This window comes from Anabas testudineus, chromosome 11, assembly GCF_900324465.2.
Source record: "Anabas testudineus chromosome 11, fAnaTes1.2, whole genome shotgun sequence".
Taxonomy (NCBI): Eukaryota; Metazoa; Chordata; class Actinopteri; order Anabantiformes; family Anabantidae; genus Anabas; species Anabas testudineus.
Genome location: NC_046620.1, coordinates 12,724,616 through 12,859,550, shown reverse-complemented (window position 1 = coordinate 12,859,550; position 134,935 = coordinate 12,724,616). Strand labels below are relative to the sequence as shown.

General features: G+C 41.1%; 7 protein-coding genes and 1 long non-coding RNA gene across 12 annotated transcripts; 6 read left to right on the top strand and 2 right to left on the bottom strand.

Moving 5' to 3' along the window:
• Window positions 1-5,896: 5,896 nt before the first annotated feature.
• LOC113155048 lies at window positions 5,897-6,902 on the top strand. 2 transcript variants are annotated; one of them, XR_003298094.1, is made up of 3 exons: window positions 5,897-5,987; window positions 6,248-6,331; window positions 6,687-6,902. It is a non-coding gene; the product is annotated as an uncharacterized LOC113155048 (long non-coding RNA). The 2 variants fall into 2 exon arrangements; XR_003298093.1 differs by having other exon boundaries at window positions 5,983-6,114.
• Window positions 6,903-7,007: 105 nt separating this feature from the next.
• On the top strand, window positions 7,008-7,868 carry si:rp71-45k5.2 (forkhead box transcription factor). Its single transcript, XM_026348090.1, has 2 exons — window positions 7,008-7,100; window positions 7,224-7,868. Exons 1-2 carry the CDS (start codon window positions 7,008-7,010, stop codon window positions 7,866-7,868), a joined length of 738 nt encoding a protein of 245 aa, XP_026203875.1.
• An 8,149-nt stretch (window positions 7,869-16,017) lies between these two features.
• On the top strand, window positions 16,018-28,550 carry ndrg1a (N-myc downstream regulated 1a). Its single transcript, XM_026347355.1, has 16 exons — window positions 16,018-16,168; window positions 19,795-19,869; window positions 20,385-20,420; window positions 22,878-22,983; window positions 23,193-23,313; window positions 23,609-23,671; window positions 23,774-23,834; window positions 24,377-24,463; window positions 24,562-24,618; window positions 24,762-24,865; window positions 25,001-25,057; window positions 25,177-25,228; window positions 25,536-25,583; window positions 26,051-26,086; window positions 26,438-26,489; window positions 26,995-28,550. Exons 2-16 carry the CDS (start codon window positions 19,813-19,815, stop codon window positions 27,252-27,254), a joined length of 1,197 nt encoding a protein of 398 aa, XP_026203140.1. The 5' UTR covers window positions 16,018-16,168; window positions 19,795-19,812; the 3' UTR covers window positions 27,255-28,550.
• On the bottom strand, window positions 27,759-36,517 carry ccn4a (cellular communication network factor 4a). 2 transcript variants are annotated; one of them, XM_026347357.1, is made up of 5 exons: window positions 36,312-36,517; window positions 31,131-31,419; window positions 30,356-30,610; window positions 29,465-29,658; window positions 27,759-29,358 (listed from the first exon to the last, which is right to left on the bottom strand). In XM_026347357.1, the coding sequence occupies exons 2-5, from the start codon at window positions 31,393-31,395 to the stop codon at window positions 29,059-29,061; spliced, it is 1,014 nt and encodes a 337-aa protein (XP_026203142.1). In that variant the 5' UTR covers window positions 31,396-31,419; window positions 36,312-36,517; the 3' UTR covers window positions 27,759-29,058. The 2 variants fall into 2 exon arrangements, with proteins under 2 accessions (XP_026203142.1, XP_026203141.1); XM_026347356.1 differs by lacking the exon at window positions 36,312-36,517 and adding an exon at window positions 33,700-34,744.
• A 10,572-nt stretch (window positions 36,518-47,089) lies between these two features.
• Window positions 47,090-51,251, top strand: sla1a (Src like adaptor 1a). Its single transcript, XM_026350023.1, has 8 exons — window positions 47,090-47,254; window positions 47,692-47,788; window positions 48,126-48,225; window positions 48,424-48,510; window positions 48,679-48,782; window positions 49,370-49,501; window positions 49,947-50,076; window positions 50,330-51,251. The coding sequence occupies exons 2-8, from the start codon at window positions 47,716-47,718 to the stop codon at window positions 50,529-50,531; spliced, it is 828 nt and encodes a 275-aa protein (XP_026205808.1). The 5' UTR covers window positions 47,090-47,254; window positions 47,692-47,715; the 3' UTR covers window positions 50,532-51,251.
• Window positions 51,252-59,122: 7,871 nt separating this feature from the next.
• Window positions 59,123-61,359, top strand: abitram (actin binding transcription modulator). The gene is made up of 6 exons (XM_026349023.2): window positions 59,123-59,307; window positions 59,427-59,478; window positions 60,324-60,453; window positions 60,574-60,650; window positions 60,732-60,801; window positions 60,906-61,359. The coding sequence occupies exons 1-6, from the start codon at window positions 59,217-59,219 to the stop codon at window positions 61,041-61,043; spliced, it is 558 nt and encodes a 185-aa protein (XP_026204808.1). The 5' UTR covers window positions 59,123-59,216; the 3' UTR covers window positions 61,044-61,359.
• A 661-nt stretch (window positions 61,360-62,020) lies between these two features.
• On the bottom strand, window positions 62,021-102,977 carry ctnnal1 (catenin (cadherin-associated protein), alpha-like 1). Of its 3 annotated transcripts, none has more exons than XM_026349019.1 (19): window positions 102,586-102,977; window positions 78,985-79,174; window positions 75,685-75,872; window positions 74,733-74,852; window positions 73,403-73,492; window positions 73,003-73,173; window positions 72,014-72,214; window positions 70,957-71,043; window positions 70,537-70,695; window positions 70,001-70,093; window positions 68,562-68,712; window positions 67,539-67,576; window positions 67,400-67,450; window positions 66,884-67,038; window positions 66,494-66,542; window positions 65,889-65,945; window positions 64,388-64,513; window positions 63,461-63,544; window positions 62,021-62,938 (listed from the first exon to the last, which is right to left on the bottom strand). In XM_026349019.1, the coding sequence occupies exons 1-19, from the start codon at window positions 102,679-102,681 to the stop codon at window positions 62,774-62,776; spliced, it is 2,271 nt and encodes a 756-aa protein (XP_026204804.1). In that variant the 5' UTR covers window positions 102,682-102,977; the 3' UTR covers window positions 62,021-62,773. The 3 variants fall into 3 exon arrangements, with proteins under 3 accessions (XP_026204804.1, XP_026204807.1, XP_026204806.1); XM_026349022.1 differs by having other exon boundaries at window positions 62,021-62,902; XM_026349021.1 differs by having other exon boundaries at window positions 68,571-68,712.
• Window positions 102,978-108,908: 5,931 nt separating this feature from the next.
• elp2 (elongator acetyltransferase complex subunit 2) lies at window positions 108,909-132,066 on the top strand. Its single transcript, XM_026349469.1, has 22 exons — window positions 108,909-109,040; window positions 109,173-109,251; window positions 109,768-109,838; window positions 109,931-110,075; window positions 111,070-111,147; window positions 111,481-111,545; window positions 111,665-111,731; window positions 113,355-113,501; window positions 113,812-113,907; window positions 114,750-114,850; window positions 120,909-121,040; window positions 121,221-121,371; window positions 122,495-122,685; window positions 122,942-123,011; window positions 123,173-123,268; window positions 124,646-124,703; window positions 126,024-126,096; window positions 126,921-127,113; window positions 130,113-130,234; window positions 130,339-130,481; window positions 130,813-130,926; window positions 131,386-132,066. Exons 1-22 carry the CDS (start codon window positions 108,909-108,911, stop codon window positions 131,579-131,581), a joined length of 2,520 nt encoding a protein of 839 aa, XP_026205254.1. The 3' UTR covers window positions 131,582-132,066.
• The last annotated feature ends 2,869 nt before the right edge of the window (window positions 132,067-134,935 follow it).

Here is a 134,935-nt window from a genome sequence, read left to right as displayed (position 1 = left end):
TTAGGTTTGTATATTCTGTTCATATCTGCAGGATTTTGAGTCTGGATGGCTCAAACCAGCAGCGTGACTCATCAAGAAATGACAGCCTGAATTACATGGACTGGTTTGTTTTTTTTCTGTCTTGTCATGATGGGTCAATGAAATTATATGGGGCGGGGGGAATACAGTGTGTGCATTGAGCTGGCAACATATACATACATGGATCTGAATCAGTAAAGCTATTTAAGGTTGAACATGAAACTTCCTGGAAAAGAGAGCCCAAAAAATCTTGCTTGTCCTATTCAGTAAATGTAAGATTAAATAATAAATTCACTATAAATATTAGAGAACATAAAAAAATGAACAGATATTTTCTCCATCCCTGACGCAATTCATTCACATTTGTAATACACAGAAATGAGATCATGTAATTGTGTCAACAGCATTAACAGTGGTTAAATGTGTTCACTGTGATGTTCCATTGTCCTGACAGAAAATCTGTAGAGAACAACATCAGAGTCTGTTTATCAACCCACAAATGTTTTGTCAAGGTGAGTGTCCTTTCTGAAAGTGTGAATATTTCAAGTCACCGTATTACATCTGTTATTAGGAATAAATGAGCCACTGTGCGTCTGCATGAACTCTTCATTAACTGGGTGCTGTTGTATTTTCAGATCCCAGTGGTTTCAGGTTCACTGGAGAGTAAGAGGAACTACTGGAAGCTGGACTCCAGTCAGATCACAGCAAAGATGGTGCGTCGTCACTTCAAAGGAATCCTGCAGCTCTTCCCCGACTTGCTCTCCAAAGTGGAAACGGAGAACAGGAGCAGACCATCAGAGCCCTGCTCAGCTCTCCACTCCCCCGAAGCTGCAGCCTGCAGAGCTGTCCAGATCAGATGTGAGGTGAAGTTCAGCAGTCCTTTCTCCATCGAGTCCCTCCTGAAGAGAGACAGTCCGGGTGCTCGCACCTCCAGAGCTTCTCCTCTGTGCAGTCTGCAGGTCAGAGCAGAGCAGCAGCCTCGGCTCACAAACACACCGGTCGGGACAAAGAGGAGCTTCAGCTGGGACTGTGAGGAGCCTCTGCTCCTTCAAGCTCCAGCTGGAAGTTCCCCCGTGTGTTCAACAGAGGGCGGCACACACCATGGACTCACTGTTAATGCAGCTGCCAAGTACATCAAGAAGACTCATGTGTGCAGTGAGCCGTCATTCCCCATCTACACAAGACCCAGTGCTGCTCCTTATTTCAGCAGCCCACACAGCAGTTACATCACTTACTCTGTACCAGCATTTACCCACGATGCCCTCCGTTTCTGGCTGTAACGTGTTTCATTCCTGACATAACGTTTCTTTTGGAGCACTTCATGATTTTTTACTAAAATGTTAAAAGAAATGTTTTTGTGGTCGTCTTACTATGAAACTGTTTAGCAAATCTCCTCGTTTCCTCTTCTCACCTCCCTCTCCCCATTTATAAACCACCATTATTTATCATTAACCTGTGCTTTCTTTCTCGTAGTTGTGCTTCTTCCTCTTTCTCCCTCTCCCTGTACCTTTATGCAGATCTCCCCCTTATGTCATAGGGGATTTGTTGGCTTTTCGATATAACTCACATGATTGTCTCGCGTCTTAAACTTTACTCTACACAGTTCCCTGAGACGATTTTTATTATTTGGTATTTGATGCTATATGAATTGAATTGAATTACAGTGCGACAATAACACAGCCTTTACAAAACCAGTTCACTGAAACAGGAGCAGCTAAATTGAATTCAGTCAGAACTAAATTCATAATTAACACATCTGTGTTATGATTTAAAGTTGAAACATGTTGATGTACAACTGACAGGTATGAATCTTTATCTTTATGATACAGAGGAGGTATTGAGACATTTAAGGTGACAAGGTGACAAACACTGGCATGTCAGTGATTAAACAAGAACAATGATGGTAATTGATGTTTTTATTGTGGAACGTTTCCAGAAACTTTGCAGAAATTGTGATCAAATCTGATCCTGAGAGGTGAACAGACAGGAAACACATTTTACTTCCCCACAATAAACACGTATGAAATACAGTACGAATTATTAAACACATCTCAACCCGTGCTGTGCAGTGGTGGGGAGCAACTGGGTACATACTTAAGGTAGTTGTACTCTCCACTATAGCATTGATGAATATTCAAATGTACTGGTTGGAAACATTTTTTCACACAGACACATCACAACAGGTAAACACAGTTGTTAATATTAGTTTTGACTGAATTCCAGTTCGCTGCTTCAGAGTCTGTCACACTGTTAAACAGATACACAACAGATAAACAGTAGTAGCAGTAATAAACAACATTTTAGTAAAAAATCATGAAGTGCTCCAAAAGAAACGTTATGTCAGGAATGAAACACGTTACAGCCAGAAACGGAGGGCATCGTGGGTAAATGCTGGTACAGAGTAAGTGATGTAACTGCTGTGTGGGCTGCTGAAATAAGGAGCAGCACTGGGTCTTGTGTAGATGGGGAATGACGGCTCACTGCACACATGAGTCTTCTTGATGTACTTGGCAGCTGCATTAACAGTGAGTCCATGGTGTGTGCTGCCCTCTGTTGAACACACGGGGGAACTTGCAGCTGGAGCTTGAAGGAGCAGAGGCTCCTCACAGTCCCAGCTGAAGCTCCTCTTTGTCCCGACCGGTGTGTTTGTGAGCCGAGGCTGCTGCTCTGCTCTGACCGGCAGACTGCACAGAGGAGAAGCTCTGGAGGTGCGAGCACCCGGACTGTCTCTCTTCAGGAGGGACTCGATGGAGAAAGGACTGCTGAACTTCACCTCACATCTGATCTGGACAGCTTTGCAGGCTGCAGCTTCGGGGGAGTGGAGAGCTGAGCAGGGCTCTGATGGTCTGCTCCTGTTCTCCGTTTCCACTTTGGAGAGCAAGTCGGGGAAGAGCTGCAGGATTCCTTTGAAGTGACGACGCACCATCTTTGCTGTGATCTGACTGGAGTCCAGCTTCCAGTAGTTCCTCTTACTCTCCAGTGAACCTGAAACCACTGGGATCTGAAAATACAACAGCACCCAGTTAATGAAGAGTTCATGCAGACGCACAGTGACTCATTTATTCCTAATAACAGATGTAATACGGTGACTTGAAATATTCACACTTTCAGAAAGGACACTCACCTTGACAAAACATTTGTGGGTTGATAAACAGACTCTGATGTTGTTCTCTACAGATTTTCTGTCTTCACAAAGTAGTGGTGCCAACTTGTCCATCAACTAGAAAACAGCAGGTGGAGATTTAGGTTTTCATTTGGGTTTCATGTTGCCATGATCTTAAACAAAGTCACTGACATTGCTAAGACTCGTCCTTACCTGAGTAAAGGTGAGCATTTTTCCTGGAGCTTCTTGGAGGACCACGGCGATCTTAGCCAGGTAGGTGGTGCTCTTCCTCAGCAGACCTCGCTGTTGCAGCTGAGCTCCGAGCTTCTCGGACCTGTTCTGCATCTTGAGTGAAGTATCTCGACCAGAGCGGAGTTATCCCAACGTCACCGAGTGCAGATGTGGACCTGAGGCGGTCAGCTCTGGATATAAGTCCTGTCAGGACAATGGGACATCACAGGGTGTGCACTGCAGGTTAATGAGCACCTTTTGTTCCCTGAATGAGGTGAAAATATTGGGGTGGGACCAGTGGCTCACAGAACTTTTCCACAGGTCTTCAACTCTCCTGCTTTTGTGGCCAATGTGGCATTTGTAAATAATTGCATATGAACACATTTAACCACTGTTAATGTCATTAATTTCTTCATTTTAAAAATATTATAACTCGTGACACAAGCAGTTGAGTCATCGCTGCTGGAAGAGGAGCCACTAATCACAGGAACCGTCTGTTTTACCACTATGTGTATTTGGACTGTCTGCACGACCTAAATGTTAAACAGCTCAAGATTAAACAATGTCTTAAGAAGTTTTCCACAGACTAAAAAAGAGTCATAACATTTTATCGTTTTTCAGTGTTTCTCTTCATAACTGTTGTGCTTTTTTGTGTTATTTTGAGTTTGTCCACTTCTGTTAGTTATTCATTTGTTTGTTCATTCATTCAAACTATATCTCTGACCACGCAGAGCCAGGCTGTATCATGAAACCCTTGATATTTAGTGATATTTAAACGCTGTCCCATCAAAGTGTCTTTTTTTTCAGTCTGTTATAGTGTCAGTATCATTATTATATGAGTCAGGCATTATTGTATTTTTAGCAAACACAGTTAAACATTGCTTGTTAATATGAATCACTACTTTTGGACATTTTTTTAATATGATCAATCATCTTTTAACTTTCTGTAACATTTTGTACAGAAAAAAAAAAACAAAGACATAATAAATATTTAAACTAGTGCCACCTCACAAACATGTAAGTCACTCTCACAGACCAAGGCTGCAATAAACGAGGTGACAAAGACTGAAACGTAACCGTTTAAATGGACATTACAACGAACACAATGTGTTCGACTGGGATGTAAATGGACAAAGTCTTCAGTCACATTCCAGTGATTTTCACCTCATCAGAGCTTCACTCACTTTTAATTCAGTGCACTGAACAGACAGCTGGAGCAACACACAGTAAACACCTTTTAAGTTTAACTCCTAAATGTTAGATAATGTTATTTTACTATGTTCACATGTTAACATTTTTTATTTTAACAATAAATTACTATAATATAAATTCATAATGTTAGACATACACTCCTTTTTTTAAAATCTATTAGCAGAAGATATTAATGTCCTGAATAAAATACAAATACTCTCACTTACTGTACTCATGTACAACTTTTAGGTACCTGTACTATGTTTTTTCACTGCATTTGATCCTCTAAGTACCCTTTACTGATGGTATTTTTCTAAATTTACTTAAGTAAAACTTTGAATGCAATACTTTACTCGCGACAGAGCGTTTAAGTGGATGTTTAACCAGAGGATTTTATTAGGGATCCTCAGCGGAAGAAGAATACACCGGAAACGCTGTGTAGAGGGCAAAGTGTTGCATTCAAAGTCCATCATAGATAAACCATATCTATGCCAGTTTTGTAATTTGTTGTCACTAAAATATGGAACCGTGTTTGCACTTTTGTTGTTCCACTTGCAGTTATTTTATACAATAACTATTTCAAATAAGAGCCAAAACAAAATGTCAAATAAACTTCTCTAAATAAAAAAAAAGGGTCTGAGTTACTGATCTTCAGACATGTCTCACATCAAAGCGCTAATGTTGTTTGATTTTGATATCAGTCACTCAGTACACACCCTCAGGTGGTTGCCGGCAGATATTTTATTCATGAACAGTTTGACTCGCAGACAGTTTTTAATGCATCCCACTATGCAGTATACATACTAAATATTCAGCAGATTAAACTAGTGCCTTAACAAACATGTAAAACTACTCACACAGATGAAGGCTGCAATAAACGGGGTGACAAACACTGGAATGTAAATTTAAATGGGGATTACAGCAAACACAATGTGTTTGACTGGGGTCTGAATGGACAGAGTCTTTAGTCACATTCCAGTGATTTTCACCTCATCAGAGCTTCACTGAACGGAGCTAAACAGACTGCTGTTGCATTTCACTAACACAAAACACACACATTTTAACAGTAAATGACTGAAATATAAGGCATTTGTATGATACATTGTGCACATTGTGTTTGAAGTACATTTAATAATAGGTCCTCTTTAAATGTCTTAACCTGAATGTATTACACTGGATCTGGATCTGGATCTGGGCACTACACCGTACGTACAGCTATTTATACAACAAATCCTCCCTGGATGCAGCTGACTGAAGACAGCCTCTGGATCAGCCTGTTTCTACAATCATTCCTAAAGTAAAGTGAAATACAAAGCTGGAGTAGCACACCACACCTTCAATCAAAGAGAAATGAAATCAGCTGGTGTAGTGGAGCACCACACACTGAAGGTCCCTCATCTGAGTCTGGTTCTGAAGTTACGTTTGCATAAAGCGTTCAGAGCAGGTAATGTGTTGTTGCATCTGAATGAGGATCACTGATGCAAATGACCTTCATCAATAAGTAGGATAATAGACGGAGCTGTGACTTGAAAGGAGTGATGTGAGAATGTGACTCGATTGCCTACTGCAATGTCAGTGTCGCTGAGTGCTGCGTTAGTCTTTAAAGGAAAATCATTCTTCATATTGTCAATTTAAGAAATGGGATTGACCACATTGTCAGATGAAACCATACATTTTCTAAGATGTGTGTATTTGTTTCCACAGTGTCGCAGAGTGACACACACCTGCACCTGCAGGTGGTCAACAATCAGCTGACGTTGCTGCTCCAGTGTGGTGAACGACTTCAGTGTGAGTAGTGCAGTTCATTGGTTTGGTTGAAGTGTCTCTATTTAAATTAGTAAGAAGTCACACAGTTTAATACCAGAACAATAATATGTTGTATATTAATTATTAGTTGCTTTCATGTTCTTTGCCTCTAGAAGATGTTCAGGTCTCTCTTACTCGTCTGCTTTGATAACATAATTAGAATGATTGATCTAAGTAATCTAAGATCTCCAACACATTCAGTTATGCTGATGAAGTTTTGGAAATAGCTTTTCTGTGATCACTGGCTGCTCCTTCAGCAGCAATGGCTCATCTGCTCATGAAAAGGTGCTCATTAACCTGCAGTGCACACCCTGTGATGTCCCATTTGTCCTGACAGGACTTGTATCCAGAGCTGACCGCCTCAGGTCCACATCTGCACTCGGTGACGTTGGGATAACTCCGCTCTGGTCGAGATACTTCACTCAAGATGCAGAACAGGTCTGAGAAGCTCGGAGCTCAGCTGCAACAGCGAGGTCTGCTGAGGAAGAGCACCACCTACCTGGCTAAGATCGCCGTGGTCCTCCAAGAAGCTCCAGGAAAAATGCTCACCTTCACTCAGGTAAGGACGAGTCTTAGCAATGTAAGTGACTTTGTTTAAGATCATGGCAACATGAAACCCAAATGAAAACCTAAATCTCCACCTGCTGTTTTCTAGTTGATGGACAAGTTGGCACCACTACTTTGTGAAGACAGAAAATCTGTAGAGAACAACATCAGAGTCTGTTTATCAACCCACAAATGTTTTGTCAAGGTGAGTGTCCTTTCTGAAAGTGTGAATATTTCAAGTCACCGTATTACATCTGTTATTAGGAATAAATGAGTCACTGTGCGTCTGCATGAACTCTTCATTAACTGGGTGCTGTTGTATTTTCAGATCCCAGTGGTTTCAGGTTCACTGGAGAGTAAGAGGAACTACTGGAAGCTGGACTCCAGTCAGATCACAGCAAAGATGGTGCGTCGTCACTTCAAAGGAATCCTGCAGCTCTTCCCCGACTTGCTCTCCAAAGTGGAAACGGAGAACAGGAGCAGACCATCAGAGCCCTGCTCAGCTCTCCACTCCCCTGAAGCTGCAGCCTGCAGAGCTGTCCAGATCAGATGTGAGGTGAAGTTCAGCAGTCCTTTCTCCATCGAGTCCCTCCTGAAGAGAGACAGTCCGGGTGCTCGCACCTCCAGAGCTTCTCCTCTGTGCAGTCTGCCGGTCAGAGCAGAGCAGCAGCCTCGGCTCCCAAACACACCGGTCGGGACAAAGAGGAGCTTCAGCTGGGACTGTGAGGAGCCTCTGCTCCTTCAAGCTCCAGCTGGAAGTTCCCCCGTGTGTTCAACAGAGGGCAGCACACACCATGGACTCACTGTTAATGCAGCTGCCAAGTACATCAAGAAGACTCATGTGTGCAGTGAGCCGTCATTCCCCATCTACACAAGACCCAGTGCTGCTCCTTATTTCAGCAGCCCACACAGCAGTTACATCACTTACTCTGTACCAACATTTACCCACGATGCCCCTCGTTTTCGTTTGTGAAAACCATTTTTTTTTTCTATTTCCAAATTGCACTTGTATATGTTTTGTGTTTTTGACTGACAGGTCTGTTTTAGTGATCCCTTTCTCAAAGAGCAGACACACATACTTAGAAATGCTCTTTGTCCCTCGACTGTTGTAATTCCTTTGTTTGTGGTTTTTATTTTGTTGGAAGAAAATTATGTTGTCGATATCTCCTGATATTTAACTCAGAGAGGACTGAATCATGGACTTTGACATATCAGCCACTAAGCTGTTTTTTAAAATACCTTTTTGTTTTTTTTTCCTCACTAATTTTTGTTAAGGGATATTCTTACTCTGACCACAAGATGGCGGTATAATATTTTAAAGTTTGAAAAGCAATAATTGGAAACAGTTCATTGTATCAAACCAAGAACAATTAAAGGTGTTTAGTCTACATCCCCATCCTTCAAAAAAAAAAAACTTTTTTTAAATTAGATGCATTGTGATTTAGTTAATCCTGAACATTGTTATGTTTTGTTATTGTGCACACTTTACTTTCAGAAAGATAAAGTTCAGTCACACCTGAAAATGTAGGTCATGTCATTGAGGAGGTTTAAAGAGGCTGAAACACGCTAAGTGATGCTTTTGAAGTGAACACACACTCTAAACTACAAATTACACATTTCACCATGTGAGCAGGTTACAGTTGTAAAAAAAGGGGATAAACATTTTAAACCATGTTCCTGAAAGACACGGTTAACCTATCTGCTGGGTGACATAATACAGAGTTGACTGACCACTGAGGCGAGGTTGTGCAGAGCAAATATCTCGCAGATGAAATCTGTTTGCTCTTCTGCAACACGTCTGAGGCACAGGGTACATTTTCTCATCTGGTCCTTAACCCACTTATTCCACCTGAGCCCTTTTTTTTTTTTTTTTTCTATCACAATTCACATTAGAACTTTATTACTAGTTCACCAAATAGTGGTATCATATAGTAGCTGGAGATTTATGAGTCAGATGTTGTAATGTGAAGGCCGGTGGAAGAACTTTATGGTGCACAGTGCAGCACGATGCATTATATAGCTTAATACTTAAGCTAAATAAGGTGAAGTCCCCTTAATGAACCATACAGGATTTAGCGAGGGTGCAAAGGTCAGGAGTGTCGGATAGCACGTAGCTCCTGTGTTAGAGAATGAACAGGGAGGTTCACCATCACCACATCCTGCAACAAGAAACAGACAAGTCAGGCAGTGATTTATGATCCACTCAGTCACCAAAAGACAAGAACATTATAAGCTTTGTAACACGTGGTGAGTTAAAACTGTAAATATTGTGCAGGTTTGAGGGGATTACATGAATGATTTACAGTAACGATCCCAGTGAAAAACTTTAAAAATCCAGTCTGAGGGTTTCACCAACGTGGGCGTAATGTTATACGGTGCCAGTTTGTTTTTGTTTTCATCATTACGCGGCGCTCATGATATAATGAATAAATAAAAAACCCAGTAGATTGACAGCATTTGTCAAGGTCAGGAATTTTGTTGCGGATAACATCAAATCATGTGAGTCTTGTAGTCAAAGGCAAACGGTGGGGTGGGGGGGGGTGAGGGGGGGTCTGTCATGAGACAAAGACCTCTGCCAGACAGGGGGCAAGGAAGAGAAGGTGGGTTAGCTCAGCTTTTCGCTGTGTGAGCCCACGACATACTTCTACACTGTGGGATTACTGGTGGACGACCTAGATTGCGACGCAGCCCTGTTTCTCTCTCTCTCTCTCTCTCTCTCTCTCTCTGTCTCTCTCCCTCTCTCTCTCTCTGTCTCTCTCCCTCTCTCTCTCTCTCCACTGACTGGTGAACAGACATTACACACTACACAGAGGCACTGAGCATGTGACTGAGTGACACACTGAGGAACTGGAGGCATGAACACACTTCTTTTTTCCCTTTGTTCTCTGCTTCTTATCTCCTTCTCTCTCTCTCTCTCTCTCTCTCTCTTTTATTTTTTACCTCATTTGAAAACAGGTGTCATTTTTGCTTAGGGTTGCTTTTTCCAGGATATTATACGATGCAGCAATGAACACGACCTGCTTTGTTATTAAAGTTAAAGTCCCACATTTCACAATGAGGCAAACATTGATGATAAATTTATACCGGGAGGCTGAGATGACAGGATTTCCTTTAATTGCACAGTCAGAGGAAACTGAAAATGTGGGGCTTGCCTGCCTGTCTATTATTAAGGATCAACTTTAATTGTGGGATAGTATTAACTGATTGAGTAAACTGATTCACGCATTAATCCACTAACTATACAGAGGATCCCACATGCTGAACAGGCCAGTATGCTCCTCTCACCCATGTTTTTGTTTTACAGGCCGTCTTTCTGACCCCAAAACTGAACCTCGTCCAAAATATGTTTCCGATGTTAGTCCTTGCCGCACCACGACGTGCCTCTCCTCCCATTTTCAAGAAGAATTAACCACATCGTGTTATGGGCCAACAAGTAAAGCGTGTGCACAGTCACATTTAAAGGTACTTAATGAAGTTACTGTTTGCCCGATCACCTCTGGCCTTCGTCTCTTGACGTGACCCCACTGCACCAGCATGTGTGTGTGTGTGTGTTTCTGGCTGAGCTCTCCACAATTGTTCTGCCACTTGTTTACATGTAGGTCAAAACATGTTATGGGAAAAACATGTTGCTGTCATTATTACCTAATGTATCATGCCTGGTACGAATATAGCAAAATGACATCAACAAGACTATTTAACCATTTGACTTTCACTACAATAAAAGCAAGATTGTAAAACTGTGGGATGGCAGAAGGATTATTAGAAATAAATCAGCTGTCAGTGAAATGGCATCATATCACATAGAATAAACTGATCATGTGTTTTGTGTGTTTTGTTTTTCCACAGTGCGTCTGATTTGATTGCGTGAAGTGCAGCACATGAACTCTGTAAACTCCCTGAAGACTCTTCACTCTGTGAGGAAACACTGGAGGTATCCCAGTGACACCCAGACGGAGGAGGACCAGCGAACCAGCCCCGCGTCGTCGTCGTCGTCGGCATCCGCTCGAAACAATTGACAATCGGAGCAGTCACGTCGCGCTCGTCTTCCTCGTCCCAGTCCCGCCCTGCACCACCCACAACAGCCGCTGTCATCCCGAAACCGCTCCATCACCGCCACAGACCGCTCATTCATCCTGTGGGAGGGTGCTGCGTTCAGGGGCCCCGCGTAAAAACGAACCGACACTCTGCGCGACTGATGCGTTACGAATTAGAATAACCTGCTCAAAAGTGCATAAACCCGTTAAATAAGTTGGCAAACTGCGGCAGAAAAATAGTGCACCTGAAGGCCTCTTCACTAATTACTATGATAAAACTACCGTATAATGGTTTAACACTTGCATGGGCCATTTGTCTGCACTAAAGTGTCTACATTTTCTTTATGTATTTCCCCCCTGGAGGCTGCATTACACTGGATATGTGCATTGAACTATTTACTATCAAAGTGTTTTGACAAGTACCTGTGACCTGAAAATGTTTCAAGTTCACTTGCACTTTATTATTTGTCCACACACACACAGAAATTGCGTGATCAAAACATAGCAGTTAAATAGGTTACTTACTTACTTATGCCATATTTAACCTTTATCAAAATAAAAAGCTCCAAAGATCATGTCTACAAAACATTGATGACCCTTTCATGTGGCTGGCCGATCACGTTTTACGGTACATTTCCTTTTATAGCACTTCATTTAATAACTTTTGGGAGCAGTACTGAGAAGTGTTTTGTCCTCAGGTATTGCAGGAGTGACCTTTGATTTACAACACCGGTATTGTGAGATTAAGTTGCCTACTTTTGATGAGGGTTTGTTTATCCTCACTACAAGGTTAATAAAGAATCATTAACTGAAGCTCTCCGGGTCACCAGCAAGTTAATCAGCTGTAAAATGTCCTTATTCATGAATTAATATGTAGTCTAACTGGGGACACTTGGTCAAAACATCCACAAACAGTAATGCAGCACTGGACTCCAGCGACCATGTCTGTTCCCTGTTGAACCCCACAGACATCTTTAAAGCAATAGTTGGACGTTATACTCATGCCTCCTGAACTCCCCCTCACAACATAAACCCATTTTTTAATTCTGCCCATATTACCGGACCCCGCTCACGTCCAGCCCAACAGCTGTGTTCAATGTTTATATAGAAACTCTGTCGTTTCACAGCCAATTAACTCATTTTCCTACACTGACCACTAAGACAAACAGAGTCCCACCTGCGACACAGCAGGAGTTGTTTTCACAGCCTTCTGTCAGTTTCAGTCCCGGTCAGTCAGGACAGGACACGGACTGTCCATTTAATGGATCCAGCAGGATGGCCCGAGCCTAGCAGTACATTTTAAATCTCACTATCACAATTTCAATCGACTTCATACGAACTGAATCAAGCCGTTAACCCAGTATCCACATCTCTGTAGGAAAGTTTGAATGTAACAGTGACTCCCACCAGCGAACGTCCTGTCATCCTGACCTCACATACTTTCCTCAGGAATCAAAACAGGAGCTGGATAGGTGCAGTTTCCACTCTAGTAACCGGTCCAGCCTTATCTGGAGCGGCTGACCTGCTGCTGGTGGACTGTGTGAGCTCCTGCCAAAACCTAAATGCACCTCATAATAAGGTGGGAGTTCCACATGCAATGAAAAGGATGCATAAATATGGACGATCATCGCAGCAGCACGTTCATTTGTTCCCAGCGTTGCTTTGCACATTAAATCTTCTACCTCTGCTGTAGGGATTGTTGGTTAGCAACAGCCCTCAGCTTGTATCAGTGATTCACTCATCGCACAGGCTTTGTTTAGCTGTGTCATCAGTAGCTGCTCTGCCCTGACATGTTTACTGTGTCTAGACTTAGCACTGGTGATAAAGACACAGCATTAGGGCTGTGACAGAGAACTTGGTGAACAATCAACGTGCTTTGGGGGGATTGGTCGCGCTCAAGTCCACCCACTGGTTGTTTAGCTTCTTTTCTCATGTCACACACGATGGATATATAACCACCGTCCCCGTTTGTGTTCGCTTTTTTTTTTTTTACTAATGATTTACTGACTTCTGGATTGTGTTTTGACTGCGCTGGACATCATTTGCCCTTAAATCAGTTAGACAGTGTAAATAGATGAATGAACATGCTTTAATGTGTTACTAGTCTTGTGCCTCTCTCTTTCTGGGAAAAGGCCGATTGTTGTCATACCTTTTAAGATATCGTCTTTAATAATTACACAAACTTCACGTCAGCTGACTGTGCCCTTTCGTGATTGTATTTCTAGCATCTTACATTACCACAACAAGTCTGATAACAATCGAGAAGACAGATTTATGTTATTTAAGACTATTCGTAGCAGTTTCACCAAAATTTGATCTGTATTCAATACCGCAGGAGGCGTTTTACACTTTAGACTTTAATATTATGACTGACTGTTTCTATCAGTAACATTTACACAGCCCCATATGTCACTCAGTAACTATCTTATCAAGAAAAAGAGGACAGTCTTATCAATCGCAGCAGTTACTGCACCTTATTGAGAGTACTTGTTGTGTGTACTGTGTCAGTGTGTGTTTGTCTGTTGACCTATAACAAGATGTTACCGTAGCATGCTGCATAAATTCAGAAACACCTGGCTGAGTGAAAAATGAAACCCTTTCCAGTATGAACAAAATATCCTTTTCTCCAGAAAAACACTGTAACTTTCATCACTGGCCACAACTTTACATCACTTCACACACTATTTACTACGTGACTGGCAGACACATTACATGTCATGTGTGTATGAATCATCCATTCTTACAAACTTATTGCATCACAGTAGCTGCTGTGACTGGTTGAGTCCAGCCTAGAGGAGAATCACACACACACACACACACACACACATAGACAGAGACACTGTGGGATGGGGGTGTTCAAGTGAACAACATTTGAACGGAAGAACAAACAGGATGTCAGGAAACAGCCCTTAATCACATCATATTTAATGAAAATACTCGAGCGGCACAGGAGTCAGCAGCAGTCAGTAAAATGGATGAGCTTTGACCTTCACTGCTACATATTCTGTCTTTTATTGACTGCTCTGTTTGCAGTGGAAGGCGATGCACTGTGGTCATGAACTTACACATTAAACACTCTTCAACAGTATGACCCCCCCAACCCCCTCGCATGCAACAGATAGAAGACGCAGATGTGCAGGAGTGCTGCTTCATGCACAGCGCAGGTTTAGTGTTTCAGTGGGAGGATTAACAGACTAATTCAGCAGATGTAACGTATACTCCTGCTTTCTTTTCACAGCTGGGCTTCCTAGTCAGGTCCTTACACCACTTCATCTAATGAATTATTTCTATTTACTTAACTGGGCAGATTAAAATGGATTGATTATGAGTCTCATGTTCCTGTAGCTTTAACCAAAAAAACAAACGTGATGTTATACTTTACATAAGTGAGGACATAATATAAATAAAGATCAAATGGGAAAGGGAAGGTTCGAGAGGGGAAATAAGATAACACAATGTCTAAACTTCTAAGGGTGGGTGCGGCCTACACCTGTGGTGCCCCAGCTTTGTTTTATATGCCCTGTAGAAGTTGCCAGATGCTCCGACAGCGTAATCAGTCAGGTGAAAGTCCACTGGCTTTATCAAGTATTGAGACACTCTGTGACCCACATGTGCTCACTCTCTAGCAGTTGGCAGCCACACATCTTTTTTATTTTTCACATTGATAGCTGATCAAGGGCTGCAGGGTCAGATGCATAGAAATGATCACATGCATGCCAACATCGATACTCTGTAGTGGCACTGTAGTGGCTCCATTATTTTATTCTTACTTCGTATAACTTCTGTCTTGCAGTATTTCTCCCCATTCTGGTTTTCACTTTGCAGTGAATGACCTGAAATTAGCATAGTCGTTATATTTTCTTCCTCCAATGCAGTTATTGTCCGATGTGTTCCTATTGAGGGCCTCACATTACAAGCCCACAGTGTGGCTATTGTATCTTGACAAGGACCTTTCATACACTCATTGCTAATACTAACACTTATTGGCAGATTCACAGGGTAACAATGAGCCTTTTGCAGGTGTGGAAATTTCCACAGATCACCCTGAACTGTAGTACATGGGTAGTAAGAGAAGCTAATGGACTGGGAACCACAAACAACATGCTTATAAGACACTGAAGTATGCATTTCTATACACAAACCTCAGTGCTCGGACTACATGTCCACTTAAAAGGTGTCAAACCACATAGCGGGCTGTTAACACGTTTCAGATTAGATATGGGATTAAAGTAATTTGTAGAGGGGGCATGAAGTCTGCCATGCTTTCCATCAAAGTAACATCTGTACAGCACACTGACTTTGATTAGACAATAGCAGTGTGCTATCAAGGAAAGACAATATGATCCAAGGCGAGGGAAGGGCTTCCCTCTGTACAGACTTTATCTCCTCTTGGCCTCAGAACAAGGTTGCAGGCCTGGCTGCATTCCTAGACCCCCGGTATCATGCAAGCAAAGCTGACAATAGGCTCACACACATTAAAAAAAAAAAAGGCAGCTGTGACAAGTTGCATTACAGAGTGTAACGATTTCATTTTTACACTCTGCTGAAGTGAGAAGTATTAGAGTTAGTAGTTTGCCACACACAGATTAAAAAAAAGAGGCTTGCCAAGAATCCTGTCCACACCCTGTCAGTGCATGGTGGAGAAAATACTCCTAATTCCAAAGTAACTACTTCATAGCCAGAAAAGCGTACAGTCAAATATGTCCAGTCACAGCACAGGAGGAGGACAGCACAGTGACAATGCACAGAAAAAGAGGAGTGTTGTCGTGACATAACACATATTTCACATCCTGTTACAGTTATTTTGTCAGCACCCATGAGGAAGAAACAGCTGCTAAACAGTAATCAGTCATTAAAAAACATTACAGCAGATGAAAAGCCATGGAAGTTTAAATCTCAGACTATTGGTGATCTATCATAAGGAGCAACAATCGATTTGGAGACTTGTCTTTTTGAGCACTCATGACTCTGTGTCATCAGCTTCCTCATCGTGCAACTGCTGGAAAGAGTCAAGCTGCTGTTGCCCAATAGAGAGAGCAGCGGTGGGGAAAGTGGGCCGGGCTGGACGAGACTCCCTCCTCACATCCGCCTTGCGCTCGATGTTATAAACAAAGCAACGCGTGTGTCTGTGCAACTATTTGCGCTGTTTGAGAAGTGAGAGAAAAAAAAAGTTTTGTGGACATTTTTTTTTTTTTGAGGGGAATTTTCATCTCAGGACAATCAGAAGTTACATCCGCAGGTAGGCGTCAGCTCTCAACAACAAACCCACTGTTCATTTAATTTGTTGGTAAATGCGCTCTTACTTCCTTTTTAAATGTTCGCGTTGAGTATGTTGTCACTCCTGTTTGGCAATGTGGTGCGATTGAAAATACAACATTTTATAAAACCAAAATTCGTCGTTTGGGTTCATACCTTTGAGACACCTCAAATTCATTCGACTACAGTTACGAAAAGGCGCTTTGGGATTTTTACGCACACTAAAAACCTAAAAATGCGCACGCACTCTTTGTGCACACATTTTCTACATCTCTAATTGCCATGTTTTCTTTTTAAGTGGACCCTCCACATTGCGTGTTTTGGGTCGTGCTTAAATAGGCCACTACCACCTGCAGCTTGTTAGCTCAGGAACTTATGATTGATCAACATGCTTTTTACGCGTGACCGTGCCGGCGCGCACACTCGCCGAGCAGGAAGCACGTATGCCAAATGTTGCAGATATTATGTAGGCAACAGTTGCGTAACAAATCCTCTTTACTTTATAGCTTTTTATGTAAAGAAAACAAACACATGTTGAGGGGGAGAAGGCTGTGTTTGCAAATCCACGTGAACAATTGTGTTTAATAACTTCAGGCATCAGTGGCAGTCAGCCAAACAATAGAAAGCGTATCCTCCACTGTTTGCCATCAAAACAAGGCTGTGTCCGGGACCCGTTTTGAGCCTGTGTTTAGTTTTCTGGCTAATTCTGAATGTTGAGATATGTGGTGAAATCCTGTCTTTAATCCTCTCTAAAAGATTATGAACCTGATCTCTGATGTACACAGGCGCTGATAACAAAGGCTCCATCTCACAGTGGACTGCTGGAGCAGCAGCTGCTCCAACAAGTGATGGTGTTAAAAGTGTTGTTTTTCTGCTCATGACAACCGCTGGTGATGCCCTCACCTCCCCATCCCATCCCCACTTAGCATCTTACTGTAGCAATGTAGACACCCACGTTCAGCTATCTTTTACAATCTGAAAATGTAGGTCTGCAGCGGCTTAGTCCGGCAGGCCTGCTGCTGCAGTGCTGATATTTCAGAACCAGGGATTTGACAGATTAAGCGAGGTCCCAAAGATTAGGGAAGCAATCATTGTTTCTGCAGATGGATGCTTCGAGCTTGTGGATTTAAAAACGGTATGGAAGCAACAGAGGAAGGATGGCCTTGGCTTGATTCTGGCTCACTAAAATTGAGATTCCCCGTCTAAATCTAATCAGTACATATGTTTCTCAGCAAACAGAGAGAGAGGGAGAGTTTGAGCTGGTGCTGTTTTGTAACTCAGATGTTCTAGTAGTGTCTCATATCGGTTGGTTTCACTGTGCGGCACTAATGTAGGCCCAGGTCAGTGTTGTTGTTTTTCTCTAAAGCTTAAATCACATTATCTCGATGGCAGGTGAGAACATTGGATTTTCACAAAATGTCGCCTTTGAGGGATCAACACATAAAAACAAATCACGATAATTACTGTCAAACCTGAACGAGTAATGGACTGATGATAGTAATATCTAGAGACTGTGTTACAGTGTACGTCATGATGGGAATCAGCGAACGTGTGCCACCTTGAGCCTATATCCTCCCACTGTTTCCTGTTCGTAATTGCACAACACAGTCTCACTTCTGTGAAGTCAAAGCTGTTTTACTAAATGGTCTTATTCATTCTTCTTAGGAAGAAAAGTCGCAATTCGTATTATGCATGTGGGAACTGGTTTAGGAGTGCGTTTGAATGTTGCCAGTCAAACCAGTCACCAGTCTGGAAAGCAGCCAGTTTAAAGAGGGCCCCCTGCTGTAGCAGCAGTATAAAATCCCTGTGAGAAAAAGACGCACTGCAGAAACATTGCCTCTATTTTCACTTATTGTTTCAGGTGTTTGGCTGCTTACTAAAAAAACAACATGCATCTACACACAGCATAGTTTTCAGTGGGAATCATTTCTTATATTAAAAACAACTTAGAGCTCTGCATCCCTGGGTCAGCTTGATAAATTATAGATCAGGAGTGTCAAGGTAGGAACTCTCCTGCCTCCTTTCTCTGGATTAGGATCCTGTGGAGTTGAACTAGAACAACTCCCTCCCTTTGCTCCTCTTGGCTCGGTGAAACATTAGCTCAGCAAGGTGGACAGTCAGAGGCACATCACTGGTTTAAGCAGCAGGTGACCTAGTTCTCTCTATGTTGCCAGCCTCCTGGCAGGTAGTGATGTTGGCCAAGTACAACGGAAGTTGGACTTTTTGAGTGTGTGTGTGTGTTGAATTTGCAAATAGAGAATTGTCCCGTTTTCTAAACTGAATGTTCATCTTATTAGAGTTACAGTTGTTTCTTATCATGGTCTTTCCACATCATAATGGGCGTAAACATGCCTTTTCTCACATGGCTGTGGAATCTCAGCGGGGGCTGATCTCTTGTCCTCTTCAACAAAGCTCCTGCAGTGTGATAGCGGCCATGTTTTTGAAGGCCTCAGCAGAAAATGAACGTGTTGTTTGAAACTCCTCTTCCTCTGCACAGTTGTGAGGGCTGGTGGGCTCTAGTCTTGGTTCTCCAAGTCAATAGAGCATGTGTTTACGTGTGTGTGTGTGTGTCCAGGGCGGATTTTTCCAGCTGTCATCTCCACATTTTACGCATTTGAAATGTAATGAATCACTTCCTCTTACAGACCTCTTTGCTTTGAAAGCCCTGATGTTGATTAATTTTCGGCCGTGGCTGTATACAAAGACAAACAGACAGAGAAAGACAGAGTGCACAAAACAGATGGATGAAGCCCTGGAAAGAGCAAACACAGCGAGTGCAGCCAAGTAGAAGCCAAGACAAAAAAAAACAAAAAAAAAAAAAACATGGAGAAACATGAGAGAATGCACAGAGCTGGAAAGCAGGCCAAGAGCTGAAAAGGGGCTTAGACGTATTGATGGGAACCTGGGTGTCCGTCCCTTTCTGTATATGTATGTGTGTGTGGGGGGGTCAGTGCAGGTCCTCTCTTAGGAGCCACTAGGGGCCAGTGGACAAAGAGCTCTATTAACTTGCTAATTTGATTTGCATGCAGAGCCAAAGCCAGCCTGCTCTCCGTCAACACAGCATTTTGAGCCACCCAGCCTGGCTTTTCTGCACACTTTCTCCTCTTTCCTCACTCTCTTTTCTTTCTCTCCCTGACTTTCCCAGTGCCTTTTTTCCCCAGATAATCTGTCTTCAAAGTATTTGGAGGTTTTGGCTATCGCACTGATTTTAGACGTGCTTCGGTTGCGTGAGAATAACTCAAAAATCACATTTCCTCTTTTTTTTTTTTTTTTTTTGAGAAACAATCCTTCCATCTGTCAACTGAAACAGTCTTTCTGTCTGTGGTCGGTAGATGCTTGAAACTGCGGATTACTGTCAGTGCCAGTCTGTACATGTTCCTCTGTCTGTACACCTGTGTGTACGTGAGCGTGTTCAGGTCTTTTTTTTTATTAGCTTTGTGTAGATAAGAAACACACCCACAGTTCAGAGAATCTGTCATTTTATTGTCTGCGGGTCAGTCTCGGTTCAATAAAAGGATCATACTTGCCAACTATTTTACTAAACTTTTTCTTTTTTTCCTCCACACGTTATCTAGCTAAACATATCTTTCATTTTTCTCTGACCAACAGGCTCTGCAGCTCTTGGAAATGGATGACATCCAGGTTGTTGAGTCCAAGCCCCTGCTGGTTGACAGGGACCTGCCGGTATGCATTCTTAAGCAAAGCCAAGTCAAACAATGTTTAAAAGCAGTCCTCAGAAATCTGTTTTGACCATCATGAGTACTCTATAGCTGAGCATTATATCATTAATACCTGACAAGTTGCTTGTGTAGCTGATTTGTGTCAATCTGTAATATAAGCACATTTTTAAATTAGGTGCTCAGAGATGCACAAAAAATAAAGTATTTGTTTTCTGACCACCCCTCTCTTAACTTTCTGATCAAAAATGAGAAAATAATAAAATGTGCAGTCCTTTAGAATAGTTTAGGATAGTTTGTCACTGATTTTTGTTGTTCTAAATTCAGCAAATAATACAGTTTAATCATTGATCTTTTGTTCACCAAGTACTGTACGAGGTGTTCCAGTTAAAATTAAACGGTGGTGATATGGATGTAAAAATTGTCTGTGACAGTGTAACGCCCTCAGGATATTAGATTATAGCATGTTGCGCTGTAATTGCATTAGTCTCATGTTTTCATTACTCTGTTCTTTCCTTTCAGGGTTTGCGAGAGGCTGTGCAGCAGCTTGTTATCAAGGTATGTTCATTCACACGAGGATCCCACCATCAGCAAACTCGGCTTTATTATCTGAAGCCCGTGTTTACAGATGATACCAGTTTTATTATACACTCACTGGCCACTTTATTAGGTGCAATCCAATACAACAGATCTGCCATTAGATAAAGTTCTAATGGCAGATCTAGTGGCCATAACATCATAACTACCTCCTAATAGAATCCATTTAATGACAACCCCACCATGACCCTAATACATAGAATTGTCACCTTTCTGAAATGTTTAACAAAAAACAAGAATATATAACCATGTAAAAAGTAGAATTCATGGTAGTGGAGCTAGATCGTGCAGTTGTACCTAATAAAGTGGCCAGTGAGTGTAATATTATTGTTTTAGCTTGTCTAGTACCATCTAGTGTTGATGAAAAAAATAATCAGCTTGTAACTAAAAATTCTTGCACTGGCTGATGTTTGTTGATTAGTTTGTTGTTGTTGTTGTTGTTGTTGTTGTTGTTGTTGTGTTTTTATATTATTAGAACCGAAGTCACATTCAGGCTCCACTGAAAAGTGGAATTACTGAATTACTGAAAACACAAACTACAGCGCCTCAACACTTTATCAACCTTTTTACTTTCTTTCCCAACATACACCTCATCTCATCAGTGCTCACACGCTCGCATATAGAAAGTATTGTTTGCAGTACAGTATAAGTAAGAAGCACATATATTGTCATTCTTAAAACTGTATTGATCTTTTCTTCAAACATAATGATGACAGTGAGGTTATGGTCACGTAGCCAGTGGGATACTTGATCTTTAAGGTTCCTCTGACTTACTTTGGCGTCACACTTGGCACATGAAGTAACCAGGGCGAGTGTTTGACATTTCTGCTAAGCTTCCTACAATTAGTGACGTAGAATTAGTTGAGGGTGACAAGGTTGGGGGGGGTTTACTCCTTGCATTGATGGTAACGGTGCATAAAATGACACATGCGCGCAAATTCAGTCCAAAGACTCGCGGGGTGGCACAGATGTGCATATACGTGAAAACACAAACGGCTGCACTTTAACACAGACGTGTGTGAGTTACCCTGCAGGATTATCTTTCCTGTGTAGCCAAACGCTCAGAGGCAGACTGTGGGTGGTGCAAGGCGTGGTGAATCCTCAGATGTTTACGTGTACATTGTATCCAGTAAATAGGCCATACGCCTCCTTGGATGTTCCTTCAGAACAGATCCCATGCAGTTAAAACTGGTTTGAAAACCACCCAATAGGTCATCTTGTTCTAGGCCTAGTGAAGAGTTCAGGTCACTGTCGGGCACTGTTTGTTGTTGTTGTTGTTTATTCTATAATTATGCTGATACCGACATGTTCAGCTGTATGTTTTCACCCTGTATGTCACCATTTCTAATGTTTTCACAGACCAGCAGATTTTTATTCAGTTGTTGCTAATCTAATTCTTAATATATTTGAGTCTTTTTAAGCTTTTATGTTCAAAAAATTTGTTAACTCTGTCCCGATTTTCTCCAGGATATATGGATGTGTTAAATCAGTGTTACTGCAGTACTCAGTGTTACCTTGTGTTTAATCATTTACGTCGGGTCGAAGCTTCTTGAAATGTTTTGCTTAAATATTGCTGAATAATGACTGCTGACTTGCCCTCACTCATTTATTTGGCTTGTTTTCCCAGCACTCACACAGCCCATACTGATCATGTCAACACAGTAGCTGATGGCCCTCTGTCTGACATTGGTTGATCCAATTTAGGGATCTCTCTCATCTAGAATTAGCTTGTTTGGACCAGCCTGCAAGGCACTATGGGAGGCCAGGAGCTTAAGCCAGCTGGTAAGCAGCAGGGGTATAAAACGCAGCTCTCAGAGGAAGGCTAAGCAACTTTAAGGGCTTACCAGAGTTTGGATCTATAGCTGAGAGAGCCATTGCAACTTTTCTTCAGTAGCAAGCAGCTCTGAACTCCTCTCCTGCAAACATGGTTCTGGAGGATTCGGATGTGGAAATGATTGTCGCAGAGATTGAAGTCAGTGTGAGTAGATTAAAGGCTGAAATGTTTGTGCCGAGTGCTTCCCAGTAGATCTGTGGGATTATGCTGCATTTGATAGCAGGAGTTGTTGCACAGGTGTCTGTGCTGAATAGAGATTAGTTGAACATTTGGTTTTGAGTATGTGTGAGACTTTTGTGGCTTACTGCGAGCAGTGGTTTGGATTTTTAAAATCGATGGACGTGTTTTGTTAAGAACACAAGGTGAGGATGAGGGATAATTTGAAAGAGTTCTGGCAAAGTGCGTAAGTGGAGGCCCTGTAATTTGGACATTTTATTAACATATTACTTTAGCTCATTAAGATGTTACATAGCACTCTTTTGGAGCTACGTTTTACTATTGTTTGGAACTTAAAGATGAATTTCTTATATTTATACACAATTTATGTAAAACTGTCATTGTTTTTTTTTTTTGTGTATCTATAGGAGCATGATGTGGAGACCCCTCATGGAAGGATTCACTGTACAATGAAGGGGGTTCCCAAGGGCGACAGACCAGTGATTCTCACCTTCCATGACATCGGACTGAACCGTAGGCCCTGCTCCTTATCGTTCAGATCTAGGCGAAACATGTATTGTTATGCCTTAAGCCTGGCATGTTTTGAATTATTGTACCACGTGGGATCAGATTAGGTTGACCAAGCTAGCTTTCCATTAAGTCTATTGGATTGCAGAATCTAAACTCTTCTAAGGTTAGTGAGAGGTTTTTGTGTGAACGTTTTTGGGGCTGTTTTTTTCCAGACAAAACCTGCTGGGACACGCTCTTCAACCATGAGGACATGGCAGAGATCATGCAGCACTTTGCCGTGTGTCACGTTGATGCCCCCGGGCAGCACGAGGGGGCAAACACCTTTTCCACCGGGTGAGCCAGACACACCAACACTTACCCTCGATGTATGTCAAGCAGTCTGACCTTTGACTTAGGTAGATCACTGCGGATGTGCTTTAGACAACCTAATTTGATAAGGATGTCGTACGCTCAGGCGTTTATCCCGTTCAGCCTAATCTCTGCTTTAATGGTAGGACTTGGCCTTAAGTTAATGCTACCTGAATGACAAAGAAATATAATATAGTGCAGTGATTAGTTGGTGGTTATTAATCAAAATGGTTGAATAAAGGTTTGTAACAGTGTTTTTTTGTTTTGTTTTGTTTTCCAGATATGAGTACCCATCTATGGACCAACTCTCTGAGACTCTCCCACTGGTGTTGAAACACTTTGGGTACGTCGAGCTGCAGTTTTTACACTGATTGCTCACATTTATATTTAAGATATTTTCTAACCTGTTGTTCTAACAGCACCCGTAAATCTTTGTGTACACCAGGTTGAAAAGTGTTATTGGAATGGGCATTGGAGCCGGGGCCTACATTCTGACCAGATTTGCTGTAAGTTTCCTATTTGACCTCTCAATCGGACTTAATGAGTTTTAATCTATCGAGGATTAGCAGAGCCAGCTAACGCGTTTCTTATTTTTGCTGATTTTGGCAATAAAACACTGCTTATTGCTTGAGCCTGCTGAGCCATGAAAGCCTCAGGAATGTTACAGATCAGCTCAACACTAACATTGTGCTCACTAGGAAGCCGCTGTTGACACAAGGCTGACAGGGATACAGCTTTTAACTCCTTGCTAGAGCCTTCTCTCTTACCAGATTTGTGTGCAAATTGTGTGCATCCCTGCAGAAGCTAAGATAAATTATTATTATTATAAAGTCACGTAATAATTGTAATCATGTGAAAGAATTCTTCTTAAAAATAAGAGAAATGGCTCCATAAAGTAACCTCAATGACCTGCCCAACACTTATGCAAAGCAATCTACATAAGAGCTATGATATTTACAGTTTATAAACATGTGAGGTTGTAAGTGCAGACTTGTATATTGTAGTAGTAAGTCACAAATTTGGTGTGTGTGTGTGTGTGTGTGTTTAGCTGGACTACCCTAACATGGTAGAGGGCTTGGTGCTCATCAACATCAACCCGTGTGCAGAGGGATGGATGGACTGGGCTGCACACAAGGTAAGACACAAGTACAGAGTAGTAGCTTTTAAATAATTGCCTGAAATGTTACTAGAAGGTAACTGGAAACTGAATATGTTATTTCTTTCTAATTAAAGATCAGTGGCTGGACCCACGCCATGCCTGACATGATCATCACCCACCTCTTTGGAAAGGTACAGATTGAAATTCTCTTCGAGTTTCTCGTGATAGCTGCATAAATCCCACTATGCTGGCACAGGGCAGTATGTTGTTAAGTAGCTTTTCTAGGTTTTTAGGTCTCAGTGAGTTCAACAGATTTTGTGTTTGGTCACGGCAGGAAGAGATCCACCACAACCAGGACCTTATTGCAACATACCGCCATCACATCATCAATGACATGAACCAGTATAACCTGCATCACTTTGTCAAGTCCTACGAAAGGTAAACGCATAACAGTCGGGGTTGGCTTTTCACAAAGTAATAAATTGAACTACTTAAGGCTGGATAATACAGTAAAATAGAACAGGTTGTACAGTCTTTAAATGCACAGACATGAATTTCTAATTCTCTCTACAGTCGAAGGGATCTGGAAATTGAGAGGCCGGTTCCTGGAAGCAATGTCAGAACCCTAAAGTAAGTTGTCATCAAGCAGTAAGCAAACATTACTTGATGTATATTTTGTTGAAATCACATTGTAATTTATAGTATTTCACCGGTGCTGAACTTTAATTGTATGCGTTTCCCTCGTCCAGGTGCCCTTCTCTGCTGGTGGTTGGTGACAGCTCCCCAGCTGTGGAAGCTGTGGTGAGTAGAAACACACTAATAACACGGCCACTGCCAACAAGACTCCTAGCTAATGTGTGCTGGATGTGATTTCCAGTCACTTCAGTGACCTATTTAAGCCAAGAGTGATGCGAGACAAAATGCTAAAGGCCAAAAGTTTAACTTGGGTTAGATGGGAACAAACATTAAACGACACAGTGTAGTTTTAAATGTATTTCTGCCTTTTATAAGCTAATAAATTCTATTTTGCAGTTTTTTATAAATGTTCAACTCATAATCAAATTCAATAAGGTTCTTTACTGATTGTATTTGTTTTTTGTCTACACAGGTCGAGTGTAACACCAAGCTGGACCCAACAAAGACTACCCTGCTTAAGGTAATGGGCCCGTTTCCCTCCTTCCATCTTGCTTCCCCTTCACCTCCACACCTTCTGTGCCATATCCTCGTTCAGATTATAATAGCCTTGATGGAAACTCATTGACTGATAAGATTCCGGTGGCTCAGCATTTACTCGGTGATCTATTAACCAGAGACAGGGCAGCTGAATGCGTCCTCACGGGCAATATGCGTATGCAGCTCACCTGCGTAGATGCAGTCTGCTGCAACTGACCTACTGGTGTTGACCTTTAGCGCTCTTTTATGATCCACAACCGAAAGCGAATGACTGTTCAAATTCAAGTGGGTGCTGTTTATCAGGGTCAGCTACTCAGGGGCCAGATGAACACTGATTGGAAGTAGCAGTCTAATGGAGGGGTAATGGTGTGTGTCTACTGCTGCGCAAGTGTACAAGCATCAACATGGTAATTCTAATGGCCTCTTGTTTTTTCCCCATCCTTTTTCCAGATGGCTGACTGTGGTGGCATGCCCCAGGTTGACCAGGTGTGTATGTCTGAATTTGTGTGACAGAATAATAACAGAAAAAAAAAACAAAAAAAAAAACATTTTGCTGTTACAGAGCAGGCATGATGGGGCTGAATAATCAGCACAGGGGCCCAGGTGGATGGTGTAAGAAGGTTGCACTTAAGAGCATTAAAAAGTAGCAGACTGAACCACAGTTGTCAGGTTGTAATCCTCCACCCTGCGTAGCACCTGCTCCTAGCAGCTGTCATACCTCAGACCCAGGCAGTAAGCTGCTGGATGAGAGACTGAGTCTGTCTCTGTTATGTAAACAAGTGTGACAATTAATAAGAGAACTGATTATCTCTTTCCCTGTGTTCTCCTCCTCTTCAGCCTGGCAAGCTGACAGAAGCTTTCAAATACTTCATCCAGGGCATGGGATACAGTAAGTATTGAAAATATGCAGCATTTCTACCTTCTGTCATGATACCTGGGTTACCACTGTTGACTTTAACTTTAGCTCTATTTGTTGAATTCATCCTCCAAAAGACTTTTCTGCCCCCCAGTGGTGGAGATGAAGCGTTTACATTGGACTTAGACATTCTCCACTTCACTTGTTGTTGGTTAATAAATGATTCAAGTGCTAACTGTGGAGGAACTCAGACTCTGTTTAAGGTCAACTACAGAAGTTTACTGTGCTACAGAGAATGCAGTAGAAGACATGCGTCAAAGTAAAAGTAGCATAACTACCGGAGTAAAAGTGCATTCAAGGCTGTGGTGCATTTATTTTTAATGCTTGTTTGTCCAATAAAACCCTATAGGTGTCAGAATAATAGCATAGGACCTACAGAATTTCCCTCTTAAGTGTTACAATTAGGGATTATTTAGTTTAACAACCTTTTTTCAAAGCAGTGAATTTATTAAATCCTCTTCCCCCCCCCTTTTCTCAGTGCCCTCGGCCAGCATGACCCGCCTGGTCCGCTCCCGCACCGCCTCCGGCTCCAGTGTCACCTCCATGGAAGGCAACCGCTCCCGCTCCCACACCAGCGAGGGAAACCGCTCCCGCTCCCACACCAACGAGGGCAGCCGCAGCCGCAGCCACACGGCCGATAACCAGCGCGGACGCTCCCACACAGATGGCTCTATGGACGGCACGGGCAACAACAGCGTGGACCAAGCCGTGCCCAAGTCCACTGAAGTGTCCTGCTAAACGAAACCTCCACTCTCCAGTTACCCCAAATCCCCTCAAGATCCCTTCAGTTCGGGCTGCACTGCCTCTAATTGACACACCAGTGAGGAGAGGGTTGTTAAGATAGGATACCTAGGTTTGTCAAAACGCACAATGGCCCCTCATCTGCAGCTTTTCTAGTGCGGCTGAGGTGCCCCAATTTGAAAATACGATGTCTTTTGAATAGGAGGTCAAAGGTGAACTGTATGCATGTAATGTCATTCTGAGGGACTCACGCATTCAGCGGTAAATCCTCCTGTGTGTGTGCAGTTACGGGTAATGCAGCCTCTGGGGACACCGAAGCAGAGAATGTCAGAGAAAGCTGTGGCTAGAAGTACACCAGCTTGTACATGTATTTCTCATAATCTCTTTTACGTATAAAGAAGAAATCATTTTAATTTCCTCTTCTTGCAGTCCCTCATCCTGTTCCTGTCAGTTTTTACCATATTGACACAGCTTTCTCACATACACCTGACTGTAAATGACTTTTTTTTTTTCTCTCTTCTCGCTGTAATTGTTTGATCATTTATTATTTTGTTTTCCATGTCTGAAGTGTTGTTTGTACGTAGGAGCAGACTGTAGATGTTGAGGGATAACGGTGAGGCACTTGGATAAATAAAGAAAAATGGCTATTTGCCACAAAAACTGCAAATGTAAAATTAAGGGACAGATGTCAAATGTCATGCATATACAGCAAATAATATTGTCTCATCTTGCCAGTGTGCATTAACCTTGACTTTTTCGAAACACCGTCTGTTATTTTGTGCATATTCTAGAAGCTATATGTCCAACATCAATCTTTTTAGGAATGAAATGATCATTTTAAACGTCCCTTTAAGCCTGAACGCTTTGTCATTAATCAAAACATACACACTCGAAAATTTCTCATCGTATACTTCATGAATGGATCATGGCTCGAGACAAAATTGTTTTTCTTCTCTCTTTTGTACGATGATTTCTATGCAATCAAGCATAATGGAACAAAGATGTGCCATGGATTTGTTCACTCTTTTTTAGATGTGATGCTCCTATGTGGTTGTGGAGTTTTGGGTGAGTGAAATAATAGGGTCCACATTTTAACATAAGGATAGCCATAGAACTTACCTGACACCTACTACTCCCATATTTTACTTGCACTACAGCAACAATTTTTTTGCTTCGTAGAACATATACAGGGCTTTGTAAAGATGCGATGCACAACCGTTTAATGCTGTAGAAAAGCATTGAATGACATAACAGTTTGTATTTATTAAAAAAATGACAATATAAACCTCCTAACAGATCTTCTCTGATTGTGTCTTTTTTATTGGAAGATGTGGTCATTTATAAAACTAAGGTCTTAACATTTATTATAAATTTACTTTTCATTTACATTTCTACAGTAAACCCCTTCTTACCTATGCTGACTTGTTAGTTTAAAGACAGACAATGTTTGACTTTTTTCAAAAGCGATTCGAGAATATTGCATATGTTATTACATATGCTTAAAGCTACATAAATAAATTAAGCCTTTAATATTTCACACACACTGGCTGAATATTCTCATTAGCAAACCATTTTTTCAAATGTTTGTCAAAAGCACATCATGCTTGAATCCATTCTGGAGACATATACATATATATATAAATATATATATGTACATTTCATATTTACAGATTTTTCCAATAGGAAAAAAAGACCATAAGAAAATCCCTTGTACATTATCATACATCTTACAAATCGAAAACACTAAATAAGAAAAAGGTCATCTCCTCCAGGCAGAGATCATGACTGACTTGTCGCTTCTTTAGTCCATGACCTCCGGGTAACCATAGTGATTCTCCAGCTCAGCAAAGATGTCATTGGGATTTTTGCAGCTGAGGTTGCAGAAACAGGCTTGGATCCACATCATCTTCCAGGTGAACCCTGTGCCATTAGGACACTCGAACTCCACGTCGATGGTCTTGGACTTGTAGGGGATGCAGCAGCGCTCGTCTGTGCAGACGCCACAGTATTTGGGCCTGTACTGCTTCTTGCTGGTGCAGCCAGAGATAGTGAAGTTGGAGGACTGATCCTCCCTGTAGATGTTCAGACACTTCTTTCCTGGCTGAAGGAGGAAATGAAGAGATATGAAGATATAAAGTCTGGGAATGTTTGTAACCTTCACATTTTATCGTGCAATCTCTTTTTAACTGCTCGAGAGCAGGATGTACCTTGATGTGTTTGGTGATGTCAACCTCACAGGGCCGCAGGGTGCACAGGCGGGACTCTTTGACCAGCTCACATTGCTCGTTGGCATTAGAGATCCTCAAGGACAGGCCACGGCCACAGGTCTTTGAGCAGGGGCTCCATGAGGTAGTCTGGGTAATGCAGTTCTTGTGCCAGCTCGTGGTCTCAGCTGGTAAAGCTGGATAAGTGTAGAAACAGACGCGAGATACAGAAATTATGTCAAATCCACAAACTGCTGCTTTCATCACAGTTCATATTTATATTTTAATATGATGATTTTAACTGATAAACAGAAGTCCATCTGCACCTTGATTCGCTGTTTATCACCTCATCAAGCACCAGTTGTTCCTGTATTTTACCATGAGAACATTTCATCCCACTGTATCTGTATCTGTATCTGTTTTTAATATAAATCTTTCACTTGTGTTTTCCTAATAGCCTGGAGGTGTTTTATTTCCTTATGCAACACTAGAAGATCCTCGTTGACATTCCTCGCTCCATGGCTCACAGCAGTGCTTTACTGAACGACTAGAAACTGGACGTGGCCCAAGAACAGCGTGAGGGCTTCCAGAGCGAAGGGATCGAACTGTCCCTGCACACACGCACACACCCCAAATACATAAAGTGTACTCACAGAGCGATGGACTGTATGACTCAAAACATTATTTGAAAGTCCAATTTCATGAGAGGTCACAAAGGAGCTTTTAGGCGCGTCTACATTTCCATTTATTACTGTGCAGAGACCTCTATGTCAAAGTTATTATTCCTGATGATGCTTATGAGGCAATGATAATGAAGAGTTTGTGTCATCTTCAAACTATTTTAGCACTCCCTCTGATTGAACAGTGTTATTTGAAATTGTTAATGGCTCCTACCCTCTACTATGTGTCGTGGGGCAGTCTTGCGCCCTCTCTTGGGTTCATCACAGATCCATTGCTCACAGCATTGTCCCCGGACTTTGACCCGGCGTGGGCTTTGGCACCACACCCGAGGAGGCTGGGACTCTGTGCACAGTGACACGCAGCCGATGGCGCCGTTAACACACAAACACTGGTATTTACAGCTGGGCTTGAAGCTCTGCCCATTACGGTAGATCACACCATCATGCTCGCAGCCTGTTCCCACCATATCTGGTATAATAGAGAGGAAGGACATAAAACAACATAAAACATTTTTGCATGTCCAGGTTTTGGAAATATGTAACTTTCTGATGTGTGAACATCTCCATACATAGGGTTACGTTTTTAAAGTCAAACAGTCCATGTGTGGTTTGTAATATGATTTCCATAGCATTTATGGAAATGTATTGGTCATATATAAGGTGATTCAGCAGGTAGCAGCAGCACAAAGGGGCTGGATGCTTTTCTAATGTAGTGACAGTGCTTCCTGCTACTACCACAATAAATAAAAATCAGAGAAGCGTTTTCATGCCACTACCTGTGGTGTGCAACATTAAAATGCATTAATATCCTGCCAATTGACACCTTTGTTGTCACCATAACAACCAGCGGTGATATGGCAGCAAACACCTGCTCTGCTCAATCATCCACTGTGCTTACTTTCAGTCTGTAATGCAGTATATACAGTGAAAAATAAAAGGTTTTTCCCCCCGTGTCATTTGTTTAGTTGGTTTGGTTGAGTGACACTTACATGCACACACTCCTTCTTCGTACCTAGGCTTGTCCGCACTGTAGTCACAGTATAGTCCCTTGTGGTAGTCACACGTGTCTGCTTCATTGCACACTTCGCCCACCTGTCGTGCGCACGCTTTGCAGCAGTCACAGCCGTCCATGAGGAGGCTTACGCCTAGAGGACAGGTTGGGGTGACATCGGGACATTCGCACGGCCATTTGCAGTACTGTGTCCGGTTGTACACGTCCACAGCTGGGGTTGTGATGGCTGCGACAGGCGGCATGGCAGTGGAATTCTGGGAGTATGCCTGAAGAGGGGAGAGGGGAAAGAATATAATCAGACACTTGCAGTTCAAACACGATGTGCATGTGATTTTCGTAGCTATTGTTTTACAGCATGACCAATAATTTGAATCATACACGCAGCTATCTGTGCCATAACAAAAGAGCCTTCCTTGCTTTGAAAATACAACACAAGCTTTGATCACACAGCCTCTTTGGCTTCAGTAGCTACACTTTCTTTTGGATTTGTCCAAAATCAAAATGACGTTTTTTTATTACCTGAAAGGTATTTGACCTCCGGAGGTAAGGAAATATTTTTAATATCCTTAATCCTGAATTCTTTCGTATCCAACCTTCTTTGGGAACCCTGTCTCACTAAGTCACTGATCTGAAAGGTCTCAAATCCCCTGTTTGTACACCTCCACTACAGTGCCTACAAGTGAAACTCATGGCAGCCTGCTAATGTGTGGTCTTGCTGTGCAATAAATTAAAAATGAATTAAACATCCAGGAGGAGATAATCTTATTAACTCAACGACTAAGTCTAGTCTTGTATGTGCTTAACGTTTTGGAAGTATTCCATCATCATATTAAAAACTCGACTGTGCTGAAGAATTACAAAACTTAATTGTCTCTCCCCCTCAGTGTGTTTTGACTGTTACGAGTTGCTGTGTGAAGCCAAGATCACACAATGAGGAGCTGTGCAGCCCTTAAAAGCAGATGTTCTCGCTGAAACAGGCCACATGAGGCACATTAACAGCTCAGTACTTCGAGGTTAGACAGCACACGAACAACTCTCAGCGGAGGAAACTTGTCTCATTGATTTAGAGGGTGTTTTTCTGACAACACATAGCGCTATTCTCAAATTTAAATTCAATTCAGCTTGTTTTGAGAACAGGCAGATGGTCTCCAGGTTATTGTTCAGTGAGTGAGATTTGCTTCTTAGCCAAAGAAAAGTTAGAATATATGTCTGCTACGAATACTCTGCACAGGATCCAGACAGGGATCTAACATTTGACTGGAGATCCAATATTGTGATAACTCATAACACCATGACCCCTATGGTTAGAAGGACACTTGCACCAGAAATAGGGTTAGGTTTAGGTTCATGTCACACAAGCCTTTAAAATGAAAAAATAAAATCTATTTCATGCGTTTCCAAATAGCTGCCACATGTGGGTTAATCAGCTAATAACAGTGTTGTTTTCTCTGCTGAGAGAGGTGGTAACTACTGCTGACCCTGGTTCCCCTGCTGCTTTGATCTTTTCATCCCTTCAGCCTCTGGTCAGATCAGATGACTCCTAGCGGCACGTGCACAGGCACGGACAAACCTTTTCTCACAGGGGAAGAACACACTTCACAAAGAGAACTTTTCCAAATAATACCAGGGGGTAAAGGGAAGACGGTCACTTAGGTTTGCAACCCAGTTTATAATAAATACAAAAAAGACCAATGCTATGAAACTTAGATTAATGAGCTAATTTTGTTTTAAGTCATAAGAAAATATGGATTTCTAAAAATAAATAAAAATATGTATCATGATATAATAGATTTTGGAGAAATAATAAGTCTAATTGATAACTATTAGAGATATGACCAGATCGCAAATGGGTTGAAAGTGTAGCAGAAGACTGAATTTATTTTTTAAGTAAATGATTTAATCATTTGAATTATTTTTCAATACACTTACTGATAAATATTGACACCAGATGCCTATCTATTTATTTATTTTATCAGAGCAATTTCCAAAATCTGAAGAAAAGAAAGATACATAGAGTTATACACTGTTTGGGAACTGGTTTTACATGAAGACATGATTAACAACTAAAAAAAAAAACCACGAGGTGGCGCTGAAACATAACCAAAGTCAGACAGTGGAGCTGCAGGGCGGCAAATGCCAGCATCTCCCACTGAAGAGCTTGAACCACAGGAGTTTTGAGAACAAAGATTAATTCTCTTTTAGAGGGAATGAGATGCTCCAGGTCAGAAAACTGTTCAGCCAAGTTCACTCTGCCACATGTTGAATAAACGCTGTCATAAGGTCACTTTGGATTTATAATCAAACTTTAACGCACAGCCAAGTTTGGCATTCCCTTAACTTATAATTACCTTGAAGCATGACGTGGTACAAACCCACTCAACTAAAAATGTAAAGCTCTAAAGTGCAACCAGGAATACTGACAGTAAAAAAATGCACATTTCCAGAACTTCTTCATTATTTCATTGCACAGTTTATTTAACTGCTCCTGTGCTTTATATGAGTCAAATACGCGGCTTGCGCAAAGGAGAAGAATCCCACCATCCCACCTGTTGAATCCCGGCTGCTGTTAAAATCCACAAGAGGAGCCAACTCATCACTGGTGAGGAAAAGCAAAGGCATTGAATCCAAAATTAGTCCCGTTTTAAACGCATGACACGCCGACCTCCGCAGGTGTGCCGCATCCTCGTCCTGCCGCTGTCAACCCTTCACACCTCTGTCTGGATCCGGACCTGAGCTCACAGCCTGTTAAAGAGTCCGGGCTGACGTAAGGTCTGGAAGGACGAGCCCCGCATGCTTGAGACTTCAGGGGACGGTTTCTTTTCTCCCTCCGCTCCACTTTCACCCGATCCTCCTCCGCAGCAGGGCGCTGGCAGCCGCGGTGGTTAGGGCGTGTCTGGAAACCCGCAGACACTGAAGGCCAGGCAGAGGTCCCTTCACCCTTATGATGCGTGCTTTAGATCACATCACAGTTTAGTTTTGAAGTGTATCTGAAAACAATATTTTAATATCCATGTACTGGCTACAGCATCATTTCTCCTCTCTACACTGACTAGAAAGTTACTTCAGCTCAAATCCACATTCTTCAACATGCACAAACATACACTCCACTTCTAAGCTCATGCTGTCATACGGCTGCTTCACTAGTGTCACCCGCTAATTTAAGGGTTACTCAGGATGCACATCTTCTGCACAATTATTTAGATCACAACAGAAATCTACTCCATCATATTAAATGCATACAATTGCAATCAAAGCCCTTCAATCTAGTGTTCGTCCAGGGCTGTTCTCCATGAGCCAGTGATGTTTGATTCAAGAGCATCCCATCTTACCATCCCCTATTTCATAACAACCAAAAGAAAATTAACTTTGAACTGATGGTTCAGTAGAAATAGATAAACGTACTGTCCAGGTACCCACGTACCTCCTACCTACATGATCCTGTTGTAAGTCTGGGGCTGGGTCTGGCCCCCAGATGTTCAGTGTAAATCAATGATGTCATCTATCTCAAAGTCTGCTACTTTGCTTTCCTTTCATTTTCTTGGAAATTTGAAATGTTTCTCTTTGCAATGACGTAAATGAGTCCCAAAAAATTTTTTTTTCTACTTTACACTGCTGTCCAACCATATGGAGAATTTCACTTGGACACATGCCACTGATGTGTTGATGAGAGTATCAGTGACTGTCACCTAAACTCCGAATTATAGCACAGCAGGCAACAGAAAGCGAGAAAACTGAAATATGAGTAAAGAGCATTTTGCCAAGGAGCGGGGTCTGCCCCAGGTCTGAACCCCTGTTATTTACAGGCTGTCCTCTAATCCCTGTCAGAGAGCTGTCAGCCTCTGAGCCGATCTGAGCGCCGCTTCTCTCTCGGCTCTGACTGGGACAACCTGACCCCTTCACAGCACAAAGCACCCTCTCTCTCTCTCTCTCTCTCTTTTTCTCGTGCTCAATTTCAGTCCATCTTTGCTTTTCCATCTTTGTCACTCATTTCAATTTATTCTTTGTAGTTAATTCATTGCTGTCTTCTGCTTCAGACCTCAGTTCAGTTCACTTGTGTGTTCCATGTTAATCTGTGTAACATAGAAACGGTTTTGTCATTTATTTATGATGCAATCATAAAATCTTTATTCAACATTTAAAGATTTTCTATGCGTTCCTCATTTTTTTTGTGTCTTTAATCCTTTAAACGTTCTGGCCTTGCCAACCAACACTGACACAATACAAACACAGCAAAGAAAAATTCAAACCACAGATGGTATCATTCATGCTCATGTCTGCATCTGTTTCTATTTTCTGGTCTAATACGTTAGCGGTAGTCTGTGTTAGCTGCAGAGCTTTATATAGACCCATAGTACTACAGTACGCATCATTTGGTGACGTCAGCCAAAGTGTTGCTACATCTCAACTCGTCTGGGTGCTCTTTATTTGTCTGTTGAAGCTTGTTTGGCAACAATACCTCACAATAAAAACCAGGCCCGAGGCAGCTACTGCTTCACCCACACATGATGCAGATTTAAAGTCATGGACAAATGTCACGCAGAGCCCCATATCTTCAAACACTGATGAGACGGGCAGCCACAAAGAAGATGGCTCAACACTCTCTGAATTCAGGTTGTTTAACAATTCAGCTGAGGTCAAATACCTCACAGTTCATCTTCACACATTTTATAACTACAATTACTTGGGATAGTTCATCATCTTGGGACATAAACCTATATAAACATGAGAGTCTGGTTAGCATATCATGGAATAAAGACAGAAATTGTCATGTGATTGTCCAGACGTTAGTCAGTTTATTGTGCTGAAACAATTTCCTAGAACCAGCTAGTGATAAACTCTGATAGCCATTTCCCTGTGAGTCCACTCCCACTGTTTTTATGTTAAGCAATGGCCCCTTTCCACTGCAAGAACTGCGGTGGTACCTACTACCTACCACTTAAATTAAATGTACAGAAAGTCTGAGCAGAAATATGAAACCCAGAGGTCAACAATATAAATAATGACTCACTGTGTCACTTTCTGTGACCGCGTGAACTCCTGCCCATACACAATGTAAGAATGATCATAGACAGTGAACACAGGAGTTCACCGTCTATGACTAGAGTCTTGCATAGTTGGTCAAACTGAAAATCCCCTCATTAAAAACCCCTCCACTCACACAGAAGCCTTAAAGTCAAACGGTGTTTTGGAAATCTTCAAGCTTCAAAGTCAAGTGGAGTCGGTAATCCTCCTTAGAATGGAACAATGAGTTTACAACACCTCAAGGCGACCAAAAACTGCTGAGGTGACGTAGAAGAGGTCCTTTCACAGCACAGCACTAGTGTGGGAAAATCGCATCAGTCCTCAGCAGCCAGTGACCTCACGGTAGAGACTGTAACCTGCTTAAAACAGTGTGTTTTCATTGCACCTTCAGGCTTGCTGCAAAAATATACAGGAAGTTATAGTAAGCTGATAGAATACATTGAAAGTATAACACCGGATAATAACTGTGGTGCATACATTTTAAAGGAGTAGTTCCAAACTTTTTTTGCTTTGTTGTTTACTGTTGCTCCCGGTAAATGTGACTGATACTACTTTGGTGCATTCACCTTCCACCTGTTACTTGTGTTTTTTTGTTTCATGTTTAATCGCATTTTTGTTCTGTTGGAATATAGCTTTTGTTTAGTTTTTATTTCATTGTGTTTTTAATATTGTTCTAATGCCTTTTATTGCAGATGTAATTGCTTCTTTGTTTAAAATGTGCATCCACATCAAGGAAAGCTTCCAAAAATTGGCAGTTTATTTTTGTTTGTTTGTTTGTTTGTTCATTTTTTTTTGTATAAATAGCAGGGTTTTGGGGCTTTGTAGGAAGTGACTGAACCACGCCACCACATGTGCAAAACCACAGGTTGTTGACTTATATTGCAGATGATTCCAGATTAAACAAACAAGATATGCTGTTGTAAGTAGTGAGGTGCTTGTAGGCAAATAAAACCTTGTTTCCCCTTCGCAGGCTAGCCGCCTCTCGCTGATTACAGTCTTTCTGTTAATCTTGGCTAAACATTTGCAGGTTAACATACAGACACGAGCATGGCAGCACAGTGTCTTCTCATCTAACTCTCAGCATTAAAGTCTGTTTGTGAGTTTCCCAAAATCTCAATTCTTTGAACTTGATTGAATGCTGTCAGGCTCATGGCCTTCGTGCTTAAACTCTACAAGTGGCTTGTTTGCTGGTACGTGTGTGTGATTGAGAATGGGCATGGCAGGCTGTGCTCAGACCAGTCCAGTAATTATATTGTCTTTATATAGCTGTGGTCTCAGACTCATGGACTGAGAAAAACATCTGCTGGGCTCCACAGATACAATCCTACGTGAACCCAGAGCAGTTTAATAGTCAGCGATGTCTCATGTACAGTAGCTTGTGGTGCTGCAGTACTGTGCTATCACTGTTTACCATCTTATTCCATGTTGTTCATAGTTGCGAACAGTTTACACTGTTGGTTTGGTTACGTTAACATCACACAGGTACAGTTCAAACAAAGACGAGCTATTCCAGCTTTATTCATTTTGTTTTGTTACATAAAATATTCTTAGCACATTTCACATTCATATGAAAATATAGGTGTATGTTAACTATGACCCTCCACTTTTAATAATTTTAATAACTAACATTTGTTGAAGAGAGGTGTTTCTGTAAAAACAAGTTTCCATTCATGCCACTTTGCTGTTTAGTGGAAAACCCTGACACACTTAGCAAATATTTTGTGAGTCCCTCCTCAGCCAAAAAATAGTTTTTGGTCCATTGCTGTCGTCTAATAGACTCTGTGGGAGTATTTCTCTTTATGTCAAAATCTATACAAACATTACCACAATGCTTTTAGTTAAAATAGTTAATATCAAAGGTTAATAATAAATATCCCTATTCCTAACAGCCTATTTCCACTTGTTGACCTAGAAATGTGTGATTTATACCTTTGGTAACGCTGAACACATACTTGTCTGACATTCCCCTTTTATATTAAAGACCTCCTTAACTACCTCCCGACTGGCTGCAGCCACCTACGTAGACAATAACAGATTAATCATTATAGTTCTAGTCAACCCGCATAAATTAAAATAAGAAGTTTAGGGATGCAACCCTTCAGTTCAAGCTTGAAAAGAACATTTTGCTGCGGTTTTCTCTCTGGTTTGAGTCAGAATTACATTTATTAGCACATTTATCCAGACGGTCTCACTGCAAAAAAATGTAGCAGGGAATTTTTTCCTTTTGTCTTTATGAGCACAAACACATTTTTCTCCCCCTCATCATGTTCAGAAGTCTAAGACAGTGAGTAAGAAATGAATATCAAGACTCTGATACTGCAGGTATGAACACAAATGCAAAACAACTCACACTTCTCTCTTCTCTGCACAAAGCTTTTGCTGTGCTTTGTTCATTTGTTTGACTTTTGGCAGGCGAAAGATGACATGTAGACAAAGCAAGGGATTTGGGATGCTGCAGGATCCCAACTGCTCTCAAGAGCTGTTTTTAACAAAAGCTGCATTTAGAGCATCCGTGTGGGGGTCAACAATAAACAGCCCAGCGAGGCGTATACATTTCAGCTGGGTTTGGCTGTAAATCAAACTAAACACTGGCTTATCTTCCGTTTAGTTTTGTAGATGCTGACATTGTATCTCAGAAACACAAACGTGTGACTGTTGTTGGATGTGTCTTGGTGATAAATGGCTGACTTCTTGAAGTCCTGGCATTCCTTGGTTGCATGAGCCAAGCCCAGTATAGGAATGCTTTGCCTCAAGAGACTATATCCTGGCTGACCTGCTAACTCTGAAGGACCAGCCTCAGGATATGTAACTTTGAAGAGGTTCCACTTGCAGCAAACAATCAGCACAAGGTGCTATCTGTGCTATGTGTACACAGCACTGAGATCGGGTCTCTGCCGAGGGTTTTTAACAGCTGATTATCACAATCCCTCTTGATCCTGTGTGTGTTCAAGTGACTGACAGGACTAAACAACTGGCTTTAATGCTATGTCTCTTAAACCGACAACTAATCCCCAATGAGTCTTTGACATTTTTACCTAGTCTTATTTACCTTCATTCAGAAAATGGATGGAAAATGTAAAGCCCTCATATTGTTCCCAGTGCTAATGTATGTGGAGCCAACATATCTGGCAGTGAAAATGTGTCCAGATATGAAATAAGTTTTTTTTCTCCATGTTCATACATGAGAAAATGTAAAAAGACTTGAAATCCGCACGACCACAGCTCCAGTCTTTTCCTTTGACCTGTCATGCTCTGTGAAAGGGAGAGTGAATGAGGGCCGAATTACACATGCGGGATGATGCAAAATCTGAACACTGTTGGAGTCTTTCCACTTGACTATGAACTATGTTCCCACACAGCAGCTAATAGTAAAACACTAAGTCAAATATAGTTGTATGCTGAGGTCAGATTCTCCTCAGTGACAAATAAAGCATGACCTCAATTGTTTTGTGTTTCATCAGTACAAATTGTTCCAGTCACACACACACACACAAAAAAACACACCTAGTTGTTCGTATGAGCGTAACCTTAAAAAACATCAATTGTAACAAATAAAAGACTGAATTAGCTCTTGGTGTATCACTTTATATCAGCTAAATTAACAACTTGAGTAAAAAACAGATTAGGTTGAAGTTGAAGGATTTCTCAACTAATGTGTAATTGCAGTAACAGCTACTTAAACATCTTTTCCTCGATTGTGATGAATATGAATGAGAGCTTCTTGACTTGATAAAACGAATATACCACCAAGCAGGAATGTGGAGAAGAAAGAAGAATCTAGATCCACAGGAAGGCTGGTCCTCACTTCTTTCTGCACATTGAAGCCACGCCTTTGATTCTTATCATCTGTGATGCTGAAGCCTTCTTAACAGACAACGTGGATCTATGATGTTGTAGTACGTTTAGACAGCTGTGGTTAAAAGTTAAATGGGCCGTAAATTTATGTATCGTTGGCAATAACATTTCACAGTTCCTCTGTGGATTGTTTCTCAGAAAGGTAATAAAGCTCATGATCTGCCTGGTGTACCAGCAGGCACTGAATGATTTTGAAAACCAGCCAGTGGAAAAGTGTATTTATGGTTTCCTTTGTTATGTAACAGACTCTTGACTTGAATTTTTCTGAAGACGTACATACCATCAGCTGATGGTTCAGTGTATTTGTGTTCATTCACATGCTTGCTTTTAGCAACACTAAGTAGATATTGTTGAATTGTATAGATTTAAATTTACTACATAACTAGAGAGCACATTCTTACTAATAACACCTCTGAATACATAGCCTGTCAAGCAAGTCAACAACATGATATGTACATGACACTCTCTGCTCACAATGGTTAATTACAACATTCCACATAGTTATACATCACTCATTACATGTTTCTTTTCTTAAAACATAGCTGACTACAGCATAAAAGTCATTGGATTTGGCTCCGGGGCTTTACGTGTCTTAAGAACAGCAGTCTCTCTTGTGTATTTGCAGGGAGGTGCATGTACTTTCACAGGTGCACAGTGAAAACATGCATCATGAATATAGCTCGCTGCCCTGTAATCACTAGGTAATACATGATGATGCAGCGATAAATGGTGAACTCCCATCTGGATCGCTGAAGGGAGCGACTTTGTCCACTGATGCAGACTCTTATTATGGGCTTGGCAGGGCTGACTGGCAGGGTAACAGCTAGTTACCCTGCCATGGATGTGAAGTCTGGCATTATCCTTTATGTGTGTGTGTGTGTGTGTGTGTGTGTGTGTGTGTGTGTGTGTGTGTGTGTGTGTGTGTGTGTGTGTGTGTGGGGATGTGGAGGGTGGGGATGCCAGAATACACAGGTGGCAGGTAGCATCACTGATTCCAAAGTTTGAACGACACTTTCCCTTGTTGCACAGCACACCTTTGGGGATTGCACTGCAGGAAGACTTGTTCGTTTAATGGCACAATTAGTGCAAAGCTGCACCTGATCAACTAATAGATGCATAATGACAAATGTGTCCTGGAGTAACCTCAGGTAACAGTTAAGACATTTAATAATTCAATTGGCAAAAAAATATTACTAAATCTTTGGTGTACCCCTTTAAACTGCCTTTTATTGAATATTATTACTGTGCACATTTACAATAACGATTACGTTTATTGTTTGACTTGGCATCACTCATTTTACTGCAGTAACAACAACACTCCCTGAGACTGCAAGTGTTGCAAGAAAGAGTTTAAGTGGATAGAATTACAGTACATTGCATCTCTGCTTTGCATTAAAAGTCATGCCATGTTTTGTCAGCTGCTGTTTTTGTGAGGCAGCAGCAGGAGGAAATTGAATTAGAAGAAAATTAACACGGGTCTAATACAGTAATGCCATGTTAGGACGTGCTGCATCTTTTCCTGCAAACGCAGGAAAAAACGCAAAACACATGTGAAAGAAATGTAAGCCTATAGAACCGACCTGCCACAAACAAGGACACTGGTATGGAGTGAGTTCATTACAGGTTACGTGGCTATTGCTGAAAAAATAAAAAGGCGATGCATAAATAGTATTAAAGATGGTTTTGATTTCATGAAAACCATTCAGCATGAATGAGATAAAAGACTGGCATCAAACCCAGTGCAGTGTTCTTCATTAAAGCAGCTTTTCTTTATTTTAGCTATTTTGTCAAGAGGGTCCAGCCACATCGCTCTTGAGTACCCTCACGTAACTGAGTGCCATTATACGGCCCTTCACTGGATTTTTAAGGGTGGTCGTGGCTCACAGCGATGTCAGTGATGTAATGCTTGTGAGTAATAATTTCCTAAACCATTAAGTCAGGTCTCATTTATTGCAGCAGACTGGAATGAATGTTTCAGGTCTGGAAAGGTTCTCAGGTCTAAAAGTTGTTGTTGATTCACAGAGCAGCTTGTGTTTTGCTGCCAAAAAGGACTAGACCGGGGATAACTTTCCAACCCTGTGTTTTTTTCTCCTCCCAAACTCCGAGATAATCATGCATAATCACGACGTTAGCAAATACAGGCTCCGATTTCTTGATGCAATTCATTTCAATTATGTTGCCATTAAAACCACCAAAATTATTCTTCTGAAATGTTATGTTATTACAGCTATTTCACATCACTACATCAGCAAATAGAAATAACCCTGCTGCTGAAATTCATCAGAGGATTATCCTGAGGAATATTTTGGAAGGAACGCATTAATGGATGTGAGAAGCAGAGAGTTCCTGATTACTTGTGCAGGTGGTTTGGTGGATAAGATGTTCCAGATGCCTCTATGACCTATACAGTGACCAAGTTACATTAATGATTACAGGCCGATCGGTGCAGGGTTTGGGGTTCTTTATATGAGTATTTTTGGCTCTGAGAGCTTCAAACCCTTAAAGTCTGTGGATAAAACAGTGGCTTAAAAAGCTGCACATGCACATGTAGCCGCACACCCCGTTCCTGTCAATCCTGTGGTTTCGAGTCCAGTGGGGTCAGCCTTGCTTCTGTATTTAGATACTGCTCATTACAGTGAGAGGACATGACAACCACATAAAGACTAAATACTGGTGTCTAAGCATGTGGAATGTGTATTGTTTTTATGAAAAGAGGAACTGTGGCAAGATTCATTATAACAACAATCACCTCTTGCTAACCCTCCCTACCAGAGAGGTTCATGCCATATGAACACTACTTGATTTAGACTTGTAGAAAAAATAAATTATAATGGGGACTTTTTCTAGTCAGTAATTTAGTAATTTTAGACAGAGGGTGTGGAAGTTAGCTCTCCTTGAAATGTTCAAACACATTCAGACTCCAACGCAGCAGCCACTTGCAACCACGGCCAATGTGAGCCACAGACAGAGAGCATCTGTCTTCTTGTGTCGCCCAGAAAAACTGCTTACTGGCCATCTTCAAAGTTAGAGCTCGCAAATCCCTCAACGTGTGCTATAACCTGGCATTAAGACATCAATCGTGAAAAGAGCTCCTTAACAGTTATCCACACGAGGTCTCTGACAGACAAATTTCTGCTTTTAAACCAGAGGAACACGTGCGAACACCTGCTAGACTGCTTTTATGAGCATTTTGTAAATAAAGACATTTGTTGCAAGTGTTTTTTTGTAGTAACATAAGAAACATAAAAAAGGGTAATTATTTAAATTTACAGTTTTAGCAGTCATGGTTTTTAATAGCTTCATGGCCACTTATCATTTAATTTCTTCTCTTTTCCAAAGTGCTCTAGCTTATAAGAAGTTATTTTGCTAATTTGTCACATAAACACCTTAACACAAACATTATAAATAGAGGTCATTTAAAAGGGAGGAAGTCTTGAGCAATTACCTTTACTAACATTTCTCATCCTCGTCTAACAAAGAGTCCATTGAGCTGGTTGTTAATGTGGACAGTCCCACTGGCTGAGTTTTACCTGTGTTATGTCTCATGTCATGTGACTCATTCAAAGACACGTGTGGCCCCCGGCACTGTCAGTGACAAGAGCCAGGACCTGGATAGGAAATAAAAAAACTGTAGTCAAGGAGAAAAATGATTCAGAATGAAGGGACCTGTTTAATAGCACACTACAGTATGCTTGAAAACCTCTCTAATAGTTAGAGGTATCTCGTTTGATCACACTTATCCTATTAACAGAAACAGAAGTCTTGAATGTCGGTGCTCTAAAATGGTTCACAGATGCAAAGGAGGCAGTGTCACATGCCTGTAAGACTGTTTATTCACTAAGAGGTTAAAAGCTACTTTGAAATATTCTAGAAATGTATAAAACTGGCCACAGGAAACGTTGCCAATTCTACTCTCAACATAAAACTGTGACCTCTTTACACCATGCAAGCTACATGTTAATCTTGTACTGAATTTATTTTCATCTAAGGTAGCTGAAGACTTCCTTCCTTCCTTGCAGCCACAACAGTTTGATTCCTGGCATCTGACACCAGCCACCACCCACCAAGCTGCTGCAGCAGCTTTTCTTTCTATCCCCAAACATAAAAAATGTTCAGTTCAGCCTAAAATACACAATAGTTGTAGTTCCGCTTAGAAGTGATGTTACAATTCCTGTGTAGATCTGCTAGAGAATATTTACAGCCTCTCCTGCTTACATACAAATTGCACACCAGGAAGCCAAGTGAAGGGATTGCCAGCTCAGACGCAGATGTATAAAGAATTCATCTGACTAATATATTCATTTACTTTTAAAAAATCCCCAATGAATTTTTTCTTTACTTTAACAAAGACTCTTATTTTGTGGAAGCTTTTGTTTTTATTGAATCGCTGCTCAGTGTTCATAGAGGAAAGGTGGCAACAGAAGGAGACATAATGGCCAGCGGCAGAGTAATGTGGATTTTAAGATGGAAAGTACATGAGCTAAGTTGTCTTGAGAATAATAAAGCGTGGCACAGAGGGTTATTGTTATGTAACCAGGGATCTGAGGCTTCAGACTTTCATCTAGTCTTACAAAAAGTTTAACTTGATAAATGGGTAACATAACTTTTCATTTGACATGCTGGTTATGAAAAATCAGTGAAAATTAGAACCAAAAATGTCCGAACAAACACAGCTTACCTTAGAAACTTGTCACTCTGCACTTACCTTGTGAAAGAAAGATTATCCTCTGTGAGATGATATTAAGGAGTAAGGTGTACACTGTAATCTCTACAGACATGCTGCAGTTGGATCCTTCAGATGACGCGAACCAGGTTTTGTGGACTGTTGATTGATGAGTTTGAATCCAAACATACAGTACAGACGTCATGAAAAGATGATAGATGATAGATGAAGTCTGACTAACACCATCAGTGAAGCGTGCAGGTGGAAATGTGATGATGAGTGGGAGAGTGGGTGATCTGCATTGTGTGAAAGGCATATTACATCAGCATACTGTAGATACCACCGCATGGGAACCTCATTTTGCAGCAAGACATTGAGCCCAGACATTCTTCCCAGGGATTATCTGGAGGAGAAAGTAGCTGCTGTAATAGTCTCTGTGATGACTTGTCCTGCTCAATCATGAGCTGGGAGCCTCACAGAGCTGGTGCGGTAGTAGCTAGACACTAAACACTGTACAACCAGTCTACAAAAAACATCAGTAAATGTCACAGATTTAGTCAGTGTTTTTTTATTGTAGTGTTTTTTTATTGTTTTTTTTTTTTAGATAAACATGAAATTTAGCCTGTAAATTTGAAATTACCAGTATCATGTCCTAAAATATGCTTAAAGTAAATTGTTGTTTATTTTGTTGTTTTATGATCCATTAACAACCATTAAATTGAATAACAATCAGCAAAGGCAAAGAGATAAAAGTGTAGGTTTTCTCAAACTTCTTTCTAACCTAAAGTCTTTCAGGTCGGCTTTTGCCAAACTTTGTTTAAAAATACTGTAATTTAAGTAAAAAAAAGAAAACACTCTGCAGCTAAGATAAAAAAATCAATTAAACAAATAAAAAAAAAAGCTAAAGGAGAAGCAAAGAGAGACAAATGATATCATAAATCATGAGGCAAGTAGGAGTAAGACAGGGAGTGAAAAGGTGGACGTGTGTGTCCACCTTTTCACACAACAAGTAGAGCTTTAAACACTAAACTAACTGGATATTATTATTTTTCATTTCATGCACATAACAAACAAAATCTAAACTCCAGAATATGGACTGTATGAGAATTCAACGCAAAGGCTGAAAATAAAAGGAGCCCACCTTTAGTTTCCCCTCTGTGGCCATACAAACCCACGAGATAACATTATTCATCTCTCTGTCACTTCTGCCCTCCTGCTCTTTATGATGGCAGAAAGGTGTAGCTTCATTATTAATTTAATCAGTAGCTATTATCGAGCACACGTGTTTTTAATCACACAGATTTTAGCACCAACAGTTCGATTTCTGTTTCTGTGCATCTTCTGATTATGTAACTCTTTGTAGTAAATGTGTTGACGCGTCTCTGCACAGTGGCAGTACGTCAGAAAAACCTCGAGGTGTCCCACAAAACATGAAAACTGGTAAATGCTGACTTCCGGTGGTTTAAACAAGCAAGGCTCTCTGACTAAAAATACTTTCACAGTACATGCAAAACACATCATGGCAGCACAAATAACTTTTCTTCATTTGTCAAATGACCAGTGAGGTCTCTGAATTCTTATTGTGCTTTGTGCATGTCTCAGCTGGTGCATGGGAGTGACAAGAATGCCCTATCCACCAATATTATTTATTTTAATTCACATGCAACTAATGATTATTTCATTATTTAAAGGTAAATATGACCTAATTTCCTGGGGCTGATGGTTTGATCCCTGGCACCTCCGGTCCACATGTCAAACTTTCCTTGGACAAGATATTGCACCCCAACCTACTCCTAGTGTATGTGCTGCTTTGTATATAAGAATCTGCCAAATGACTGTTTATCAATGTGAATATGGAACATCAGCTAGCTTAGCACCAGGCTTGGAAATGGGAAAAAAACTGTTTCTAGCAAAAGTTTGAGTCTTCAGGAATGTGCAATTTCAGGCATCAATAATAATAAAAGTGACATGCTTTATTGCTCCTTATGGGGAAATTGATGTTGGGCAACTGCACATGTATGATGGTGCTGCAACAGGGTTTCAATGTCTTGCTCAAGGACATCTCCACATGTGGCCAGGAGGTACCGGGAGATGATCCAGTGACCCTGTAGTTCATGAACAACAGCTCCACAGCTGCTCCAAACAGAAACTCACATTCCCTGAACACTTCAGCTTAAACGGTCCTAAAATTATGATGATGACTTAACAGGAACAATAACAAGACAAAACATTTAAACATCTTCTGTGATTCACAGTGTACAAACATACCGATCAATCAGGAATGCTAAAACACACACAACCAAACTTCTTTCACGATCTGTTGCGTGTGTGTCTCAACAAGAACTTTTGGTTGCCCTCTTCCTCATTTCATTACAGGAAGTGAGTTTGCAGTCAGATGCAGAGCTGTCACCACACTCTGTGACGGGTCATTCCTGTTAACTCTTGTGAACATGGTGTCTCTTTAGTACTAGATTTCTCTGCTGCCACCATGTCCTGCCTGGGCAATCATCTCTCTCACCAAACTTGACTCGATCGTATCAGGCGAGCTTCAGATCCTACAGGTAGGTTTTTACATTTTCTGCCTCTGCCTCTTGGTCAAATAAACACTATGTAGTGTTGTTTAGGCGTATACGTCACATAGGCAGGATCTGTTCAAACCATGCACACTACTTTTCATTAACTGTAATTTAAAATGTGTAACATAATAATTTGTGAGCAGGGTTCGGCAACATATTCATTCTATATCATTAATCTGTTAGTTGTTAGTAGACAGCGATAGGTGTTGCAATGGAAAATTGTGTCTGATAGCATCTAGCCTCAGCTTCCCCATTTTAAGTTTGTCAGTTGAGGTAGTTCAATGGTCAGCTATAGGAAGTTACAAACTTCATGGTGCAGCAACAGAGAGTAGTTCAGAAAATACAGACTGGTACATGTCTGTAAATGTAAGAACAGCTGAGGAGTTTAATCGGATCTCTTTCTCTTTTTGTCCTCACATCAGGCCAGAGTCTGGTGCATTTAGAGGATGGGGAACATGATGAAAGTTATAGGTGCCAAGGACAAGGTCAACAGAGAAAATGTTAACAGCTCTTTTAAGGGTAAGATCTTAAGTAACTTCCACTGTATTGTAATTTACATTTTGTAATTGAAGTAAGAATGTGAAGTGGATTTCTACAATGCTGCGATGCTTACGTGCATACTGTTTTGCATTGTTTCTGCATTGAAGCACTTTGATTTTTACTCTTGCCAGAAACGTATTTGCATGTTACAATGTGCACAGCTTAGTTATTCCGATGGTATCCGTGATGTCATAAGCTACACCCCAAACTAACAAACTAACAAAATTTCTGACGTAGGTCTGCGTGTTGAGATATTTGCAAATGATGATGTCTGTGTATAAACTTTTGTGAATGCTGTAAATGTTCTTCTTGGCAGATTCTGAGGATGACATTGTAGTGGTGCTTGAGGACTACCCAGCCCCAGAAATCAGCGAGCCCATTTACAGAAAAGGAGAGAAGCTCAGAGTCATCGCACCGTAAGATCCTGTTTGCCTTGTGGATAGAAAAAAAAAAAAATTCCAACACACATTTGGTAGACAAAAGTTCACAAACAACTATGAGGAAATTGACTGTAACAGAAAGAACGGATTACTTGATGATGAGTTTACAGTATAGAGAAGTGCTCAGACAAATGGCCTGTTGTTGATTCCTCTTTGCTTCTTAATGCTGTTTAGGGAGGCTTACTGGTGGAGAGTCCGCTCTTTACAAACACAGAAGGAGAACTACATACCCAACAGCCATGTGGCAAAAGTGTACCATGGGTAAGTCAAATTCGTAAAATGCTATAACTATTACCACCATATTAACTTGATGTTTGATAGTAAGGTGAAAAGTAGCGTGCTGTACCACCTGTATGTGTTGATTTCAAGGTCATCGGATTGAAAATGCAATATGTACCGTGACCTCCAACTCATATCTTGTTTCTTTAGTTGGTTGTTTGAGGGGGTGGAGAGGCAGAAGGCCGAAGAGCTGCTACTTCTACCTGGGAACAGAGTGGGCTCTTTCTTGGTGCGGGAGAGCAGCAGAGAGAGAGGTAAGAACGCGATAGCTTTTTAAATTTGGGTTACTCCAAATTTAGAATGCAGGGTGTGTACAGAGGAAATGAAATGCTTGTCAAGTCGTGGACATGTGATTAGATCAGAATGTTGTTAAGACAAGTTGTTCGTGACAAAAGTTAAAAAAGAGCAGATTGAAGAAGAAAGAAACACAAGAATAAACTACATCCTGAGAATCAGAAATCAAGATTTCCACGTGCATACACAACCTCTCAAGGGCCTGGAGCATTTATATTTCTCTCTTATTTATTTGATCTGCAGTCGATAACATTTAATTTAAATTACATTTAAAACGAGTTAACTGGTGCACTTATTTACTTTTTGCCAAGTTTTAGTTCATGTCTGTACAGAATACAGCTACATAGAGAGGGCACACACAGAGCGTATCATCCTTTATGAGAATCACAGGTTCACATCGCTCGCCTGACAAATTCTCTGTGATTATCTTTACCGATGATGCAAAAATACACACGAAACATGCTTTAAACCCGAAAGTTAGTAATATTACGTTTGTGGTATGTATCATAGTATTCATTATTATTATTATTCATTATTATACCCTCAGGTCTGTATTCACTGTCAGTGAAGCACAGGATCGTAAAGCACTATCGCATCTTCAGACTGGACAACAGCTGGTACTACATCTCCCCTCGCCTCACTTTCCAGTGCCTTGAGGATATGATCAACCACTACTCTGGTGAGAGGATATGTACTCAGATACTAATCAGAAAGACACAGGCCTAAAGATACAGAAAAAAAGGAAACAAGCCTGACAACATGTAGATAAATATACCGTAAATATTTTGATGTCCTTAATATAGAACAGTTTCTTCAACTTTTTTATATATTTCCTGCTATGACAGATCATTTTTAGAACAAAACAGGAAACGAGATGCAATATGCATGTTTGATAATGACCACTGGTGCGTACACAGACTAAAACGTTTTAGCATTCAGTGTTGCAATACAGCAGTAACTCTCAGCAAACATGGATCCCCAGCAGACCCCCTTCACGAGTTTGGTTTGTGGGTGTGCTTGAGCAGTAGAGTGTGACAGTGGTTAATGCAAATGACGCAACCTTAAATTTGTTCTTGTTTGTTTATAAGCCTGAGAGTAGTATTTTCCTTCTTTTGCATTTTTAGACTCTGCAGATGGTCTTTGCTGTGTGTTAACCACCCCCTGTCTGTCGGGCACAACCCCACAATCAGATGCAAATCCTGGAGCTCCACCTGTAGTCATGAGACGCAACTTTGACTGGAAGAAAGTAGACAGGTACGATGTTTAGTCATATCAGCATCATTCTGGCAGTTAATGCTTATTTGGCATCATCTCGTGGTTGGAAAATAGCTGCAATAAAATGTTCTGTCTTACTTCAGCTCTAACACAGACACTGAATCGGATTTTGTTCCTGGTTGTTTAGGATGATTTTGATATTGATCGTTTTCTTTAAAAGGGAAGAGGAAACTGGTGAGTCATTCAAACTGATATATATTCTAATTTAAGTCTTCGTCTTATCTCGTTATAGGAGTCAACTGGTCAACACAGAAGGCTGCACTGACAACATGGTGAGCTACGGGGTCAGAAACAGCATCGCCGCCTACCTGTCCCTTTCCTCGAGTCAAGACCCTGCACAGATGAAAGCAGAGAGCAGGAAGAAGAAAAGTAAATCTTTCTATGCTCTTCCTGAAAACAGTCTTGCAACCATAGACTATGAGGATGACTTCTAGAGACAGATAGGTTCAAAGACTGGACTACTTTCAAGTCAACGGAGTAGAGGGAGTCCGCCTCGAAATCCATCCCATTTCCAGTGTCGGCTATCCTGTACATGACCCGACATTTATATTAAGCATTTTAATCATTGAAGTGTGTTTTAGTTTCTAATCTGAGCACTTTGAAGTACTTTAACAATAACACATATTGCATGACCACTTTCACTTATGAAACTATATGGAGCTGAAGTGGACGATGGTGCAATTCAACTGTGATGTGTGTATTTTGCACACGAACTGGAGAAAGAAAGACTGGCATTACGAGAGTAAAGAGAAGACTTGAACGCTGAGTTTTGCTGGTTAATATTATGTCTATACAAGTATTAGTGGCTTTCAAACTATTTTTCTGTGTTGTTAATAAATGTTGAATGGCCATATAACTTAAACAATATATGCTGTAATTTATATGTAAGTAGAACAAATGGTGGCATATTTGCAAATGCAGCAGATTAAGAACAATACTACCAGTGATTTGGTTGGTTTCCACCTGAAAACTACACTGTTAATTACCATACAGGAATTTTGTGAACTAATATTTTTCATTAACTTAATGTCAATGGTTAACTTTTAAATTTTCAGGCTAAATCAGCTTTAAAAAATGTATTGTCAGAATGTAAAAACGCAAACTGCTCTGACTTGTGTGGAAAAGTGAAACATTGAATGAATTTCTGAAACTTGTCTCAACTCATTTAATTAGGTTTTAAAAGAAACAATACGTAGGACTGACACTGAGCATTTAAAAAGGCTACTGCCGTCCGAATTCAAAGTAATGGACAGAGCTTTTCCTCACTCATCTCTCGCCCCCTTATGCAAAGCTCCCGCGACACAAGTTGCCAGGAAGAGGGCACGAGCATGCACGAGTGAACAATCAACAGTTCCACTGCATGTTGAGATAATAAAAGCATTTGCAGAGTTCATTGATTGCAAATTGTGAACCAGTTCATGTGGATGTTATATTATTTTGTTAGTGTTAGCTCGATGCAGGACTGGCTTCAAGTACAGCAGCCGAAGCTGAATTCTCCTTTTAGCCCTTTTTTAATCTCAACCAGCTCCTGAAGGAAAAGTTTCTTCTTTATAAGAATTTTATTGGTGCCATGACATTTCTGAGCCAACTCTATGTTGTGTCATCATGCATCATAACATGTCAGAATTTGACGCATTTGGAAATATTCAAATTAAGTTTAAATTTACAAAAGTGTGAAGAAAAAAAAAACTTGCGGCCAAACGTTTCGTATCTGTTGAGCTTCCCCTGTTGTACATGCTGCATTTTCATATGCTGATAAATAGCATATGTCAATGAACCTATCTCAGTAAATACATGTCTAGTTATAGCCATGGAATTATTTGTGCCAGTAAAACTAAACTCCCCTTTAACGTTGTTTTACGTTGTTGAGCAACTTCCTCTTTCATATTTAGCAGCTTGACCTAAACAGTTTTTGCCCACAAACCCCAAAGACAAACCTTCAGTTGAAAATACAAAATAGCATCTATATAAAGAGAGCATGTATAGCTTTCTAGTCGTTCTGAGTCAGAAAGTAAAAGAGAAACCCAACCGAGCCAGTCAATGAGGACAACTAGGTACGGTCTCATTATAATTTAAAGAAGTAGAGTTGCAAAACAAACTTGAGGAGTTGCAAAATAATGATTACAGTGGTGGACAGCATGACTTATTGTTTTTCTCTTGAATCTTTGCTTCATACTGTGAAAAAACAGTTTTACCTCCTTAGGTCTTTAGAATACTTAAATAAAACAGGCTGGAAATGGGGAAACCACTGTTCAGTTGAACTGCTCACACCTTACAGACGTGTTTTGTAGAGTGTTACATGGTCACAAAATGGTTTACATTAGCAATGCATCTCCAATAAACACGAGTGGATGTGAAACTTCATCACTGCTGTGTTAACATTTAGAAACCTTATGCTGTCTATGAGAAAGTTTATTTAAGGTGCACAACCCCAAACTACCACAGGATGTTGTATTTATTGGCAGGTGTGAGCTGACTGGATAAATGCAGTTTTTCCCAAAAAGTTCTGGGAAAAACTGTGTGTGACCTGTCAGCACTTTCTTTTTACTTGCAGGCTTTAAAGAAGGCTCAACTGGTTGTGTTGCCTGGTTTTAAAGTCTCATAAAATACCTGCAAGCGTGTGTTCAGTGGAACAGTCAGTGATGCAGACACGCACATCTGGTTGCCTACTGCTGCACCACGCAGAGCCTGCTGTCCAGTCAGCATTACTCACTGCCCTCCCTGACTAATCTAAAGCGAGACCAGAAAAGACTGGAGATAAAACCAATGTCAGACTGACTACTAAGTCAATTCACTGCAGTTCACTGACAATATTAGAAAAAAAATGGCATTACAACACAGATTATGCAAAGGGCGAGGTTTGAAAGTTGATCTCTGAACAGCATGAGGACACGGGAAAAATGGTTCTTCAAAGGCCACTTACAAATTCAAAATAAACTCAACTTTACCTCTCAGCCATCTGTGGTGAACATAAGAAAACAACTCTTCCCTGAGATCATGTGAACATTTACTGTAATATCCAGGGGGACAACGAAAGAGGACACTCATCATACTGCCAATCATCACACAATCTGTGTGTACTTGAAAACAAAGCCTCTCAATTAGGTAAAAAAAGCGGAAGGACAAAAAAAGGCACCCACACAGTGCATGTTGTCTTACGAGAAAACCCCGGATTCAACGAGACTTTATGATGAGACGAGTGGGATTCTAAGACGAGTCCCTTGTTCCCCATTTGAATTTTGTTTGATGTTTCAGTGAATGTCAGCACCAAGAAAAACACTCGAATAAGGCACTCTGGCCTTTTTTTTCTTTTCCCTGAACAAAAACAACAAGAGGAAGAAGAGAGGAGGCCTTCCGTGTCTCCGTCGGTCTGAAGGAGTGGGATCTAGACACAGAGAGAAAAGAGGGGTGAGTAAAGGAAATTAAGTGACTAATGGAGATTCCTCGTCCCTGAGCCTGTTTTCTGTTAATCAGGTTCTTCTAATCTCACCACATCCTCCCATCTACGCTGAAACCCAGCTGTCCAAACCTTTGACTTCACCACTTCTGCTCTGGAAGCTTCTTGATGAGCCTTCAAAACATCCACATTAATGTTTGCCTTGCTCACTCAAAAACAGGCTTTAATTAAAACCGATGCTTTCCCCTCTCTCCCTGCTGCTGCCTTCACAACGTGGAACAGTGGCAAATTCGTCTGTGAAGACGAATGTTTTCATCTTGATCATCATCTTCAAGAGCAACTCTTTGGAGAGTTTTTTGGATTGGCTCCAGTGCTAAATTATTTATTTTTTCTCTTTCTATTTGATATCATTTATTTAGTTTGGGTATTCATTTCCTGACAAAAAAACTTTGAGCTGTTATGACTTTGAGCTTCACTTGCTTAAAGTGCAAAGACTGAGGTTCCACTTTGACACTGACCACTTCCTCCATATATAGAATAGAAAACAATCTATCTCTACATTAGCAACAGAAATGGACACAAGCATGACACACAATGCTGATTTAAGATAAAAACTGAAGAGAAACACAGACAAGCATGAGTTAGTTTCAATGGTGACTATAATTATCCAGAGATATGAGTGTGAATGTCTCTATACATCAGCCCTGCGGTAGATTGGCAACCTGTCAAGGGTTTACACTGCCTTCTGCCCAGCTAACTACCAAAAGATTGATACATGCGCAAAGTGAAACTAATTTTGTCAATTTTTTTTTCCAACAATATGAAATAACATCTTCCAACGAGTGCTGCCAGCAAAACCCGAGTGTTCACTTTAGAAAAAGCACATGAGAACATGCCCTTTAATGTTGAACCAAGGGCCCCAGCCAATGCACACAGCCATATCCAAGAGTCGGAGGGGGGAAAAACAAACAAGACTGAAAACAGGAAAAAAGAGCTCCAAAGGTCCACATCTTTGCCAGGAAATAGTGTCTGTTCTTCTGTGTCATGCTAGGAATCTGCCTACTCCTGTTTCCTAAACCATTTCCAACAAAATACTGCTGAATGAGGTGGTGACATTCACAGTGCTTATGCAGAATATTATATATATACTATTTCATTCCTATAAGGAAAATGCAATAACAGCATTGTATTAGCCAGCAATTATTTACTAGTTAAGTATGCTTGGCATTTTTCTTATTTACACTATAATACAGTGTGGCAATAGCTCAGGTGGTGGAGCAGTCGGCCACAAACCCCAGAGTTAGTGGTTTGATGCCAGGAGAGCTCAATATATTTGACCAAAATCTTGAAATCAACTCTTTGGATCTGAAAACGTCAGTTAGACGGAGCACTTGAAGGCTATACCTCAGGATAAAAACAAACAACCTGGCTCAGCTGTCGTTCCAGCACTGGCTGAGCTCGAGCCCAGAACATCCTGCCTGCTGCTGTGCTGCAATCAAGAGACGGAGGGCTCCTCTTGGAGAAAAGTTCACTTTCCATAAAGAATTTTCAAGCAGCTGTTTGCCACGTGGCTTATTCAAATAATTAACAGAGGCTCTGTGCAGGCACTATGTAATTAGAACTTCAGATGTTGGTAAACCTAAACAAACCCAGTAGGTGTCAGCATCCCATTCAGCGTGTCAATCCAAAGCTGAAACCTCTCACTATCTGTAAATGATTCCACCTGTGTGCATGAGGACTTTGTGTTTTACCTGGCAGTGTGCATGTTCTTTCCACATGTCTCTGGAGAATGAGAGGGAGGATGACAGCTTTGAACAAATTCATGCTAAGAATGAATGTGACTGGTTCATAGGGAGTGCAATGAAAGAGAAAAGGTGGGCAATAAAAAAAGACAGTAACCAGGTCAGAGAGTCAGTGTAAAATGCATGTGTCGAGTGGACAGAATTTAATATGTGATTTATGGCGCCAGATCGGCTAGATCAGTGACTCACAACTACTGGAACATTCATCCTTAAAGCAGCTTTTGACGTTTCTTTAAACTAATTCACAACACTTTTGCTTATAGTTGTTGAAATCATAGCTCGAAGTTACAACAGTAAGCAGCGAGGGGGGGGGGGGGGGGGGGGGGGGGGGGGCAGTTTAGACCACTTCCTTTTGTTTTCACACTTGAACTGACATCACTGACACCAAATGAAATCCGCTTTTGTGTCTATCAAATGCAGACTTTCAAAGAAAACCCAGAAAAATAACTACTGCAGTTTTCTTTTTGCGGAATAGAGATGATCATGACCTGCAACTATAACTGCTGCCAGAGATAATTAATCCCACATGTTGATAGATAAGCAGTCTAAAATACAGATCTTTTTACTGATATTTATCTGAAGTAGATATCTAAGTGACAGATTCTGGTTCTGCTATCTGTAAATCACTGTGTTGCTCATTCAAACCTCTGTGGAAATGCAAGAATCCACTTTCGGGTGGAGAGTTAGATATGAAGGTTGATATGACATCGGTATTTTTAATGTACGGGAACAGCCGTTATTTTGATAGTTTAACTTAAAAAACTGGAAAACAATCCTGTATCTCTCCAAAGCAGAGCAAACTGTTCTCATCTCCACTTGCTTCCACATTGTGTGCTTCAATTTGTTAATATTAAAAACTCATCAGCAGAACAAAGAGGAAAAATAATATCACTTGGCTGTCAATTACATCTGTTTTTTGTTGCTATGGTAACAAGAAATCCCCTGTTCCTAAAGGCAGGACAAAGTAGCATGTGTGTTTCCCTGCTTTCAACATTCAGTCTGATGTTTTCAGTGCCCGAGGCCTCGCTGCCTTTGGCGAGAGGCCAGAAATAACAGAAAAGATCAGACATGATTGATTGCCCCTTTAGCCACTGATTACCACAGAGAAAGCTAATAATAACTTGACATGGGACCAGCTTATCACTATGATACTGCTTCACTGCAGACAGGGCATTTATAAAGCTCACAGGACCTCCGGATTCAAAGAAAAGGTCATGAGCTCTGGGGTTTGTGTTGATATATGCTAACACATTCATTGACAATAGACAGTTTCTTGCTTTTCTATCTAGACTTTTCAAGGGAAATCTTCAACCTCACTGCATACCAGCGAATCAAGATGATTTTAATGTGCATTTTGGCAACATATGACTGGAACTGTTTAATGACAAATGCAGGTGTGTGTGTGTCTTGTGATGCTTTCCATGAGGGAGCCGTGCTGTATTTCTAAATGCAGCACAGCTCTCTCCACTTTCCTCGACATTTATTAAATGATGAGATGCTGAGAGTGATGCTGGATTGCATGCTATTCCCCATCTAGACAATGAATTGCTCAAAGTGTTACTGATAGCCTGTCTGCACGAAACACTTAAGGAAAAGAAATCCTCATTCTTGCAATAATTCTCTCCATCTGTAAAGCGGCAGAGAAATATCTCATCTGTCTGTCTTGCTAAAAACACAGCTAACTGTGCCATTACACAGGAAATCCTCACTTTTCTGCTCTGCAACTTTACTTATGCAAGTACCATCCTAATGAGAAGGAGATGTCACAGGTTTTCTAAAAGCCGTGCAGGTATTACTGTGATTGGTCAGAGCTTCTCGCTTCCCTTATCAGGCTTTTCTCTGGCACAAAGGGCCATTAACAGAAACAAGCTGGACACCATCCATGTGGAGGGAGAGAAAGCTGGAGCCAAACACACAAACAGCACGCATGAGAAGGATAGCTGCTGCTACAGCTGACGTGGAGCTACACGTGTGCATTGCACACACACATACACACACACACACACACACACACACACACAGGGCGCTGTGCAGCTGGAGACACTTGAGATGGCTGTCTGACAGCCAGCAAGTGAACCTCAAAATTGAGTCTTGAAGAATGAGTGTTTCATTCCAACAATATGCAGCAGTTAAAAAGGTTTTGAAATGTACACAGAGTGACAGCTACACATAAGCAAGGAACAGACTAATAAACACATACTCTGTTGCAAATACCAACATCATGTGAAGTAACCTGGTAGTTAAAAGAATATACGGGTCATTTTCCCTCTAAATCAACAATCTGATGGCCAAACATCCTTGTGAACTTTCACAGAATGCCTACTCTGACTAAGGATCCACTGTGTGAGACATAGTGCACATACCATACATAATATCCATAGTCTATGTTGCTACTACTACTGCACCACAGCAGGGACCCACTGAGCATCTACTTGCTGCTCTAATGTATTTCTGAGGTGTGATTAACCAAGAGTTAAATCATGCTTAGGATAGTCTTGTTTATTGGACATGATTATAATCTAAGCCTGATGCAATATTTGATTGCATATCTTGAGGTACTCCATTTTGTGTCCACTAGTTCCACAATGGTTTTGGGTTTCATATCTGAATTAAATGCAGACTACGGCCTACCACAAATGGAGGAGTAATGGAAAAACTCATTACGATGGGTCTCGACAGCAAATCTTTCCAGGACTTGGCAATGGTAAGTAGCTCCATGGAAAACTCATTGTGCCCCCAAACATCAGCTGAGACTGTCTTGCTCTTGCACTCTCTCTCAGTTATGTGACCAAGATGAAGTCATCATATCTTAATCTCCCTTGAGCTGATGTAAATCCCAGAAAAATGTTCCCTTTGCATTGTCGATATTGTACATGCAGCACATCAAGCCAGATATGTTGATCTGGGTCAGAGAGACAATATTTTTCAGATCCAATGAGGGGGAAATCACTTTATTCCTGCAGTCTTTATTCTCTCTCAGACCTCTTCATTACATAATCCAATGGGATCCAGAATGAGCATACCTTGGTTATCCACCAATCTCCAATTTGTGAGACTCTTTAGAGCTAAGTGGAAAACACAGCACATGGATAATAAGGTATGTAGATATACCCACAATATGAAGAAGGTCTGCATATTGATTAATGTCATCCAAAGAGTCTGCTTGTGTGTTCATAAAACACTGACCATACCTTTTTCTGTAGTTAGCAGTAGTCTGACATCTTGTGGGAAAAGTGTAAACTGTTCTTATAATGTAGCCCATGCAGTAATGTAACAGCTTCCATGAGCATGACCAGATTAAGCTACAAGCAATTGCTTTGGGGCCTTGTTAAGTTCTGTTTGTGGTTTAACAATAACTTTATTTAATAATGCTTTTGACTCAAGGTCCCTCTGCAGGACAGATTGACCATACATCAAATCAGTTCTGCGTAAACTACCATCAATTAATCCAAATACCATATTTCAAATGACACAATAAAATTGAGTCTTTGGAGTTATGAGCCCAGCTACTCCTGCAGCATGCTCAACACTGGTAATCCAGTGTTGAGCATGAATGAAAGACACAAGGGTCATAACTCATCATTCATCATAAATCTGTGCTTAGTGCCAAAGAGCGGTTTGCTAGAAGAATGGCCGTGACTGTGAAGTTGTGAAAATACAAGTCAATGACACTGAGATGAGAAATAAAAAATAAGCAAACAAACAAAAACAACAAAAAAAAAAAAAACAAAAACAAAACACGTGGAACCACTCTCTGGTGAAGTTGTCGGATTGATTTGAAGCACGGACACATTACGGTGTTACACAATTTACTGTCCGTCCAGAGTGGATTTAGATGTGTAGGGTCGTGTTTCCGTGAGGTGAAGTAGTGGACAAGCTGAAGCTTTGCAGCTAATTATTGTTTTTGTTGGAGACAGTGAATGTTTCTGATGGACAGCAAAGAGCAGAAAGACACAGAAGAAAATGCGCCTTCGGTTATCGACAGATATTACACCCGTTGGTACAGAACCGGTAAATAAAACCTGACTTAGCTGTTTGGAGGCTAAGTCAGCTAACATGAGTTGAACTTGAGATATCACTTCAGCATAACTAAATTGAAAATGTCAACATTATTGTCTTGTCTTCTTTAGACTTGAAGGGGAAATCGTGTGAGGACCACTGCATCCTGCAGCATTCAAACAGGTAACAATTAAATTTGCATTAATTCTTCGCCAAGATCTTGTTTTGATGATGGGAGAGTCAGACCGCTGCACATAGTCTTCTTCAGCACATCCCAAAGATTCTCAATGGGGTTAAGGTCTGGACTCCGTGGTCCATGTGTGAAAATGATGTGTACTGCTCCCTGAATCACAATTTGAGCCAGATGAATCCTGATATTGTCTTCTTCGGATAACCTGGTCATTCAGTGTATTCAGGTAGTCAGCTGACCTCATTCTTTGGACACATAACGTTGCTGAACCTAGACCTAGCCTACTGCAGCAACCCCAGATCATAGCACTGCCCCCACAGGCTTGTACAGTAGGTACTAGGCATGATGGGTGCATCACTTCACTCTCTTCTTACCCTGATGCTCCCATCACTCTGGAACAGGGTAAATGTGGACTCATCAGACCACATGACCTTCTTCCATTGGACAGTTCTTAACCCAGTTTTAATAGTTTCATCAATCTCCTTAGGTGTTTTCTTTTCTTGATTCATGCCAATAATTTGACCCTTCTGAAACAGATTAACATCTTTTCCACGACCACAGGATGTGTCTTCAGACATGCTTGTTTAAGAAATGAGAAGCTACTCACTGCATCAGTTAGGGTTAAATAACGTGTTGTCAGCAGAAACATATTAATCCATGTAGTTTTTATTTTTTTGGACGGGCAGTATATATGTGCTGTAATAAATACTGTTCTATTTTGAGACTGGGGTAGGAAAACACTACTGTGTGTCTTGCATCAATATAGTTTTGAAGCTCTCTTTCATGAATGAACTAGTTTGAAAAAGTGGAAAAACTTTGAAATGTTTGTTTTCTGCAGAATATGCGTCATCACGTTAGCAGAGACTCACCCCATCCTTCACAACGGACGTACAATCAAAAGCATCAATTACCAGATCAGCACTGGCTGCAGTCGGCTGAAGAATAAAGTCTCTGGAAAGTCCAAGCGGGTACATTTGTAAAGCTGCACATGGTTTTAGCTCATATGCCCAAAGTTGTATGTGTGCGCTTTTACATTTTTTCTAAAGCCCATCTTGACCTTTAATGCCTGTCATTTTCCCCCGTTACAGGGAGGTCAGTTTCTTACTGATTTCGCTCCTCTGTGTAGGATAACATGCACAGATGAAAGTGAATACACAATATACAGGTGAACTAATAGTCTATTTTCAGCACACATTCTGCATTCTCAAAGTATTTATCAGTTCACATAAAACTATCCTCTTTTCAGCTGCATCCGTGGCCGTCTTCTGGAGGTCAATGAGAATATTTTAGAAACACCTAGCCTCTTGCTGGACAAGGTAAATGGGATATATTCTTCCACTGTAGTGTTACCCTTATCGTGCACACCTGCATCTATAAAAATAACCAGTAATTTAATGTTTCCTTTGTCAAATTTGAACAGCCATTCACTGAAGGATACATTGCTGTCATCCTGCCAAAGTTTGAGGAGAGCAAGAGTATAACAGAGAATCTTCTGAGCAGAGAGGAGTTTGAGCGTGTTGTCTCCAAACGAAGTGTTACAGAATCACAATCCTCCTGACAGGACTCTGTGGTCAAGTTCAGACTGTTTGGAAGAGCTCCTCTTCCTTCAAATCCCACCAGGTTGGTTAAACACTTTCCTGGAAAGTGCCATTTACCTGGCGTCACTTCTGATAGACTTTCACATATAACTCAAGCATTGCACTGTGCCTTTGTATTACTATGTTCATTTTGAAAGTGTCAGAAAGCACTCACCTTTTGAAGTGCTCTATTATTTGGGAAGCATGACAGATTATTTTAGTTCATGTATCTTCAGTTTGAATTATTTTTCTAGAATATCATTAAAAACAACCAACACTGATTTAAGAAAAATATTATTTATTTTTGTGTCACTTTTATCTGTCTTTCATTTGTCAAAATAATAGATGGTCCAAAACTAGATCTATAATTTCTTCACATCTGTAGAGCCACTACAGTACCCAGCATCCGTAGCTGCTCTCACACTGTGCAGAGCATCTCTAAAGCTGTATCATTTCAATCATTATCACACCCTGACCTAGTACCAAAGTCATTACTTTAGGATATATATTTATGATTCAAGTACCACAATATACATGCCATATACCTTAATACATGTTAGCCTTTTAGGCAGCTTCACTTGGATAATCTTCATTACAAGTACACTTCATGGCTCCATTTGACACAGGTGCCAGCTCACACTCATCATTCGTTTCTTTTGTGAGGGGGGGGGATTCAAAGAGTATTAGCAGTATACACAGAACATGTTTGCTGACTTTTTGGTGAAAGCAGGCCCAATCCAAAAAATATATGTCCAGTGAATAATACTGGAAGGAGAGCTTGGTAGTTCCTACTAGTAGTAAGCTGAAGATCACAGCATCTTCACAAGGACAGTCATATTTGGCATTATAAAGGTGTTTTTGCATTTCATTACTAATATGGCACACGGGGAACATTCCATAGCAAATGGTCTGGAATTTAGACATTAATTATATGGTGTGATCGACTTTTTAAAAATACTTATTAATCCAAAGTGAGACACTGACTACAGTGCCAGTGATGGACAGAATGTACCACTATAGCTAGCATCACATAACAAGAACTAACATTACAAGCCTATGACACAGTGACCGTAGGGGACAGGAAACACAAGGCAGTGGCGATGATGGCATCATGCATGGTGGATTTTTAGCCATTTCACTATGTGTTTTTTCCCGCTTTAGGTTAAAATGTACAACACGTTTACTGTACACCACAAAGCTAATAGGCTTGGTACACATAGGCACATAGTGAAGACAGATGTATGGCTGAACTGAGTATGAAGTGGAGTTCTTTCCTGCTGTGCAATTGCTCTACAGCCAGATAAGTGATAAAAGTGACTCCAAAATCAGCGCTCTCTCTGAGGAGACTGACTGCTAGTAGCAAAGTCTTAGTGTTGGCTGATTGTCTCCACCTTGTGGAGTAGAGAGGAACTGGTACTTCAGGCTACAAGCTACTGTGGGGTAAAACTGCCCATAGGCACAGGGAGCATGGATCTGATTTTATTCCTCAGTAAATGTTTTAATTCATCATCCAGACAGCAAATATAAACCCTCACTGATCCAACAGTACTTGGTACAGTCAGAGAACCATCTTAATCTGTGGCCCATGATGATGATGATGATGATGGTGATGGGAGTGAAAGATTTCCTGGATTACTTGGATCTTCTCCAGAAAGGTGACGTTGTCTACGTGCTGCTCCAACTCGAAAAAGGGGAGTGGCTATTTCCTGAATTATTTGCTCTCCAGGAGGTTGAGACCAGCCATGTGCTGTTCCAAAGATTTGACACCAAAACCATTGGTGTTTTTGAGAGCTCCTTCCTCTTTGACAGGTGTGGCTGCATCTCGCCTCTCTCTCCAGTCCTGTGGGGAAACCAGACTATTCCTCTCTGATTTGTACTGCAAATGGCCAGTGTGGGGAGAAAATAAATAGAAAGACAACAAATGTGAAAGCATTTCTAACAACAAACATGTAATAACCCCCCCAAAAATTAACTTAAATGTGCTATAATGACATAATTAACTACCTATATTGTCAAAGAGATTGGTTTTAGTGCTGAGACTCCAGAGAATTATCACCCTACTCTGCATTTTAGTTTCAGCTCATTGTTTTGGTATTACAGTTTTACAACTTTAGTGTTTCAGTTTACTCTTGAATGCCTTATCTTAAGATGCAGCAAACAGCTCTTCTATTAATATAAGACTTACATTCACCAGGTGGCCAGACACATGCATCTATATGAATACAAATATTGCTCTATGTTATTATATTCAGCAGATAACAAGTCTGCCATATCCCTATGTCAGTGTTTTTTTTACACTTTGCCTTAACTGCCTTCAAGTGGCCCAAAAAAAACTCGGTCATTGCAAGTTTAATCATCCTTTGTTGGAACTACATTAGCATTTCTCTTGTTCAATCACCTTTCTGTTGAGCTTGTTACAAAATGGGAGGAGGGAGAGGACCACAGTCAGTATGCTTCTGGTTGTCTGAATGGACGAGTCCACCTAGGGATAAAGAAATTAGATTATACATCTCTGCTTAAGAAGGGGCAGCAGAGATAAACATCAGGTGCAAACACATACAAACACAATCCAGCAGCCTACAAACCACAGCCACACACACCATCCCCATCTAAACTGCTTTTGACGTTTCATTTTACATTTCCTCATCAGTGCCTTACCAGTCATTGACAGACACTCTACTTCTCTGTCTACTACTGTTAGTGATGAATGATCAAGTGAACATTAGGATGGAGAGGCAGAGAAATGGGAGCCAATACATATCAAAGAGACACTCATTAATCAGCAGAGAACATGTTATTCTTCACCCTGTCCTTTTGATTTCAACCTTCGCTTTTATTACAATGTGACCTAAGGCAGCTCATCCCTGCCCAAGATGCTCATTAATTCCTCATAGATGTTCATTAATCTAGCGCCCTGGGTTCGATAATGCTGTTACTCACAGATCACTCAAAGAATATGCAGTAGCCACTAATGAAGCAACGGGTTTCAGTCATGCTTTATTGTGCGCTCAGTGCTTCATTGATGCCTGTCTGTTGTTGGGGAAGTAGTTTGGATGATATGAATGCCAATTACAGCTTTACAAAAATAAAAATAAAAAACATACAAACAAAACAACTACTACAGAACGTCGTTCCGGAAGTATGTGTGGTTTTACTGATTTAATGTGTATCAAGCAGAACAGGCTCAAGGCAAAAACACTGCCAAGAAAAACAAGAACACTAACTCATCTGTAGATTGTGTATCGATTCATTTTTAATAACTGTACACACAAATAAAAATGAATACAAATACACAGAAGGACACACACAGGCGTAGTGTAGGTACCTTCTGGAAGGTGGCAGTCTTGCCCTGTACAGGAGTCTTAGCCCCCATCTGCAGCTGTTGGCACAATGCCAGCAGTTTCTCCATCTCTGTCATCACTTCAGACCTCTCCTCATCAACCAGCTGGAACTGAGAGAAAGACAGAAAAAGAGAAGGAGATGTTTTGCGGGACAGCAGAGCATGTTTGTGGCGGTTTTATTTGCAGACTCTGGTTAATGCGCACAGGATTTACAGCGCCTGTGTTCAAACTAAAATTTAAGCATAAAAAAAAGAGGAACAAAGAGGATAAAATAAATTTATATGTAATGTTGCTTGATGTAAACCATCAGCAACAGCCGGGTCATGATCTACTGCTTAAGTCTGTTATCCAGCTGCGTTAATCCCCTGATCTCAGTCACGGGGGCCATCAATCAGATACAAGTGTGCACATGGTCACAAATGACCTAACAACACACACTCTTTTCTTAGTGCTATTGATGACTCACAAAAGCACACGAAACCTCTTAAACCTCAATTAAAAATTCTCAAGCGTTTTTTGCATAAATAGCGTCATAATTTGAAATGACTGTGTGCTGCAAGTGTGTTAGGAGCCAAAATAACTACGGGAGTAGAAGGTGAGACAGAGCCACATTAGCGGCAGTTTGTTTGATGTAATTAATCAGAAAGCTTAAGCAAGTTGAAGAGCCGGGCCTCTTTATTATGAATTAGTCCTGGGCGTTCGCAGTCAACTCCTCCGCCCTCGCCCCCTCCACACGTGCACATGTGCACAGACGTACACACCGACAGACGCGGCAGTGACAAATGCTGGTCGTTAATGGCTGTCAAAGAGAGTCTCTAATTAAACTTGGAGGACCTGGGGAAGAAGTTGGAGGAGGGCAAAGGGATGGAAGGCACTCGGGCTACGTTTGTTTTGCTGGATCCCAACTTGGAGGAACAGAGGATGGTGAGAGTGTATGACAGCCTTAATTTCCTGCTCTCGCTGTGTGATTTATAAGGTGGATTTGGCACCGTGACATGCCAGAATGTGTGATGTGGGTGTGTGTGTGAGAGGCGTAAAATAGGAGGAGGCGCAGGTGGGTGTATGTGTCTGCATACAGATGGGTTAGCAGTAAATCCTGTTCAAAGAATATAAAGTTTTCTTTTGTCTTTGATTTCTAAACTGTTTGTTTTTAATATATTCCAGTGCACACATCTTCTTTCTCTTATGAAATGCACATAGATTTGTTTTTTCTAAAATGCTTAATGTCTGGCTACACATTGTGAGCTGTTGAGTGTTTAGTAGTGAAGATATATTGGCTATTTGAGGGTTAAGATTTGTTTTTTGTCTTAATGTTCAAATTAGGGTTGGGGCTGGACATTTCATTTTGGATGGATGTTGTTGTGGTGGATGGGATTAAAGTAAGGAGATAAAGAATGATTTATGTAAATGGCAGTCCTCACAAAGATATATATGTACAAACGTGTGTAAATTCGAGAAAGAGAGATTTATTGCATTAGTGTATACCTGAGCAGAAAACGTACGGAGAGATGAGCACAGCTGGAGCCCCTCTTCAGAGAGCACCTGGAGAGTGAGTCACACAAACGACAAAAATCAAAATACAAAACACAAATACAATCAAGACTATAATTCTTTTAGCTTCCACCAGGAAGCCTCTCAATAGTCAGTAAATATTATGAGAACTCACTTTTTCTTATCAGTACGCTTTCCCATCTCTTTCCCCTCTTATGCGTCTTCCTCTCTTATCTGCTGTGCTCAACCCGTATGGAATAAATCCTAGCTGACATTTTGGGCCCTGATTCTACAAATCACTGCACATTACTGTCAATGATCCCAATTCAATAGGATACGTCCCTCTGTGCAACCTTCTTTGTTATCATTCTGTGTGCCCAAGGAGGCTGAGAACAACGCAGTATATTTCCATTATGTTGATAAGTCCCATTCATTCTCTATCTGATTTGCAAGACAGAGGTGGATGAAGGGAAACTGGCATTTACCGACCTACTGATATGCTAGCCATAGCATATTTTAGGTTTAATGAAACTAAAGCTGCATTCATTTACAACGTCGACATATGGTTATGATTCGACAGCGGATATGGACAAACATACCTCAGCTTGGTGAAAAAGATCTAGTGTTGTTTTCAGCAGTCCCTCTCCCCTGGAGAATCAATATGGGAAATACAGAAAAAAAGAGGAAAAGACACATGATGAGCAAGATGGACAATCACAAAACAACATCACGAGGAAACAACAAAAACTGCAATTTGGCAGAGATGCAGCAATTTTGTTGTGACAGTGAATCATAGCCATGTCAACTTTGTCTCGTGCCCCAAACTAATGATAACTGGGGGCCATTTAATTTACACTGAGCTTCTAAAGAGACTCGTGGATGCTTAAGAGGCTTTACAATGCTGAACTCGAATGTAGGAGTTCATCAAGCTGCAGTTAGCACTTCTGAGCATGTACATGTCTTTGTATTGTGTGGTACCGTTTGCCCACCTGGTGAACAGATACATGTTGTAGGCCATACTGGCCAGGCTCTGGCTCTGTCGAACAATGTCATGTTCTGGTTCCTCCCACTTTTCTACTTCTGTGTCCATGTCTGATGAGAGCAGACGAAGCTCCAGGCCCAGCTTGGCCATGCTGGTTTGCTCCTGCACACACACATACACACACACACACACAAAAAAGAAACGGACACACATGTAATTCTCTATGTGGAAACCTGGCGTATAATACATATCGTTTTAGAAACGTGTGTTTCGTGTTAGCGTACGGGATTATTTTGATTGATTAACACATTCAGACGTTTTACAATCAGAATAATCCTGCTTTCCTGGTGCAGTGCAGCATGTGAAAAACTGCTGGCCAGCAAAATTGCAGCCTATTACCATACGAGCACCATCAGTTCTTCGAGCAAGTGACACAAAGTTTCCTGGAGATTAATATGCTGCTGTCAGAACAGGGTTCAAGATGAGAAGTAATGTATTGTGCTGAGTTTATGGTATATACTACCTCTGCATCCAACTTGACAGCCTTGGCAGTCTTCAAGTTAGCTGAGTGTTTCTGTGGGAAAAGAGAATTGCATTAATAAGAGGATTACAAACTATTGTATCATTGGAATATTCATGAGGATGGATGATGTGATAGTTACCCCAGGTCTGGGCAGTGACAAATAAGGTCTTTTATCTCCTGGGAATAGAGAATTATTGTGATTATTATTGTGTTTTATAATGTACACTTTCAAACAATTAGTGTGGTTCAGTTATGGATATTCAAATATGAGGGTCATGAAATAGTTTTGCTTTTATCACTGGTTCCCCTTGACACATTTCTACCTTTCATCATAAACACAAGCTGCCTGGTTCATTGCAGCCCACTACAAGGACAGCATGTTTATGAGGAAAGATTTGGATAAAATATTACCAAAGATCTCTCCACAGTATCCACAGAACTGATTTAAAGGCACATTTTGTATTGACAGTACAGTAGTGTGACTGATGTGATCCCCTCACCCAGTTAGCTACACTTGAAAAATATTTACTGCACTTTATTTGAGAGCCTGATTCTTAAAGGGCTTGAAAATATGTCAAAACATATTTCCTCTGCCTTTGAGATTTCTCCCACTCACCGTGTGTGAAAACACAGGCTTGATAGCACCTAAATCCAAAACCCCCTGATACAAACATACATACCAAGTGGTCACTGACAGCAGACCAACAAGAGCAAATATATACCTAGTAACCATGAATTTGAATGAATTTGAGACCAAGTCAGTGATGATCTAAACAATTTGTAAAAGGGACGGTCTATGTCTTGGATGTTTAAGCTACCTGGAACAATAATGAATAGAAAGGTAGTACAGAATAAATGAATGCATAGGTGTTAAAAGGCACTGACGTTGTTCCTTTTACAAAACACTTCCCACGTTCCATGATGATTAATTTTTAAAAAGATATGTTCTCTGTGCTTTTATTCCGGCTACTGAAGTGTTCAGGGGCAAAATGATTCATCAAGGTTTTTTAACAAAGAACTTGATGCTTTCAGGCTCAAATCCTATGCACAGCACAGCTCACCTGCGTTTGCTTCTGCTGCTCGCTTTTTTAAAAAGACTCTCTGTTTCTCATGCGTGTGCATTAGCTAAACAACAACAACAACAACAACAACAAAAACGCACCTCGCTTGCCTTCAAAGACATCATTGATCTCTCGCAGCAGCAGGGCCATGTCACAGAGCTGCGACTCCCAGGCCTCGCAGAACACCTCCAGGTTCTCTTTGGCGATCTTGCTGGATGGGTGGAGGGCCAGCGTCTGGGCTGCTGAGATGATCTGAGAAAGAGTGCGAAGAATTGTAATGGGGCAAAAGAAATCATTAAAGGATGTTCATCGAATTGCAGAGAGGAACATTTTATAAGCAACCGATGGAAGACCAGTAAAATGAGTTCACTCTCTTGGAGCTCACGTCTCTATTAATCCCATTATTTTTAAAAAGCAAAGGCAGATAGGAGGCAGAAGTGACCCTGAACAACTTCAATGTTACTTAATAACAATATAGTGCTATAAATAAGGATGAAACACTACCTGATGGAGCAATAATGAGAACACATCTCCAGAACTCAAAGACAAATACTGTGGAATCCTCCAATTACCGCTATATAATTTACCACAATATGTAACTAATATTAAAGCTAACTAAGAAAAGTCAAGTTTGTAGACACTGGAGTTAAAAAAACAGTTTGTGATCAATTACAAAAATGCAGACTTGTTTTTGTTGATTTAATTCAGTCATTGATACAGTCACCCATCTGCCCTTTAAGGCCTTGTGGTTTACAAAATAAAGGGATGATGGTTGATAAGCACGATGTGTTATCCTGTATCTCTCATGCACCATATGTGGAGCCGAGCTCAAGCTTGCAATATGTGTGAAACCACACTCTGGAGTGCAGATATTATAAGTTGTTATGTAACAGTCTGGTCTCTAGTCTCAGCGGAAATCTGATTTTAGAGAGTTATATTTGCCAAATATAACTTAAAAAACAAGCACACACACCCCATGCCCAGCCCCTACAGTGTAGTATTTAATAGCCAATTACCCTCTGGGCCACCCCTCTATTACTTCGGGCAGACACAGTGAGATATCACCACTGTCACCACATACTGCAACGTTATTGATTGGTTGACCTTTGAACTTAGGAGCGGAGTCATTACTGCGGAGTCATGCGGGGCCTGACATTAGCGCAGCAGGACGGGAACATTCTACATTGCTGGATAATTACTGGCATGGATGGTTTCCAAGCGCAAACATAATTAGATCTGGGATAGGGGGACTAGGTGGACAACATGTTCTTAGCCATCTTGAATGGGTTGCAGGTGTAGGAGGTAGAGCAGAGAGACGTGAAGTCATTTGTCTATTTTCACTCCCCACTGTCTATGCAGAATATTACACAGGTTTGATTTTACTCCCTGACTCTCTGACATACAAAACAATAAAACTGCAGAATGGAACAAAATAGGTCTCAGCTTTATTTAAACTTAACCTGTTTAAACTTAGACATCATGATATATGATATATAAAAGCATCAAGTCATACAGAAAATGTTTGGGGAGTTATAGTTACCTGTGGACCAATGACATGGAAGGTCTCCTCAGCGTGTATACAGGTAATTTCAAGTGGCTCTGTCCCCGACACATGGCACAACAGCCGACAGGTCTGAGGTGGAACAGGTGACAGATCAACAGATTAAATCAAGATGCTTCTAATATTAATAGGTAATTACCAAATAATCAAATTAATTCAGCTTTTCTTCAGAAAATCTTTATATGTTCCAGTTCACACTGAACATTTCTGTTTGTTAGGGCCATTAGCAAAGATGTGACAAAGCATGCATGATGTTTTCTGCTTCGCATAACAAAGCCACATGTTGGCTTTCATTTTGGTCGAGGGTTTAAAGGGTACTCTACATTTTCATTCGTCTCAAGCTGTGTTTGCTCGCAAGAATAAGTGCTCGTGGTGTGGTACTGGTAGGACAGGAATTTTAACAACTCTTACTATCAACTCGGCCCCACAAAATAACAAGGAAGAAGTCTGGACAAATATATTGCTACCAAACCTCTCCCCGCCTTCCCGGTCCCTTTGCCCTTGTCCCTGCCTACCTCCACCAGCTGCTCCTTCTGCTCAGTGAGTTTGCGTGAATACTCGGCAACTGCCTCCAGGTTCCCCTCAGCACCTGCAGCTTTCAGAGCCCGCAGAGGCAACTGCTCCCCATGAACTTTGAGCAGTTCTGAGGCACGACCAACTGCCACCTTATGGAGCTTGAGGGGGAGAGCGAGAGAAATAGTAAAATATTAATAGGAGCGGATTAAGAAAGATAAGGGAGAGACATGAATGAGAGAGGATTTCTGTAGAGGTGGAGCACAAAGAAGAGAAGAGATGACACAGTGATGTTGAGTTGATAGAGAAACAGCCGATGAAAAGTGGGAAACCACCAACAGTCGCACAACAACTTAGTCCATCTATTAAGACTCCGAGAACAGACAGACAGGCAGACAGAGCAGAGGCAGGCTGCTGCTCACCTCACGTCTGAGGTCACTGACGCTCTGGCATGTCTTCAGGATGGCCACCTCCATGTCCTCTGTGGCCTCTTTGGCATGGGCAGACTGCTGCTTCGATGAGAGGGGGAGGAATAAAATGAAAGACACACATAATTCACAGTCACACACAAACACTGTGACAATATATAGATAAAAAGCTGAAATGGAGAATTCACTTTGCAGCATGGTTTTGTTTTCATCTATTGCTATCTATTACTTTCTGAATAAGGAAAAGAGAGTTGGGGTATTTAAACATGCAATTATGTGTAATCAAAAATGATATAAACTAATTCTAACATTTAAATATTGTACAACATCTTGTTTATGAAATGCAGGCAAGTCGGAATAAAAATGCAGCTAAATCAAATACATATTCTGCTCAACCTGCCACAATAACACGCAAGATTATTTGCACATTCACAAGCTTTCACTGCAATTTCAAAATACTGCAGCAATCTTGTCTTTTCAGTTCTTCAGATGACCTTCAATTGCAAAGACTAAATCAAACACTACTATACAATTATGCGGCAGCAGTCTTTCTGTGTGCTCAGAACACACACAAAAAAAATGTTATAAGCAACTGCAACATAATAACTTGTGCTCTATAAGTCCATCGATTCTGAAGGCCAACGAGACTAAATGGCAACAAGACAAGGAAGACTACATGATGTTTCTCTCTCTGCTGAATGAGCCTTAGTAAAAATGTTTTCAGGTCAGTTATTATGCTCTGCTGTTCGAGGAGGGATGTGTGCAAAGATTGTGAGTAGGCAAAGTGAATGACTGACCAGGGAGGGATCTTAATGTGCGTAGGCCTGTCTGCATAAGTTTCTGTCTGGGTGCGTATTGAACAACCCCACCCACGTCTCATCTTCTTTGTTTAAATAGCTCTGTGTTGAATCTGATTATTTTACTTTTCTTTTGTAGTTGTGTTACTGATAAGATAGTTATAATTATTACTATTATGGCGGCATATGTTTTTATGAATATTCCTGCAAATTTGTGCTCATCTGTGCAAGCGTGGCTGCTCGTGCCAACATACCGCCTCAACCCAGGCGTGCACCAGCTGCTGAGTGTCCTGGCGAGCCAGCTGGCACAGACCTAGGATGGCCTGCCGCTGCTCGTGGCTGGTGTAGGCCGAATCAGTGAAGTCCTCAGTCCGCTCCACCAGAGCCTCTAGCTGACTGCCCACACTCTGCGGTGACAAGGAGTACAGGCTCTCCCGCAGGCACTCCACGCTGGACTGCATGAGCAGGGAGTGAGGAGAGGAGGAAGAGGGTTGGGGAGTTGGGGAGTTGAAGCAGCATTTGAAGGACGGTTAGAGGAACAGAAAGAATGATGCAGCAACACAGAGGAGCTTTACTAATGTCAGGTGGGAAAAGACACAACATAACTTATTATCATTAAGCGCTTGACCCCATAATACCTGTGAATGACAAGGGGCGTGTACACAGCGCTACACAACATGGAAACAGTATGTCAAATACACAAGCACAAAAGCTAATCCATTTATAATCCGTTTTACCCTTCACTTTCCTTTTCAACAAAGGTCTGTGTTAAGATACTGCGATCGTGTCCAAGTCTTAATATGACAGGTTTATATAAGCTTTTAGTTAAACTTTGCCATTAAACTATTTATGAAAAGCAGTGGAAAAACTTCAGTTAAACAGTTTTTCAATGTAACATGTTTATTTCTTTCATTGGTCAGTGCACAAGGAGGAGAGAGAAGATGAGTCTGAAGGATGAAGGTTTTAACGGTGATTCACACAACGGCATTTATCACATCAGAACATGGACATGTCTGCCATGTTGACTGTCTGAGTCACATCTGAAGCTTTAACAACACAGTGAATACTGAAATGCTAATGCTGAAACTAAAAATGTATTTCAGACTACTGGTGCTACAGTATGTCTTATTAATATGAACTGACCGTGTAACTGTCATATTCAGAAAAAACAACCCCTGCCTGCGGTCTCTCCACCTTACGTCAGACGAGCATCATTTTAAAAAAGTATCATGTCTCCTCCTACCTTGAAGTCCTTGATGCCATTGTAGATGCTTGCAGGAAGGACCCTGTTCTCCCCACAGCTTCGTGCCTCAGTGACTATCTCGATGACCTGCTCCAGGGCACAGCGCATTCTGTGAAACACGGCGTCTTTGTTGATCCGCGCCGACTCACAATCTGGGTGCCTCAGGCAAGTCTTTGGAAGGAATTCAATGTGAAATGTCAGAATTTGTGCCCTCCTCTACTCTTATAACCTTCTATCATTTGTATTTTTTCAACCATGACTACTCATTAGGTTTTTATTATTATGTGACTTAGGTTTGACTGTTGACCACAGCATCTGAGAAACCTTGATACTGAACTTAAAAGGACATAAGGACATAAACCTTGCCCTGAGGTCCAGTGTTGTTGGGCCAAAGGTTTACCTTAGAGGCTGTGAGGAGCATCATGGTGCATTTCTCCAGAACTGCTCTGGCTGCTGCCATCCGGGCTTTCTTCTTCTCATCCTTCAGGTCCTGCAGCACAAACACACACATACCAGATGGTTATGGGTGGCTTTACTCCAGTTACTACTACTTAGAACTCTCTGTGTGTCCAAGGGACACTGGGCATCAAAAGTATTCAACAAATCTGTTTCATGTTGGTATGAAGAGACCAAGTGTAAACACACACACAAAATCTCAATCAAAATATGTTCTCCTATAACAAGAGATGCTACCAGAATAGGAACAAAGATAAAGTATGTTTGAACTGCTGCATCCTGCTATATGTATGCTAAACAAAATAGCTCAAATTAGTAGATCAGGGATTTAAAAAAGGCTGCTGAATCAACTCCTTTCCAATGCACTTGAGTTTGTGCTTGCCTGGCTTAAACAGATGAAGATGGTAGATTTTCTAAAAGGCTGTGTGTGTTTGCATATATGTGTGCGTGTGCATAGGAGGACACGAGTGGGAGTGAAAATGACAAAGATAAAAAAAAAAAGAGATAAAGAAAACAGGGTGGAAAATGAGCAGAGAGCAATAGCTGCAATGAGGAGCGTTGGAAAGAGACGTGATGTGTGTGTCAAAACATGAGTCCTGATGAAATTCAGAAAGAGGGATGGTCGATCCTCCCTCCTTGTCTAGCTATCGCAGCCGTTGCACTTTACATCAGCTTCTGCAGGCAAAGCGCTTTAGCTGCAGAGGCTGAACATATGCATCAGAGTAGGATTAGAAAACTTTGACAGCAGCAAAGTTTCTCTGAAGCTTTGAGCAAAAGTTTAGTTTTGCAAATCAGCTACAAATACTGCATATTGCAGGAGGAGACAGATCGCAGAAGCATAGGTCAGTTCATGGCAGCACTGAATCAGAATGTGTATGGCTCAAGTCATTGATTGAGCAGATACAGAAAGAGATTTGGAAGAAGAGAAGCTGAAGTCTTATTCGCAGTTTGACTTTTTTGTAAATATTTGACACTTGAATTATTGATTTGTTTTGTGTTTCAATGCACATTCACAGTGTAGGAACAGTGGGTTTCACAGTCTGCCTGCACACTATGACATTATGAAATCACTGCTTGTTTTAAGAGATACATTTACACAAACAAAAGGTGTTCAGTGTTGCTGAAACAATGGGACAAAATAATGTGTGTTGATAAGCACACTATATATATATATGTATACAGTATATACAATACATTTGGTAGAGATATTTGAAGTAAGCTGATGCTTTTGACCGTCCAAACAGAAAAGCAGGGTATCTTCAGATGCTACTCACGTTCTGTCGGTCTCCTGTGAGGTGGGCAAACTCCACCATCTCGTTGCCAAACTGGCTGAAAATCTGTACAAATTCCTGGAAGGTGCTGACTCTTTCCAGATGGTCAAGGGTCACCAGGACCTGAGAGGAGTGAGAAGATCAGAACACTGTGCGACCAGGAGACATATGGCTGGTGTTCTTTTAGTCCATCCATGCTGTAACAACCTATTTCTGTTGTTATCTGGATATAGAAACAGCCGGGATGCTTTTATGTTTATATCCAAAGAGTGTATCATCACTTTACACTGCAAACAATAATAACATTTATCAGTAATATTGCAGTATTATAGTTTTTTACACTGTGTTTCTGTAACATCCATTTGGTGCATTAATAGCTCCGTGTTGTGTAATTATATCAGTGATATCCCAAAATAAAAGCAGCAGATTTAGTAGATCCTAACCTGCATTTTAGTTAATAGTAGCCCATGTAGCTGCTAATTTAGCTGCTGAGGGTAGGCTAACTGGCAGTGCTAACACTGCAGCTTTTCTCCACGTCAGACAATGAGGAGGAAGACGTGTAATTGTGTTTGCCTGTAATGGAGAACAGGGGGCTGTCGACTGTCTGTCCAAACGAGGCTAACCAGTCATGATTAGGCCCCCCTGTTTCCATCCTTGGCCCGGTCTGCAGCTACATTCATATCACGCTGTCTGTCTAAGAGCGGAGCCAGGTACGATGAAGAGGGACGGGCTCTGTGTTTTTATGTGGTCGCTAAATGTGCTGCTTCCCTTCAATTACCTCCAGAGTACTCTTGCAGAGAGCCAGGCCTTATCTATTAGGAAATAAAGGACTCAGGGTGCAGGTTGCCTAGATGTGTGTGTGTGTGTGTTTTTCTACGTGTACACTAGTGTGCGTGTGTGTGTGTGTGTGTGCAAGAGGAAGAGATTAGAGTTACCGCACACTAGTGTTTCTTACCTTGTTGCGTGATGTGATTATCTGTTTGATGACGATGCGGTCGGCTAAGACCAAAACTTTAGTGACTGAAGAGAGAAGCAAGCGTGCAGCTTTCACCATCCCCGTCCTATCACTGAACACTGTAACGCGTCCATCTGACTGACACGACAAGGGTGATCCCACATCTGTCAACTGGGCTATGGCATCACCTGAAACAGAAGAGAGAAGGGCACAGTGAGGCTCACCTCTGACTTTTGGGGAGTCATATTATATAAGAACAATCTGAAACGACCAAACGAGAGCAGCCAGACAAAGTGACTTGTTATTCAGGCTCCTGAATCATCAAAGAGCTCAGTTCGTATCAGTCGCGGAAAATGACTTTTGGTTTGGCTTGAAGAAATAGTGGTTAACATTTAGAATATTCAAAGAGTATTTTCCCAATTGGGGAAGCAGGCCCGGAACATGCTGGAGGGTTTACATATCCCATCTGGCCTGTGAGAGCCTTGGGACCCCCCAGGAAGTACTGCAGGATGTAGTTGGGCAGAAAGACCTCTGGGCTTATTTGCTCTCCCTGCTGCCACTGAGATCTGGACCCTGATAAGAGGCAGACAATTGATGGATGAATGTTCAATTGATCATTTACTAAATGCCCTCTGAGGCTGTTCAGATTGCACAATGTCATGATGTTCTTTCAATCTGCTACCTCTGGGAGAGCATATTTTCATTCTCGTAGTTTGTTAGTAATGTGAACCATTTTTGCAGTTCTGCCCTCAAACATGTCAGAGCAAAGTCATACATTAACAGCCTGTGCAAATAATCTTCACACACTCCAACTGTTTCTATGTTCTTCTAACCTGCTCAGATATAAAAGAAAAAAACAATGTATAGACATGGAAACTTATCAATGAAATAGCCCTTTGCAAAATGCCCATAGTTAAGCATGACAGGGAGGAGGACAGAAAGGAAGGGGAGGGTCTTTATTGGGTCTAGTTGGTGTGGCTGGTTATTTAAAAGAGGCAGCGCAGGCGAACTGCATGAATTGCATCCGACAGGCTGCTTTTCAGTGCCAGCTCTGGTAACCAGTTAAAACTTCACGGCCCGGCTCACAAAGAATGCTGCTCAACCCCCCTGACACTATTAGGGTGGAAACCACCTCTTTAATGCCCTCATTCAAATCTGAAAATATATTATATGGAGAATGAATTCTCATTATAAGTGTAAAAGAGATCCCGCTGGTCTTTTTGTTATCATCAGTATGTACTTTGTATGTTCAATTCACAGTGCGGGGTGTGGGTACAGTAGGTTCACCACTGTGATCCAGACTGAAATATCTGCTTTGATAAAATTTGGTTCATGTATATCATTTGTGCCTATTACTGCGCACCTGTAATCAACATGTGTTCCAGCATTTGAGCACATTTAAACACACATCCTACATACATAGATCTGCTGTAAATGTACCCTCATCCTAACAGTCTTGTAGGAAAAGGAGAAATGGAAAACTTGTAAATGTGAGAATGACACTGACAGACTGAGTGAAAGGGACAGCGACAGAGATCCTACACAGATTGCCTCCACTGACCTGCCTCATTTGATCTCCCCACTGCCCTGATGATGGGTAACATCTAATTAAACTACTGCTTTCAGCTTGCCTTTATTTCATTCATTATAGCACAAAAGGCTGAACGCTGCCTGATTAAACTCTCCCTTTGGCTAGGTATTACAGAAATGTCAATCCTTTGCTAACTAGCCTTTCTCTCTCGTGGAGGCTTAAAGACTTAAAAAGAACAGTTTTTTTTTATCCCAGAAGATGTTTCCATCATTTCAAAAATGGATACAGACCAAAAAACTCTTTTTTTTTTTTTTTTAAATAAAGCAACACTTGCCTGTCTTGAGAAGTGCAAAGTGAAAACTGTGAAAACACACAGGGATTTCACTTGGCCTGCCCTATGCACGCGCATTCACATTTCTCTCGCAAGACTTTTCTCCTCCTCCCCCCAGCACTCTTTTTGTCTGAGTTTTAGCTGTCTTTACAAATCAGTGCTGTGTGAGGATTAAGCACTTTCTCCACACAAGCCGGTTTCCCCCTTCATAAACCTATTATCACAGTGTTGTGTCTAAATTCTTAGCCAGTGAGATATAGTTTCTGCTCCCCTCTCTAGAAGGGTAAATGAGGCCCTTGTTTTACCTTATAGGAACTAAGTTGATAGAGATGAATAAGAGTTTCCCACAGGAAGCGGTGCCAAATAGCAAAACAAAGAGAAAGCTGACAGAAAAGATGCAGGGTTGATGCGCGTGCTCGGTGTGTATTTATAGGCTGCATCTTAACAGAAAATGTTGAAAATGTAGAAACACTGAGACAAACACATTTCTGACAAAACCGTCTTTCTGTGGTTCAATAAAAGCTGACAGTCCCACAACAATGATGCACACTTATTTCTCCACACTGGCTGTCACCCATCCCAAAACGCTTCATACTTCTTAGTCTCGCTCAGTTTTCATGCTTAATGTACCCAAACAGATTATATGTCCAACTTTGCAGGCTGATGGAGTGCACATTGGGCAGGACTTAAGACTCCTAATACATATATTTTTGAGTGAGTAGGAAAAATACAGAAATACAGACATGGGGAGAAATTCAAACCCTCCATCAAATAGGCCCAGCCGGCCAGCAGGTTCAAACCCTAGAAAAAATTAGAAGTCCTGACCTCAAGCTGAGAAATGTTGAAACACATAAGTAATCTATGAGGCAGGCAATATTGGGAAAACTACAACTCCTTCAATCTCACCAAAAGCCTGATACATAAAGTGTCCGAGACCCTATCAGAATCTATTATGCAGTGCTTTCCAAGCCAGTGCAGACACATTCATTCCCTGCCTCACCACAGCGCCCTTAGGTGAAGACGCTCTTTTTTCAGCCTTTGCTTCAAATCTAATAACAACAAAGTCTTCAGAGCACTCTGGAGGTCCCCTAATGTAATACAATTTGACACTCAGGCTGTCCAGACTAATCACAATTTGCTAAAATTTGATAATACTGTGAAACCTGAAGGTGATACTTTATGAAAGGATCACAATTTGCTTTTCATCAAATAGGCACTGATGAGGAGACAGTTTAATAGTTGACCCTCTGTACCGACTTCTGAACATCGTAAGGCTGTGGCTTTTCTTAGGACATGAAAATATGACATGCATTATAAAGAAGCATTTAGGCTACAGATGCCTCAGTATTATCACAACATAAAATTATAACCACAGAAATAACCGTCTCCTCCAAAAGAGAAACACTGCTGCACTTCAGTGAAACGCGATCTTGCTCACCTGCTCTGCGAGCCTCAAAGCAGGCTTGACCCATCTCATCTTTCAGCTCTTGGTTCTCTGTGGCGATCGCCTCGCCAACGGCGACGAAACGTCCCACTGCCACGCTCACTGCCTGGCCCACCCTGTGTATGGCTGTCAGGGTGCGCTCCGACTTCTTTGGCTTGTCTTTGTGGTTGATCAGAGTAGTGATCTGGAGGAATGTGCGGAGAAAGAAAAGAGAGAGCGGGATGTTATTTTTTTTGCATGAAGCCAAAAATGTCATACTTATACCAAACTTCATATTTCTCACGCTTTCTAAAAAGTTTAATGCAGTTCAACTATGAGCAAAGCAGCAGCAATGACTTGTTTACTTGCAGGGTTCACAGTTTGGGAAATTAATCATGTTCTATGGTAAAGGTCTGTAACTTTTCTCACATACACAATCTAAAAAAAATCTGGAGCTGCATCTCGCATTTATTTTTCTTACAGATTAATGCAACGATTATATTTAACGAGATAAGAATTTCAAGATAAGAAAATAATATGAAAATAATTCACATTTGAATTATTTAATTAGCCTTTAATTTGCACAAAATCAGAACAAGCAAGACTCTCAATTCTGTTCTGTACTTAACATGGTTAGATACTGTCCAGTTACTTTCCAAGATGAAGATAATGAATCTAAAAGTTGTATGGTAGCACAATGCGACACTAGAATCATAACTCTTGTTCAACAGTGAGAGTATGCTGTGTGATTATATCCAAACAATATCTTTGATGAAGGAGCATACTGAGCTGTGAGCGCACACTCCATTTGCTTATCAGGAGAGAAGAGTTTCCTGCCAGTACGGCTACCAGTGTCGAGATAACAGCTTGCGTCTAGCCTTCTATGAACAGAGAGAAACTTGTCTAGAGCAAAAACACGAATATCATTAATACGGCAGCTCATAAAATGGAAAAGAAGGAGCTGCAACAGACACGGCAGATGTTGACATGCACACACTTCTTCAGTGACATACAAGACAGTCCACTGCTGGGTACGCAGGAAAACACACACACAATTCAGGTGGGGCCTCTTAGTGATAATTGAGAGTATCAATTATAAATGGTGGAGCCAATTATCATCAATTATTTATTGATTGCTTTCATCCTCTCCAACTGTTGTCATCGTGGGTGTGAATTTCTGTGTGTGTGTGTGTGTGTGTGTCTGTCAAACCATCTGGGCCAAGGAGTGTTGGGTGGTGATTTTAATTGGTCCACTGCAGGTGGTCCTGGTAGGGAAAGTTGTACAGTAAATTCAATGTGAGCTACAGAAGACACAATAGATCAGCTAAGCTCAGACGGCTGTCTGAACTAGCAGGATCCTGACACTGGAATGTAACACACTCTGCTGTCACATTATTTTTTTTTCTCCACAAAAGTAAATTAATGAAACCCTTTGAAATGTGTTCAGACATATGCAAAGACGCCACTACATCTAACCCTCACAAGCCATGGAAGATCAGAACCTACAAGGAAGCAAAATACACTTTGAAGGCGGTCACTAAGCAGACTGTCTTCTTTCACTGCTTGCAGCATGCCCCGACCTGCGACACTTGCATTTTTTTCCGCTATCGGCGTTGAAAACGGCGCGTCCTATATGTGACTAACTTATGTTTTCCAAAAGTCGCCATGATAAATCTCTCACCATATAGCTCTCCCAGTTCTTTAATGCTAAAGGCAGAATTACTGAGTCAGCGAACATCCGGAGCTGCTGCCTGGAGAGATGTGACCCACATTAAAACTGTACATCAGATACTGTCCTTTGTCAGTCTCATCAAGTATTACTGAGTTGCGAAATTCATCACCCTGACAACATGCTTCTAAAGATTTAGTTTCCATAGACTAAAGCCATGCTAGAAAGGTTCAAAGGGGTCAGCAAATTTCAGTATTAGATTATTTGCATTTTCTAACTTAAACTGTTGATCTATATGAAAATAGCAGTAACTATGTAAATAAAACTGACTGTTGACAGAAAAATATCTCTGCACTGTATTGAAGTTCTAATGGTAATTTAGTTCAGTCACTGAAAGACGTGGTTAAATCTTTCATTACCGTGAACATTGTAATGTGTCTTCAGTCTTGGTTTCAGACCCACTACACCCCTAGTATATACAGTATAATATTATTATATAATATTGTTATAATTCATGAATGTGAGACATAGAGAAAAGAGAGATTAGGCAATATGAAGAGCACACAGTGCGAGATGTTTGTTTCTACAGGTCTCTGGACTTGCTTTGTCCAACCAAGAAGGGACACGAAGGTGAAAAAAAAGCTGCAGTTGTGTCGTTGTATAAGAAAATGCACAATACTGTAAATTCATATAAATGCCACAAATACATAGTTCATATGAACTTAATACCCTGGTGCTCTCTCTTTCTTCTACTCCACAACTCATCCTTTGTCAGTTCCCATCTCCCCACTTTTATTCAATATGTTAAAATGAGTTGTAACTTATCCATTTTTTTCCTCCACTCTTCATTATCCGTCAGACCATTGTTCTGTAGCAAAGATCACCACCATGAAAGTACCCTTAAGGCACTACTTTTAGTCCATCACTCATCACTTAATGTATCACTCTGTCTTTATTATCTCTGTATTAGAGCTTCCCTTCCTGTGAGCCCAGTGTTTTTCACTGACTCATCCACACAGAGTAGGACACTACTGAGAAAACACCAACTGGCTATTATGCAGCCTAACAGAGGGAATTAGGGCATGGTGACACATGATTCAGACCTGCATCATAAATGGACTGGATTTAAGCGTCATGTGGGCCACATGACTTTGAAAAACACAACTGATGAACATATATTAGATGTAAAATAAAAGTTTCTGCACTTTTAGGCTTTTGAATTTTCTCTGCAGGACCCAGATATTGTGTCTTGTTTACAACTAAAACAGTGCAGCACAGTGGTGCACATGTTTTTGTAATGTCTGCAGGGTGCATGTATGTCTCAAAGTAGGAAAAGGCATGGATGTTTTCCCAGAGCACTAGTGCATGCAAATGGTGACACTCATGAACACTCACATGCTGGCACTGATCCAGAAACTAAGAGGAGTGGGAGTATGAGAGAAGACGGTAGCCTGTAAGTGTGTACATGTCTGTGGGTATACAAACAACAGGGCCTCTGTCAGAGTAGTGTGAGGCTCCGAATGTGGAGAGGAAGAGAAAGTGACAAACAGAAGCAAACAAAACAAGGTCAAAAGCGACTGAAAGAGAAAATCAGACTACTTCCTGTGTGAAAAATGCTTCTCCGACGCTTACAGAGTTGAGGAGAGTGAAGTTAGTTGAACAGGTTTAAGATGGTGTGTCTGCGAACACAAACAAAAAGTCAGAGGGAGGGAGAGAGCGCAAAGAATAACACTGCCAGGGATTTCCTCCATTAGGGATTAGTAGGTGGGTACATTTACTGGGCTGTGCAAACAGGAACAGAGCAGGGTGGAGAGAACATAATATTGATACAGTGTCATCAAAAGAGACGGGCATTTGTGTTTATGTGTGTGATGAAGTCTCATTGAGCAGAGACAGAGAAAAGTTCAGAAAAACAAAATCTTTTTTACAAGCACATTCTACATTTCTGCTGGTTTCACAGTAACAAATGAGGATTTAATGGCTTCCGAGAAAGTAAACACGTGTTAGACCTAAGTGATACTAAACAAAATGCACTTTAGTAGGTAACAAAAAATGCAAACATAATCATATCCAAGAAATATATTTAGCAAAACAATTCAAACTTTAACACAAATATTAAATCTCATCTTCACACAAACAGCTACAACACAACTTTGCCCTAAAGTATTATTAAATAGAAAGATACAGATTTTGACACTGGGCTCTCATCTGTACGAACACTACACTAGAGGTTCAACACTCAGCTCTGCTCCCTCTCAGTGAAGCTGTCTTTAGGCCAAAGGCATGTTTACTGTTTTTTACAGTCTATTCATTAAAATGTTATTTTAAAGTCTTCACATCTGTGAACCAACTCTACCAGGCTGCTGGATGTTGCCGAATACTAGCATGCAGCCCAGAGCTTTGAAAAGCCACCAAGGATTTACACAATATTAAAACTGTGAAATAAGCACAAATGTTGCTATTGGAGGCAAAATCAGACTTCTGACAGATCTGGATATTAACAAAACTAACTGAACACTTCCACGGCTTAAGAAAAACATGTACTCCGTTGTGGTTTGGTTGCGTTCCCTATGTCATATCAAGAAAGGGTTGATGTGCAGAAAAAGAGTTTAATATACAATCTGAAATATCAAATATGGAACTAAATATAGAAGTAGGCTCCATTTTTATATATTCATGTATATAATGTATATAACATCATCACATGTCAGTTTCCTGTTTTTACTCACACATGAACGTGGCAGAGCCCTGTTGTCCTGTCCTTTCACTTCTTATTACTTGCTCTGCCAGTAACGCAGCTAGTCAATTCCCAAAAATTCACCTCTCATCTCTTTGTTGTCCATAATTAGGAGGACGATTACAAGGCTATAAAAACCACATCAGCAGCTCACTCCGAGCAACACAATACACAAACCGAGCCCACCCATTGGCTAGTAGGAAATCTAGACTATCACCTCAAGGGCACAGTGGCTGACAATAAATCAGCAGGTAACAAAAGCTGGAAACATTTGTGGCTGCCTCCCATGGCTACTGGCTGAGATTCACTTTGTGGCAATGCTGCGAAAACTTTTGCCATTAGCAGAGTCATTCTTTCTGCCGGTTTCTATCTGTTCTGACTCTTGGATTGTACATATGTTTGAATGTGTAGATAAATCGGTGTGTTTGAGGGAAAAATCCAGTGTATGCAAAACAGATGAATTGAAAGCCACTTTTCCAAGGGCAAATTTATGTCATTCTTGTCATTTAATAACAGCAAGAAATCCAAACAAAGCCAGAGAGATGGGGCTCTTATTAAACACATAGTGTAGCCATTCATCACAATAATTGCTTGCTTGGCAAGTGTTATGTTGCCCTGCTTATTTGCTTAATTTATCTGTGATTCTTTTTAAGCTTCACTTGGTCTGAAGGTGGCAATAACAACTCGGTGAACTTTCTTTCTGGACCTGTAACAGTGAATGTAGAGAAGCAGCTAAAGTGACGTTCATCCATTATTATTCAGGAACAGTGATTCCCGTATGTGTGGATGTAGCACAGTCCGGTTTGAATTTACCCTATTGCTGTGCTGCTGGATGTGTTTTAGTAACAGTTTTGTGCATGGGCAGAAAATAATTGGACAGTAGTTGGTGTGAAGAGAGAGCAACGAGGGAGAAAGATACATAAAGTGAGAGAGGTTATATGTCTTGGTTGTGTTTACTTGCTGATCAGATGAAAGGATCAGTATTATTTTTTCTGTGTGACTTTTCCTGTTTGTCCTTGTTAATGTGAAAAAAAAGGCTCCATCTGTGGAAACTTCAGCAGCTTCCTGTGTCTGTGCACCTCAGACTGTCACTCTCATTACACAAAAACTACAGCATATGGATCACTTTGTTAAAACAAACAAAAAAAAGGACCACTTCCAGGTCTCATTTAGGCAAAGAACAAAGGGTTCGCTGTTGCAGTGGGAACTTCTCTAAAAAGAACGCCCTGATTTTTTTGTCTTATCTGGATTTCTCCTGGAGGTTTAATAGACATTAGTTTTATCTTCCACAGGATCTGAACTGCGCCCTTGAAAATGCCTAGTTTGTGTTCAGTCTTTACTGATGCAAGACAAGGCATTGCTGACTGTTCGCTGGGGACTGCTAGAGGAAAAAAAAAAAAAAACATGAGAGGAAAGGGATGAAAGTTGCACAGAACATGCACTTTAATGGTTGAGCAAATTCCTTCCAAATTGGCCGAAGCAGACAGGAATCCGATCAGACCGGAGAAGAGAAACAAGGAGATGAAAAAGGAGACAAGGGAGTTAGGAGGCGAGTGGATATAGAAATATGGAGTGAATGGAGTGAGAGAATAAAGAATAGGATGTCAGATCCACATGACACATTGTCTTGTTTCTTCCTCAATGTGTCTCTGGTCTCATCCTTCTCTCTTTCAAACTTCCCTCCCTCGTGACTTCAGCAGTCTGTCTTCTTCTTTTTACCTTCATCCATCTCTCCCCTAGCACTCTTCTGTGTGCGGTTAGTGATTCAGGTCTGTCCCTAGAGCCAGGCTGCTGCAGTACAGTGTAGTGTGGTACAGTACATTAACAGCTTGCAATGTTTAAGCTGCACTCTTTGGGGTAAAACCGTGTGCAGAGCACAGCGGAAATATGAAAGTGTACAGCTGCTACACCATCCAACTACACTGCAAAAAATATTGGTATAAATATTAGCTGGAGAATATATGTTGTTTCATTCCCCGATGACATTTTAAGTGCAGAATGTTCACACTGGCAACATTTTGAGAAATATTGCCAGTTTTCTGGAGACAAAGTTGTACACCACTCTCAAACAATAACATTAGTAAAATAAACAAGGCCAGTGACCAATTTAGATCCACAATGACTCATGTCCTCATCCAGTAAATGCAAGCTGCACTTGGAGTCACCTAATGGGACAGAATAACTTAAAAAAAGTTTCCTGTAAATGTATAAATGTAACTTGTTAAATCGGAACCACAAAGAAGCTGTAAGCTGAACCACATCCGCATATAGTCTTTGCTGGTCATGCATTCTTTACGAATTTGACTGCAGAGCGTTTTTTCATTTAGTTTAGTATTCACACCCTCGACAAATACCTGCAGAAACGTTTGCACACAAATAAACTTATATGCACTTGACACATTGCAATGGTTTTGCATTTGTGTGCATTCTGCAGCTTAAAGACTTAAACAGCTGCAAAGATCAAAAGACAGAGAGTAAAAGAGAAAAGGCCTATGTCTTATGAGTGCAGACAGACTGTGCCTGTTGTAATGAACCTGAGGAGGTCACAAAGAAAGCACCAGCATCATAAATCTTTTCTTGAAACCAACTGACCTTAGATCAGTTGGATTTTGGAGGCCCAATTAAGGCTCCCCAAACTGGTGATAACAGCCAGTAGTCCTGACAGAGTAAGGCTGCAACTTGTGAAACTTACATTCTTGCTTCCTCTTTCTTTTGCAGGCACACGTACACGCACGCACACACACACACACACACACATCGATATTCTGCAGCGCCACATTCCCACACACAGTGCAGTGATTTGCAGTGGTAGCTGAAAATCGCTAAACACAGATGGTTTTTACCAGTAAAGGAGATAATTCCAGAGAAAACATAGTCAAATCAGTGCATGACTATACAACCACAAGATGACGGGGATAATGCCAGCTGAATGCCAAACAGAGAGGCAGAGAGGGGAGAAGGGCACAGCACACAGAGGAGGTGATGGATGTGGGAAAACTACAGAGGCCAACAGATGGGCAAGCTGACAGTCCCATAGCGTAGCCAACTGACAGATTCTTGAGTATTTATGTCCAAAGGGCAAGCACCTCCCTCAGCTTGTAAGATTTTCATTACATCCTTACTGAACTGTAACTCCTGTTGCATGAAAACAGTGCATATTTATATTTATATTTTGTCTATCTTGAATATTGCAGCATTATGGTGCTATTTCATGTAACAAGTCAATCACAGCAGAGAACCATGTGATGTGCTAGTGCAGTAAACAGGCACAATAAACATAGCGGATAAGAAAGACAGTGACATGACAAAGGTTACAGATCAGAAAACACTTGACACGAACCTCAGCCAATGTACAGCGGCAAGAAAAGGTGTTTTGCTTTTGGAATTTCATTGTTTTCTGCATTAATTTGTCATAAAATGTGATCTGAATCTGAAATGTGATCTCTCTTAGAGTCGTTCCATAGCATCTCTTTTCGGTTGAGGTCTGGGCTCTGACTTGGCCAGTCCAAAAGGCTACTCAGGCTCACGGACACACGAACAGCAGGTCTGATAGACAGTAAAGACAATCTGAACGTCATACCAGCTCGAAGGTGAACGAGTTTGTATTTTTATCAGATTGTACCAAATTGGAGTTGAATGAGAAAAGGGCACCGTTTGGCCTTCAAGCTTTGGCTCAGCAATCAGAGCTGACATTTGAATATGTGGACAGGCAGAACGAATTCACAGCAAATATCCGTGAGAAAGGTTTTCACTGATGAATAATAACTGGTTGCATCCCCGTACATATAACCAACAACTTGAGAGGGACAAAGAGCAGCAATAGAGTCTTAGGCCTCTCAAGTGACTCAGAATGGCACACATTGAGTCTCTTAGAGATGTACCGTTGAGGCCTTTTATGCAAGAAGTGAAAGAAATAACATTTCGAAACAGTCAACAGCAACACAACAATTACCAGTTGTGAAGAGATAATGACTACATTTATATTTATAAAACCAATCTATGAAACCAATCTTCTAGAAATACGAGCAGACACAAAAACTCCTCATATAAAATAGTCAAATAATGTATCAGAATATTTTAATTTAACGAATCAAATAATAATTAAACAGGATGATAAGTCTGTCCAGATATTTGATTAATGGTGTTTGGAAAGGATTTTTGTAGATGTAAGAATGTTGGTATGGGGCCTCTGAAGGGAGACAGTTTTTAAAACATATTTGTTTTTGCAGAAGCTTGTTATGTATGTGTTGTATTAGATTCTGAGACTGCACTACACAGAAAAACGGTTAAGTTGACACTGGTTAAACCATGTCCCCTGTTTTTTTGACCGCTGTGGCATGCCAAGGCCGCAGTGTCTATACAGTTACACAGCTCTACAGTAGAGAAAAGACAGCCACTGAAACACTGAGACACAGGCACGCATACACACACTCTCTGTACTCAACAGAGCACAATACCTCTTTTCATTCCAACTTGCTCACGTAATTCTCTGGATAGGAGGTGGGAGGGAGACTGAGAGAGACAAAGAGAAAGTCAAGGAGGGGGTCAACCAAGGAGAGGAGATATGTGCCCTGAACACAATGTGACTGCCGGGTCAAACTCCCTCTGGCTGTTCACCTGCCCTCACCTGGGGAGGGATCTAGGAATGCATGCTGTGGGGTCAGCATCAGATACAAAGCACTGCGAGGTGGTAGCTCACCTGGGCCTTGAACCGTACACACAGCAAGCCTTTCAAGTTCTGACAGGGTCTACTCTGTGCCCTAACTATTTATTGTATTGAGGAAATAGCTGCATTAAACGTATTTGGAAATGTTCATCTTTTTATGCACTGTCCAGGACGGATGTACATTGTTGTTGGTTTGAAGGCCCCATGACGCGAAAGCTGATAAGCATATTAATGTATCTGTTACTGATGTTTGAATTATGCCTGAAAATACTGAATGAAAGAATCAAGAATAACAAATAATCTCTCAGGCTTTCAATGCCAAGTTTCAATACCTTCCATTTTTCAAATACTTTACTTCAGTGGCTGCTCAAAGGGCACTGTCCATGGCACCCTGACGACAAACTGAACAAACTTTTTAATCACTATTCTGCTACAGACCTGGGATTTCAGCAACTCTCACTGTGCATTTCCACAGTCAGAGGAGTAACATGATTTGCCAACTAAACTGTCGTATCTGTTCTCTTTGCAGTTAAATCTCTGCAGGTGACTGTGACTTTCCCATTAAAGCTGAGGTGGCATCTAACCCTTGAGTAGTCAACTGAAATGTTTGCTCCAGGCTCCTCGTATGACTCACAGCGTAGCAATGTGTCAAACACTATATTCTTTCTGTCCTGTTCCAGCTTTTGTCGCACCACGGAACAACAGCAAGCGCTTCTGCAGTGTGTGCATCATCACTTTTTTTTTTTTTTTTTTGATATTAAGCTTCACCAGATTAGCTGAGTCACCAATGAGCCACTTGAATAAAGTGAAAATGTAGGTTTGTCTCACTGGACAAAGCATTTACAACTATTTTACAATGACCATATTAAACTGAAAATATTTTTAATGCTGATAATTCAGAACTGCTTGGAGGATATAGACTGTACGTATATAGACAGTATGTCAAATGTTGGAAATAAATATAGTTTCCATCTGCTCTGAGCCCCTCAGTTGCTTCCTATGCAACCATTATCACTGTGAAGGGCAGTTGTTATATTACAGCAATCTGACAATCAACGTCTGCCCACGTGTATGCAGAGAAGCCAAGACAGAATTGATTGTAAGGTTGGCACACCGTTGACAAACCAATAAACTCGCCTCATATTTTCCAAGGGACCATTCACTGTCAAATAAACAACAAATATAATCCCACTTATTGCCTGGTATTACGAGTTGGCATCGGTCCTTGGTGCTCTGCCACAGTTGAAGTGTTCATAGCCTCTCTAAGACGGATTTCCAAAAACAGGGATGGAAACATGGCCCAAGGCCTCCCGATTACTTTTCTGTGAATGTTTCACATGAAAAGAAGTATTCATTTCCAGGGCTTGGTAGCAGACTGGCTAACCATTCATGTGTCATAGCAGGGTAGTGTTTTCAATCAGGAAGTAGAAGCTAAAAGCAAAGCAGAACAGGCTGTGTGGTACCCGGTGCTCCATCACATCTGTCTAAAAATAATGGGAAATCTATCAAGTCTTAACTGGGGCCATTCAGCGTGCTGAGCAGATAGTTCTCTAGAGTCACACTGACCTGAGCCAGTTGTAGTTTACAGTGTGATAAATCCTGACAAGCCAAATCAAATCAACCTTTATTAAAACATCCTTTACTTACTGGTAATGTCCATAGTTCGCTTTTATTACAATGAAAGCCTAGCTAGATATTTGAGTGAAAGCATTACTAAATGAAGTGAAAAAGAACATGAGAAAAACGGGGCCTCGCTGACCTGGTTTGTTACTGCGCTGGCAGTAACACATAATCTCTCTTGAAAGCGGAGCATTGCTACAGTGTAATCAGTCAGGCTGATATGAGGTGCAGGAAGCCTAGAGGAACCAGCAGCAGCTGATAAGAGAGAATGATAAAACTGGGAGAAAAACAGATGGACAGCTGCGATGAAGGGATAGGCAGGAGTATGGCAGAGGGCATACAGTGAATAAGGAAACAGGGAGGACAGTTAAGATAGAGAAAAACAAAGGGAGTGGTGGAGGAAACTGAGAAAAGTTAGTCATTACCAGGTCAGTGAACTGAATCTAAAAATATTTTTAAAGAAACCTTTCTCTTTCAGTTAAGAGTGACGTTGAAATAGATGAGATGAGACAATGTGTGTCATGGTGACCTCTGATTCAGTGGTCCTCGCTGGGGGGTAAACAAACACAAAATGGTTGTGGATCAATTTTTGCTCTGTTAACCACAATCCAAGGTTAACGAAGATCAGAAGGGGAGTAAAGGGAATTGATCTCTGTTTGCAGAGCACCAGACCATGACACAAACTACTGTGGTGGTTCACCTACCTTTACTGGTTGGAGGGTAGCAAATAAAAAATGAGATCACATCTACTTTTAATGTCAATTAGGTATTAACACAGTACTAAGAGGCATCCAACGGTGAAACCTATTATAGAATGACAGCTACTGTACATCTTAAACAACCCCCACTACCACTTGCACTTTCTCTACTGCTGTGCAGTACAACCATCAGATTTCCTGCCTATTCTGCGTTTACTATTAGGGCTATTTAAATAAATAATTACATATTAGGTAAAATATGACGTGCTTTTGTGGCTGAGAGGCTGATGGGAAGATTAATACCACAGTTTTTAAATAATGAATTTCACCCAGTAGCCAGTAACTTAGCATGAAGACTGGTAACAAGGCAAAAAAAAAAACCAAGTCACCTACCAGCATGTATAAAGCTGACCAATTAACTGGCTTCATATTTAGTGCGCAGTCACAGGAGTCAATTCAAATTTCACACTGAACAACCTCTTTTGGCCAGCTGATTTGATGCTGCTTTGAATGCTGGTAGAAAAATGAAATGTGCCTTGACGCAGAGGCGAAGTCAAGTGTGAAAAGTGAATAGATTTATGTAATTAGAAAAGGCTTTCAATGAGTTAAAAACAACACCAGACTGTTTGTCTACGTCATGATGATTACATAAATCACACTTTCTATAGAACATTATAGGTTTTCATTTTACCAAGATCCATCTGAGAGGTTGTAGCTTAAAGAGATATTTTCTGCTCTTGCTTTGAGCAAAACACAATACAGAGGAAGCCCCGCTGTCAAATAAATAATAAATCTATAAATCAAATATGTTTCCCTAGATGTTTCATTACTGTAGCACCAGCTTATATACTTGAGATTGGTTCAGCTTTTTCCTACCAGTGTGTGCGTGATGATAATACCGACACACCTAAAATGGTGGGCATATGCCAGCTGATGAATACCACTGACTCGCTATAAGGATGTCACGAATTTGTCATGTGTGGTGAATAACCAAAACTTGCATCGTGTGACAGTTGTGAGTAGGCAAATAATTGTGCCTTCAATGGGAGGTAAACGAGTGTGAAGCAAGTCGAGCCAGCTTGTATGTGAAAAATGCACAGAATGTTTCAGTTGGACCCACACGTGGATTTTACATGGATCTAACTATGATCATAGTGTAACCAAGGTCTGACAGCACTGGCATTTTTGATCTAAGTACATTTTCACATCTAAAACATAATATCAAAGACATCTCTAGTCCAGGAGGCCGTGTAATGCAGATCAGATCCCACCCACCTGGAAATGTACAGCGTATGAGATGACAAACTTCTCCAGGCTACACTGGGCTTGTTGCTCTATAGAGGACAGAGATGTCTGCCTCAGGATAAATATTTGACAAGAATATGGCAGTTGTTTAATTTGGCAAGGAAAAATAACAAAGGCATCAAAAGCAAAGCAGAAAAACATTGAGACATCACATATTACATCCATATGTAACGTCTCCAATCTGTCCACCTGATTCAGCTGCTGGAAACATTCAGAACGTCTGAACAGTATGCCTCTGAAGAAAGCCTCTGCCTGAATACTGAGGGCATATTTCATCTTACTACTTAAATAAGTAATAGAATATTCATATAATTGTATTAGGCAAGTAGTCATATTCCAGAAAGGAAAGAGGCAAATAAAACAGGAAAAACAAAAACAACAGGGAAGGATTTCATTTGCAGACATCCTGTTGATGAGCTTAAACAGAAACAAACTTGCAATTAATGATTAACTAAACCTCGTAATCACAAGGTACATGGTATTCAGTATAAGGTTTAAGAGCAGACAAGCTCCACAAAGTCAACCATGAAAGTATTTTCTCCAATAAGTTAAATAATTTAGATCAGTTTCACCTTTTGAGATGAAGCACCTTCAAAAGACACACGGTAAAAATTGTTAAAAAATTTACATAGGCTGTAACAAATCTTTCTCTTTGAAATCTTTGGACTTGCCAAAACCACATTGTGGCCAAGAGCATTGTTCAAACTTTGTTCTTGATATTTGAACTCAGATTGTGCTCTTGCCACAATTTCTTTGCACTGTTGAAACCTGATATGAATGCTCTTAAAAAAGACGAGGCTCCAGTTCCTATTGAGGTCCCATTGTGTTTGTCATTGTGTTCCCCAATTACCTCTGTCACGATCTCCTGGTCTGCCAGAAAAGATTGATGAGCATCCATGTAAAACTCAAAGAGGCAGAACTGTTAATCGATGCAACTTGTCAGAGATACAGTATGTCTCCAGATCCATCAACGCCCAATAGAATTCAGCTAAAACCAAAAGTCCAATTCAAGATAATTAGAGCCCGCATCCTCCCCTCATCATCATTTTTGCTGGCTCAGTGTGGAAGACAGGCCTCACAAGTTTTGACTCAAGTACACAGAAATGATGCAGCAGCCATTGCTCTAACGTTTGTCCCCAAGTCTCTGTCTGGGATGCAACATAGCATGGCGACAACAGCCTGCTTCAACAACCTCGAGGTACGAATGCAACAGCCAAGCTACTGGCATGTCGCCCCCCTCAGGTTAACGCCACACTGAGCCATATTTAATGACTGGGTAATTATATAAAGTCCTCAACAGGATAATCCTAAGTGCTTGCCAACTCAGCCTGGAAAACATTCCATCAGTCATCATGATGGGTAATTACAAGTAATGGACAAATAATAGTCTGCGGTGAACAGTGTGTGAAAGTGGCTTAACCAGGCTCTGTGACGGCCTCCCACAGCATTAATATGTTCTGCAATGTCTGCTAGGACGACACTGACCACATCTATCTGATGCAAGGGCAGTGGTTCAGTGAAAATATTAAAGTTTAATTTTATCAAATCATGAAGAAAAGTGACATAGAAAAATGGGCTTTGCTTTTGAGTTGCCTATCGAGGTCCAAATGAAATCTAAGTATCTGTGTCTGATGAAAGCAATGACATAATTCTCGTAAACTATAGGATTTTTACCCTCCCACTTTTCAAGGCTCTGAAAATATTTCACAGATGAAATAAAGGGAGATGGGAAGATAAGATGGCAGGTGTGGAAGAAAGTCAGCGTTACTGCAAACTATCCCCAGAAAAAAGACAAACCCTCACCCAGAAGGAGAAAAAAGGGCATTTCTAAGAATCTAGTTTTAAAAAGTGAATGACCCCATTAATAAATCAATGAAGTGTGTCAAACCAAACATCAAAACCCTCAATACAGGGAGACAGTGTCTGAGCAGGATGATTCATTGATGAAAGTGGTGAGCGAAAGAAGCGAGACAAAGTCCAATCCCCTCGAGGGGGGGGGGGCACTAACTCATGCATACCAGCAAGTACAGAATGCACTAAAGTCTCACCCTTTGAGACCTTTGTCTTTTGACCTCAGCCATGATGACCTTATAAAGAGTACACAGACACAATTTCAGAAACGTCTCGCACTAAAACACATTGTAGGAGCTTGAAACACAAGCCCTTGAAGGAATGCAGCCCCCTTGATTTCAGACAACATAATGGCCTGTTGTGACACACTCTTTCACACATCCACTGGGGCTAAGAGAAGATGCTTTCACTACATAACACATAACTATAATTCAAGAGTTCTGATGGGTCATCTATTCTAATCTCAAAGCAGTATGTAGTGCCTCTACTTACACACACATTCACAACTCAACTAATAATAAATACCACTCTCACAAGATAACTCTCATGACGTCACAAGTCGTTTTCCTATCATCAGCACTTGTTTTCAGCCCTTCAAATAACACACACACTCGAATGTCCAGAAAAAATAGAACTTTATTTATAGAAGGCGAGTGACTTAAACTTATTTATAGGGGTTGGCACTGTGAATATGTGTGTTTACGTACACACACTCACACACAGCTGTCATGCACTGGCTCCAGTCACCCAGAAACAGTGACAAGATGATAACGCCCTCCCCATACTGATAAGGCTATATATATATATTTATATATATATAGAGAGAGAGAGAGAGAGAGAGTACTTTCAGGGTACTGATCAGGAATGAGCATCACTAGAGTTGGGCGATACATCTGCAATAGGCTGAATCTGCATTTAAGTTTGTCTGGCCGATTTAAAATGTCTTTATATTTCTAAATCATCAACACTTAAAGCAAAAAAATGTGAATTGCAAATTATCTCAACAAGCAACGCTGGTGAACTAATTGATACATTTGGATAATCTAAAAACTTTCAAAATGCTGTGCATGTTCTTCATTATTTCTGATCTGCTACATATTCTATGTATGTAGTGGTCGTTTGAAAAAATAACTTTATGGTTCATTTAAATACAGCTACACCCTGTATTCCAACAAAACCTATTTATTTAGAGCATATCACCACTGTGTAATCCTATTAGTATGAAGTTAAATGAGATTGGCCTGTTCTGGGTACTACTAAGTCTTTTCACAATGTTTGAGATGCTACTGTATCAGCTTACAATGGTGCTTTCAACATTGCACTGGCTTCCAAAAACATTTCCCTGAAGATATGTGACGGTCAGACAAAAGACAGCATCGTGATCACTCTCGGGTATTCTATGTCAAAGACAGGGAGAGCCAAATCTGTCTAAGCTGGTCACAAACTGTTCCTGTTACTGTTCTTCAGAATAGGTGCACATCTGAGGATTATGTCTCAGTTTACAGCACAGAGGAAAAAGGGAAATACCCTCAGAGAAATCGTAAGACTGAGCTTCTAAGGTCTGTGCACTACCTGTAGCCACCGGCTAGATTTTCAGTTGGCTGCATAACTAATGAGGTGATACACTGGTTAGAATTAAAAACAGGGATAAGTGGGGAGAGATGAGAAGAAACTGAGCACAAGGCTGAAGACAGAGAATGAAAAAGCAGGGGAGTACAGGGTGTGACAGGAAAGCAAAATCAGGAAATTGGGCAAAGCAACAGAGGAAGGGTGGAAAGCACACAAAAACCTCATCAGCACCCTAAACTCACATCATAAAGTGAAGGATTCTTAGCTTGTCTACTTGAATGTTTTCCTTTATGGCCATATCCTGAAACCATTGCTGCCGTACAAGGTCAGACATAGTCAGCATGGGAAATGCAATGTACACTGCAATCTGTTAGGTAACTGCTAATGGAAATCATTTTGTCAACATTTACAATAAAATTGTATAGAAGAAAACCTCTCATATAGAGGACGTATAAAATATACAATGACAAGAAGGTTGGAGTGATACAGCAAACTTTAAATATTTGAAAAGTCTCACTATTCAGAATTGGAAAAGATAAGGAAATGTTTGGTATTCTGTGTTCTCTATGTCCTTCACGCTCTCTTTGTTCTGTCATGTCAAACCTCATCTCTTTAAAAGAACTCATTATCGAGAGGGGAGAAGTTCAAAGACACTAGAAGAAAGCAATTAACACATACAACTCAGACTGAAGAATTCCTCAGAGGTACAGTCAGCAATGTTGCTGCTGCAAAAGAGGGAAGAATAAACATGATGATTTAAGCAGCTTTTTTTTATATTCTATGACTTTCAAAGATTGAAATCATTGGACGTTTATACTTCACTAATTTCTATAATACTCATACCCACAACAAGCAATGGTACTCACCCACAGCAGAGTCCTTTCTAGTGTCTTTAAAAGGCACCTTTTCGAATAGATTTATGTAAATATGACGAGTGATTATGTTACTACTGTTGTAATGTGACTCTTTTGACCCATGGCTTTAGACAGCCCTTACAACTGGCAAGGTTTCGTGCCTTCTTTAGGATTTGCAGAGCGTCCTCTAGAGAGGCCCAGTCCCCACATAGTGAGCAATCGCCCTAGCCAAAGTCATTTGCTCAAGACTAGAATTACCACTGCACCAAGCCAAGGAACCACACACAGAAAAGCTGGACTGGAGACAAATAGCTGTCTGCCAAATACTGATCTGTTTACCTGTGGTTATTCAAGCAGCAGATATGTCGAATGATATCTCTGCCAATACATGACAAGACAAGTGGGAGAGTAGATGCCTGCATGATTACAGTGGGCTGTCCTGTCACACTCTTTAGTCTCCTCTGTGTTGACAGGAGGAACAGTGACACCTCAGTGTTCTGTCCATCTTTACAGGTCTGTACCTTCCTTCACTACAATAGAGAGGAAGCCATTCCTTTCACATTTATGCATTTCATGTAAAGAATGTCCATTGTACCCTCCATTGTGCTCTCTTTGAATTACATCTACAGAGAGACTAGTGGGGAATGTTGCTCTATTTACCTTAAGTTCGCAGATGGTCTCTGTGCGCCTGTGGGGTAATTAATGTCAATAAGAATGTCCTTGTCTGTGTCTCTGGGCGTGTGTTTGTGCATCTGTTTCAGTTCGCAGGGTGCTTTCAGTGAGGCTGGACAACCCAAAACACCACGCCACATTAGGCACCGCATCTCTACTGATAGAGATCTCTTCCTGTGTGCCAGCATTTAGGAGATGTCTCATTGCTGTCTCATCATCATAAGCTGAGAATATACTGTAAATACAAGCAGGTAATGATCCAAACCACTCACTTTATACAAAACCAGGCTGAGCCTCTAATCGCCTTGGCAGGCCTTGGACGCTCCTTCACAAAGGCCAAACTTAGTGAAGAATAACTTAACAGGGTGTTGAGGCAAACTGAATTTTGTTTTGAGTTTTGATAACATAATTACAAATATCATTTGAAATTCTCTATAGATGGCCACTGGATGGTTAGTCTGAGTAAGAACAAGTCTGGAAAAATTTAATCAAACTGTTTTCATGACTAAAAGACCCCACTTTTCACAAAACAGGTTCCACTTTCCACTCTGAGCTGATACAGAATAGAAGAGTTTGAGCTTTGTGAACACTTTAAGTGACTATAATCAATACTTTTCAATCTCTCAGCTGCAGTAATAGGTACTAGTTGCAAGCAGAAGCTTTCCTAGAGACAATTAAAAGTGAATATCGCTCTTAGCTACAGCCGTCAGATAACTTAAATGGCAAAAAGGTGACATAGCTTTTATCACTATCTCACTCGGCTGTTCTGTCTAAGTGACTGATGCCTTTGGGCTGGGTTATTTGGAGGTTTTATGCATGCACACACACACAAATACAGGCCTCATCTGGAAGTATATTAGGAAAGGTCAATGGATCGACATGTGAGACAGACCCTTATATCAACGCTAAAAGAAAACAGAAATTTGTAATGGCTCCCTATACCAACAGTGCAAAGAGCGTAAGAGGGAGGACGAGGGGATCATTCAAGCCTTGATTGTATTGTGTAGTGTATGTATGTGTCCGAGAGATACTAAAGAGATGAATGAAGCAGAAAACAGGAGTGGTAGGTTTAGTGGAGTGAGTGTAATCATCAAAAGAGAGAATATAAATGCTCTTAAACCCACAAAGTTAGCTGAATAATGTCACTAATTTACTAGAAAACAAGGGGAGACAGTGGAGTTACATCTCATTTTAATTTTATGGCATAAAGCATTTGGCGTATGTGTCTTAGCACTAAGCGGGAACTTCTCTCAACCCCTCATTTAATCAACAATGATGTGAGTCAGGCTCGCTGTGATCCTTGTATTTGATGTTTGAACCAGGGAGATCTGCCGATACAGAAAACTAAACCACACACTCTGCCAGTCTCAAACTTAAGGAGAAGATAAATAAATAAACCAAGAAAGAGTGAGAGTGTTGGCTTACACGTTGGCAGTTCTTCAAAATCTTCCACTGGTAATGGCATAACAGGAGAAATGGTGCCAGCCTGACCTACACCTACCAACACTGAAACGGTGTTATCAGACTCAGTGTTGTTTTAGTCAAGTTGTCAAAAGGTTGAAGGTTGATAAGGTAAGATATGTCATAATGGCAACAAAAAAATGTAGGTGACTACAGAAAAAATACAAAAACACACACAAAAGTCTTATTTTGTCCCATTCACAGGGAGCGAGTAAATATATTTTGGAACCTGAGTTTGTAGTAACACAAATGTATGCTTGTGGCACACCGCAATCCTCATGTGGTTTCACCTTCATACCAGGGATCCATTTGTCTTCATTATCACCATACGGCTGGAGGAAGCAGATCTGTAAGGGCCCGTGGCAACGGCAATGCTTCTCTGTCTCGGTATAAAAAACAACTTCACTACCTGGATGTTTGTCATGTCGCCGCACCACAGCACCAGGAACATTAAGACAGAAATAATGCCTCGCACCTCAATAAACCTGCATTTCCAAATTTTCCAGAAAGAGGGATGAAAATGCAAACGCGAAATGACCAAATTTGCACAGCTTTTATGAGATGAGTATGTTTATCCAGTGTGTTTTTCTCAGCATTTTGTTTAATGTGGAATTTATGCAACACAATGCCAATGCTCTGAGCAAATCACAGCCTCAAACCTGCCACAGAGCTTTTGCTTGGGTGACAAATATGGCATTTCAATCCAGTTTGTAAACAAAATGAACACAGAGACACTTTTTTTTTTAACCCGCAGTTCCCTTTAGCATATTAGAAGGCAAAACTGCATGCACCACAGAATCCCTGGAAGCTTTGGAAAGTTGACGCTTATAAACTTAGACAGAGAGCGGATTTTGAAGGACCAATTATAGCAGAAAATCTTTTAAGAAATTCCTGGCTTGGCCTCGCAGAAAAACGACGGGCCTGACGTAGCTGCATAATAATGTAAGGCATGTGTAACAAGTATTTAAAGGTTCACCCCGGTGATCAAAGTCTGAGATATTACTCTCTTGCCCTTTCGTTCCCACACATCTTTACCTCAAAACAACACCCTTACGCCTCATCAGCCTCAGGACCACCATGTCTGCACCCAGAAAGGACTGCTGTGTTTTTACTAGGAACATACCTCAATTATAAAAACCCAGGAACAGAACTGTTATTTCACCAATTACCACTTCAAAACAGGAATCAGATCTCAAGGAGAAAGGAGCAGATTATGGCTAATTGCCTTCAAGCTGACTATGGACTGCATCACAGGTTGGACACATGGAACAGCAGGCACATTTGCTTAGTTTCTCTTCACCCTGTCTGATGCCCACAGAGCAACTCATTACCCTCACCCAGCCCCCTCACAAAAAGTTCAATTGTAGGGAGAGTCCAGTCCAGAGAAAAGGTGACAAAAAGCATATCAGTGAATTCCTAGCTGAAGAGAGTCCTCCTGCTAAATTAAGAAAAGGGACCTTCTGTTTGGAAAAGACTGAAGGGGGAAAATGACAGAATGATGCAGGCAGAAAACATCCAGCTGGCCAAATTATAAAAGCAGGACACATTTAAATGGAATTTAAATTGCAAAAACTCAGAGCAGCAGTATTGCTGGGAATGATGTTGACATTTAGACGCGCTATATATGACAGGTGAACATAAAGTACAAACATTAAAAGAGGTGGGTGGGACCGTGTGCATGTGTACTAGTAAAATGATCAACCACAACATTAACACCGCCTGGTGCTTTTAATGTTATAGTGGACATGGGATCAGCATGTGAAAGAAGTAATCCTGGCCATGATCAAAACATGTCAGAACACACAGTGCATCACAATTGTTGCAGATTATGCCGCTACCATGCTGCCCTGTCCACCACAACATTAAAACCACAACGCAGTATTAATGTTGTGGGTGCATATCTGGAGTGTGTGTGTGTGTGTGTGTGTGTACTCCAAGTCCGGGAGTCTCCCAGGCCTATAATTACACCCTGGTGGGAGTGAAGCTGATAACAGGCGCCTGAGGATATCAACGTCATAGCAAAGAAAGGAGAGAAGAGGAGATACATAATAAAAGAAGAGGATGGTGCACGACGTGATACCTTATCAAACACCAGCTTTTCCTCACTGACACTGCTTTTTCATTTCCTCCTTGATAGTAATCTATTGACCCCTGCAACACACAAGTATGCATGCACACATACATCCAAAGCGCCTTAGGAAGAAAATCCGCAGAGCACAGCCCACACAGTCAGTTCATTTATACCGGCTGTAATAATTCAATTAAGTTTCATGTAATCAGAGTCCACACAGTTGGATTGAACATCATTCTTTCTAATGACCACTGGCATTTAAACAACACAGCAAGTGATGGGGCTCACGTTGTTCTGTAAATTTGAAACAAGAGAATAAATGATTACAGAATCCCAACCACACTTACTTCACTAAAGCATGTACAACCCATTCACATTATTATTATCATCATGTAAAATCCATTGAAGTTACTGGTGAATGTATAAATGCTGCATATGTAGATCAACTAACCATCTGAGATCTGCAAGCGCTGAGTATTTGCAGTGACTGAGGTAGCCACGTGCATGAATTAGAAAAAACGGATGAAAGGCACTCACAGCAGGAGGAACTAATGTGCTGGTCATCCTTGACTGAGTGACCGTCTTCTCAATGCCATTACAACAACAAAAACAACAACAAAGCAGTGAATATGGATGTAATGATCCTTGAAAATGTTGTTTCTTTCAGCTCTGCAAAACTATGCTGCCTCATACTGAGGAAAAAAAAAAGAAAGTTAGGAAACATTGTCCTTGAAGCCAACTATTAAACGGTTGACTATAATATAATGAATGCCGTTGCTGTACACAGCACATTGTCCTGTGCTATAGATAGGAGTATAGCCAGCCGTTTACAGCAACAACAGTTTGCTGCAGCGTAAATATCATTAAGATAACGTAGGGTGCAGCAGATTTACTGTATGCTTTTGCAGAGTTTTTACAGCAGCGCTTATGAAAAAAGTAACTGCTGTTTGGTTCAAAGGTTAAAGCTTGCCTGGATTTACAGTTGCTTTCTCATAATGTTTCACCCAACTCCTACCCTTTTCTTTTTTTTTGTTTGTTTGTTTGTTTGTTTTTTTTTGTTGTTGCTGTACTTATGAATGACTGAAAATAATCCAAAAACACCAGCCTACATGAAAAGCACAGCCCCGAAGTGATGTCACGTTCTGATGACCGACCCATATCCTTTCGGTTCAGGGCGACCTTATGTGTTTGAAACGATCCAGTGAAATGAGGGGGAGGAAGCAGGTCCCCGCTGTTCACAGAGATGTTCCACTGTAGTATTGTCTCGACTCTGTCAAGCCAACAGTGAGGTGCCTCCCTCTTCCACTGTCTCCCAGAGGAAACAACAGAACATACAAATCTCCGCCCGGTGAGCCCCCCCCCCCCCACACACACCGAGGCCTATTAGCATTTATAAGACTGGTGGTCATTCACTTATTCAAAAGATGCACCCCACCTCCCATCCTTGCTGGAAACCACAGTGGAAAAACAGCCACGGCTCACGATGAGAGCAGAAGCTTTGTTAAATGAATCGTGTGCTGTTGTTCCTAAAATGCAAATGAAGCGCCTCGAGTGACAAAGTTTTAGCCCACTTTGTTGCACTGTGTGAGAAAAAAAAAAAGTGATCAATTAACTCTGTGACCTAAACGCCGGCACTTTCCAAGCTGACACTACTGTTCCCAGTGTGCAAGATGAGAGCTGCTGAAAGAGTGCAGTGGCTTTAAGTGGGTCTTTCATCTTCTTGTGTTTATTGAAAAACAAAACACGGCCATGAAAGTGGCTCAGTTAGAGTCAGAGCAAAGTGAAGTCTGGCAAAAGGAGGGTGTGTGTGTGTGGGGGGGGGGGGGGGGCCCAACTCCTGCAAAACTTCTAGGCTCTCTTGAACTGTGTGTGATTCCTCTGCAGAAAGTAAATGGTGTGAGATCACCAGAGTCTTCCAGGAGAGACTCTGGTGATCTCCAAAACTAAATAAGCTCATCGTGTCCCCATCGTTTCTTTGCCTTTCACTGGTTCAATAGTTCACATTAGTGCTTGCTCTCCTTTCCAGCACAGGGGGACCTGTTATGTAACTTTCTAGCATACGGACTCCTGCCTAACAACAACAGAATCCCTCTCCTGCAGCCTTGCATGTTAAATATGTGACCTATGCCCTGAGGGACTGCGCGCAACTTGCAACAAGTCGACCTGGTGGCGGGTTGTAATGCATTGTTATTACTGATAACAGCCATATAAGAGTAGTGATAGCGTCATGAATGCACATCGTCCGCATGTGGGCGAGGTTGTAAAATTGGCAGGAGACGGAAACATGCAGGTAAACACGAGAATCAAAGTTAGCTCCCTGGTTTCTGCTGTGAACCCGGAGGGGCCGCTTCAAAAACAAAACAAAAAAAACAAAAAAAAGTGCAGTGGAAAACGGGGAAACACAACCCAGCGCGTCGTTTTCTGCGTTTATTTGGCCACTCACCTGCGAGACCAAAGGAATCAGCGTCTGCTCCACCGAGCGAGTTTTGATTTCCAGACCGGAATCAAAGTTGCTGTTGGCGCACGGAGATGAAGCCATTCCCGCCGAGCTCTCCCTGCTTGACGCACACACACGAAACGCGGCCGCTCACTCTCTCACTTGGCCCCCGCAGCCTGTTCTTCTTTCTCTCCCCCCCCCCCCTCTTTTTTTTTATTTGTATTTTTATTTTTCTTGCCGTTTCGCAGCTGCAAACTGGCGAGAGACGGACCTGCGAGGACACACCGGGCTCTCTCGCTCGGCTTTTACGCGGTGCTTTCGTCGGGTGGCTCTCCGCAACACGCGCGCTGTGTTAATCCAGCCCCCGGCTCGGCGACTGTGCCGCTGCGCCCGCTAATGTCCATGTAGTTTACTCAACTACAGCAGGGAGCGGGGACTGCAGCACACCACTGTGGGAAACCACGCACGCACACGCACGCACACGCACGCACACACACGCACATGCATGCGCTTGGGTTTCACTGCTGGTTGCTTATGTGCAGCTCAGAGCTTTCCAAAGTGCAGTCCGTCATTTTGCATACTGGCAATCAGGAAGATCACTTTGATTTCAATCAAAGTAGTTGAAACTGTAGCTCTAGAAGTCTATCTATGTCATGTTAGAGCCTGTAAGGTGTTAGGAGTTTTAAAATGTATATATTTAAAACATTTTATAGCCTATAGGAGGTTTTGGGTGTAAAAGTGTTATTATCCAGCTATGTAGATTTGAAAAGACCCTCCAGAGAGAGCGGTGATTCTTCCCTCATACCACAGTTGTTTGGTTTGATCCCTCAGACAAAGCATCACATATTATCCCCTGGAGCCTGAGATTCTCTTATCAGTCCCTGCAAATACACACCAGAAATGCCAATCAACGCGGCTGCACTGAGCCACACGGGACAGCTGTGCAAAGACTGGATGTGCTGCTTATCCCGACAAAAAAGTTGCAAACTTTGTCTCTCCGGAGAAAGCGTTTGCCTAACTCTCATGATCTTACCGTCTGAGGAGCTAAGGAGGAAGGGCCCCCGTTCATAATTTCACACTGCTTTGATTTGGGTCGAGTTCAATTTCAAACAAACAAAATGAGAGCTAGAGCAGAACAGAGCGAGTGTTGTTGTGTTATTTAAAACAGAGTCTTTATGGTCAGAAACAGCAAATAAAGTAACGCTCCCCTCATTCCTCATTTACCAACAGTCAGCACACCATCATATCTCTCCCAAATTCCCCTAACCACATCTCAGTTTATGAGAAAAACATGACAGAGTCTCACAAATGTCCAAAGGGATAAACCAACATATCAACAAAACAGTACATACATTGATCTATGTTGATCTGAGTCTTTATACAGAAGAAAGACTTTGCAGACAGGTGTATTTTTGCCGAATATTATAAGATTCCTAAGAGCAATGGAAGGATGATGTTTTATTTCAGAGAAACGGATAGACGTGGAGGTTGAGATGACTCACATGGATATTATTTCTAGCCTAAATAATTGAGGTGTAGGGAGTAGAAGATCCAGTATCCCCTGTTTACCATAAGATCCTTAAGCTTTACCTGTATGCGCTGCCTATATAAGGCAGTTCTGGATGTATCATGTATCTGCATCTGTTGGTCGTCCTAAAATGAGGAAGAAACGTTTATCTTGATTATACACCGATCATCTCCTTACTTTGAGGCCGCGGAACTTTTATCCATAATAGGACTTTATGTGCTTTACTGTGATGTGAATCAGATCCTGACCAAACGACGAGCCAAATACGCTGTATCCTCAAGTGGCTCCAGTAGCTATTTCTAACTTTTACAAGTGCAGCCACTGGATGACAAGTGGTGAGTAACACTTCATTTTGAAAAAGAAAAAAAAAACAAAAACACAGCAGATGGCGGAGAGCAGATATGGCTTATAAGAACTGTAGCGCTGTTAGTGAGGGCTTTCGCTGCCTGCTTTATCATCAGCTATGGTGGCTGGCTTGCTCTCTGTGTCAGCAGTAGAGACAATGGCAGTGTGTGTGCATGCGCCTGTGTGTCTTTGTGTGTTAAGACTGTCTGCCGCTCACAGGCCCAGCCAGTATTTATTTTAAACCCCAGAGCTATGCTTTAGTTTAGCCCTCCCTGTTTACATAGGTTTCACTCCACACACACACACACAGACACACACACAGTGCATCATTATGAAGGCATGCAAGAAGTTTGGCTGCTATGAGTGAACAATGTTGTGTTCCTTATTGATCAATGGCTCTACTACTAACTAGATAATATCACTGTGTTTTTTTTGTTTTGTTTTTTTGTTAATCTGCTCTGAGGCTCTTTTCTAAGTGATAAGACGATAACGTGCTCCACTCTGGGCTGCGTGCATTATGCTGTATCAACTCGTGTTGGCTGGAATTATTCTGGTCACAGTGGATAAGTTCGAGAGGCAAAATAAGATAAGAAATGTGATACACCCTGTAACTTTTCAGTGGAGATAATTTTCTTAGCATGTAGACAAGCTGCTTCCAATGCACAAATAACCACAGTGTGCATATTTTCCCTGAGTTATATTCCCAGCTATGAAACAGGCTTGATTTTCTAAACAGTATCTCATTTGTTGTGGAATATTCAATATTTGCTCCTCTCCTTCTAATCTTTTTTAGGCACATTGCATTTTGACAATTTGCCCGAAAGCCCATACAAGCAGGAAGTCCCTTTTGTGTATGCTCATCTGCACAGTCCAAGGGTATTACTCATTAAATAAAATATGCTTATGCATGGTGTGAATGTGTTCCTAACAGCTGCTACTGTCTCTCTCCATGCTTTAGAAGTGCTGACTTCTTCTCTCTTTCTCTGGATCATTCCCTCTGGCTGTACAGCTCGTGGTACAGGAACTGCTGAGCCTATATAGATAGTGAATTTGCACGCTGCAAGATGCAAAATGAGTGCATATTCCCCCTTTGGATAAGTCATCTGAAAAATTAGTATTCAAACAAAGGTAGTATTTTAAACAAGTAGAACATTTCCAGTTTAAAATACATTTTTTATGCAAACACATACACACTGTTCTTTTACTATTACGACCCTCCTTATATACTGCATATGATACAAGCTTATGCTTTGGATTTGGTAGTTTTCACACCACAATTCGCACATTCACATTTGCCTCCAGGGCTAGCAGAACCATGTGGCTGCTGGTGAGATGAACTCGTTTAAAGAAATATCACTCAGAATACTCGTGGGGCTACAGTGGCCTTGACAAAGACCGTCTCAGCGTGAGACAGGCACCGCAGAGGCCTCTGTGAAAGAGCAGAGGTCAAACTGAGGTGAAGTGTCCTTGTTAGATGTTTAGATGGCTGCACACTGTTTTTATTGACTGACCCTGAGTACTCTTAGAGTTTAAAGCTTCAGCACATATTTATGATTGCAGGCGACTTTATTCCAGACTGGATTTCCAGGTTTTATGTTAATATGGTGAGGAAAAGTGACACTACCACCTGCACAAATAGCATATACCACAAACTGGATAGACATCAAATATTTCAGTATGTTCAATAAAATAAAATAAAACGGCAGTGCTAATGAGGAACTGGTCATCTGTCTATCATTTGCCACTCTCCTCCTGCCAAGTAGGCACCCTCAGGGATAAGGCTAATTAAATTGGATGTAAACAAAACCAGGCAACAGCAAAGTACCATGCAGACCCTCACACCCAGTAATCTTGGCTTTCCTGTCTCCGTTTCTGTTGTTACATAATCACGGATGCTTTGCATATACTCGTTATCATTCAGTTTCCATCCAGCCCTTGTTTTTCTGAAGGATGCCTCATTTGTCAGACATCCTCTCTTTAGTTAAAATAACAGCATATGTAAACACAGGAAGGTGTAGAGGTGCAACACACAAACGGGCACTTTATACACTTACAAATGCATGTATGAATACACAGTCAATCCCAAACACGGAAATGTGTCTGTGCACATTAATTACTGGAATACATAAACAACATGTGAGTGAGTTGTGGTGAAGGTTCATCTTACTAATGGATGGAAAATAACTAAACAACAGTCGACAACAATGTGAAACAGCTATTTGTAGTATTTTGTATTTTTGGTGCTCTTTAAAATACAAGTTAAATTATTATAACCTGAATCAGAATATTAGCTTTTTTTTTTCTTGCACATTTTAGTAATGTTTACATATATCCTCTCTGGTTTACTGCATGTGTTTGAGCTTTCAACTAGAAGCAATGCACATAAACGAACTAATAATAAATAATAATGCAACTTTGTATTGTGTGAAAGATATCAACATATAATTTTAATTCATTTTATTTATAAGTTTTTTTCTAAGTCTATAGAAAAACCAATGATGTGGAAGTGTGTAGTCTATATGGTTTAAAATACTTTTCTACTGCACCTATACTAGACAAAACTAATACTCATACAACAATCTGCTCAAAATATACTTTAACAGTAGATAACCTGCCAGTTGCACATAAATAATTTACACTCATTTACAACCAAAAAAGTTCCTAAAAACAAAGTATTTTCAAAACAACAAAGCTTTACAAATAGTATGACATGAAGTTGAATTATAGCTGATGATGGATGATGTCCAGTGGGTTTATCCATATTTTTTGGGTTTATCCACATTAATCTTTGTTTGAAGTCAGTACTTTGAAATTAATTCTCTGTGGCTTTCTGCAGCGATAATGGTTCAATGACCATGTAGTTACAGTTATAACTGTTGGTCACTGAGTAGAAGCCTATGGTCCACTGTAGTGACTGATACACAGTAATTTAAGTAAAAAGTTAGTTGGGTGATTTTCTTATGGAGACATTAGACAGGACTGATTTTCTGATTTTTTTGGGAGCAGGAACACTATATGAAATAAAAGATAATAACAATTAAAATGATTTATGTCAAAGGTTAACCCTTACACAAGTCACCAGTCATGGAAAAACAGGACACAATCCTATAAGGGCCTATTGCATTTGATCACATGAATCCTGCATTATGTAAGCAAGTATGGAGATTTCACCACAAGAGGATGATAAATGCAGCAGTACAAAAATGATAGAGATGCTTTTTCACAGACACAGCTGTTTGGCTACATCCCAGCTATCATCAAGCTGCCACCCTTGAGATGAGAGCCATAGATGCATGGGTATCCTCTACAAAGAGGTCGTCTCACCCTGCCAATTCTGTCTAAATCCTGTCTGGCTGAGAGTGAGTGAGGAGGGACAACAAAAGGAAAATGAGCGCAATCTATTTTCTACCAGCGTGGTTGTGACAGTGCGTCTGTTTTGTCTTTGTCACGCACATATACCACAAGTCAGCATGGTCAAAGGCAATCTGAAAAAGACCCATCTAGCCCTCCTTCCTCTCTCCCATTGCTTTTTACTTCTTCACATAATTTGGCTCTGTCCATGTTTGTCTTTGCTGCATTGTCATTTATCATATCGTCTCAAGGGTTCACAGATACCATCACATTATTTTCCCTGATCATGTCAAGTGGGTAAATAGAAACTCCTTGTGACAAAAGTGTTGTCTCAACCTTTGAAATCCAAAATGCCCAGGGGCTTTTTTTTTTTTTTTTTTTTTTTAACAAGCAGGGCTATCTGGCTGGCAGCTAGCTCAGCTGCGACCAGTCACCCTCAGTCAACACTTGGCGAGAGGATAATGCAGCCCGACATAGCAGTGTGTGTTTACTGTGGCATCTTGATTGTTGTTGGAGCCATTTTATAATAATGTGAAATATCATCCCCAGACAAGGCTCCAAACACCCACCAGCTCTTCTGGTCTGACTTCTGAGGCCCTGTAGGGGAGTTAAAGGAAAAAGTTATAAGACAACACCACAATAATAATAATACCCTTTTCATTTTATTTCATTCAAACACCTTCATTTGATCATAATGTTTAATACCATATGCTATCTAATCGCACTTGGCATTTTAAGTAGGATATAGTGTTGGTTAATTATGTTCTTAAATCAAATTAAACAAAAGGGATTAACAAATTATTAATTAGAAAGAAATAGGCAATCAATGAAGTCCCAATGGTCAATATTCAGGGTTTAGTGATTGCTTTACGCCATCTAGTGAACAATACTGAGCAGTGCACTTCAGTGACTTAAATGCTGTTTTATTTGCTTTAACACATACTAATAAATATAATACCAATATTTTCTAGGAGTGCGCCACAAATAAAACAACATCACCGTCACGTTTGTTGACATATACACTGCTGCATGCGGAACTCTTGTTGGCAAGTAGTGCTTCTACTACAACCATATTTACAGTTACACCACAACGTCGGCTTTCAAGATGGCGGCTCCCACAGTCGAAACATGCCATGTAGCTTGTTGCGCGAACAGGACACCAAATGTTGTATCGTGGAGCCGTGGAGGGACCATTGCTTTTGGGACATGTAACTCAGTGGCTCTGTACGACCCGAAGGTAACAAAGTGCACCTAATATTCGTGGAAAGTTAGTGGTCGCGGTTAGTTGCCGCAGCCTTCGACAACAAGCGTACAGCTTTTAAAATAAATGTGTATTCTGTTGTAAACACATCGCTTGTCTTTTACTCAGGATAGAAGAGTTGTCGCTGTGCTGAATGGACACACAGGAAGAGTGAGTGCAGTCCAGTGGGTTCACAGAGAGGACTGTGGTGAGTGTGGGGAGAGACCAAGCCCATGTCTCCCATGGACTTCTGATTGTCATTTGTTTAACTGTCTCTCTCAACTCTTGTTTAATTCATTTACATCGTCTGCAGGCTACTGTTATGTTAGTAAGACACTCTCCTTTAAAGATCTATAACAAGATGTTTGGAAGTGGCTGCAGGGATCTGTTGAGCCTCAAGAGCACTTGTGAGGTTGGGCTTCAATGTTGAGAAATATTCCTGTCTCACAGTTGATGTTCCAGTTCATCCTAAAATTTATTGAATGGGGTCCACAACAAATTTCAGAAACCCATTTCTCTTAAATGCCTGAATGTCTTTCGTCAAATTGTTGCCACAAAATTGAAAGCATACTAAAAACTAGAGTAAAATGTACCCAAATTATATTAAATCACTGTAAACGACTTAGCCCAAACCATGACAAACAGACTCAGACCAAAAGATCACAAAAATATTCTTAGGCGTATGTGGTTTAACTTTACCTAACTAATGTTTTTGTTGCCGCAGGTCGGGAGAGTCATCTTGTCTCAGGAGGCTCAGACAATCGGCTCATCCTCTGGGAGGCTCAAAATGGGAAAGTAAGTCACCTGTTAGATAAAACAGTGTTTTTGACTCAAACTTACCTTCTACTCTTTACAGATCTCTCTAAATTAGACTTTGTGGTTTACAGTTCAACTTGTCAGTGGAGTGTAAGGGACACACCGGTCCAATTTGTGCTGTGGATGCCATATACACTGAGGACTCCAAGATCCTGGTGGCCACTTCAGCTTCTGACTCAACGGTCCGACTGTGGCTCTGCAATCCAGCCAAAGAAGGTAACAGATACTGAAACTGTCAAATATATTATAATGTCAGTCTGTGGAGTTGGTTCAGTAAAATGTTCATAGTAATTTTCAGTAGTAGTTTGAGTTAGATTGTTAATGCTCATTGTTCCCATACTTTTGCTTGCAGCCCTTTAATATAAAGCACCTTCAGAGGAGGTGTGTTTTAGACTCTTCTTCAAATAAAATGCTTATTGGAGTTCAGACCTCCCAGTTAAACACCCCTAGAACTCCTAATGATGTGGAATATTTTCAGTATCTTGGGGAGAAAAAGATCTGTGTGTTCTCAGAATGTGAACTTTGCATGATTGGGCAAAGCTAGTTGATTTTCCAGCAGGTGCATTTCTATTTTCACCTAAAATAATCATCAAATAATCATCATAATCACAAAAGTTTCGACAAAGAAGTGCTCATACTTTATAGTTACCTGCCCCCTTGTGGCTGCTAGTGGACATGTGCAACATACTGTCTATTTCTTCCTGGCAATGTTTTTAATTTAATGATGCAACTACAACAGCTGTCTTTACTGTAATGTTGTTTTAATTTCTTCACATAGTTGATTATCATTTCAAGCTGTCAACCATATCTACTTTCACTTTTTCAAACTGTCACCCATAAAAACTTAAGTTTGTTAGAAGTTTTTGTGCACCTGTCAGTACAGATGAGCACAGCGCATTTAGACTGTCATGCAGAGTAAACCCACGGGGTGTCTTCCTGGATAAAAAAACAAAAAACAAAAAGAAAAACCCTAAATATATTCTGCTAGTTCTTGCATGCATATTGTGGCTACTTAAAATACCCTTGACCTCTAAATGTAAAATTTTATCTTTTGGCAAATAGTTTACAAAGGGCAAATAATGTTTTTGTTAGTGCTGTGTTTATACAAAAAAATAAATTTACACCACAGTATATACTATTTTGAATTGTGTAGAAATATCACTCATAGTGTATCTAGATGTTTAGTACCGTGTACATGTGTGTTTCTCAGTCAAGTGCCTCCACACCTTATCATTTGGAAGTGGATTCATGATGGATGTGTCTCTGGCACTGTTGCCAGGCAGCAGAGGTAAGCCTATGCTGTTCCCACCACACACACACACACACACACACACACACACACACACACACACACACACACACACACACACACACACACACACACACACACAAATGTTTCTTCTTATGTCATCCATCTTAATTTGCACCATTGCTTTAGCGTCTGTAACCAAATGCCATATTCAAAATGCAATCCATGTTTGAAGTGTCTTTTTTCATTTCGTCTTCATGTTTTACATGGCTTCCTGTCTGTCTTATGCTGTTCTTCATTCTTCATCTCCACCTTGTTCCTGAAACATAGTCTAACATGACTGTGTGAAAATCTAAACCTTGTTTATTACAGTTCCCATTCTGGCCTGCGGGGGTGATGACTCTCGGGTGCATCTGTATGTGCTGTCTAACGGACAGGTAAGCCCTGATCGATAGTCACTCGGGGGGGATCATTCTTGTATTCTGTGCCAACTCTTTCATTTTAATTTCTAAAGTTTGTGTGCAACATTTGACCTTTTTAAATTACTCTTCAACAGCTCCAGAAAACTTTGTCACTGCAAGGACATGAAGACTGGGTTCGTGGAGTGGAATGGGCATCTACAAGTGAGTGCTACTCTTTGTGGTAATAGTTGAGTTATTGCTTAATAGATCAAATGTATGTATTTGGGAGTGAAACCCTCATTATCTCGTCTTGGTCATGGTGGTGATTGTTGTTATCCTGGATTTTTGGTTTATTTAAAGACAACTGACTGGCTGAACACTGAGCTCACAATGCTCTTTGACCTGTTACACTGTTACACTAGTTACTACATATATTTTCAGTCCACTCTCACCTGCTGTTCATAGTATTTTCACAGCACATTGCAATGCATGGATCCAATCCAGACTCTATTAATCATGTAACTCGCTATAAGAGCACTTCATTATTGCCCTGCTCTGACTGTGTAAAAGCTATTCCATCTCCTTAACCAGCCCTCTCCACTTGTGTCTCCTACCCACTCACAGTGTACGACTTTCTCTGCACTGCCATACTACTGTATGATGCAGCAAAGAGACAGAGTAGAAGTCTGTTTATATGAAATATTTCCATAGTAATGTCAAAAACCTTTTCTCCACTGTGATAGTATTTTAAATAAATCATTCTGTTCTTTTATGACTCAGCAGATGGCAAATTGCACCACTAGAGGAGCAGCTTGTCATAGCTATTAAACACTAGGGCATGTTTTGGGTTTTCTATTTTAAAGAATCACATTTTTTTTTCTTTCGGACTTTCTTAGAACAGATTGAAATCAACTGTTTTTAAGTTTAAAAATAAAATGTCTATCTTTTATAAATTAAGGGCCTTTTGCAAAAAAAAAAAAAAGATTATTAACCCACTTTAGTGTCCCTCTTTAAAACATGTTTTTGTCTACATAATTAAATATTGCTATTCCCAATAAAAAAGACTTTTTACGTTTATGTGAAAGAAGAAGCAAGTAAACCATTCACCACCAATGTTGAGATGTTTGAAATGCTATAAATAAATGAAAGGTTTGCACATGTTTAATCAGACTTTGTTGCCTAAGGATAATTCTTTTTGGGTCAGCTGCCAAAAACAGTGGTACATAAAAATAGACAGGCTCAAGTTCAAACAACTTTCGCAGAGTTGCGGGCAAATAGCAAAATCAATCGACAACATCATTATCAGTTTATCAGTGTCATCGAGCCATGATTGACAACCTTCAATAGCCTTTCTTTCCCAATCTGCAGAAGGCCTTAGGTGGTGGCGTCAGAAGCATTTTTAATATGTCACTTTGTAATAGCAGAGACAAAACTGGGCCAGTGGCCGTCGGATTAAACCAGAAACACATAATGTGAGAGACGGGGACACTCAGGCATTGTGGCATATGCTTTGTTTACCTCCTGTCTGTGTATATTTGGCCATACACTGCTGCTGTCTAAACTGGCTACATCAAAGTCACGGCCAATGTTCTCGTAGACCTTGATTACAGTTCTAACAACTAACTGACTCACAACAGAAATTAAAAGATTATATAGACATGCTGGCTGCGGCTATAATTTACTTTACATTACACATTTACTTTACAGATAAAAAATAAATCCAACATCTGACACACATTTCCCCAGTAAATTATACGAAGTCGGTATTGATAAATTCAGCGATGGAGTTGACAGAGAATGTCTTTCAGTTGGCCAGTTTTCCAGTTCTCTCTCTGATTCATTCAGGTGGGGAGCTGTTATTAGCCAGCTGTTCACAGGACTGTCTAATCAGAGTATGGAGGCTGTGTGCCAAGTCTGGGACAGACGCCCGCACAGAGGACGATCACACCATCATCAAAATGAAAGAGAATGTTTTTGAAGTGAAGGAGAGAGGTGAGCAGGCCAAGCTGGCTTGATTATGAAAAGACTGCTAATTAGCCAAATGAGTAGACGCAGTTTTTGATGGTTTAATGGCACATAGTGGTTACCGACCTTCTTAAAGAACCAAGCGTGTGTGTGTGTGTGTGTGTGTGTTTACCTTTCTTTCAGTGTACCACACACTGGATTATTTCGTTAACCACTGAAAATACCACTGATGATCTGAAGCTACTCGTAGTTAATCATCCACCTTGTTCTTTTTCATAGCATAAAACTGATATTTTGGGAAGAATGTCCATCTAATCGCTTTGTCTCCCTGTTACAGACATGTCCTCGCTGTTTGCATTGTCTCTTGAGACGGTCCTGGCAGGTCATGAGAACTGGGTATATGGAGTTCACTGGCAGCCTCCTTTCTATATAGGTACACTGAAAGTCAGTAAATGGATTGGTCACACAGGCAATTTAACATTCATTAAAGTTTTGAGATAATTAGCCGGATCTTGCTAGGGTTGAACATTTACTTTCCGAAAAGAAACACAATTCCTTTTGTGTATTTCACACTCACCACTTATTCTATTTTTCCCACCCCATGGAAGAAAACGGATTGGCTTGTCTGCTAAGCTGAGAGATATTGTTTCCCTCTCTTTGTCTCACAATGCTATTGCTTACAAAGGCCAAAAAGAAACTGTGACAGTTTCTGCGAAAAAAAAAAGAAAAACACGGGTGTGAGAAGTTATTGGCTTAATTAGTTCCCAAGGGAACGGCTGATGGATGTGCTAAATCTTCTCTTTAAACACTGGTTGCCTTAAAAGCTTATTACATCAAGATCACTTCATTCCCATCGCAGCTTTTGTGTACAGTACATCACACTTCATTATGTTTAGATGCTTCAGGTCATTCAGGCTACACTCTATGAGCAAGGTAGTCACAATTATTTTGCTCAATGTCAAGATCACATGTTATCTCTTTATTGTTGTTCCATATTTACAAACAGTATTTTCTACTACTATTAGGAACACATGATTGTACAAAACAAGGCAGCAAATAAAATGATATACCTACAGTACATGAATGTGGTATTTCACTGTCACTGTATGTTGCATTTGGTCTTTGGAGGGAAAACGTTAGTGTGGATATATACTCAGCAGACACATAATGCAGACAAAATCACACTGGTTCCTGTGTGGCCTTAAAATATTTGCCTTCATAAATATTTGCTGTTTCTGTGGAGATAACGCAGTGTCTCTTTGTCTCCCCCTGCAGGTGGTGAGCTGCAACAGCCTCTCAAGCTGCTTTCTGCCTCGATGGATAAAACCATGATCCTCTGGGCTCCTGAGGAGGGATCTGGTGTCTGGGTGGAGCAGGTCAGTGCTGACTAGAATACAGTCATGTTATCAGTTTCTACACGCATCCAAGCAGACTCACACGCTGGTTTTCCCCCCACTCTGTTTCTGCTAGCTTCCCATTCAGCAGCTCTTGACATGCTCTGGAGCTTGATCCCTCCCCCAGTATCCTCTCTCCTGCTGTCAGTGCCACTGCGTCAGTTTCAACTCTCCCTGGCATTGAGGTGTCAGGAATAGAAATGATAGACAGCGATGAAGAGGCGCGGAGCCTGGCGCACCAGTGTGAGTTTAGACAAGCCGAGGTTGTCCTCCCCCATCTTCCCTTCCATCACTCACTCGCACTGAACCCCCTCTTTTACGGCCCATTCCCCAATACATCCGACAGGATGGAGAGGCCGGTGCCAGACATGACATAGCCTGTGCACTGCCTTTCTCCTTATTTTTTTTTCTCGCCATGGTCTGTCTGTCCCTTTCGCTCCCTCTACTGCCTTCCTTTGTTTTCGTTCCACGTCCTCTTTCTATCTTCTTCTGTCTCGTCTTTCTTTCTTAAATTATCTCTCCCCTCTTTTCCCTTTCTCTCCCTTCTACCTTCTCTGTCTGAGCCCCCAACAGCTGCTGTTGTGCCAGATTGGGGCTAAATTTAACACAAGTGTGGATGGCAAAGAGAAAGCAGCTCTCTGCCCATCTGCCCCACCGCTTCTTTCCTTTAAAATACGACTAGAAAATTCTCAGGTGGCAGAGGAATACCTCTGACTACCTTTACATGTGAAGAATATAAAAGTAGTTACTGTTGGGGAGAATATAAGAAATATCACAAACTGCTGAAAGAGATATGCTCAGAAATGCAGACAGCCAACAGTAGGCCCCACAAATACATGCAAACACATCCCATTTCCACAGAAATGGCTCACCTCACCCTGGCAGACGGCAAGAGTGATCACACTCTGAGGTGATGAGAAAGATCCCACACTCGATCAGTGACATTTTTGCGCCTTTGATCTCATCATTCATATCCACAGTGAAGAGCAACCACAGGCTGGAGCAACAGTGAAAGTCTTGACTTTCCTCTCTGACAAAGGGACTATGATTAGCGCCTGAAGCCAGCGCTGATGTCACATATTCTACTCGGTATGATTAGACAGAGTTGGTCAGTGGAAAAGAAATGCAGAAGTGGGCGTTTGAAAATCAGGTCTGGTGTGGCCAGTCTCCCTCTACAGCTCTTCCCTCAGTGCCAAAAAAAATAAAAACGAACTCTACCTTAAATAACCTTTTTGTTGGATGGGAAAGTGCATAGAATATGAGTCTCCTTTCCGTTTCTGTTTTCCTTCTATTTCAGTTCCTTCTGACCTGTTTTCTTTTCAAACAAGAGCCAGACCCTTTGAAGTGACAGGTTCCCTGCCTACAAAGGAGGCTTCACCTATGAAGCTCTGTCACACACACACAAACGCGACAATGAAACGTCAGTGAATTCAACTGTATATTAATTTTCTCTCTATCTTCACACGTTAGAGCAAGTCCAAAGGCCTTTGGTCCCTTTCGAGTGTTTTCTGTAAACTGAATAGGCCTCACAAAGGCTTTACTATGGGACTTTGAAGTTTTTGGCAGAGCAGAATCCGCAGCGCTGAATGACCAGCCATGTGTGTCTTAATTAGCTGAGTTTTACAAAGAAGTGCTCCACTTCTTCACGCTGATTAAAGTAATTGGTGAGATTTAATGGAGAGCGGGGTTAGCAGTAGGGTGGCCAGAGCCCACCGCTGTGTAAGGCACATCTTACTAACGAGACGCGCTGGTAATTAACATCTTAGACTGACCACAATGGGCCACCACAACGCCTGGAGGGGTTGTCACTTTGTGTCCGTGTTTGTGTGTGTTTTTTGAGAGACCCTGCTTTCAGATCTTGGCTTGTATACTCTCGCTCTCTGTAAAATTACAATTGGCTACATGGCAGATCGAGACAGGCTACTAAATCCAAAATGAGTTAATATTTTTGAAGTATGTGTGTGAGAATATGAGGAGTGTCTATAAATATTGGATGGCGAGGATGGTTTAAAGTGTTGTTTTCATGCAATCCCAAAATTTTTGTTACACTAGGGTACGAAAATTTAGCAGTTGCTGAAATAAGTCCCCACATCAGGGTCTTAACTTTATGCAGAAATACAACAGAAGTGTTTGCATAAACCATGTTTTTATATAGTTGCTGTTCCCTATTAAAGAATTTCTAAATACATATATAGAAAAAATATGTTTTTATTATTTTCAATTGATATTTCAGTAATTACTCAGATAATTACTGTCTCAAGAACAGTTGAGCAAGAAGCCTTCGCTCCTCTTAATCATTTTTAGTGTACCGACTTGACTCAAGCAGCAAAATGGTCTCCTAACATCTTCAAACATATCCGGTTCTTCTTTTAATATATGCATTTATTATGTATATATTAATAAACTTTGTAACGGAAACTGTGATAGCAGCCTAGCGCACATTTAACTGCTTGTATTAATAGTGTATTGTTTTACCTGGGCATGCAGAAATGTTCACATTTCATCGACTAAATGATTGATTAATTAAGGAAACTGACAGATTAACAGATGCTTAAATAATCCTTAGTTGCAGCCTAGATGTGATGATGGAGATTCTACTATCAAGAGTAGGAAAGACGTGGTCTCTTAAAATCTGTGCCCCACACTGTGCCTATGTTTTTTCACAGGTTGGTCAATGCTCATTCGGTGCTCATAACCCTTTTTGTCTCCCTCCAAGAATGATATATGCCTTTATGCCTCCCCTTCTTTGCTGTCCTTGTTCAGTTCCTCCCCCCCTCACCCCCGCCGGCCAGCGATAAGGCACGCCTTGCATCCATATTGTTCCCCCTCTCGTAAACAAGACAGATGACGGCTTTTTGCCTCTGTGAGCTTTCGCATGATTTACGGCGGGCTCTTGTGTGCAGAATTTTAAAATCAATCTGCTTAATGTTGCATCTCGTTCTCTCTCAATCTCACCATCTATGTTTCTACCTGACTCTCTCTCTCTCTCTCTCTCTCTCTCTCTCTCTCTCTCTCTCTGTGAATGGTGGAGGATTGTGCCATTCAAAGGGAAGGCATGCCTTTATCGCTGTCATTAGTTCTGCTGTGTTTCAGCCTACAGACAGGCATTATTTTGAAGGTCATTGATGACCAACGCAAGCTCCCTAAGAGGATCGGATGATTGAGGACACTGCTTTACTGCCACATATAGTAGACAGTTGTAGCAAAGTTATAGGTACCTGTGCTGGTTTTTGTGAAACCTTTCAACCAATTTGTTTGTAATGGATGCACACACATTATTATGTTGCTGCTACAGTTTGATTCAGGTCATTGGTGCTCTCCTTTTCTGCTTTCATGAGAGGTAGCAGACTAAACTCCTCAGATTTTAATCTTTCAAGTAGGATTTGAACACATTTTTTCCATGCAGTATATACCTCCATACCATCACGTAGGTGAATTGACAACTGCAGTAACAGTCAGCAGTGTTATTAGTTAGTAGAGGTGAGGCTACGTTGCTGTGGTAGACTAACGAGAAAGACGAGAGGGAGAACTAAAGATGCTCGAGATGAGCAGATGCCATCAGAAGAGCTGTGTCTGCAGTTGGAGGTTTTTTGCTTCACAAATTTGGAGCAGCTCAGAGAGTCTTGCAAAGTTTGTTGATCCACTGTTGTTGCCGCTGGTGGTAGCACTAGCAACTTACTCCATTACCTCAGCAGAAACAAGTTGGAAGATCTATGTTACTGTCATGTGATTGGAGGCTGGTAGCCAAGGCGATTGTAAATGATAAATATCTATTTTAATGCGGGTTTGAAGGGTGACATACTGTGCATTAATATTAAGCTTGTTTCCTACCTGTGCTTTGAAACATTTGAGAGAGAAGTTTAAAAAAAACAAATGTATATAAAGGCCCACAGATGCAAAAAAGAAAACAAAAACAAATGCCATGATATAAGTGAAAAAATCAGATATAAAAAACCATAGTGGTGTTAGAGAAGAAAAGAAAGGGATTTCGTGGAGTTTTTCATGAATTGGTCATAAAATGTGCTCTGATCTTCATTTAAGTCACAACAATAGAAAAACAGTCTGCTTAAAATAATACCTTCTGGAGTGGCCCAGTCAGAGTCCTGACCTCAACCCGATTGAAATGCTGAGGCATGACCTTAAGGGAGCCATTCACACCAGACATCCCAAGAATATTGCTACACTGAAACAGTTTTGTGAAGAGGAGTGGTCCAAAATTACTCCAGATCGATGTGCAGGTCTGTTCTGCAACTACATGAAACGTTTGGTTGAGGTTATTGCTGCCAAAGGAGGGTCAACCAGGTATTAAGTCCACATACTTTTTCCACCCTGCACTGTGAATGTTTACATGTTATGTTCAATAAAAACATGAAAACATATAAAGTTTGCGTAGTATTATTTTCAGCAGACTGTGTTTTTCTATTGTTGTGACTTAGATAAGGATCAGAGCACATTTTATGACCAATTCATGCAAAACTCCATGTAATCCCAAAGGGTTCACATACTTTTTCTTGCAACTGTAAGCGTAGCACTCTCTATGGTTGCATCTGCTGCTGCGGGTTTGAATCGATCTCCCCTTAGGGCCCAGTTTACTTCTATGGCCTTAGGGCAAAACAAAGGTTTTAATTGTTTAAATTTCTCATGGTGCTGAGTAGTTGGCCTAATCCCTGAGTGAGCAGTTTTTCTTTGACTGGCTAAGTATTGAGTGGACAATGAAGATTTCTGACATAACTGTGAATATAAATGTGTCTTTATGTGGGGGGGTATAGACTTACTGTCTTGCGCTGTCCATTACCCTTTAAGGATGAAGCTAATTTTTTCTTGAGCAAGCCTGTTGCGGCTGTATGCCATGGTTTGAAAAGCTAAAATGAAACCATAAATTTGGTTCATTTAGATTTTAAATATTTAGATCCATTTCAGTATAAGTAATTTCTGCCCTCTTCTTGCACACAACCGTACTTGGTTTGCAGGCAGCATAGTGTAATGTTGGTGCCGCTGTGTTTCCTCTGTTTTAGTGTTTGATTTCTGTTCTTTGTAGATGCTCCTTTCAGTTAAAGATTAAATTAATGCAACTCCCTTTTTTACATTTCTAAAACTAATTAGTTACATTTTAATTATTATGAATATTGTTCATATTAGTTGTAATCCTGTTTTACCTCCCACACTGCTTCTGTTCTCAGCTAAATAAAGAAAACTGGAAAGTAACTAAGTGTGAGTAAGACTCAGAGACAGAGTTTAAACAAGCTAATTTTGCATTTGTCATTATAACTGTATTTACTCGAAATCAAAATTTTCTGCACCACATAGTGTTTTGAATCCACAAAATTCAATACTGAAATTGTCTTGACAAACAACAGCAAGGTGAAGTTTTTTTTCTAGCATTGTTCTGAGCCCGAGAGACCTGAGAGGCAGTGATTATGAGCATTTTTAAATTGGATTGGTTTTTCGGTGGAAGCTCAGACTCCATGGAGGGTAAACGCTGTCTGTGTGATCTTCCCTGTGAACATGACACATGGGTCACAGGCTCTCACCCAAATCCAATTTATGAAAATCCTTGTGTGTTCTCAAGCTTTGCTATTTTTCACGATTATTTGTTTAATGTGATGTGCCGCGCTGCAGTTGCTTTCATTTTGAATTAGACAAATGTACTGTATTTTGTTTGATAAAACACAACACATTAATCTATAATAAAACCAGTTTGCATAATTTCTCATTTGACTTGTCAGCTTAATTTGCTGTTTTTTTTTCCTGCTTCTGTCCTAAATTATAGAGGTTGTTAGTATGGAGTCATAAAGGGAATCTGTAAACAAATTTGACAACCCGAACCTTCTTCGTTTGTTTTCTTCATATCAAAGAGCTGTTTTAAATTATTACATTTATAGAGCTGCCTTTTCTACACGTGGCCACATGTTGTTACAGGCTACTTTCATCTTTAACTGCAGAAACCCAGTGGCTCTATTTTTTTCATACAGCTTATTTTTAACAACCTTTGTTTTGAAAAGGCAGATAAGGTGACAATGTTTTTTTTCTTTCATGCCAGGTCCGTGTAGGGGAGGTTGGTGGCAACACTCTAGGTTTCTACGGCTGCCAGATTAGTCCGGATGGCTCAATGGTTGTGGCTCATGCTTTTCACGGAGCACTGCATCTTTGGTGCAAAGACCAGGACAAAGAGGTAAGACTGGCTTCGTATGTTTCTCGTAGTTTTTTATGTGTTTCTCACAAACAGTTTGGGTTCTTTAGTCACACTCCCATATGGTTGCCTATTGTAAACATAGAGTTTTAGCGTCATGTAGAGTTCATTGGAAATTCTGTGGTTTAAAATACATTCACGATCGCAATGCTCTGTGCCCAGGGAGTGTGGAGGCCTGGAGTGGTGATATCAGGCCATTTTAATGCAGTACAAGACCTTAGCTGGGATCCTGAGGGTGAGTTCATCATCAGCGTGGGCTCAGACCAGACCACACGACTTTTCACTCCATGGAGGAAACAAGATACGAAACAGGGTAAAAAGGGCTCTGGATTGCATACATATAAAAGATAAAAAGATAAAAATATGAATGACCATAAAACCAGCAATTTTATCATAGTTGGTTGAAGTGAGGCAGACTCATTAAATAAATAAATTAAATATCTAAAGTATCTCAGTGTTTCATCAAAGTGAAGCAATATTATCATCCACAAAAACCTAATGGAGTTAGAAATAATAAATGATAAAGTGATTACCATCATCCTCTCCTATCAGGAATGTAAGAAAGACACTGTTAGCACAAGCTCATATAAAATGGTATTTTAGAGGTTTGAATAAAACACTGCTACTTGTGGTTGAGAGTGTACCTCAGTATATTTTCTTTATTCATGAGACATTTTAGGAATCTAGCAGGGCTTTGTGACTCACATCTTTTACCTCTGTTACGCTTTTCTCCTTTAACACAGGCAAGTTGTGTTAACCTCTGTAGGATGTAGTCGGTACCTGATATCAATTGTACTTCCTCTACTTGCAATTTGATCAAACATGTTTAGGCTGTTGCTGATTGAATTTCAGTAGACTGTGACAAATAATAAAGAGTTTCTTAGAGGTAATCATATTTTTTTGAAGAAAGGACTCTAGAACTACTGGGATTGATTGATTATCCCCTCGCAGTACTGCAGAGTCCTCTTTGGATTTATTACTAACAAGAGGGTAAAGGGCTACATAACCCACTTATTCAAGTAAAATTATTTGAAGCAGGGCAACACATGCCAAGTTACTTTAGGTAGTAAAATGATCAAAGTCCCAGTCTTGCATTGCATTATTTAAGATGCCATTTTGGATTATTGTCGGTTCAGGCCAGTATCTCAGGACTTCTCGGTATTGTTGCTGCCGTTCATATTCCCTCATGACAACACTTTGCACCTTAAGCTGGAAATGCTTCATTGAACAACATTGGAAGAGGTGAATCAATGTTGTATTTGGCTTGGTTTCAAATGCCTGAATTTAGGGCCAAGAAGCCCAGTCCTACAAAATCAAAGACCTATTGAAATGCTGGCTGTTCACCTGGCAGCCTTATGTAGCTGGAGGATCTAAGGATCTTCATAGTCAGATGAACATCTTAATAAAATCTTTTGGCATCTTTTTCACCCTGCAGGCAACCTGGCATGAAATCTCTCGACCACAGATCCATGGATATGACATGCAGTGCCTAGCTATGGTCGGAAGGTTTCAGTTTGTGTCTGGAGCTGATGAAAAGGTCCTGAGAGTATTTCAAGCACCTCGTAATTTTGTGGAGAACTTTGCTAACATCTCAGGGACGTCGAGAGAAAAGCTGCTGACTTCCACTGTGAGTGCCAAGTTAAATTACTCTCTACAGTATAATTATCTTTTCATTCCATACGTACAAAATGTCAAATCACCTGAAAACCCATGTCTGCCCCTCTATGCTTGATCAAGATCTCAGTGAAACTTTCCTTTCCATGTCCTTCTCACTTTGTTTTCTAACTGTAAAATGTGCTGAGTGGGATGTCGGCTCCCTTTAAAGCCCTGATTGGTTATTGACGTGTGTGTGTCTGTCCTTTCATTTGTCTGCTCTTTGGCAGGACTCTGCCAACCTTCCAGAAGGAGCCAGCACACCTGCCTTGGGTCTGTCCAACAAGGCTGTTTTTCAAGGTAAAATATTTGCTCAGCTTTGCATTTGAGTGTGTCAGTGCTCAGACTGTGGCCAAGTTTTGTCAGTTTTCATGACTGACACACAGCTGCTCCTTATTGTATTGACGTTTGTACAGCTTTAAAGTTTGTCCATTCAGCATTTTCAATATTTTAATTCACAGGTGAAGGTGTCCCAAAAACCAGTGAGGATGAGGGACAGTTCAACAGTTTGTCTGACCAATACCAGGAGTCTTACTTCCACGCACTCAACCTGACCGGTACAGCTACATAAACAAAATGTCAATGTGTTTCTTCAATATAATAATATACATGCATCATTTTTTAACATCTCAGTAAACTCGTATTCAATTTAACCCTCTCTGATGAATAATCTGCAGTCTGGTACAGTTGCTGGATTCGTATTCATCATTGCTCAGCAGCCTCGGCACACATTTAAGAGTTCCTGTCTGCCTGTCGCTGAATGTTCTTATAAGAGACAATGATATGCAGCCAGGCGGACAGTTAGTTATTACTCTTGGCTCTCGCCATGCTCCCACAGTGCCTGAGGTGTGCTGGAGGCCAAGGGTATTACAGCAGGAGAAGTGGGTGGTGGGTGAAAGACGATGAAGATGAGGTGACAGGGAGCAGCAATGTTAGGAGAGGCAAAGAAATGCAGGAGTAAGACAGGAGAAATTATAGGTTCTTATTACAAACCGGTCCAAAACTAGTGGAAATACAGACAAAGTGAAACGCCACTGAATTATGTTAAGAAGACACAAAGGGGAAACAATAACAAGGAAGAAATTAAAACTAAAGAACTGAATTTTAGGAAATGAGCAGATGGGAAATGGAAGAGAGTCACATGAAGAGACTGCAGCACAGTGCTTTAAAACCCCTGGGCTAGAGGGTGTGAAGGGCTGTCATCAGCATGATTGAAGCCACTCCTTAATCTGCAATGCTAATTAGAAAGCAGGCTTATGTGATTGCAAAGTTTAAGTATTGATGACCCCGGGCCATGTAGGGACCAGCCAAGTACAAAGACTGTTGTTAGCAATTCATTTTTTCAGTTGTTTGATTGGCTTCCGCAGGCAAGCAGGCGAATGAATAATTAGGCAAAATGGGAAGCTGATGACCAATAAGAAAAACACAAGGAGTGTAGCTTTCAGTTACATGCTGCATGAAGGCAGCACAGGCTTGTGCCGAGCCTGCGGTGTTTTGGGAGAGGACTGGCATTTGGATAGATTTGAGCCCCTTTCAAAGCCAGCAGCCTTTACGAATGGGGTAAATAAAGCTGCAGTTGTTTTAAAATAGCTTGTATATAATGGGGAAAGCAGCAAGTTGTGGTTTGCATGCATGCTAAATGCTAAAAGAAGCTGTAAGTGAATGTGATAGAACATTGTCTCAAGGCTATCAATCATGTTCTCAGTCTACCATGTACCATTTAGTTTACTCTTTATCTCTCTGCTGCCTCTGAAAGGAGGAAAATTCTAATAGCCACTTGGGTGTAATCCTCATTTAGTAAATTGGAAACTGGTTGTATTAGAATTTTAAAGCTCAGTTTTCACAGCTTTCCAGATGAGGCTGTGGTTAACTCTCTGTGTATGTGTGTGTGTGTGTGTGTGTGTGTATGTGTGTGTGTGTGTGTGTGAGAGCAGAGCCGCCACCAGAGGATCATCTTCTCCAGAACACACTGTGGCCTGAGGTCCAGAAACTGTAAGTGTTCCAAATTTTCCACTGCTGAACCTGTATCCAAGCTTCAGCCCAGCTAGTCTTTAATTTCTGTCTCTTACTGGTACAAACATCCACAATATTCTCCACAACATATTCAGCTTTATGGTTTATGTTCCATATAAAATCATTTTTTATATTGTTCTTAACGATGCAATGTTTTTTTTTGTACCAACCAAATTTTCAGAAGAGTTGAACCTTGAACCAATATTTATCTGACAAATGTACAAAGAGTTTTCACCAACCACCTTCTTAATTGCATTTTATTAATATACAGTAAGCACATTTTAGTTTTGATGCTTGCAACACACTCAAACCTGGGACAGACACGTATTATCACCTTTCATTTAATTTAGTTTTTCTTGTATTCAGCCTATTCATGCTGAATACAAGACTTCAGCTGCTTTACAATCCATTGTCGTCATTGTCTGATTTCCCTTTTCATTTAAACCTAAATTCTTTGCAACCTTGCACTGAGAAATATTCTTTTTGAAAAACCCCATCTCTACGGGAACTGGGATTTGTGTCTGAAAATGATTAAAACTTCCAAAATCTTCCCTTCTCTGTATATATCAGCCAGTCAGAGCCCAGCTTTCTGCAGTCCCACAGGTGTTCTCTCTAGGCTGGAAATATTGCTTCCATTTGTAGCCAATGCTAAATCTATTTACCAGTCAATCCACCATAAACATGATGTATGGCATGGCCATTTATTCAAGGTCTGGGTATTGTGTGTGTTGAAAAGAGTTTTTCTGCCTCCATTTGGCTTCACCCCGTCAAACCATTTAGTGCATAATAAAAACATTAAAATGAGTAAGTGGCCAAATTATTTTTGTGGCATAAATAATACTCATACAGTCGCAGCCAAATTGCTGCAGTGTTTGAAACCTTCCTGGTTGGGAGGGATTTCTCTCCACTGTTTAGCAGCCTATGATTTCACTTCGTGGACATTTTGAAGCAACCAGGTGGTCTTCAGCAAACTAAAAGTAATTAGGCTGTGAGTGATTAACCAGAGCATATTCATTGTTCCTCTTTGTCAGCGGGAGAAGGACCAATCATTGCGAATCAGTATTTTAATTTCACACTTTGTCTGCTTATTTACCTGTCAGCAAGTGGCAGGCGCTGAAGCCTGCAAGCTGGTCAGGATGATGCTTTGGAATAGCACTTAATTTGCCCTCCAATTGGGAGTGCATTCAGTGTTGTTGTCCACCATTCGCTTGTCTGTTGTTCATGTCCTGTGTGTTTTTCCCCACATATCCAGTGTGCCTGTTCACGATTTATCCCTGCACGTTTGCCCGTCTCTTGCAGGTACGGCCATGGCTTTGAGATGTTCTGCCTCGCATCCGACAGCTCCGGGAAAGTGGTGGCATCCGCATGCAAGGTCAGTGTGAGAAGCCCAAAGTCAAAGATCAGCAGGATGATATAACCTCCAGTGCAACATGACACATGATACACTAACACAAACCACTAGAGTCAGGCTGTGCTCTCAGTCACGGTGTTCACACAGCTGGTAGGCGTCACATGGTGAGGTGTACGTAAGTGAATCTTATACCTTCCTGTGTTTTTCTCACAGATGGGTAGAAGTTTCTTTCAGCTATGGTGACTTCTTCTTCTTCTATCGTGTCTCTTCAAATGTTCTATTACCTACTATAATCATCTCCATCCACTTCCTATATCTTTTTTCCAACACATCGTAGAAAGAAAAGGATTAAGTCTTTCTATTTTTTTAACAAAACATACAAAGTGCCAAATGCTACCTTCACATTATATGTCCTAATTCTCAGTGTTAGTTATTTACACTGATATATTGATGGTGGTTCCAGCTCCAGTATGAACTTCATTGTAGTTCTAAATGTGCAAATTTGAAATCTGATAACAGTAACCACAAGTCCTTTGTGCAACAGGCAGAGCACATTCTCAGCTCTCCATTTACTCCTGTCTCCGTTGCTCTCCTCTATTTTGGACTGTGAGGTGCTAACACTTACTGACTACAGACAATTTGTGCATGTACAAAAAACACATGAATTCCAATCTAACCATTTTTACAGTGGCCAATTCAAGCCATATAGATAGCCATAGAGAAAGAATAATATGTGAACATGGAGATAAAAAAGACAGTAGGAGGATGACGAGCAAGGAGCCAAAAAAATTAATGTTATTGTTTACTATTCTCTTATTATAATGTGAACAAATCTGTGTTTTCAGGCATCGAAGGCTGAGCACGCAGCAGTGCTGCTGTGGAGCACAACTACATGGCGTCAGCTGCAGGCACTACCATGCCACACCCTCACCGTCACCCAGATGGCCTTCTCACCTAACGCACAACTCCTATTGGCTGTTTCACGTGATCGCACCTGGTCTTTATGGAAACGGGACCAGCCCGCGTCTGAAAGTCCAGGTGAGAAGGGGGGAGTGGGGTCCACTTTAGGAGGTGCTATTATTGAGTTTTCAAGACCAGCATCTAAGCACTGCAGCTTAGGATGAGATAAAAGCTCCTCATGGTGCTTTGAAAATAAATTTGGATTAATTAAAAATGTGTTTGAGTGAATTACAAGACAAAGAGACAATATTGGAGCCTTACTGGCAGACAACACCAGCTTCCCTAATTCAAATTAATTAAAATGAGGTAAACCCACTGAGCAGATTTGTTCTGAATCAAATTCCAAGACAAGCTGGTCTGATTGGAAGGACTCCCCTAATTAATACTGTGAAAAGCCAAGCAAGTGATGTGTTTACTGCAAGTAGTCCAAGAATGGGCTAATAAAGGAAACATGATTTATTTTTAAATTGAATTCGTCTGCATGTTTATGTAAATACCAAAGCTTCTACTACTAAAAGTAATACTTTGGGTAGAAGATTCAGCAGTACATCTCCAATGAGTGTACGTGGGCTTTCATATGGACTCGATGCAGAATACAACAGATGTCTTGCTTAATATTTAATTCAACTTCATTTATTGCCAGAGGGCTTGTCAGTGTAGCAAAGTTGCAACGGATTGCGAAAGCTCATCAAATTCGTGCTTGCCTGCATATCATGTCAGGAATAAGACATCTTACAGGTTAGAAAACTATCAACGCTGTAAACAAGTTTCTTAATTTTTAATGTCGGCCTTCCTTCTTAAGTCCAGCAGCAGACACACCCACACCACCCGGATGTTACTTTGACATATTGCAAGTATAACTCTACACATCCCCCTTGTAGCTCCCCGTGTTTCTCTTTTTATCTGTTTTACTTCACCTTTGCCCTCTGTGGGACTTATCTCAGTGGTGGTGACATTAATGATTAGAGGAAGAGATTTGTTTTTGGAAGGTCACTGCTGTCAGTATCTCCACGGTGTAACAAATTAAGTGAATGACAAACTCATCTGTGGGCCCAAATCTTAAATACTGCTGTGGAGCTCAGTAAACTCAGTTTAAGTAGGGCACGTTGTGTGTCAGCCTATTATTAGCATTTGATTTTTACATTTGCCAGGGTGTTACAACACTTTTTTTTGAAAATAGCAAGAACGTACTGTATTGATGTTGTGTTGCCTTTTTCTTGCATCTTCAATGTGCAGGCTTGTCAGTTTGGTACAAAAGTATCTTCATCAAATCATTTTCTCTTGTTTGTTTGTATGTATGTCCTCTTCCTGTAACAGAATGTCTTTCTCACTATATTTTGTTTTGTTTTTTTTTGTTTCCATTTTCTCCTGATTTATGGTGCAGTGATATTGATATGATGTTACATACGTGGGAGTATGCTGCTTGATACATTTCTTATTCTTTACAAGTAGCACAAAACATTTGAACTCTTAGCTCAATCTCCAGTGTAGTCTATAGAGGTTTTATCAGTATTCTCAAGATTTGACCTCGTCACTAAAGGCACTGTTTCATGGTTACTATCATAAACATTTTAGAGCAGTAGTTACAGTTTGAAACTAACAAAACAACAAGCTATTATGGGATTAGTACCTATTTTGGCCAATGCTCAGAGTCAGTGGTAGATTCTCGCTCTCCGGTCACCTCCTGCAGTGCCCCTGCTGTAAACAAGAGCATGTTCCTGGAGAGTTTGTTTATATGAGAGAATCTCAGCACCCTGACTCAGACAAATAGCCCAATTCTGCATCTAAGGTGAGCAGAACATTTAAGCTCAAAGGATTACCTCCCACGTGCACCTGGTAACACATCTCCCGCCTTCCAGGCTCTTTTGGCTGATCAGAGTGCTCTTAATGAGCACTGACAGAGGCTAACCAGTCCGGCACTCTCCCGTTTGTGAGTGCGCTGGACTGCAAAGACGCAGGACGGGCCTGTTCGGGGACAGAGGAGGGGACTGAGTGGAGCATTTTGGGGAGGTGGGGTTCCGTCTGTTCTGGTTGGCTGCTGAATCACTCAAGGTGATTGCGAAGAACACGTACACACACAGTCTCTCAGGCCAGACCAAGGAAGGTTAAAAGAAGTGAGAATGGATCAAACAAACAAACTCCGTCTGTCCTCACCTCTCCTCATCGTCCTGCTTGTTTTGTCTCACCACATCCTCCTGACTCCATCTTCCTCCCCCTCATGTGTCAAGAATCCAGACATTTTCATTAAGAAGACACGGTTACCTTTCTCTCCTCCCTTTTCTTCTTTTCTGTACAGTCTTCTATCTAATCTGTGTAGCCTTTCTTATGTGCCACTCTCTTTTATCTTCCTGATGTGCTTTCCAACTCGTCTCCAAGCTGAACATGTCGCTTCTGTCTTTTACTCTCTTTCTCTGGTCTCCATCTCTGTGCAGTTCAGACTGAACAGCCAGTCGCGCCCCTCAAGGTCCTCAGATGAGAGTGTTAATGGAAGGAGGTGGAGGTGTAACGTCTGTGTGTCACACACACAACAGTGCCTTTCGCTGAGGGAGAGGGGTGCTGAGAGCACAGACACGACACGACACGGTGGTTAACTCAGACTTTTGTGGTGACACTGTGGTTTTACGGCTGTGTGTATATGCTGGCTCGTGTGTGTGTGTGTGTGTGTGTGTGTGTGTGTGTGTGTGTGTGTGTGAGAGTGCCAGTGGAGAGCGGGACTACTGTGGACAAGCAGACAGGCAGCTGCCAACAGCATACAAACAAGCTCTCTGGGGAAAACCAATCTGGGTCTGAAATGACTTAGGTTGTGGAAATAAACAGCAGCAGGTCATAAACCTAAACCGACTGAAGTGGAGGGCTGAAACGAGGCTCTCTGTCTTTTTGGGTTGTTTATTTGTTACTCGGGAGAGCCTGTCATGATGGAACGATGGTGCTGCAGTTTAGACACGCTGATGTCATGGGACAATAATCGTGGCAAAGTTTCGATGACTAGATCACCTGTCGAAAATAAATAAGACGTGTGTGGTTTCAATTAAATATGACAATTTCTGCTCTAATTCGTTCCTGTCGTTTTCCCGCAGAGCCACAGTTCTCGCTGCATGCATACACGGGGAAGGACACAGCCATTCACAGCCGAATCATCTGGTCGTGTGACTGGAGCCCCGACAGTAAATACTTTGTGACATCCAGTCGTGACAAGAAGGTCGTTTTTCACTTTTCATTCATTTCAGAACATACATCAGCATATTTTGTCTACATGTGTTAAAGCAAAGTTTCCGTTCGCGTTTTGTGTGGGTGTGTCTCCAGGTGATAGCGTGGGGCCCGTGCACAACAGGGGAGTCTGAAAATCTAGTGCTTCAACCCGAGATCAAACCCTGTTCCTCCATCTTGGATGTGGGTGATGCTGCTACTGCTGTGGCTTTCTGCCCTGTACTTTGCTCTGGTAACAGGTATGTACACAGACACACACTGGAGCCTTAGATTTCAGAAACTTGGTCTAATCTTTAGAAACCAGTATGACCTCACTGAAAAAATATTCAACTGTATACGTGCTGGACTACTGGTTATGATGTTGTCTTTTATAAACGGTGCTTTGAGTCTTTGGAATAGTCTTTGTAAGCTCATAGATAGTGTTGATAAATGTAGCGACCGTTTGATTTGGCTAAATTTGTTGTGGGATTAAAATGTTGTTTGTAGGTTTATGCTGTAGAACTGAATGTGGTCAGTGAAGGTTAGGGCTACTGAAATACCTGTGTGTGTGTGTTCTGGTGCATTCCGCAGCTACTTGCTTGCAGTTGGCTTGGAGTGTGGTAGGATCCTGCTGTACAGGTGGAGCCCTGGCCAGGAGCCTGCTGGAGGACATGACTGGAGCAGCTGTGGAGAGACGGACACCTCGTATCCTTATAACACATAGACACACACAAACAGACACACATGGTTCATCTGTAGTTCATCAGCTGCAACAGTGGAAGACCTCCATTCACCACTGACAGGATGTATAAATGTCAGACTGTGGTGCAGCTTCAGTTTGGCTGCTGAGAGACAGCAGCTTCCTGTATTATGGAGAAACAAGTAGAAGAAGTTGGGTTTGCATGAGCAGAAGTTGGTACTTTAATGTATTTCTCTGTGTTGTATCCCATTTATTATTGTGTCTATTGTGCATCAAAAGATCGTGACTTTTCACTTTTTAAATCAGTTTAGAACATGTTGAGAGAAACCTACATGTTTTGTATCTGAAAAGTAGAAGTGGTACAGTACATGATAAAATATATAATAGGCATTTGTATTTATTTTAGTGCTTATTGTCACCCACGACAGTATCCAGTTGTTTGCCTTCATCACATCCTTTCGCAGACAAAGCCATGCTTTGGCAGTAAAGAGACTCCGCTGGAGGCCGAGGGCTGGGCGAGCAGGTCGAGACGACAACAAAAAGGATGGACAGACTGACAGAGAGAGTGTAATCGAGGAGGAGAGCTCCTGGGTCCAGCTTGCCAGTGCCAGTGCTGACCACTCTGTCAAAATCTTCAACATCAACAAACAGGCTCTTTAGCACCACCAACACTGACACTATTATGTCTCTCACACACAGAGAGACACTTGGACTTGAGGGCCACAGGCCTGACTGGGGCACCAAGGCCACAGCTGCTTGCTGGCAAGTCATTCACCCTATGTGACAGCCAGTTAAGTCATGGGTCAGTCGCAGGACCGACCCACAGCGCACATGCCCTGCAGCCTGTGCGCACACAGCTGCACAGATTTGATGGGTGGAAGCAAGATCGTGAAAGCACGATGACTTGTATTGCTTAGACACTTCAAAGTGTTTTAGATTCAGAGAATAACGTGCCGATATATTACTATACAGGTCACGTTATCCAAATAAAGATGTAAAGTAAACAGTATATGGTGAAGTGTAAGCTTAAAACAACTTAAAGAATAGTGAAGGGATCAAATTGTGATCATCGTGCTCTTCTCACTGGCTTCCATGAATCACAGTTTGTGTTTGTCATTAAATGTTTTCTACATCTACAGTTTGACGTTTGGTCTCTAAATGAAGCTGTGGTGTTTGTAAAATCACAGAACTGTTAACATGTCCATGTAGCCAGCGGCTTCCACGAATTTCTGTATGAATCCACAGAATCTTAAAATAGAAAGGTGGGTAAAGCCATGTCTAAAAGTGACCTGTCATAATGGTATGTCTACTATTTGTGACCATTTATTTTGTGTGTTTAATGATTTCAGTGACATACAAATGTAGAATTAACTTGTTAATGCACACAGGAAACAAAAGCTGAAGCCAATCAGGTTAAATCAATCCAGACTGGTCCAGATATGGAATATTTTAGCTGTAGATGAAGGTGCATCTGCTTTTGGAGGTTGAGTAGAGACCTAAACTGAATTCTCAAGGACAGGAGAAGTCCCGTGTGTTGGATTTACTGTGGGGCTCAGCCGAGTGTGCCGTCATTATATGTCAGCAATAAATTTATCCGCAGGACGTTGTAACTGCTGGTCATAACTCTCCCTCTAATCATGTATCCCAGTATGTATGGAGGCATCAGTCAACCCAGGCCACACAAACTCCTGAGGAATTGGCTGTTTTTCAAGCAGCAAAATAATTTACTTTTTTAATCTGTACAATAAGGCCGTATTTAAAGAGATTTTCCATTTCATATATAACATAATGAAATTACTGGATTATTATCAGTGATGTTTCAGTGTAAATATGAATGATCATCATGCTGAAGCATTTTCTTCAACACGTTTGTGTGAGGAGCTCTCTCAGGTATTGGGCCTGACTAGCATACTAATAGATAAGGCATATGCTCCTTTCACATTTGTCCTCTCCCACGTGCCCTTCACCGCTCGTCTTGATGAGGTTGGATTGGCTTAATGTGGTACTGAGGAGGGATTAGAAGTCGCATCTAAAAATCCTCGTATACTGAAATAGTTGTTGAATGGTCTATACAGGCTAACATTAAGCTTTTGGCAGTGCTGTCCCTTGTTGATGGCCACTAAATGTGTGTTAAAGGTGAATATAAGGTGTGCCCTATGCATATTTCTATACAGTATGTATCATTTTGTTCACGTGCACCAAATCGAAAATTGAAATTTGAATTGATGCTAGATGGTGTGATCAGGAACCACAAAGTGTTATGAACGAGCGTACCACACGCCATGGCAACTGATTCATTCTTCAAAGCCGCAAATGTCACGGCGCTGCTAGATGAAAGGTCAGAGTATCACCGCAGCCTGTAGGATGTACAGATTTTCATGCAGTCCGTCTGATGTTGAGAGATTTCAGTTTGGGCCAAGAGCCCATCAGTAAATATAGAGTGACCTTTTTGTTGCATTCATACACCATCATAAAATAAAGTTATTGTGGCATAAAAACCGCCGCAGAAGCTCCTCCTCTTGAAATGTGTGTGTGTGTGTGTGTGCGCGTGTGCGTGCAGTCTTCAGATCAGTGCAGCTTAACATGCTTGTTTGCGCCTGAGTTGGATAAATTGGATATAGGAGTACAGGCTCTTGTGTTTGCTGTTCTTGTCTCAAACCAGGCCTTCGTTTCTCCAATGGATCCATCTCATGTGAAAGAGGATACATAGAAGCTCCCCTTTCACTGACACCCAGGTCAACTTAATCAACCCGCCTTCCATTTGCACAGCGTGATCCCGCTGAGACGAGATAAAGGTCACGCGGCATCTCCACACACACACTGGAGCGCTTCTTTCGGGTGTAGCTGCTCTGCAAAATCCGTGGTTATCTTTGAATCGGCAAGCAGCGATAGAGGCATCGTGCTCAATATGAAAAGCTCTGAGAGAGCGTCTGGACGACAATTAGAGCCACAATAACAAGGTCATCAATGGCAGAGACGTCTCTACGTGTCACCATTTAGAAAGGGTTTGTAAGCCATAAGCAAGTTTTAATGTTTATTGAATAATTTACTCGTGCTTTATAGATTAGTAAGCTGTTAATAAAACAACATTTCACATTGTTGTATAAGAAAACACACCCTCATCATCCTCTGTATCTGTTACTTACAGGCAGAATCCAGTGGAGGCCACAGTTTTAGCCAGCTGCTGCACTGCTGCACTGCATCTAGCACCCACATGCTAAATATTTGAAGGTGAGGATAAAGGAAATCTCAGGACACATGCGTTCACACACACACACACACACACACACACACACACACAGGAACAATCACACAGACACAGGAACACACTCAGAAAAACGCTCATCCCCTTTATTCTTTTTGCCACTGGGTTCCTCCTAACAGTTCAATTATTTATCGACCTCAACATACAAGGCTTTTCATCCCAAATGTTTTTTAGTGCCTCTGTGTGTGAGGGCAGCAGGCGGCTCGATCACCACGAAAGCCTTTTGTACTCTGACTTAAGAGTTTTAATGTTGACTGGCCGCCGTAGTGCTGCACACTTCCTTCCATTTGAAATTTCTTTGAACTTGAACTTTTACACAACTACACAATATTTGACATTTCTAAGTGGCCATTTAGAGTTTAAGTCTTCCCTTAAGAAATTGGCAAGTCCCATTACACATGTAAGTAATTGGAACTGCTTCTTTAGCTGATAAATGCCCATCCGCTCTTGTTTACATCAAACATCTCTCCTGCTCAGTTTCTCTTATACACATAAGAGAAACTTATGCCCCCGTTCCTGAAGTAGGTGGTTAATTTAGGTCCATATTTGGTTTCCAGCATCACATCACATGCCTGTGTCTAAAGAAACGACTAATAATATACTGACATGTTGCAAATGTCAAGCAGAAGTAACTGTGAGGTGAGCTGACTGTAGCTTCGCCTCACCCTCTGAAAGACACGAATACAGTGTGAACGGTAGAGTCGATGTGCAGCATTTATCTAGCGGGTGGTAAACTTCAGAGGGAAGAC

Coding starts and splice junctions, on each gene's coding strand:
- si:rp71-45k5.2 (XM_026348090.1), top strand. CDS start 7,008: ATGGACAAGTTGGCACCACTACTTTGTGAAGACAGAAAATCTGTAGAG. Junction 7,101..7,223: donor CCCACAAATGTTTTGTCAAG/GTGAGTGTCCTT, acceptor TTGTATTTTCAG/ATCCCAGTGGTTTCAGGTTC.
- ndrg1a (XM_026347355.1), top strand. CDS start 19,813: ATGGATGACATCCAGGTTGTTGAGTCCAAGCCCCTGCTGGTTGACAGG. Junction 23,314..23,608: donor GCAAACACCTTTTCCACCGG/GTGAGCCAGACA, acceptor TTTGTTTTCCAG/ATATGAGTACCCATCTATGG. Junction 26,087..26,437: donor GCATGCCCCAGGTTGACCAG/GTGTGTATGTCT, acceptor CCTCCTCTTCAG/CCTGGCAAGCTGACAGAAGC.
- ccn4a (XM_026347356.1), bottom strand. CDS start 33,747: ATGAGTTGGCTCCTCTTGTGGATTTTAACAGCAGCCGGGATTCAACAG. Junction 31,420..33,699: donor CAGCAGCCGGGATTCAACAG/GTGGGATGGTGG, acceptor TCCCCTCTTCAG/GCATACTCCCAGAATTCCAC. Junction 29,359..29,464: donor ACATCACCAAACACATCAAG/GTACATCCTGCT, acceptor TTCCTCCTTCAG/CCAGGAAAGAAGTGTCTGAA.
- sla1a (XM_026350023.1), top strand. CDS start 47,716: ATGGGGAACATGATGAAAGTTATAGGTGCCAAGGACAAGGTCAACAGA. Junction 47,789..48,125: donor TGTTAACAGCTCTTTTAAGG/GTAAGATCTTAA, acceptor TCTTCTTGGCAG/ATTCTGAGGATGACATTGTA. Junction 48,511..48,678: donor GTGGCAAAAGTGTACCATGG/GTAAGTCAAATT, acceptor TTGTTTCTTTAG/TTGGTTGTTTGAGGGGGTGG.
- abitram (XM_026349023.2), top strand. CDS start 59,217: ATGTTTCTGATGGACAGCAAAGAGCAGAAAGACACAGAAGAAAATGCG. Junction 59,308..59,426: donor CACCCGTTGGTACAGAACCG/GTAAATAAAACC, acceptor TGTCTTCTTTAG/ACTTGAAGGGGAAATCGTGT. Junction 60,454..60,573: donor TCTCTGGAAAGTCCAAGCGG/GTACATTTGTAA, acceptor CCCCCGTTACAG/GGAGGTCAGTTTCTTACTGA.
- ctnnal1 (XM_026349019.1), bottom strand. CDS start 102,681: ATGGCTTCATCTCCGTGCGCCAACAGCAACTTTGATTCCGGTCTGGAA. Junction 73,493..74,732: donor TCACAGGAGACCGACAGAAC/GTGAGTAGCATC, acceptor TTTGTGCTGCAG/GACCTGAAGGATGAGAAGAA. Junction 68,713..70,000: donor TCCATGTCATTGGTCCACAG/GTAACTATAACT, acceptor ACTCTTTCTCAG/ATCATCTCAGCAGCCCAGAC.
- elp2 (XM_026349469.1), top strand. CDS start 108,909: ATGGCGGCTCCCACAGTCGAAACATGCCATGTAGCTTGTTGCGCGAAC. Junction 124,704..126,023: donor TGGCCTGAGGTCCAGAAACT/GTAAGTGTTCCA, acceptor CGTCTCTTGCAG/GTACGGCCATGGCTTTGAGA. Junction 130,482..130,812: donor GTACTTTGCTCTGGTAACAG/GTATGTACACAG, acceptor TGCATTCCGCAG/CTACTTGCTTGCAGTTGGCT.